Genomic DNA, 144,179 nt, shown 5'->3' on the forward strand with positions numbered 1-144,179 from the left:
CCTCCTTGCTCTTTTGCTTTGTTCATGCACTTAGGGAGAGAGCACACAACATGGTGCATTGTGTAAATATTCAGGCAGACCCATCAAGAGGGCCACATGGCAAGAAACTGGGACTTCCCACCAATAACACCAAGGAACTGAGGCCTCCTTCCTACAGTCATTTCAGGATTTTGGAAGTGGAGCCTCTTGCCCAAGTCAAGCCTTCAGATTACTACAGTCCCTGTCTTAACTGCTGTTAAGTTAAAATGTTACAGATGCTCCAGAAAAACATCTATTTCTGCTTTATTGACTATGCCAAAGGCTTTGACTGTGTGGACCACAATAAACTGTGGAAAATTCTGAAAGAGATGGGAATACCAGACCACCTGACCTGCCTCTTGAGAAACCTGTATGCAGGACAGGAAGTAACAGTTAGAGCTAGACATGGAACAACAGCCTGGTTCCAAATATGGAAAGAAGTACGTCAAGGCTGTGTCACCCTGCTTATTTAACTTATATGCAGAGTACATCATGAGAAACGCTGGGCTGAGGAAGCACAAGCTGGAATCAAATTTGCCGGGAGAAATATCAATAACTTCAGATAATGCAGATCACACCACCCTTATGGCAGAAAGTGAAGAAGAACTAAAGAGCCTCTTGATGAAAGTGAAAGTGGAGAGTGAAAAAGTTGGCTTAAAGCTCAACATTCAGAAAACTAAGATCACGGCATCCAATCCCATCACTTCATGACAAATAGATGGGGAAACAGTAGAAACAGTGGCTGACTATTTTTCTGGGCTCCAAAATCATTGCAGATGGTGATTGCAGCCATGAAATTAAAAGATGCTTTCTCCTCAGAAGGAAAGCTATGACCAAGCTAGACGGCACATTAAAAAGCAGAGACATTACTGTGTCAACAAAGGTCTGTCCAGTCAAGGCTATGGTTTTTCCAGTGGTCATGTATGGATGTGAGAGTTGGACTACAAAGAAAGCTGAGCACCAAAGAATTGATGCTTTTGAACTGTGGTGTTGGAGAAGACTCTTGAGAGTCCCTTGGACTGCAAGGAGATCCAACCAGTCCATACTAAAGGAGATCAGTCTTGAGTGTTCATTGGAAGGACTGATGTTGAAGCTGAAATTCCAATACTTTGGCCACCTGATGCAAAGAGCTGACTCATTGGAAAAGACCCTGATGCTGGGAAAGATTGAGGGCAGGAAGAGAAGGGGACGACAGAGGATGAGATGGCTGAATGGCATCACTGACTCAATGGACATGGGTTTGGGTGGACTCTGGGAGTTGGTGATGGACAGGGAGGCCTGGCATGCTGTGGTTCATGGGGTCACAAAGAGTCAGACACAACTGAGTGACTGAAGTGACTTAATTGACTGTCTTAACTGCAACCTGAGCCACATCCATCCAGCAAAACCATTCCTGAATTTCTGACCCACAGAAACTGGAATGACAACTGTTTGTTGTTTTATGCCAATAAGTTTTGGGATAATTGTTAATAGATCATCACTGTAGATGGTGACTACAGCCATGAACTAAAAAGATGCTTACTCCTTGAAAGAAAAGTTATGACCAACCTAGACAGCATATTAAAAGGCAGAGACATTACTTTGCCAACAAAAGTCCGTCTAGTCAAGGCTATGGTTTTTCTAGTAGTCATGTATGGATGTGAGAGTTAATTGATGCTTTTGAACTGTGGTGTTGGAGAAGACTCTTGAGAGTCCCTTGGACTTCAAGGAGATCCAACCAGTTCATCCTAAAGGAGATCAGTCCTAAATATTCATTGGAAGGACTGATGTTGAAGCTGAAACTCTAATACTTTGGCCACCTGATGCAAAGATCTGACTCACTTGAAAAGACCCTGATGCTGGGAAAGGTTTAAGGTGAGAGGAGAAGAAGACGACAGAGGGTGAGGTGGTTGGATGGCATCACCGACTCAATGGACATGAGTTTGAGTAAACTCTGGGAGTTGGTGATGACAGGGAGGCCTGGCATGCTGCAGTCCATGGGGTCACAAAGAGTCGGACACGACTGAGTGACTGAACTGAACCAGGAAAAATACACCTATAAAGATAAGAATATATGTCAAAAGGAGAAAATGACCTTTAGATTTAGTGTATTAAAAATAAGTATCTCAGAAAAGAAAAAAAAAAAGAAGACAAGAACAATATAACTCTCTTTTTACATGGAAAGTTTCCAAATAAATTTAAAAAGAAACAAGAGCTTTGATTTAGAAATATAGTCAAATTCTCAAAGCTTCCACATATTCTGGCTTATAATGCAGTTAGAAGAAACTGCAATGTTCCATCAGTCACAGTGAAAGTTCTGTAGTCCACAGAAGACACTGTGAGGGATGATAAAGCAGCTCTTCAGGTGGAGACTGGTCACACACATGGGAACACTTCATAAGCATCCTTAAACCACACATTTAACCATCATTTCAGATTTAAAGAAAATCTTAAGCAAGCTTACAGTTACTAAAAATCTCTATTATAGATATCCTGTCTCCTTCACTAAATGTATGTTTACCAAAATGATTTAAGAGAACAAAAGTAGCAAAGAATGGAATTAAAACTACAGCATGAGTCTTCAAACTGGGGTTATACAAAGACTTTGCAAATGGTATATGGACATAAATAGTCATGAGGAAAACAATTTCAATTCCACTTCCATATATAACCAATATCTCCTGTAAGTGATCTGCCTGCGAGACGCATTGTATCTGGTCTTCTTTCCTACCTCTCTTTTCACAAACATCTTTTTCCATGTTTCAAAGGAAGGCATATTTCTTTGAATTCCAAAACTGGATTATTATGCATTATCCCAGAGTGTGAAAACTTCAGGGGCACCAAACAAAGGAATAGTTTAAAATATTCGTGTTTGCAAACTTCATCTATTCAAATCACCATAAACTCACAGGAGTACATCTCTCTTATCTTGTATATATTTTTATTAAATGAGAAGGATTGTAAGACTCATGTTGAAACGTTCTATATTTTAAAATATTGTAGTATGAAGGAGGGGTTGTGGGACTGATAATAAAAAATTTTCATTTAGGAAGCACACCTCTCAATTCTGTCAACTATTGTGAAATAACACATTGCTCCTGAGGATAGTTCCTGTGAGACTGCTGCCAACAAAGATATGAAACCACCATCCTATGATATCATTTATTTAAAAAAGAACCAGGCTCAAAAAAAAATCTGATTTGATAAATGAGGAAAGCTAAGGGTACTATGGAAAAGGTACTTAAAGCTGGCTTGGGAAACCTTTTACATATTAGTTTTCCTCTTGAAAATACTGTGGTTTGAACAAGGTTATGAATCTGAGAGCACAGTTCATTCTTTACAGAAATATTTATTGAGTAATTTCTATTTACCAGACGTTGTTTTAGATTCTCGGATGCAACACTACATAAAATGAACAAAAATCTAGCCTCACAGGAAAGACAAACAAACAATAAACAAAATATGTAAATGTATAGTACATTAGAAAGTATAGAGAACAAGAAAAAGGGGATGAAGAACAGGGAGAGCCAAGAGGCACTGGGGATTTTAAGTTAGGTGGGCAGAGATAGCTCCATTTAAAAGGTGACATTTGCACAAACGTCAAACGTTTGAAGGAGATGAGGGAGCAAGATTTTTGGATATTTGAGTGGGGGTGGTTGCTGAGCAGAGCGGGGAAAGCATGTGGAAAGAACCTGGGGCAAAGTATGCTTGGCTTGCTCAAGGAACAGCAAGAAGGTCAGTGAGGAGAGGAGTAAGTGAGAGGGAGAGTAGAAGAAGAAGAAATGATAAGGGTCATGTAGTGCTAGACCATGTGCTAGAAACTCACCGGCTACTGCAAGGATTTGACTTTTACTCTGGATGAGGATTTTGTGGAGTATCATGGTCCGACTTAACGTTAAGCAGCACACTAACTGCTGTATTGAGAAGAGACTATAGGGAGCAAGGACAGAAGCAAAAAACCCAGCAAGGCGGTCGCTGCAGTAATCCAGAAAGAGACCAAGATGGTAGTCAAGGAGGTGATCAAAAGAAGTGAGACTCTGCATATATTCTGAAGGTAAAGTCAACAGAATTTTCTGATAGATTGACTGTAGGCTGTGAAACAGAATAGCCCTGTATCTATTGGAAAAAATAAATTCATAGTTTAAAATTTTCTAGAAAGAAAATTCCAGACACAGATGGTTTCACTTATAAATTCTATTACATGTTTATGGAAGAAATCTTACCAATCTTACTAAAACTCTTTCAGAAAATAAAAGATGAGAGGTGACTGCTCAACTCTTTTTGTGTGGTCAGCATCATCCTAATTCTAAAACCCGATAAAGGCAGTGCAAAAAAGAAATTTATACACCAGTACCATGCATGAACACAGATGCAAAAAAGTCCTTAACAAAGCATTAGGAAATGGAATCCAACAATATAACAAAAGGATAATACATGGTGACCAAGTAGGGTTTATCTCCGGAATGCAAAGCTGTTTAACATTTGGGACTTCCCTGGTGGTCCGCTGGCTAGGATTCCACACTTTCAATGCAGGGGACTGCAGGTTTGATCCCTAATTAAGAACTAAGATCTCACATGCTCTGCGGCACAACAAAAAATTGAAAAAAAAATTTTTTAAGTTGTTTAACATTTAAAGATCAATCAAGGTAATTCACCATATTAATAAAGGAGGAAAACTATATGATAATTTGAATAGATGCAGAAAAAAATTCAGCACCCACTCATCATGTAAACTCTTAGCAAACTAGAAATAAAAGGGAACTTAACTTGATAAAGGACATCTGTTAAAAACCTGAAGCTAACTTTGTATTTAATAGTGAAAGTCTGAATATTTTTGCTCAGACTGAAAACGCAAGGTTGCTCACTGTCATCCCTTCTATTCAATATTGTAGAGGCAGTCTTAGCCAATTAAATAAGGCAAAATTTTAAAGTTAAAAGAAATAAAAGGTAGAAAGATTGGAAAAAAGTAAAACTCTGTATTTGCTGATGACATGACTATACAAAAGCTTGAATGTGAAAGTGTTAGTTGCTCAGTTGTGTCCAACTGTAGCCCACCAGGCTCCTCTGTCCATGGAATTTTCCAGGTAGGAATACTGAAGTGGGTTGCCATGCCATTCTCTAGGGGATCTTCCCAACCCAGGAACTGAACCCAGGTCCCCAGTATTGCAGGCAGATGCTTTACCGTATGAGCCACCAGGGAAGCCCATACAAAAGCCTAAAGAATCACAAAATAAATGCTAGAAGTAATAAGTAAATTAGCAAGGTCACAGAATACAATGTTAATTTAAAAAAAATCAAGCAGTGTCACAAACAATTGGAGAATTAAATTTTAAAACTGATTCTATCTATAGTATCAAACATTATGGAATAATTCTAACATACACCATATTACATTATACATAATATAATAAATCTAACAAAAGACTTTTAATATCTCTACACTAAAAATACAAAACACTGTTGTGAGTAGTTACAGAAGATCTAAATAAATGCAAAGATAAATCATTTCATAGATTAGAACATTCAGTTTTATCAAGATGTCAGTTCTCCCAAAATTAATCTATAGATTCAATGCAATTTTTTTGTATAAATATCAACAAGCTAAGTCTAGAATTACATGAAAATCAAGGGGCACAAAGCAGCTAAAACAACTTTGAAAAAAATAACAAAGTCAAGAACTTAAACTACCTAACTTCATGAAATTATCATGACAGTGATAATTATGCTAAAATTATCAAGACTGGAATAATGATTGACAAAAAGATCAATTGAACTGAATATAGCCCAGAAATTGACCTCCAATTATATGGTTCTTTAATTTTTTTTTATAACGGCACCAAAGGAATCTGAAAAGAATAGTCTTTTCAACAAATGTTGCTGCAGTAATTAGATATCTATATTAACGGGAATCAGACTCCACCTCACACCATATAAAAAAATTAAACGTAAAAGCTAACTTGGCCCTAAAGCTTTAAAAACCATGTATCTGACAAAGGACTGATACCCAGAATATATGAAGAATGCCTAAAAATTAATAATAAAAAGCTAAAATATTCAATTAAAAAACAAAACATTTTTAAATGGGCAAAATATTTAAATAGGCATTTCATAAAAGAACATGTAATAATGGCTAAAACATACATGAAAAAGTACTTGACATCATTAGTCATTGCTGCTGCTGCTGCTGCTAAGTCACTTCAGTCGTGTCTGACTCTGTGCAACCCCACAGACGGCAGCCCACCAGGCTCCGCCGTCCCTGGGATTCTCCAGGCAAGAACACCAGAGTGGGTTGCCATTTCCTTCTCCAATGCATGTAAGTGAAAAGTGAAAGTGAAGTTGCTCAGTGTGTCCGACTCTTCATGACCCCAAGGACTGCAGCCGACCAGGCTCCTCCGTCCATGGGATTTTCCAGGCAAGAGTACTGGAGTGGGGTGCCATCTCTTTCTCTGAACACTGACCCTACAATCCAGCAATTCCTCGTAGGTATTATCTAAGAGATAAATTGGTTATCTCCAATTGGTTATCATTCCAATCACAAAGAAAGGCAATGCCAAAGAATGCTCAAACTACCGCACAATTGCACTCATCTCACACACTAGTAAAGTAATGCTCAAAATTCTCCAAGCCAGGCTTCAGCAATATGTGAATCGTGAACTTCCTGATGTTCAAGCTGGTTTTAGAAAAGGCAGAGGAACCAGAGATCAAATTGCCAAAATCTGCTGGATCATAGAAAAAGCAAGAGAGTTCCAGAAAAACATCTATTTCTGCTTTATTGACTATGCCAAAGCCTTTGACTGTGTGGATCACAATAAACTGTGGAAAATTCTGAAAGAGATGGGAATACCAGACCACCTGATCTGCCTCTTGAGAAATTTGTATGCAGGTCAGGAAGCAACAGTTAGAACTGGACATGAAACAACAGACTGGTTCCAAATAGGAAAAGGAGTTCGTCAAGGCTGTATATTGTCACCCTGTTGATTTAACTTATATGCAGAGTACATCATGAGAAACGCTGGACTGGAAGAAACACAAACTGGAATCAAGATTGCCGGGAGAAATATCAATAACCTCAGATATGCAGATGACACCACCCTTATGGCAGAAAGTGAAGAGGAACTAAAGATCCTCTTGATGAAAGTGAAAGAGGAGAGTGAAAAAGTTGGCTTTAAAGCTCAACATTCAGAAAACGAAGATCATGGCATCCGGTCCCACCACTTCATGGGAAATAGATGGGGAAACAGTGGAAACAGTGACAAACTTTATTTTTCTGGGCTCCAAAATCACTGCAGATGGTGACTGCAGCCATGAAATTAAAAGACGCTTACTCCTTGGAAGGAAAGTTATGACCAGCCTAGATAGCATATTCAAAAGCAGAGACATTACTTTGCCAACAAAGGTTCGTCTAGTCATGGCTATGGTTTTTCCTGTGGTCATGTGTGGATGTGAGAGTTGGACTGTGAAGAAGGCTGAGCGCCAAAGAATTGATGCTTTTGAACTGTGGTGTTGGGAGAAGACTCTTGAGAGTCCCTTGGACTGCAAGGAGATCCAAACAGTCCATTCTGAAGGAGATCAGCCCTGGGATTTCTTTGGAAGGAATGATGCTAAAGCTGAAACTCCAGTACTTTGGCCACCTCATTCGAAGAGTTGACTCATTGGAAAAGACTCTGATGCTGAGAGGGACTGGGGGCAGGAGGAGAAGGGGATGACAGAGGATGAGATGGCTGGATGGCATCACTGACTCGATGGACGTGAGTCTGAGTGAACTCGGGAGTTGGTGATGGACAGGGAGGCCTGGCATGCTGCGATTCATGGGGTCGCAAAGAGTCGGACACGACTGAGCCACTGATCTGATCTGATTATCTAAGAGAAATGAAAATATATACCCACAAAAAGACTTGTACACAAATGTTCATGGCAATTTTCTTTTAAATAGTCAAAACTGGAAATAGCCCAGGTGTCTATCAATAAGAGAATGGATAAACAAACTATGATATAGTCAGATAATGGAATAAAACTCATCAACAGAAAGACTGAGCTATCAATACACACTAAAACATGCATGAATCTCAAAAACATTATACTGAGTGAAAGAAGCCATCTGCAAAAGGATTCATATTGTATGCTTCCATTCAAATAAAGTTCTCAGTTCAGTTCGGTCACTCCGTCGTGTCTGACTCTTTGTGACCCCATGAACCACAGCACGCCAGGCCTCCCGGTCTATCACCAACTCCCGGAGTCCACCCAAACCCATGTCCATTGAGTTGGTGATGCCATCCAACCATCTCATCCTTTGTCACCCCCTTCTCCTCCTGCCCTCAATCTTTCCCCGCATCAGGGTCTTTTCCAATGAGTCAGCTCTTCACATCAGGTGGCCAAAGTATTGGAGTTTCAGCTTCAACATCAGTCCTTCCAATGAATATTCAGGACTGATCTCCTTTAGGATGGACTAGTTGGATCTCCTTGCAGTCCAAGGGACTCTCAAGAGTCATCTCCAACACCACAGTTTAAAAGCATCAATTCTTCTGTGCTCAGCTTTCTTTATAGTTCAACTCTCACATCCATACATGACTACTGGAAAAACCATAGCTTCAACTAGACGGACCTTTGTTGACAAAGTAATGTCTCTGCTTTTTAATATGCTGTCTAGGTTGGTCAAAACTTTCCTTCCAAGGAGTAAGTGTCTTTTAATTTCATGGCTGCAATCACCATCTGTCGTAATTTTGGAGCCCCTCAAAATAAAGTCAGCCACTGTTTCTACTGTTTCCCCATCTATTTGCCATGAAGTGACGGGACCGGATGCCATGATCTTCGTTTTCTGAATGTTGACCTTTAAGTCAACTTTTTCACTCTCCTCTTTCACTTTCATCAAGAGGCTCTTTAGTTCTTCTTCACTTTCTGCCATAAGGGTGGTGTCATCTGCATATCTGAAGTTATTGATATTTCTCCTGGCAATCTTGATTCCAGCTTGTGCTTCCTCAGTCCAGCGTTTCTCATGATGTACTCTGCAGATAAGTTAAATAAGCAGGGTGACAATATACAGCCTTGACGTACTCCTTTTCCTATTTGGAACCAGTCTGTTGTTCCAGGTCCTGTTCTAACTCTTGTTTCCTGACCTGCATACAGGTTTCTCAAGAAGCAGATCAGATGGTCTGGTATTCCCATGTCTTTCAGAATTTTCCACAGTTTATTGTGATTCACACACTCAAAGGCTTTGGCATAGTCAATAAAGCAGAAATAGATGTTTTCCTGGAACTCTCTTGCTTTTTTGATGATTGAACATATGTTGGCAATTTGATCTCTGGTTCCTCTGCCTTTTCTAAAACCAGCTTAAAGTCCTAGAACAGGCAAATCTCATCTATAATGGAAAATAATTAGGATAGTGGTTTCCTGGTAGGGAAGAGGGTGTGAAGGGGCAATCAGTGTATGTGTGGGAAAGGGCAACATTCTATGTCTTGATGGGGGTTTGTATTCATCAAAATTTAGTGGATATATGCTTAAGATTTGTCTATTTCATTATATGTGAATTTTATACCAAGAGACAAACTTTAGACAAACACTGAACTCTAATTGGCAATATGAATGCTGAAGTATACACAGGGAGTATACAGATATCTTCAGTTTACTTTGAAATTTGTCCAAAATTAAGATCAGTTGATATAGGTGATAAAACGAGTATAGGAAAATATAAATGGTAGGATCTAGGTATATAAATATTCACTATAAAATTCTTTCAATTTTGTGGTATGTTTGAAATTTTCCACAATAAAACAATTTTTAAAATTAAAACTATATAGCAATGTTGATATCCTTTCAAGATAATTAAAAGGTTTTTTCCCCAAAAGTACAATACATGCACATTGATCTGGAGCTCTGTGTAAAATAATTAGTAGTGGGGTGATTTATCAGGCACTCATTAATTCATTCAAACATTTAATAGTTATTCATTGAGCATCTATTACATGACAGGCCCTTGAAAGAAAGCAAAAATGCATAACAGTCCACTCAATAAGTAATTATCTATTTTCACCCAAGTAACCCACTTGGAAAGCAATACTTAGGGGAAATGAGGCATGACAAGCAAGCCTGTCATTCACAGCTATTTTTTTAACGTAACAGTTTGCCCATTAAAGAAGTCATTTTCAATATGAAAAAGCAACACTGTTAGATAGGAAATAATTGCACAAATACTAGAGTCAATTTTAAATTGTTTCTTAAACATACTTTCAACCTTGGAAGCAGAAAAATTGAGACTTAAGGAAAGAGAAGGCCTCACTAACATAACATGTGCTTTTTCAAACGTTGGTATTAAGCTGACAGATGGAGAGAGCTCTAAATGTCATTTCCTCACAAGAAGCTATTATGCACAGTGCTTGAACAGGGCTGGAGGACCTAGCAACAGATTCAGGGGAAAGGTTTCCAAGGCAAGAGGCTTAGCTCTGAAACAAGCTTAAATTGGCATGCCCAGAGGTCTTGACCAGGAAAACGAATGGCCAGCCAGTGTATCAGCCTAATAACAGGTCTTATTTCCCTAGATGACACTGGATTTATTAGATGCATACTCTTAAAAATACATGATTTCCAGTGTAATACAAGTTACATAGCACAAACACTGATGAATGCTTTTGTATGCAAGTATATTTTGGTCTATGAATCCACTGCTTCTCTCAGACACCAAAGCACAAGTTTGAGGTTGAGAATCGGAAATAATCCCAGTTATATACTGTTCTAATTCACATTTCAGCACTAAATGTAGACTCTGAGTAATTTAGACATTAGAAAGCATGGCTGAAGGGTGAGACAGAGGCTGAGAATTTGCAAACCAGATAATTTAAAAGCCTTGCTTGACATTCTCAAGCAGCACTGGGTGCTTTGAAATGTACTTAGGCTACAGGACTCAGTTTTCCCTTCTTTTTTCTAGGGATTATCCTACTCCCTATTTTGTCCAAATTAGCCATCAGAGTTTCTATTATTTGAAAGCCTGCCTAAACCATCTCCTCTTCCTTCAAGGGCCCGGGGAAGGAGTGTCTTGAATTTTGTCTTCTTTGTCTTTCCTTTAATCTTCTTTCTTTTCACTAAGAATCAGGGTAGCATTCAAAGAAAAAAAAAAAGTCACAAAAAGGGCTATTTTATAGCTAGAAATGGAACTGGAGAGAGACGCATGTGGGCATCATTGGCTTCAGAGGTAAAGCGGGGGTGGGGCAAGCAACATTTATGGGTTCTCTAAATTCAAATTTAGAGTACTTTCATCACATAGAGAAGCCCTCTTCCTCCTCTCTCTGCTGCTTCTGCGAAACACTGCCCAGTATGTACAGTATGAGACCAGAAATCAGCTTCTCTCTTTCTCTCAATTTACCAAAAGGCCCTCCATATGACAAAGAGAATGATAATTAAAGTACACTATAGACAGCTCTTGTGCTCTGATGAAACACAACCCACATACAAATACAGACGTTTTTCCTATGTTTGTCCCAAGGGCTTCATCACATCACTGACTCTAGCATGCGAGCAGAGACCATAAATAAGGAGATGTTTGTTGTTCCATGACACAAAAGCAAAAATCAGGCACAGAACTTAAAACTTCCATCTACTTTAATCTGGTTCTTAAATCTCTATCTGGCCTGCTGCTGCTGCTGCTGCTGCTAAGTCGCTTCAGTCGTGTCCGACTCTGTGCGACCCCATAGACGGCAGCCCACCAGGCGCCCCCATCCCTGGGATTCTCCAGGCAAGAACACTGTAGTGGGTTGCCATTTCCTTCTCCAATGCAAGAAGGTGAAAAGAGAAAGTGAAGTCGTTCAGTCGTGTCCAACCCTCAGTGACCCCATAGTATCTCACAAAGTCTTGAGACTTGGTGTCAAGACAATAGGACGGAGAACAAAGTTAGAGGACAAATGCCTTCATCTCTACCCTACAAGTCACATCCTAAAACTGACCCAGGCAACAAGCCCTGATTCTATCCACTGTTCTTATTTGTCCAGGTGGCTATCTTGAAATTCCTTTAACAGAAAAGTCTCTCCTATTCAGTCTTGCCTCAGAGCATTTGTGGACTAAATTCACTAGCCTTCCCCTTGATCTTAATTCAGCTATTAAGACAATCCAAACCTCTTTATATTTCTATTAGTTTTTGCTTACTCCATTGTCTGTTTTCCCAATTTTTATTTATAATCTCATTTGTATTCTTTTTGTAGCACCTCAAAAAGCCACACCAAAAATCTGCTTTAGAAATCTGTTTTTCTCAGCCATTGCTCAGGAAAAAAACACAATCAAATTCTTCCCTCACGACTGGTTGAAAAGTCAAAAGATAACATCTGTTATTTATTTTTATAAACAATACTTTCACCTCATAATTCAGTCAGTTCAGTTCAGTTCAGTTCAGTCACTCAGTCATGTCCAACTCTTTGTGACCCCATGGACTACAGCATGCCAGGCTTCCCTGTCCATCACCAACTCCTGGAGCTTGCTCAAATTCATGTCCATCAAGTCAGTGAAGCCATCCAACTATCTCATCCTCTGTCATCCCCTTCTCCTCCCGCCTTCAATCTTTTCCAGCATCAGAGTCTTTTCAAATGAGTCAGTTCTTCGCATCACGTGGCCAAAGTATTAGAGCTTCAGCTTCAGCATCAGTCCTTCCAATGAATAATCAGGACTGATCGCCTTTAGGATGGACTGGTTGGATCTCCTTGCAGTCCTAGGGACTCTCAAGAGCGTTCTCCAACACCACAGTTCAAAAGGATCAATTCTTCAGCTCTCAGCTTTCTTTATAGTCCAACTCTCACTTCCATAAATGACTACTGGAAAAATCATAGCTTTGACTAGACAGACCTTTGTCAGCAAAGTAATAAAGATTTGGGGGATTTTAAGTGACCAAAACCCAGTTCAAATTTACTTAAGCACAAGAAGGGGGAACTCAGGGGCTTATTTTATTGACAAGTCTCAGTAATCTGGCAGGAGTCCAGAAAAAGAGCCTCATTCCATTTTCTGAGATCAAATCCTATATGCTTGGTCTTACTATTAGGAAGAAATACATATTTTCAACAGCCAGCCAAAGTCCCAAGGAAGGTAATGGCGATAGGCAGGCACAGGTTGTCCATGATCGCTATACACTGGACAATAGCCCATCACTCTGGATTTCCTCACTGGGTCCCAGCAAAGCAGTTAAGTTTTGGGTCAGAAGAACCCTGCTGCCAAAAGGACAGCAAATTCAAAGACATCAGTTCTGATTTCCTGTGGAACACGCTTTACTCCCACCAGCTTGCTTTTAGGAGGTACAAGAAGATCCTGCCACTTTGGCAACTGGAGTCTAGGAATGAACTCATGTTGCACACCGGTGAGACCTGGGGGACGCTTGAAACACAAAATGTACAAAGACCGTAACCTTCTGAAAACAATGCCTTCTCCTTTGTTCTCTAACCTGGAGAAGAAATTAGCCATGAAGATTTCAGACAAAATAAAAATGGTCATGTGCAAGCCTCCAGGAACTTGCAGTTCTTCCAGGTTAAGAGAAAGGAACTCACACAAGATTATTTAGAGTGAGGTTTGATGATGGTGGCAGCTATTAATTTAATTCAAATGCTTTAAAGATTATATTAAATATACTCCAGCAACTTTCATACTTTCAGTTCTGAAATTCTAATTCCAGATTTTGTGATTTTCATTTAAACATAGAGCAACAGTGAGTTTAAAATAATTATTCCTGAAAGTGATGTCACTCAGTCATGTCCGACTCTTTGTGACCCCATGGACTGTAGCCTACCAGGCTCCTCCGTCCATGGGATTTTCCAGGCAAGAATACTGGAGTGGGTTGCCATTTCCTTCTCCAGGAGATCTTCCCGACCCAAGGATTGAACCCAGGTCTCTCGCATTGCAGGCAGATGCTTTACCATCTGAGTCACCAGGGAAGTCCATTATCCCTGAAGTTTTATTAAAAATAATGCAGCTATAAGTAAAGAACATTACTTTCAAGACCTCAATTTGAAATGAAATGCAGAATTTCTAGATTCTAATGCATCATAAGCCACCAATTTCATAAAATTGCATCCACTTATCAAAGCTTATATCACCCCATGGAAGCAGTCCTTTGAAAAGAGATAAGGTATTTGATTCTCTAATGTCTCCATTTAGCCAATTATAGGCAGGTTTTCATATATCGTTCCCTTAAAAATATTATAAAAGCACTTTCTACCATGGTTCTAGCATGGTTGAAAAATGTTAAAGGCATTAATTTCATTGAACTACAGGAAAATTTTAGATCAGAAAATGACAAGAAGATGTTTTTAAAATGAAACATTTTCTTTGTGCTTAATGTGGCCTCAATTGCATTGAACAGCTAAAATTTTGACAAAAGAGATAATCTCTGTCTTTAGGAAAAGTTTCACATAAAATGAAGATAATTATTGTAGGAATGGAAAATAGTTTTCACTCCAAGTGAGATGCACATATTACTTATCAAGCTATATACAGAAATATGCTTGCCAGGCAATGACCATTAAATCCTCAATATTTTTATACAGTAAGAGTGAACAAACCTCTAAATTTCACCAGTTTTCATAACTTTCAAGAGTTTCAGGCCTAACAAATTTAGAAAAGGTAGGAATTAAGGAAAAGTAAAAATGCTGATTTAAATAAGAAATGTCATTATGGAAGATAAGGAAAATGAAAATAGTAATAAAATTCTTTTACTTCCTAAAAATATTGCTTCCATCCTTTCTAAACACTAGATTGATATCTGTATCTGAGAATGTGGTCACCAGTCTCCAATATGACCCCCTAGTATCCCTATTTGGAGAAGGCAGTGGCACCCCACTCCAGTACTCTTGCCTGGAAAATCCCATGGACGGAGGAGCCTGGTAGGCTGCAGTCCATGGGGTCGCGAAGAGTTGGACACAACTGAGCGAGTTCACTTTCACTTTTCACTTTCATGCATTGGAGAAGGAAATGGCAACCCACTACAGTGTCCTTGCCTGGAGAATCCCAGGGATGGGGGAGCCTGGTGGGCTGCCGTCTGTGGGGTCGCACAGAGTCGGACACGACTGAAGCAACTTAGCAGCAGCAGTATCCCTATTCCCTGGTTTATGCCCATGTACATAGTCCCCTACCACAATGAACAAATAAGGCAGGCTGTGTAATCAACAAGATATTACAGAAGGGATGGCGTATGACCTTGAAAGTCTGGGTCATAAAGACATTGAAGATTTTATCCTACTTTCTCTTGGACCACTCACTCTGGGGTAAGCCAGTTTCCATGCCATCATGACACTCAAGCAGCAACTGGAGAGGCCTATATGACAAGAAACTGAGAACTGCCAATATAGTCAGATGAGTGGGCCACCTTGGAAGTGAATCTTCCAGCCACTGTGAAACTCTCAAATGACTGCAGTCCTAGCTAACATCTTTTTATTTATTTATTTTTGTCTGTGCTGGGTCTTCATTGCTGTGTGCAGGCTTTCTCTACTTGCGGAGAGGAGGGGCTACTCTCTAGATGCATTGCACAGGCTTCTCACTGTAGCGGTTTCTCTTGCTGCAGAGCATGGCCTCTAGGCACACGGGCTTCAGTAGTTGCGGCACAGGGGCTCGTTAGTTGTGGCTCATGGGCTCTAGAGTGCAGGCTCAGTTGTTGTGGTACAGGAGCTTGCTCTGTGGCATGTGGAATCTCCCTAGACAAGGGATTGAACCTATGTCCCTTATATTGGCAGGTGGATTCTTATCCACTGTGCTACAAGGGAAGTCTCCTACCTGACATCTTGACTGAAACCTTATGAGAGGTCCTGAGTCAGAACTACACAGTTAAGATGTGTATCTCATAGTAACCATGAGATAATAAATATTTGTTGTTTTAAGCCACTAGGTTTTAGAGTAATTTATTATGCATAATAGAAAACTAATACAGAGAACTTCAATATAATTTAGGTCTATAAATATTACAGAAGTCTTTTGCTAAAATCAATTGATAAATTGTTAACTTGATGGATGATACTCTTTCTGTCCAAGGATCTTTGATGATTGTCACATAGGGCTATGACTTGTGATAGTTTATCTAATAATAATCACAAACTCAAAGAACAATAAGACTATTTGATAATGCTTTACAGAACATTCAAATTATTTTATTACTACAAATAACATTAAAGGGACATTTCCACACAGGCTAAGAATTCCTAATTCTAGAAGATAATACTGAAAATGTTTATTTTCTGTTTGTGCAAGAAATATCATTTTCTGAGAATTATCTGGAAAAGACTTCATTACTTGGTGGTGGTGGCAGGAGCACTGTCACTAAAGATTTAATATTTGGAAATGCCAAAATTGTTTTCATTTTCTCTGATTTTCATGAATTCAATCAGAAGAGACTAAGAAAAACAGTTAAATCCTAGCATAGACTTCAAAGCCCTAAGATAATCATGGCACTGTAGCAAGTAAGAAAGATAAATATAAAACATACTCTCAATGAGTAGGTGAAGCAGAGGGGATTTTTTTAAGGAAGTGAAATTATTCTATGTGATACTGTAATGGTGGATACTTGTCACTATACATTCATTAAAATCCATAGAATATACAACATCAAGAGTGACACCTAATGCAAACCATGGTCTTCGGTGATAATGATGTGTTAATGTTGGTTCACTGATTTAAAAAAATGTACCACTCTGGAGGTGGATGTTGATGGTAGGAGAGGCTGTGGGAATGGAGGGGTTAAATGGGAACTTCTCTGTACTTGATGTTCGATTTCACTCTGAAGCTACAACTGAACCTACAAGTGCTCTAAAAATGAAGTCTATTAATAAGAGGAGAAAAACAGTTTCTGCCATCTAGGAATTTTTATCACTTGTTTAACAAATAGTTTCCTGGGTTTCCTTTTTCTATTCTTTTACATTCCATCTTTCCATGTCTTTATGCTTTATATGTCTTATAAATGGCACATAGTTTGGATTTGGGGTTTTATTTAATCTAGGAAGCTCTACACTTAATGAGGAATGTTGAACCATTTATACTTATGATTACTACAGATACATGTGGATTTCTTTTCATTATTTTGAGTGTTCTAGCTACTTCAATTTTTCTTTGCTTTTTTTCCCTTTCGCTTCTTTTTTCCCCTCTTTTTCTATTTTCCATTTACTTGGAAAATATACATCTTATTTCAATTATTTTAGTAGAAAGATTTAATATACCTACCTGACTTTAATATTTTGAGTGTAATCACACGATTAGACTCCTCCTGACAATGCAACGTACTCAGAATTCTGTAACTCAAGATATATATCCCTAGTGCTCCATGAAAGGTCATATACTATTTAATTCTATTTTATTTATACTTTATACCACTTTATGCCCCCCTCAACTGTCATAATTGCTCTTATTATTATGGGGTTATTTTCAGACAGTCATTGGATCTTTAAAATTACCAACCTGTTTGCCAATTTCTTTGCTCAACGTGACTTCTTAGATATCGATTCTTCTTTCTAGGTTTGATTTCTTTCTTATAGAAGTGCATCTTTTAATTTTTTTAATTTTAAATTTATTTGTTTTTTAATGGAAGGATAATAATTTTATAGTATTGTGTTGGCTTCTGCCAAACATCAGCATGAATCACATATAGCATCTTTTAATATTAAGGGTTTGCGAATGGTCAAGTCTTTCAGATTTTGTTGGGAAAAAATCTTTATTTCACTTTAGTCTCAATAGATAGTAGCATGGTTTTTTAAATTTTCCTGCTAGTCATTTGATTGTTCTTCCTTTGTCTACAGTATCTGACTCTTAATTCTCCCCATCCTTTAAATTTTCTCCTTCCAAATTTCACCTTAGCATATGTTGAGCATTCTTACTCTCCTTCACTTTCCTTTAACCTGTATTTCACAATTTCTCTTCTTTTTATGTATATAAGCTAAATTCTGGTGAAATATTTAAATCTATGTTCTAATTCCCTATTTCTTTAATTATGTCTTATCATAATGACTCAATTTGGCTCAGCTATGACTAGCATTTATACAGTGAAATTATTGAGCTAACTAGAATTATAATGAAATTATAGTGGGAAAATGAGTGTTTATGAAATGTTAAATGTTCATTTGTGTGGTGGGGGTGAATAGATCTGAAAGAGCTAAGTCTTGACTTAGGATACTGAAAAAATAATTAGATAATTCCTACAAGTTAAAAAAGAATAGACATCAAAAAAATTAAGAAGATGAAAAGTTACCTTTAAAGAAGGAAAAGGAGTAAAATAGAGGCTGGGGACTGATATTTAGTCATAATAAGTCTTGGGAATAGCAAGGAGAGATAAGAAAGATAAGAGAGATAAGAAAGCCTTCCTCAGTGATCAATGCAAAGAAACAGAGGAAGACTAGAGATATCTTCAAGAAAATTAGAGATACCAAGGGAACATTTCATGCAAAGATGGGCTCAATAAAGGACAGAAATGGTATGGACCTAACAGAAGCAGGAGATATTAAGAAGAGGTGGCAACAATACACAGAAGAGCTATACAAAAAAGATCTTCATGACCCAGATAACCACAATGGTGTGATCACTCACCTAGAGCCAGACATCCTAGACTCTGAAGTCAGGTGGACTTTAGGAAGTATCACTACGAACAAAGCTAGTGGAAGTGATGGAATTCCAGTTGAGTTATTTCAAATCCTAAAAGATGATGCTGTGAAAGTGCTGCTGCACTCAATATGCCAGCAAATTTGGAAAACTCAGCAGTGGCCACAGGACTGGAAATGGTCAATTTTCATTCCAATCCCAAAGAAAGGCAGTGCCAAAGAATGCTCAAACTACCTCACAATTCCACTCATCTTACACGCTTGAGAAGTAATGCTCAAAATTCTCCAAGCCAGGCTTCAGCAATACGTGAACCGTGAACTTCCAGATGTTCAAGATGGACTTAAAAAAGGCAGAGGAACCAGAGATCAAATTGCCAACATACGTTCAATCATCGAAAAAGCAAGAGAGTTCCAGGAAAACATCTATTTCTGCTTTATTGACTATGCCAAAGCCTTTGACTGTGTGGATCACAACAAACTGTGGAAAATTCTTCAAGAGATGGGAATATCAGACCACCTGACCTGCCTCCTGAGAAATCTGTATGCAGGTCAAGAAGCAACAGTTAGAATTGGACATGGAACAACAGACTGGAAAGGAGTACCTCAAGGCTGTATATTGTCACCCTGCTTGTTTAACTTATATATAGAGTACATCATGAGAAATGCTGGGCTGGAGGAAGCACAAGCTGGAATCAAGACTGCCGGGAGAAATATCAATAACCTCAGATATGCAGATGACACCACTCTTATGGCAGAAAGCGAAGAACTAAAGAGCCTCTTGATGAAAGTGAAAGAGGAGAGTGAAAAAGTTGGCTTAAAAGTCAACATTCAGAAAACTAAGATCATGGCATCTGGTCCCATCACTTCATGGCAAGTAGATGGGGAAACAATGGAAACAGTGGCTGACTTTATTTTCCTGGGCTCCAAAATCACTGCAGATGGTGACTGCAACCATGAAATTAAAAGACCCTTGCTCCTTGGAAGAAAAGCTATGACCAACCTAGAGACCATATTAAAAAGCAGAGACATTACTTTGCCAAAAAGATTCGTCTAGTCAAGGCTATGGTTTTTCCAGTGGTCATGTATGGATGTGAGAGTTGGACTATAAAGCAAGCTGAGTGCCAAAGAATGGATGCTTTTGAACTGTGGTGTTGGAGAAGACTCTTGAGAGTCCCTTGGACTGCAAGGAGATCCAACCAGTCCATCCTAAAGGAAATCAGTTCTGAATATTCATTGGAAGGACTGATGTTGAAGCTGAAACTCTAATACTTTGGCCACCTGATGCAAAGAACTGACTCATTGGAAAAGACTCTGATGCTGGGAAAGATTGAAGGCAGGAGGAGAAGGGAATGACAGTGGGTGAGGTGGTTGGGTGGCATTACCAACTCAATGGACATGACCTTGAGTAAACTCCAGGAGTTGGTGATGGACAGGGGAGCCTGGTGTGCTGCCGTCCATGGGGTTGCAAAGAGTCAGACTCGACTGAGCAACTGAACTGAACTGAAGTCTTGGGAAGTATTCAACGCTTTAAATTATACACAAGAATAACAGACAAAAAAATTTTTTTTTCAGAAGTGGCTGAATGGAAATGAAACTTTTGAGAAGAGTAGTGCATATTTAAATATCAAGTAAGAGGAATGAATAGGTGGAGAGAGTATTTTTAGAAAATGAAACTATTCTTTATGATACTACAGTGGAAGATACATGTCATTATACATTTGTCCAAATCACGAAGAGTGAACCCTCATGTAAACTATGGACTTTGGGTGATTGTAACGTGTCGATGTAGGTTCATCAATTGTAACAAATGCACCACTCTGGTAGAGGTGTTGATAATGGGGGAGGACATGCATGTTGGGGGAAGTTTTGCTGTGAACCAAACACTGCTGTAAAAAATAAAGCCTATTTTATCTGCAGTCAATTGTGAATCTTTGCTAACTACGAATCTTTTACCATTAATTTTCCATGTTGAAATTTGTAAAAAAGAACCCCCTAACGTACCTTTGTTTCTATATCCCATGTTGTAATTTATAAAGTTTGCAAAATATAGAAGTACCAGTGGGGAAACCTGTGTTAATAAAATGTCTTAATGTGTTTAACTGCTGTAAAATATTAAGACATTTAGAAAAATAAAAATTTTCAATAACCAGTACAGTAGTAAATCATTTGGTGACCTAACAAATTTGGAGAAACTCGTCCACCATTAAATTTTTGTTTACTTGACTGAGCACACACACACTTACCTGGTTAAGAAAACAACTTTCTGTCCAAAGTGGCTCACAGAGAAACAGCAAGGTGGTGAACTCTGATAAAGTACATGTTACAGTGTTTCTATTTACTCAGTAGAGATTTGCTAATAGAAAACTGGTTTGGTTATAAGATAAATCCATTTTGAAGATCTAATATACACCTTGCTGGTTATAGTTAACAATACTTTATGATATACTTTTAATTTATTAAGAGAGTAGATCTTAAATATTCTCACACATACACACGTACTGGTAACTATGCAAGATGCTGGATGTGTTAACTAACCTCGTTTCATAGCATATACATATATCAAATTATGTCGTACACTTTAAACTTAGTGTTATTTGTCAATTTTATCCCAATAAAGCTGGAAAAGAAAGAAAACACAAATTGGACTCCCTCCCCCAAAATGAAGGAAAAACTATTTTTTTGGGAAAAAAGAGAAGTGAAAGAATTCAAACCAGCACTGTCCAAAGGAATGTAACACAAGCCATACGTGTAATTTTAATGTTTCCAGCAGCCATATTAAAAAGTGACAAGGAAGAGGTGAATATTTTATTTAATCCAATACATCCTAAAAATCATCATTTCAACATGTAATCAATATAAAAATATTAATGACAGATTTTACATTCTTTTCTGTACTAATTCTTCAAAATCTGGTGCATACTTTACATTTATAGCACATCTCAGTTTGCACTAGCCAGATTTCAAGTGTTCAAAAGCCACACATGCTAGCATCTACTATCTTCAATAGCATAGGTATAAACTCCCACCTTTTCATGTTCAAACAAGACTCAAAATTGCAGAAAGAGAATTTACTACAAAAAATGGCAGAAAAGCAGGAAAGACTGATCAGAGGTGCCTATGTTAGCATTTCAGACAACAGGGCTTTCCTTTGTATTTCCAAAAGTCCCCTTGATCAGGATTGATCTAGAGCAGGGTCAGCAAATTTCTTCTGTAAAGGGCCAGATAGTAAATATTTTAGACTTCGCAGGTCATACGATCTCTGTTGCAACTACTCTACTCTGCTGTTGCAACAAGAAAGCAGCCATAGACAACACATTAAACAAATGGGCATGGTTGTATTCCAACAAAGCTTTAATTATGGGCACTGAAATTTGAATTTCAAATAATTTTCATGTTGTGAAATTTTTGTTTCAAACATTTAAAAATATAAAACACATTCTTACCTCGTGAGCCCTAACAAAACAGGTGATGGGCCAGACTTGGTCCACTGGCTGTAGTTTACCAACCCCTGACCTGGAGGACAGAGATTAAGAAAAGGGAGTGCTAAGAAATTGTTTTAATTACAGACATTTGTCAAAGAATGAAAACCAGTGCTTTGGAAGCTAGAAGACAGAGAATGTGAAAGGAATACAGAACTTAGTGTTCAACCATCTCTGTTTTGACATTCTACATGCTTGTACCCTAGTCACATTGATTCTTCTCTGGTCCTCAGCATTTTCTTGTCAGCTAGATGATTAATTACCATGGCAACCCCAATGAGTCCAACAATAGCTCATATACTCATACTGCATTAAATCAAAATTGGTAATATTTTAAACAGAGTCAGGGAAAATTTACCATTTAAAATAAGAGAGGAATGGCTTTCTTGAGAAATAAATAGGATTGCAGAGATCTATAAATAGCTTTAACACTGCTATACTAATTTGGAAACAACTCTTACTATAAATAAGTCAATTATCATGCATTACAATAAAGAGACATTATATGTGACAGCCCTGAGGCTTAATTCTAATTATTATTTACATGTTAAAGAAATAATAGATGCATATCTTGAAATACTCCAATTTTCAGATTCTCCACTGTAATTAGCGAAAATATGTGTAGTTGTCCAGTATTTCACATTATTTCTTATTTTCTCTTATTTTACAAATCTTCCATTAAGTAAATCTCAAGAAGGCAAACTCAGCCAAACTTTTAACCTAATGTAAAATAACTGCTTGGATATAAAACTTTAGTTGTGCTTCTTAATGAATTAGAATTCACAATTAAAGTGTAAATGGAAAAGACGATTTGTTGATCCGATTTTTCTATTAACATTAAGATGACTTTTCCCGTCATGACCTACCCCAAGAATTTCAGCCAAAAAAAAAGAAAGAAAGAAACCAGCAACAGAATTAGCTGTAAGTTGCAACTTGAAAGAGACAGTATGAATTGGTTTCTTTCAAACTAGTCTTACCTCTATCTCTTTTCCCTTGACTTTCTTTATCATAAAGTCTAAAAGGCTAACAATTTAAATTCCACTGTTAGAGTTCACCATATCATTAGGTTCTTGCCACAAGATAAAGGCTAAAGAAATCCCTGAGCAGAGTTACTTTACCTGACTAAACATAGTAGAAGCCCTTTGTTCCTCTCTCTTCTCCCTGTCTGGAACAGAGAAGTAATTCTTGGAGGCATGGCAGCCATCTTGCAACTCTGGTGACAAAGACACTTGTTAAGAGTGGGAAAATAGGAAGCTAGAAAGAGTCTGGTGGCTCAGAGGTTAAACCGTCTGCCTGGAATGTGGGAGACCGGGGTTCGATCGCCGGGAAGATCCCCTGGAGAAGGAAAATGGCAACCCACTCCAGTACTCTTGCCTGGAGAATCTCATGGAGGGAGGAGCCTGGTAGGCTACAGTACATGGGGTCCCAAAGAGTCGGACATGACTGAGCGACTTCACTTCACTTTACTTCAGAAAGAGTCTGGATCCCTTGATACCATCTTTGAGCCCTGGATAATAATCTGGGAAGTCTTCCTTGGCACTTCTTATTTTGTGAAAATAGTAACATTCTTTCATACTTCAGTTCAGTTCACTTCAGCTCAGTCGCTCAGTCGTGTCCGACTCTTTGCGACCCCATGAATCGCAGCATGCCAGGCCTCCCTGTCCATCACCAACTCCCAGAGTTTACTCAGACTCATGTCCATCGAGTCAGTGATGCTATCCAGCCATCTCATCCTCTGTCATCCCCTTCTCCTCCTGCCCCCAATTCCTCCCAGCATCAGAGTCTTTTCCAATGAGTCAACTCTTCGCATGAGGTGGCCAAAGTACTGGAGCTTGGGCTTTAGCATCATTCCCTCCAAAGAACACCCAGGGCTGATCTCCTTCAGAATGGACTGGTTGGATCTCCTTGCAGTCCAAGGGGGTCTCAGGAGTCTTCTCCAACACCACAGTTCAAAAGCATCAATTCTTCGTCACTCAGCTTTCTTCACAGTCCAACTCTCACATCCATACATGACTACTGGAAAAACCATAGCCTTGACTAGACGGACCTTTGTTGGCAAAGTAATGTCTCTGCTTCTCAATATGCTATCTAGGTTGGTCATAACTTTCCTTCCAAGGAGTAAGGGTCTTTTAATTTCATGGCTGCAGTCACCATCTGCAGTGGTTTTGGAGCCCCAATAAATAAAGTCTGACACTGTTTCCACTGTTTCCCCATCTATTTCCCATGAAGTGATGGGACCAGATGCCATGATCTTCGTTTTCTGAATGTTGAGCTTTAAGCCAACTTTTTCACTCTCCTCTTTCACTTTCATCAAGAGGCTTTTTAGTTCCTCTTCACTTTCTGCCATAAGGGTGGTGTCATCTGCATATCTGAGGTTTCTGATATTTCTCCCGGCAATCTTGATTCCAGCTTGTGCTTCTTCCAGCCCAGTGTTTCTCATGATGTACTCTGCATATAAGTTAAATAAGCATGGTGACAATATACAGCCTCGACATACTCCTTTTCCTATTTGGAACCAGTCTGTTGTTCCATGTCCAGTTCTAACTGTTGCTTCCTGACCTGCATGCAGGTTTCTCAAGAGGCAGGTCAGGTGGTCTGGTATTCCCATCTCTTTCAGAATTTTCCACAGTTTATTGTGATCCACACAGTCAAAGGCTTTGGCATAGTCAATAAAGCAGAAGTAGATGTTTTTCTCGAACTCTCTTGCTTTTTCGATGATCCAGTGGATGTTGGCAATTTGATCTCTGGTTGCTCTGCCTTTTCTAAAACCAGCTTGAACATCTGGAAGTTCATCGTTCACGTATTGCTGAAGCCTGGCTTGGAGAATTTTGAGCATTCCTTTACTAGCGTGTGAGATGACTGCAATTGTGCGGTAGTTTGAGCATTCTTTGGCATTGCCTTTCTTTGGGATTGGAATGAAAACTGACCTTTTCCAGTCCTGTGGCCACTACTGCCACTCATCATACTTACACAGTCATTATTTTTGAGGTTTTCTGGGGTTTGGGGGGTTTTATTTTTGTAGCTGATTGTAGCTGGTAGACAACTAAAACCAAGGCAGGATTACTTCCCATCTACTATATACCAGTGGTTCTCACACTAGAACACAGATCATAATCACCTGGAAGACTTACTAAAATTCAGATTGCTAGGGTCTAGCCCCAGTTTCTGATTCAGTAGGTCTTGGATGGCTCACAGGAAACTGCATTTCTAACAAGGACCCAGGTAATGCAGCTCTGGCTGCATCAGGGGCCACACTTTAAGGACCACTGGATTACACAATAGCATTTCATAACACAACACACAACACAACACTCTATAGCATAGCATACCACAGAACATCACAGCACAGGATTGCATAATATAACATAACATACAGAATATAACAAAACATCCAACTCTCCAGGTTTCTATTTCCCTGTTGCTTTGCTTTTTAAAAAATAAATTTCTGCCTGATCTCTAGACCAAATATACTCTTTAATAATCTTAACACCACATGTAAAATAAGTCACAACAAGATCAGCAGATGTTATAGTTCTGCTCCTGCCTGAAGCTAGAAGATAGGGAAAGAGCCGTCTAGCACTTGCCAGGCTAGACTATTTGCCGTGTCATTTCCTGGCACATAATTATGCTGCTTGCTGACAACTATTCTACCTTCTGTCCTTCTGTTAATTGTAAATGACAGTTTGGAAGCTGTTGACTGAAAATTCTGAAAAAAGAAACATTTACAAGGAGAGGCAAGGATAAAATCATGGTCAGTTTAGACCAGGTGCTGATAAGCTAGACCTGAGAAACATTGTCAAGTTAGCACACTGTGAAAGAGATGCCATTTCCTGTACCTTCCTCTTCCCCACTTCCACTCCTATGACCCAGAGTCTCAAAGCATGTGATTCACTCAATAATTCAAATGAGTCAGAAAGACCAGTGCTTGGAAGACTTTTGCTACCTGCTAGAATAACAATGGTTGAATTTTATACTTAGGGTGAAGAGAAAAAGTTTCTATCATGTCCATATGTTGCCCTATACCCACAGTCTGCCCCCCTCCCCATAATGACCGGCTTCAAAAGCCCTCAAAAAGAGTCATGCTTTGAGAAAAGTGATTCCGCCATTTTCCAGGTCAAGTATGTGGTGTACTTTAGCTCTCACCCTCCCCCCCACTGCCCGCCCCTCTCCTGCTCAGGAACTGTTCAGAATAATCCTTCTGCCCTAGTAGCTACATGCTTTAAGCCATGCTTTGTTAACCAACTAGGAGAGATGGATGAGTCTAATTCACCGATCACTCATCCACTCCCCATTGCTTCCAGGAGCTTAGTGAGTGGGACAAAATAACTAGTGTGAGTTAAATAATCAAACCTGGTCGGGCTTCATGGAAATTCAGAATTTGGGGATCAGAGTAAAGCTCATTAGTCCTCCTAGAAATAACATCTAATACCCTGACCTTCTTTTACCTCTGCGCCACCCACTGAGCTAAGAACTCAGGTTCCCAGAATATACTCCTATGATCACCTACACTCCTTCAAACACTTGCAGACTTCAGCACCAGGGATTTCTGGTTTTAAACCTTCTCCAGTACTCATTTTAGCATTCCAACAAGTTTTGACTCTTTGCATTTTCCGTGAGAAGCCTGAGAATAAGAAACAGAGTATAGAGCCATCTCTCACTGTTCCTTCTTGATCTAATTTAGCTTTTCAAGTGCAGTCAAAGCTCCTAAGTTTCTCTTTAAAACACCTCGAGTTGCAACTGTTTTCAGGTATACTTTATATAAAGTATTGTACTGAAACCACAAATTATAAGAAGCCAAGCATTCAAGGGAGGCACAAAGTATCCAAGTAGAGTGACTGTAGAGAAAAAGTCATCCTCAAATGCTGCAAGGTAGCGAGGGCCTCATAGTGGATTTGAACTTGCAGGAAGGATAGAACATCACTCCAAAGAGAAACTTCTGAGAGATGTGATGCCAAGGAAGGAAGCATGAGGTAAAGCGGAAAGAACATGGATTTGGGGGCCACACAGATCTGGGTTTGAAGCCACTGCCTAGATGTGTGAGTTGAGTGAGTTACTTCAATACTATGAGGCCTCAATTTCCTTATGTGTGAAATAAGAATAATAATACTTCTCTTGAAGGACTGTCCTAAAACTACTAAAAAATTTTAAAAGGGTGTAAAATATCAACATATAGCTCAATCAATGAAGTTATAATGGTAAAATCTCGAGTGTGGGCTTAAACATGAGGTATACCTGGTAGGACCAGTTTGGCTGGGGTGAATGCTTTCCAGAAAGGACTCAGGGGGACATTAAAAGAAAAAAATTTGAATCAGTAAATAAATGCAGATTTCAGCTGTCCTTGAATTGTACCAGGCTACAGAGTTCAAACTTGACTCTGGAGACAATATAAATATGAAATCTATCAAGGATTTTTTAGGAAGGGAAGTGACATGTTCATACCAGTAATTAAGACTCTTCTTGTACTGACTGGAACTGAGGAGATTAGATGTTATTCTCAAGTGGGTTAATTTCCCTTTCATGACAAACTTGTGTTCTACTCCAGCAAAGTATGTGGGTCACTGTGGCTCTAGTAGTTAGGCTAAGCTAAGTAACAAATTAACTCCCAATCTCAGTGGCCTGACCCAACAAAGATATATTTTTTCTCAGACTTCATACCCAGCACCAGTTTATGGGACTCTGCTCCATATAGTAACTCAAGAATCAAAGCTGATGGAGGTGCCACCATTTTGTCACACCGTGATCTCAACACAAGATTTCTAGGGCTACTGCAAGAAGGGAAGAAACAGTTGAGAGGCGACACAGAGACCTTATGGCCAGGTGTGAAAGTGCCACATTTCACTGCTGCCCATATTCTATTGGTCATAACTCAATCTCAACCTAACTGCCCAGGTGGCTGGGAAACACAGAGGAACACATGCAATGTTAGGCAAGCAGCTCTCTGCCACCAGGGAGCCACAGGGAGCCATCCCTTCCTTTATACTCTTCCCTTATGCAATTGCAGGCCCACCACCCTAAAGGCTCCTTAGAGGCTGTAGCATGTGAGGCCTTCCTCAAAGTTCTCTTTAAGTCACTAAGTTGAGCTCCATTCCACAAGTGCAGTTCAATGTACTGAGCTACTGAGAGTACAAAACAGACAGATCGAGAAAACTTAAGGATAAATGAATGTATTTCAGATGTGTCTGCTCTTCAGAGCTGGCAAAGTATGCATAAGAGCTGAGTAAACTGGAAGGCCAATGTTGTAGTTCTAAAACAAATTCACTGTAAAGATTCCAATGCCTTTAATGCAGTGATAAAGTACAGATGTTCAGCATGTCGAGAACATAAAGAAATTATAAACGCACAGTGGAATAACACGCCAAAAGTGAGTGACTACACGTGAATTATTCCAACTAATCCATAAATAAAAACATATGCCAATACAGTAGTCCCTGAAGAACAAGGAGATATATGTCATGTGTTTACAAAAATTCTAGGTGAAAGTTTGAGAACTTATGAAAGTGGGATCTTTACTAAGAACGACTCTCTTGATAAGAATGTTTGTTGCTGCTGTTGCTGCTAAGTCGCTTCAGTCATGTCCGACTCTGTGTGACCCCATAGACAGCAGCCCACCAGGCTCTGCCATCCCTGGGATTCTCCAGGCAAGAACACTGGAGTGGGTTGCCATTTCCTTCCCCAATGCATGAAAGTGAAAAGTGAACGTGAAGTCGCTCAGTCGTGTCTGACTCTTCACAACCCCATGGACCACAGCCTACCAGGCTCCTCTGTCCGTGGGATTTTCCAGGCAGATAAGAATGTTTACTAAGTGCTAAAAATCTTACAGCTGCTTTGCATGGATTAGTTCATTTCATCTTCACAACAACCTATGTGTTGATGTTATCATCATTTTACAGATGAAGGAAGTAACTCATTCAAGGCCTCCTAACTAGTAAGTGGAAGATCTAAGATTCAAACCTAAGCAGTCTTTCTAGAGAAACTGAACTTCATTATTGTGTTTGGCCTCTGATACAAATGAACCATATCCGGAATTCTGCAGGCCCACTGAAACCTTCTGAGGTAACCTTAAAAACCCCATTATGCTGTCCAGCATCTGGCCCAAAAAACAGAGTCTTTAGATAGCATCTTCACAAAGCTCCTCATATGGCTATTTTGCCTCTAACTGATTCGACTTGGGAGAGACTGAAAGAGGTCTGTCTAAGAGGAATCAGATTATCCTGCTAAACGTGGGCAACTAGCAACAGAAATTAAAATATCACAGACACCATGAATCAAGAGACTTGATTCATGTCCTGAGACTTGAATTCTAGTCCTGATTCTACACTTTCCTAGCTGTGTAAACAAAGTCACAAATATTTATTGAGCATTGTTCTGGCTATCTGGGATTTCCCTGATGGTTCAGTGGGTAAAGAATCTGCCTACAGTGCACGAGACGCAGGTTTGATCCCTGGGTCACAAAGATCCCTGGAGGAGGAAATGGCAACCCACTCGAGTATTCTTGCCTGGAAAATTCCGTGGACAGAAGAGCCTGGCAGGCTACCATCCATGATGTTGCAAAGAGTCAGGTATGACTGAGCACATGGCACTGGTGATTGACTTTTTAGTAACAAAACACCCCCAAATTTAGTCACTTCAAACAATCATTTTGTTGTATCTCATGATGTTATGAGTCAGGAATTTGGCAGTGCTCAACTGATTCCTCCGCTCCTCATGTTATCAACTGAGATTACTCAGTGGTATTCAGCTTGTGGATGGGCCAGTCTGGAGGGCCCCAGATGGCTTTTTGCAGATGTCTGGCAGTGATAGCTGTAAGGCTAGACTCTGCTGAGACTGTTGACTAGAGTTCTGTACATGGACCCTCCAACATGGTGACCTCATGATAGTCACAACTCTTATAAGTTGACTGGTTTCCCTCAAGGTAAGCATTTCAAGAGGCTTGGAAAGCTACAAGGTGTATTATTTCCTAGCCTCAGAGTTTCAGAACACCACTTCTACCACGATTTATTGATTAAGAAAGTCATCAAGTCCAGTTCTAAATGAAGGGAAGAAGAACTCAGTGGGAGGAGTCACAAAAAAGAAGCCATTTTTAAAAAAACTGAAGTACAGCTGATTTACAATATTGTGCCAATCTCTGCTACATAACAAAGTGACTCAGTTATATGCATATGTACATTCTTTTTTATATTCTTTTCCATTATGGTTTATCATAGGATATTAAATATAGTTTACTGTGGTATACATTAGGATCTGTTGTTTATCCATTGTAAATGTAATAGTTTGCATCTACCAACCCCTGACTCCCAGCCCACCCCTTTCCCTTCCCATCCCCACACCTCGACAAGCACAAGTCTGTTCTCTATGTCTGTGAGTCTGTTTCTGTTTTGTAGATAGGTTCATCCATGCCATATTTCAGATCCCACATGTAAGTGACATCCTTGATATGTCTTTCTGACTTACTTCACTTAGTATGATAATCTCCTATTGTATCCATGTTGCTGCAAATGGCATTACGTCATTCTTTTTCATGGCCAAGTAGTATTCCATTGTATATATGTACCACATCTTCTTTATCTATTCCCCTCTGTTGAGGGACATTTAGGTTGTTTCCATATTTTGGCTCTTGTAAACAGTGCTGCTATGAACATTGGGGTGCATTTATCTTTTTGAATTATACTTTTGTCCAGGTATATTCCCAGGAGTGCAATTGCTGGATCATACGGTAATTCAATTTTTAGTTTTCTGAGGAACCTCCATGCTGTTTTCCATAATGGCTGCACCTATTTACATTCCCACTAACAGTGTAAGAGGAGGGTTCCCTGTTCTCCACATCCTCTCCAGCATTTGTTCTTTGTAGATTTTTTTACTGATGGCCAATAGGACTAATGTGAGGTGGTACCTCATTGTAGTTTTGATTTGCATTTCTCTAATAATCAGTGATGCTGAGCATCCTGTCATGTGCCTACTGAGTCATCTATATGTTAAAAGAAGCCATCTTGAATCTATTGCAAGCAGCCACTCTATGCCAAGCACCATACTAGTCATCAGTTCAGTTCAGTCGCTCAGTCATGTCAACTCTTTGTGACCCCATGGACTGTAGCACGCCAGGCTTTCCTGTCCATCACCAACTCCTGGAGCTTGCTCAAACTCATGTCATACATACATTCGTAGATATACAAGGTCCGTGTTTTCCTGGGTTATATGTGTGCTTTTCAATATAAAATGAAAAATTTTTATTATGATATTGTATATTTTCTTTGATTGTTCATTTAAGATAGGGCTTCCTCTTGATTCTCCAGGAGAATAAACTGGTCCCATAAAGAACCAGACAGTAAATATTTTGGTTTTGCAAGTCATACAATCTCTGTTGCAGCTACTCAACTCTACTGTTCATAACCCCAAGCAGCTATACACCACATGTAAATACATGAGCATGTGTGCATATTCAGTCACGTCCAACTCTTTGCAACCTCATGATCTGTAGCCTGCCAGGGTCCTCTGCCCATGGTATTCTCCAGGCAAGAATACTGGAGTGGGTTGCCATTTCCACCTCCATGGGAGCTTCCCAACTCAGTGATCAAACCTGCGTCTCCTGCATCTCCTGCACTGGCAGGCAGATTCTTTACCACTGAGCCACCTAGGAAGCAAGTGAGAATGACTGAGTTCCAATAAAAGTTTATTTACAAAACCAGGCATTGGTCTTGATTTGGCTTGCAGAACATAGATTACCAACCCCTGGTCTAGTAGATAATAGGTGCTCAAATAACTATTGGTTGGATGGACAAATTTTAAAGCTTGGAAAATACTAGTATGAGCTTTCATTATTTCAAATGCCCATCTGTTCCTTTTCACACAGGATTCAAGAAACCCACTGTCATTCAGGTTAGCCCCACAGGACCTCCATGGATATCAAGAGTCTAGGCAAAAAGGGATCAGGCCATGTAACCCATAATCTAAGCCTGGAGTTGGAAAATCAGATTAAAAAAAAAAAGTTCCAAGTAGACAGATCAGATGTGGGAGATAAGCAATTCAGCTTAATAACTCAGGAACAATGGGACAAAGTGTCAGTTTTATCAACTGGCATCATTTCTAAGATTCCATTTATGGGAGGAAATGCTGCCAATTAAATAATGAAACACCCTAGTCTATAAGATGCATCCCAATTTTAGAGGGGTTAACAAGTGGGAAAAAGTGAATGTCAAAGAACCAATGAAATATAAATTTTCTCATTCATTTGTCCACAAAACAAACAAAAGCAAAGTATCATTTATAGCATCTATAAGTCCCAAGCACTTTGCATAAATATTTCTGTGCAACCCTTACATCCATTTAGAGTGGTTCATTATTCTCTGCTTTTTACACTCCTGCCTCCCTAAACCACATGTGGTTTCTTGGATAGACCATTCTCTTCCCACTCCAGGTATTCTGCAAATGCTATTGCTTCTCCCTGGACCTGCATCCCATTCCTATAGTTCATCCTTAAACACTTTCAGGTATCAACCCTTTTGTTTCTGACTCAAGAAAACATTTTCTAAGCACAGTGCTTATGTGGCTATAGTTCAGCAAATCTAAGATGTCCTTAACTCTAAAACACACAACTATTAATATTTTCTATACCACTAAGAAAGAAAAACACAACATTAAATCATGATCTACTATCAGGCATAATACACATCTCAGTTTCACAGATGTTAAATTGGGTGTGTGAGGGGGGATGTACGCTTGGAGATGATGAAATCTGTTAGTTCAGTACAAGTCAGTGATTTTCAAAGACTTAATACCTGAAATAAAAGGTGATGCCTCCTTCCATACTGTTTGTCTTTCAGTACAAGGGATGAAATGAAGGAAATCTTACTCACAAAAATTCCTAGGGAAGCCGCAAATGGTGGCAAGAAAGCCCCAGCTAAGAACCACTGCTTTAAATGATGGGTCTGAAGGACACCAACGGTTGTGGGAAGACCAGTCAGGAAGTAGTTACAGAAATCGGGAAGAGAGAGTCATGACATGGAGTAGTGTGTGGTTTCAGTTCAGTTCAGTTCAGTTCAGTCGCTCAATCGTGTCCGACTCTCTGCGATCCCATGAATCGCAGCACACCAGGCCTCCCTGTCCCTCATCAACTCCCGGAGTTCACTAAGACTCCCGTCCATCGAGTCGGTGATGCCATCCAGCCATCTCATCCTCTGTCGTCCCCTTCTCCTCCTGCCCCCAATCCCTCCCAGCATCAGAGTCTTTTCCAATGAGTCAACTCTTCCCATGAGGTGGCCAAAGTACTGGAGTTTCAGCAAAGTACTGGAGTTTCAGCCTCAGCATCAGTCCTTCCAATGAACACCCAGGACTGATAGAGAGAGAGAGAAAAAAAGTCATAGTTGTTAACTTTCTTTATACCAACCTATCTGATAGGTACTATTAGCACCATTTAACAGATGAAGAAACTAAGGAATAGAGAGTTTGAGAAACTTGTCCCCAGTGGGAGAACCAAGACTCAAGCACAGGCAGCTGGAATATATTCTTTTAGAGCCAGAAATCAACAAGACTGAGTGATGACATTAAGTGAGAGAAGGCAAAGGGGAATAAAAAGGTTATTCCAGTTTGGGGCGTAAGTAATGGTGGACAGAGGTGACATTTACTGAATGAAGAATACTGTAAGAGGAACAAATTGTGAGAGGAGAAGAGAGGGAGTCAAAAATTCCATTTTGGACAATGTTACATTTGAGGTGCCTATGAGACATTCAATAGAGGGATCAAATAAGCAGTTGGTATGGCTCAGAACTATTCTGAATAAAAATTCTAGCGTTGTCCCCATTTAAAGTTTTAGTTCTAGTTGTGGATAAAATCATTTACACAGAATGGAGAATGAGAAGGAAAATTGTATAACTTTCCAACTGCTTTATCTGCTTCCTTTGGCTTTTTTCTCCTCTCCTGAAAAACTATCTGGCTGACTAGCAACTCTTTTAAGGAGATGTACAGAGGATGATATGGTTGGATGGCATCACCGACTCAATGGACATGCATTTGAGCAAACTCTGGGAGAGTGGAGGACAGGGAAGTCTGGCATCCTGCAGTCCATGGGGTTGCAAAAAGTCGGACGTGACTCAGTGACTGAACAACAAACAACAACAAAGGCCAAGTTTGGCTTTTCATGCATTCCACGCTGTTCCATTATTCAACACATCACCATTATTTGGAATCTTCTTTCCAGGAGATGGGTAACTCCAAGAGGTCTATAGTGCAGACCATAAACAGTTCTCAAAATCTCAGACTAGTTAAGAAGAGGTAGCATAATTAGTGAATAAGAGTTCCATCTCTGATGTAACAATGCAAGGGTTTGAATCCCAGATCCATAATGTATCACCACATGAACGTGGGGAAGTTACTTAAGCTCTCTAAACCCTACTTTCCTCATCTGTAAAAAGGGCTTGATAATAGCTCCTGAGCTCGCCGGCTTATTTTGAGAGAAAATTCATCCACGGCACATATAGCAAGGTGCCTTGCCCATAGTAACTGCTAAATAAATATTAGCTTTTCTTATTAATTCAGATGAACATAGTAAATGGGTCATGTTGCTTGTAAAATTTCTTTTAAGCAAAGTCAGTTCTAAACACTGACAGATTAAAAAAGAGAATGACAGTTCTTTAGCATAATTAGGCAGAGAAACACTAAAAGGAGGTGAATTTCTGCAGCATTCTCATGCTCATGTGAGAAGATATTGTCAGGAGGCCTGAAAGAGCTCTCTGCCCCATCCTCACACTTCATATTTCCTGATGCATAAAATCCCATTTGCACAGGACAATGCCTTCTGCTCCTGAGTTCAGGGATTTGGGGAGAAGTAAGTCAGTAAATGTGTTGAGCTATTTCAAATTCTGAAAGATGATGCTGTGAAATGCTGCACTCAACATGCCAGCAAATTTGGAAAACTCAGCAGTGGCCACAGGACTGGAAAAGGTCAGTTTTCATTCCAATCCCAAAGAAAGGCAATGCCAAAGAATGCTCAAACTACCACACAATTGCACTCATCTCAGATCAGATCAGATCAGATCAGTCGCTCAGTCGTGTCCGACTCTTTGCGACCCCATGAATCGCAGCATGCCAGGCCTCCCTGTCCATCACCCACTCCCGGAGTTCACTCAGACTCACATCCATCGAGTCAGTGATGCCATCCAGCCATCTCATCCTCTGTCGTCCCCTTCTCCTCCTGCCCCCAATCCCTCCCAGCATCAGAGTCTTTTCCAATGAGTCAACTCTTCGCATGAGGTGGCCAAAGTACTGGAGTTTCAGCTTTAGCATCATTCCTTCCAAAGAAATCCCAGGGCTGATCTCCTTCAGAATGGACTGGTTGGATCTCCTTGCAGTCCAAGGGACTCTCAAGAGTCTTCTCCAACACCACAGTTCAAAAGCATCAATTCTTTGGCGCTCAGCCTTCTTCACAGTCCAACTCTCACATCCATACATGACTACTGGAAAAACCATAGCCTTGACTAGACGAACCTTTGTTGGCAAAGTAATGTCTCTGCTTTTGAATATGCTATCTAGGTTGGTCATAACTTTCCTTCCAAGGAGTAAGCGTCTTTTAATTTCATGGCTGCAGTCACCATCTGTAGTGATTTTGGAGCCCAGAAAAATAAAGTCTGACACTGTTTCCCCATCTATTTCCCATGAAGTGGTGGGACTGGATGCCATGATCTTCGTTTTCTGAATGTTGAGCTTTAAGCCAACTTTTTCACTCTCCACTTCCACTCTCATCAAGAGGCTTTTTAGTTCCTCTTCACTTTCTGCCATAAGGGTGGTGTCATCTGCATATCTGAGGTTATTGATATTTCTCCCGGCAATCTTGATTCCAGCTTGTGCTTCTTCCAGTCCAGCGTTTCTCATGATGTACCCTGCATATAAGTTAAATAAACAGGATGACAATATACAGCCATGACGAACTCCTTTTCCTATTTGGAACCAGTCTGTTGTTCCATGTCCAGTTCTAACTGTTGCTTCCTGACCTGCATACAAATTTCTCAAGAGGCAGATCAGGTGGTCTGGTATTCCCATCTCTTGGAGAATTTTCCACACTCATCTCACACGCTACTAAAGTAATGCTCAAAATTCTCCAAGCCAGGCTTCAGCAATACGTGAACCATGAACTTCCAGATGTTCAAGCTGGATTTAAAAAAGGCAGAGGAACCAGAGAGCAAATTGCCAACATCCGTTCAATCATTGAAAAAGCAAGAGAGTTCCTGAAAAACATCTATTTCTGCTTTATTGACTATGCCAAAGGCTTTGACTGTGTGGATCACAATAAACTGTGGAAAATTCTGCCCTGAGTCTTTCCCAGCATCTGGGTCTTTTCGACTGAGTCAGCTTTTCACATAAGGTGTCCAAAGTATTGGAGCTTCAGCTTCAGCATCAGTCCTTCCAATGAATATTCAGGATTGATTTCCCTTAGGATTGACTGGTTTGATCTCCTTGCAGTCCAAGGGACTCTCAAGAGTCTTCTCCAACTCCACAGTTCAAAAACATCAATTCTCTGATGCTCAGCGTTCTTCAAATAGTTGATGGCACACAGCAAACTCAAGTTTTGCTTTTTGGAACTTTCTGGAATATTTTAAAATACTTTTGATCTGTGGTCAGCTAATTCTGTGGATGTGGAACTTGTGGATATAGAGGGCTAACTTTATAGTAGAATGGACAAATAAAATGTAGTAGATTCTACTACTGCACAGCAATGGAAAAGAGTAAACATCTGATACACATAACAGCATGGATGAATCTCACTCATGATGAAATAAGTGAAAGAAGCCAGATAGAAGCGTATCTACTATATGATTCTATTTACAGTAAGTTCAAAAACAGGCTAGACTCACCCAAGATGATGCAGGACAGAAGAGTAGTAACCCTCAGGAGTGTTCTTCTGAGGTTCTGGGAATGATCTTAACCTGGGTAATGATAATACAAGTGAATGCATATATAAAAATTCATTATGTTATACACTTAAGATTTTTGCTCTGTATGTCTATTTACTTGTTTGTTTTAAATCTCAATTACAAACATTAAAAAGTCCCCCCAGTGATTCTTAGATGTGACCAGAATTGAGAACTACTGCCATCAGGCTACCAGGTCTGCCAGAGTATTGTTCTACCCACACCCAGCTTTGTCCTTAGGTAACAGATTTTGCCATGTCATTCTTTGCTCTCCTAAAACCACTCAAAACACTCCTGAGAGGCTAACAGAGAAAGCACTAAGTGCATCATTTAAAATTCCTAGCAAGGCTATTATCTTCACTAATTCATCTTTTCTGTACTTTGCAATTTCTAAGAGATGAGAATTTTCTTGTTAGTCCTTAAACTCTATAGGTCCAAATGTCCAGAAAGAAATCTATGGCATCACTGCTGACCTCTTAACATTCCTCTGGTTTAGAACGTTCTCTTCTATACTGCAAGCCCATGCAAAAAAATTAAAGAATAGTGGAACTATGTAGAAGCCAAGAAATAATCCACTCTGAGGCCCAGACAGGAGAACTGATTTGTCTTATGTCACCCAACAAATCAGTAATCTGACATTCTCATACACTGATGATCTGACACTTTTCCATTAACATGCATTTTTGAATAAGAAACGCTGTCCCCAAAGTCACCTGGTGAAACGCCAACAGTAACAGCAAAGGCTTTGGGAGATTTGGTTGTTGTTCACCTAATGTTTTTTTCATCCAAGTGTTAACTAAAAATGCATCTTCTATTTCTAGCATTATACCTGGCCCAGTGACATGGCACCAATAATCTTGCAGTCCCTATGTGCCTGCGGTTACTCATTTGAAGGTGCCAGAGTATTGCAAACTAGCTCAATCTGCAGTGAAGAGAGCGAAAGAATGGGGCAAGTGTTATGGTGCAAAATACGCTAATCAGAGTTCCAGTCTGAAATCTGCCTCCTACCAGATCCTAAGCAAATCATGAAAACCCCAAGAGCTTCAGCTTGTTTATCTATAAAATGGGAAAATGAGCTATGGTTCAAGCATTTCACTGACTTATTTTAAGTATCAAATGAGACAAGGTTTATGAAACTACCATAAGCCTCTACCAAAACACACAAGGCTTCCTCCTTTTTTTTTCATGATACTAAATATATCTGTGAAGTCAAAGGAGGAGAACAAAGCTGGAAATGTGCTGATGGATGGTTTTTCTGCTAAAATATTTGCCAGCAAAAGACATCTTGTTAACAAGCTACTCTGTATACTGTAACATATATTTCACAATTTATCTACCTCCTGCAGGCTGTCAAAATAATTGGCTTATAATATTTCTAAAATATAGTCAGCCATCTCTGGATTTATTATGTGTATATCCATTTGCATAATGATGACTGAATTTACACATCATGCATCTTTCCAGACTTTAGGTTTCCATTACTCTTTCTCTGAAAATCCACAAGTTTTGTTACAAAATGCAAGAGTCTTTAAGCATGGTTACCATTTTCTTCAGCATAAAAATAAGTGACGGAAGCAGTGCTCCACTGTTACCCTGGAGATGAGAGACTAGGTACCATTGATAACAAGCTTGGAATTTCTTCCATTGGCCAGTGAAGAGGTGGTTCCAGATTTGCTGCTCAACTCTGTCAAGGCAGCAACCCCAACCTCAGTAAGTTGACAGAACACTTGAGGCAGAGGCACTGTTGCCCATCATTATTGTATCTGCTATTAGGAAAAGATTTTAGTAGCCCAATCCAAGCTAAGTGGAAACACAAAGGTGGTGGCCCCAGTAGACGGTGATGGCTGATACTGACGACTGGCTATCCCAAAGCCATCCCCAGCCCATTCTCCCTTGCTGTGTTACACTACAGAGAGTGGCAAGTCAGAAGCTTTCCCATATTCCCTTGCAGCTCTGGTTTGCTATATGACCCAGCTCTGGCCCGTGAGCTACAACCGAGTTTTTCAGCTTTTCTTTGCCCATAGAGTCTATCTCATTATAGTCAAATTACTGTGGTTTGAAGTCATTTGAAATATTTCTTCTCCCTGTACTTTATTATTATTATTATTTTAATTTGGTCATGCCACATGGTATGTGGGACCTTAATTCCCTGACCAGGGGTCGAACCTGCAGCCCCTACATTGGAAGTGCAAGCATAAACACAGGACCAGGAGGGAAGACATTTTCTCTGTGCTTTTGCCACTAACTTACTATATACCTTTAGATTTGTTTCATTTGTTTTTGATTTTTAGGAAATGCTTCTAAATTTAATTTTGTTTGCTGCTGCTGCTAAGTCACTTCAGTCATGTCCGACCCTGTGCAGCCCCATAGATGGCAGTCCACCAGGCTTCCCCATCCCTGGGATTCTCCAGGCAAGAACACTGGAGTGGGTTGCCATTTCCCTCTCCAATGCATGAAAGTGAAAAGTGAAAGTGAAGTTGCTCAGTCGTGTCCGACTCTTTGCGACCCCATGGACTGCAGCCCACCAGGCTCCTCCATCCATGGGATTTTCCAAGCAAGAGTACTGGAGTGGGTTGCCATTGCCTTCTCCGTTAATTTTGTTTAGAGTTATGTAAAATATTTACATGATTCCAAAGTCAAATCTGCAAAACATAGTAAATTAGAAAGCCCACTTTCTATCCTTGTCTCTTCTACCTGGATTCTTCCTTACGCGTGGCTATTTTAAAGATTTTGGCTTACTTTTCCACTGTGTGGTTTTTTTTTAATTTTAATTTTTAAATAATTATAGTTTTACAGAAAGTTCCAAACATAATAGAAACCCCTTATATACCTTTCATCCAGCTCCCCTAATGTTATTGTTGTTTAGTCACTATGTTGGACACTTTTGCGACCCCCTGGACTGAGCCCACCAGGCTTCTCTGTTCAAGGGATTTCCCAGGCAAGAATACTGCAGCTGGTTGCCATTCACTTATCCAGAGGATCTTCCCAACTCAGGGATTTAACCCACGTCTCCTGCATTGGCAGGCAGATTCTTTACCACTGAGTCACCAGAGAAGCCCTCCGCTAATGTTACACCTTACTTAACCATGGTACATTTGTCAAAACAGAGATTAACATTGGTACAATACTATTAACCAAACCACAGATTTCTTTAGATATCATTATATTGCTGTTGTCCCACTAACATCCTTTTTCTGGGCCAAGATCCTGCATTACGTTTAGATGTCATGACTACTTAGTCTTCTCCAATCTGAGATGGTTTGCCAACCTTTCTTTGTTTTTTGTGATTTTGACACCTTTGGAAAGGACTGGTCAGTTATATTATTTAACATTTCATAATTTGAGTTTGAATGATGGGTCTTCATGGTTAAATTCAGGTTACACGTTTTTGACAAGAAAATCATAGACGTGATGCTATACCTTTCTCAGTGCATCGTGTCAGGCATATGATGTTAATTACCAACATTACCAATGAGGTTAACTTGGTAAAGGTGGTGTGTCACAGGTCTCTCCACTGTAAAGCTATTTTTCCCTTTATAACTACTAAATATTTAGGGGAGATACATTAAAACTATGCAAATATCTATCTTATTTCTACCCAAACTTTCATCCACTAATCTTAGCATCCATTAATAATTCTTGCCTAAAACAATTATTAGCATAGCTTTCAACAAATGGTGATTTTTCTATTTACATCATTCTTTCTATATTTGTTATTGAAACTTTATTAAAAACAGAACTTTCCTGCCTCTTTCACTTTAAAAAAATTTTTATTTCTTTATTTTTGGCTGCACTGGGTCTTCGTTGCTGTGCAGGCTTTTCTCTAATTGTGGTGATGGGGGGCGAGGGGGCTACTCTTCAATGTGATGCGTGGGCTTTTCATTGCAGTGGCTTCTCTTACTGCAGAGCATGGACTCTAGGGCATGCAGACTGCAGTAGTTGCAGTATATGGGCTCAGTAGTTGCAGTTCATGGGCTCTAGAGCACAGGCTCAGAAGTTGTGGTGCACGGGCTTAGTTGCCCTGTGACATGTGGGATCTTTCTGGACCAGGGATCAAACCCATGTCCCTGCACTGTCAGGAGGATTCTTAATCCTCCTGAACTACTGAACTACCAGGGAAATCCAGCTTCCATTTATTATTTTACCCAATTTATTTACATCAGTATGAATTCATGGATATTCATCTCATTCTATAGGTTATAATCCATTACTATCATTATTTTTTTTCTTGCTCATATTTTCCCAGACTTAGTCATGAAGAGTTCCTTCATGTTGACTCGCCTGTCCTTTCAATACATTTCCATGATTTTTCGGCACTTCTATTTTCTGATACCACAAGATGTTTTGGCTCTTCCTGTATCTTCCCTGCCCTAGTTCTGAATTCAGTCATATCTGTAAGGAATCCTGGTTCCTTTTATTGGAGAATAGATTTGAGCATTATGTGTGCTTCTAGCTACTGGCTACTGAACTTCATCAAAATTAAATTATTTTGCTTTGCAAAAGATACTGTTAAGAAAATTAAAAGCCACAGATTGGGAGAAAATATTTCTAGAATATATATCTGATTAAAGACTTGTCCCCAGAGTATTAAAAAAAAAACTCTCAAAAATCAATAGCAAGAAAACAAACAACTCAATTAAAAAATGGGCCAAGAATTTGAACAGACACTTCACCAAAGAAGATGCGTGGGTGTGGGTGGCAAATAAGCATATGAAAAGTGACATTGTTAGTCACTTGAATATGCAACTTAAACCACAATGAAATACCATTATATACCTATTAGAATGATCAAACTGAAAATCAAAAATAACTCAAATATCCTCCATTGGAGAATATAGAAACAAACTGGTATACATATATAATGAAATCTACTTAGCCAGAAAATGGAACAAATTACTGATACATGCAACAACATAGATGAATTTCAAATGCACTGTGCCAGATGAAAGAAGCCAGACCAAAGGCTATATCCTATATGATTCCATTTACATGACATCCTGGGAAAGGCAGAGAGATCAGATCAGTGGTTATCAGAGGATGGAGTTAGGGGAGAGGATAATTACAAAGGCACACTAGGAAATTTTAGGGAATATTCTATATCTTGCTTGTCATGGTAGTTACAAAACAGATATAATATGTCACAGTGGGTACATGCATTTGTCAAATTTCATAGACCTGTATACCAAAAAAAATGAATTTTTCTATATATAATTCATTCCTCAATAAAAAGGGGGGAGGGGAAGCAGGGCGGGATGCAAAGAAATTCAAATCACATCTCTGAAACTCCAGATTATCTATGTCTAGTCAAACTGCCCACAACATTTAACAGGGTGCCTTAAATTTTCTATAACTTTTTGTGCTTCTGTGATCAGAGGCCCGGAAATAGCCATGAAACATCATGTGAATAAAGTAACTTGTACATTTGGAACAGGATTTTACAAGAAAAAATGAGAAAAGCAGCTATTCTTCTACGCTGATAAAAGGTGTAAGAAGCAAACCATGTTAAGAGGCTTAAAGACCTAAGCTCCGGAAATCTTAATTTAAGAGACACAGATGGGCCAATTAGTGCTTTTGAATAAAGGACAGAAAATCTTCCCCAGCTTTGTTCAGGGCAATGAGTCATTCTGAGTGAATCTGTTCAGAACAACAATTTAGCAAGGCCACAGGCATTGCTCATTACGGAGGTGGGGAAGAGGTACAGGCCCACTCTGAAGAAGAGCTGTCCCCTCTGTCTTCTTGAAACCTGAAGTCAGGTATGTTTGTGTCCTAACATCCTCCTCCCATCTTCCCATCAAGTCCACCTCTTCTCCCTCGAGTGCAAATCCCTCATAGCCCCTTCTGCACCAATGAGGACAGTCTACAAACTGCAGCCCATCAGCCAAGCCCAGCCAGCTACCAGGTTTTGTATGACCTGTTAGTGAAGAGTGGGTTTTTACAATTTTTCAATCATTGAAAAAAATTAAAAGAAGAATAATATTTCAAGAAGTGTGAAAATTAAATGGAATTTGAATTTCAGGGCCCATTAATAAAGTTTTAGTGAAACATAGACATGCCTGTTTCTGCATTGCCTATGAATAGTTTCACAACAGCTGAGCTAAGAAGCTGCTAAAAGGACCATGTGACTCACAAAGCCTAAAATATTTACTATCTGCCCCTTTACAGAAAAAGTTTGCTGACCCTTAATTTAGGCATTTTCATTCTGTTGCTTCTAAGTTGATGTCTAGACTATAAATTTATAAAAAGATGAGTTCTAGAAGCATCCTTTACACAGTAGATCATGTCTCTATGACATCGTAACAAATTGTGCTCAATACCTTTGGCTGCTGCTAAGCAGGATAAAGACATGGAACACTGAGGGAAGAAAAGAATAATTTGAGCAATACATGAATTCTCTGTTTCTAAAACTATCTACTTAAGTACCCATAGTTGTACACACTCTTATAGGAAATTTGTAAAGTTTGAAACAATAACTATTCAACTGGAACATTTTACCAATTTCTCAACTCTACAAGTTACACTGTCTTTCCAACATCAGTGCTGGAGAATCCTATCCAGAGCAGTGATGGCAAGTTATACTGATTCTGTGCCTTTCCTTCCTCACCTGTTCATATTTTAGTACTGCTCATATTTTCTTTTGACATTAATCAGATTATGAGGCCAAAAGATGTAGCAAAAAGAATGCTGGACCCAGATATGATTTAGAATCTAAAAGTATGCATTTATATCTTGGTTATACCATTTACATTAGATGAATTTTGTAACATCTTGCAGCCCTGATGTCCTTATCTATAAAGTATGAATAAAAATTATACTTCACAGGACTTCTAAGTACTAATAGTTATGTGCAGGCAGCATGCTTATGTTATGATCATGATGATGTATTCTATCTATCTTCTGGATCCCTTTCCTTTCTGCTCCCTCAACATTATGAAAATTACTTGTCTGATATTGAGAAAGCCAACTGTTAAGTAACAGAGTTCCTCAACAAGTGTGGCAAGCAAATCACTCAAAAAAAAAAATCAGTTGTTTAAATTTTTGATTAATTATTCCTATAAACTCACTTAACTAATGTTTGGCCCTTAAGCAGACAAAGACTAAACAGTTTAATATTGCTTTTATTCTGTGCTTAGGAAAACAGTCTCATTTTCAATTAGCAGGATCAAAGATATCTCACTAATAGGAGATGATGATCAATTAATTATGAGCTACACTGCTGTAAAGAGAAAATGCTCACTTCTCTTCTGCAGTCATTATTCTTCAAAAACACTGGGGGTGTATCATCAAATACAGGAATGATTATCAAATCTTATGAGTTCTGAAGTAACTATTTAAAATGTCATTAACCATTTCCATGGAAAACATACCTATTAAGGCTCATAAAAGGACAAAAACAATTGGCTCCAGATGTCGTGAATCATGCCAACCCCTACATACATGTGCGAGGCACTGGGAATTTAAAAGCACTGAATTGGGGGTCAGGGGCCTGAGTTCTAGTCTTAAATCTAATACTAACCAGTGAAATGGGCAAGTGGTGCTCTATGAGCCAGGTTTTGAGTTCACAAATGTTAACTTTCCATTCTAAAGCAGTTTAATAACTGTGCCTCTTTAGTGTTCTAGGCACCAACCAGGAGGATGTTCCTTCTAATAAAGCTGTGACTGAAAGGTTCAAAATTCTGAAAGAGAGCAGTTGTAAGGGTTGTTGGGTTTTTTAAAAAGCAATCTCTTTTATTCTATTGAAGATTACATGCAATAAAAATCTGATACTACTCACTGAGTCTTTTGGCCATCTGCTTGTGAGGTTTCTTTGCTTTATTGTCTCCTATGACCTAGCAGTAGATCTGGGAGATGGTGAAGGACAGGGAAGCCTGGCGTGCTGCAATCCATGGGGTTGCAAAGAGTTGGACATGACTAAGCGACTGAAGGATAACAACAACATGACCTAGCAGTAAAGACCCCATCGCAAACAAGGTCAGGCTCCCTTGAATGAGTCTTAGCCCCAGACAAAGAGATTGGCTTTGCTCTGTAATACCTAAAGTGACTAAGAATATTGATCTGTGGGAAAAAAAAAAAAAAGCAACCTCTGATATACGAAACTAATCTGATGGTCATAACTAGACCTCAATATTTTTATAAGCTCATTTGACACTCACAGCCAGGCCATTTTTGTTCTCTTGGAGAATATAAACTCACAGTATATCAGCCTCAAACAAGATTACTCTGAGATCATGATAAAATGAAATGAGGGAGGTGGGAGGGGGGTTCAGGATTGGGAACACGTGTACACCCGTGGCGGATTCATGTTGATGTATGGCAAAACCAATACAATATTGTAAAGTAATTAGCCTCCAATTAAAATAAATAAATTTAAATTTTTTTAAAAAAGGAAAAAAAAAAACTCAAAGGCTTTAGAGTAGTCAATGAAGCAGAAAAAAAAAAATGAAATGAAACAAGACCACTTCATAACTTTAAACACAAACAAAAATAAGGTCACTGACACTCACAAAATACCCAGCCATAGTGTTGTCCTCACTTTCTGATAGCACCCCATCTAGACCAAACTCCTGCTTCCTTAGACTCTCCTCTAACTCACCCCACTGGAGCCCAAATCCTATAGTATGTTCTAACATGCTCTTACAGAGGGACCCCATGATTCCCTGCAATGAGTCATAAGCCCAATTTATTTAATCAAGTGTCCTACAGTAATATTTGGCTAAAAGGCACTGACACATTCTAATACGTCTTTTCTTCTCTCACCTGGGACACCCAGAGCCAGGCTGATAGAACTATTATAAAGGTACAAGCACGCCAAAAAAATCCTACACCATACAGCAAGCTACAAGGACGTGGCAGAACAACTTTGCACTCTAGTTCCCGTCCCTTTTGTATCTTTCCTTTATTATCTCTTGGAAATAAAATCTCCCAAGCTTAATCTATAAAAAGAATAAATTGGATTTGAAGGGAAATATCCCAAACTATGTCCCTTGGGAAACCAGTGTTCTTCAAATGCTCATAGGTGATTCCAGAAAGGATTCTGTGGGAAAATGTCTTTGAGAAATTCTACAGGCCATAGTAAGTCCCCTTTCATTGTTCTAGTTCCAGTTCTACAAGCTACTTTGAAAGTCATATAAGACCTCTTTAGTTAAATCTCAGTTTCTTACCTGCAAAATGGTTGTTATAATATGCCATGCCCATTCCCCAGTGTTTGGAAGCAAATTAAAAATGTGACAGAAAAGGGGTTTCCGTGGTGGTCCAGTGGCTGAGAATCTGCCTGCCAATGCAGGGGACATGGGCTCAATCCCTGCTCTGGTAAAATTCCACATGCCACGGAGCAACTAACCCCACAAGCTGCAAGTGCTGAGCCCACATGCTGGAACTACTGAAGCCCATGAGCCCTAGAGCCCATGCTCCATAACAGAAGACATCAGAACGAGAAGCCCACAAACTACAACTAGAGAATAGCTCTGCTCTCTGCAACTAGAGAAAACCTGTGTGCAGCAGTGAAAACCCAGCACAGCCAAAAATAAATAAATTACAAAAATTTTTTAAGTGACAGAAAAGTATTTCAAAAACAGGAGAGTACCATGTTTAGGTGAGACATGGAGGCAGCACTGATTCTACTAGAGAAATCCTTAAAGATAAAAGCCTAGTCCAAAAATTAGGCCAAAAGGATTTGTGTGTACAATGGAATATCACTCAGCCATTAAAAAGAATACATTTGAATCAGTTCTAATGAGGTGGATGAAACTGGAGCCTATTATACAGAGTGAAGTAAGCCAGAAAGAAAAACACCAATACAGTATATTAACGCATATATATGGAATTTAGAAAGATGGTAACGATAACCCTGTATGCAAGACAGCAGACTCTGTGGGAGAGGGCAAGGGCAGGATGATATGGGAGAATGGCATTGAAACATGTAAATTATCACATGTGAAACGAATCACCAGTCCAAGTTCGATGCATGATACAGGATGCTCGGGGCTGGTGCACTGGGATGACCCAGAGGGATGGGATGGGGAGGGAGGTGGGAGGGGGTTCAGGATGGGGAACACATGTACGCCCATGGTGGATTCATGTCAATGCATAGCAAAACTAAGACAATATTGTAAAGTAAAAAAATAAATAAAACTGAAAACCAAAGCAAACAAACAAACAAAAAAAGGATTTGTGTGTAAACTAGAGCAAGCAAAGTGAGGAAGAGGAGACTAGGTATTTCAGGGCTATGGTTGGGAGACAAATCAACGAAAAAACTTGCATAAAACAATCAATTATTATGTTCATAGATTCTGCTGGTCAAGAATTTGAACAGTGCATTATAGGCATGACTTGTCTCCACTCTACAATGTCTGCACCTCAGCTGAAGTGTTTTGACAACAGCTAGTGGGTATATCATCTTGAAGCCTTCCTCATTCACCTCTCTGATACTTGAGGCCAGCTACTGACTGAAACGCTTACATATGGCTTCTCCACATGGTCTCTCCATGTGGGCTAATTAAAGCTTTCTAACAGCATGATGGCTGGGCTCTAAAAGAACAAGAGGGACATGCATGGCACGTTCATGACCATCCCAGTCCCATTGTGTCACTTTGTCATACTTTAATGGTCGAGGCAGTCACAAAGTTTACCCAGGTCAAGGGGAAGGAACACAGACCCTACTACCCAAAAGCAGAAGTGTCAAGGTCACCCCGAAGAAGAGCATGTGAGATGGGAGACACTTTTGTGACCATCTTTGGAAAATACTGCCTCTTACCTGGGGCAGATGCAAAGTCAGTGAAGAAATAGGGATTCTTAAAGCCTGGATGGTGGAAGAACAAGAAGACATCAACATTTTCTCAGATTTCAAGTCTAGGTGGAAAAAGAATAACCACAAAAGGCTTGAGTCAAAGTCAGTTTGCAGAGAAAAATAGTTCAAAAGATGTTCCTAGTAGTTCTGTCTTTTGAGTTTGGAGAAGATATGAACATATTTATTGGCAGAGATAACAGAGCCAAGAGAAAGACTAAAGATAGAAAATGAGGGAGAGGGGCTTCCCTGGTAGCCTAGGGAATAAGAATCCTCCTGCCAATGCAGGGGACACAGGTTCCACCCCTGGTCGGGGAACATTTCACATGCCGCAGAGTAACTAAGCCCATGCACTCTAACTACTGAGCCCGAGCTCCAGGGCCCACAAACCACAACTACTGAGCCTGTGTGCCACAATTACCGAAGCCCACGTGCCCAGAGCCTGTGCTCTGCCACAAGAGAAGCCACCGCAATGAGAAGCCCACGTACCACAACGAAGAGTAGCCCCCACTTGCCACAACTAGAGAAAGCCTGCACAAAGCAACAAAGACCCAGTGCAACTATAAATTAAAGAATAAATAAAATGGGCAGAAAATTAATAGGGCAAGATTCTGGAGGAGACCAACGTGACTAAATACTCAGATGGAAGTTTAACTTCACATGGAGAAACACTGCTTCTCTGAGGACACAGGAGGAGAGGATGGGAGAAAAAGAACAGAATTCTGAAACATTATGAAGTGCAGAGAAGGGAAAATAGCAGATCTCAAACTGAATAGCCTATCTTCTCAGGGAAGTATGAGATAAGAAAATCTATTGAAATTAAGATGAGCTGTCTTAAAGTTCGTAAGAAATAGAAATGACTAAGCAAGAAACTGAATAGAATATCTGTAAGATATAACTCAACTTTTTCATATTTTGAAAAAAGTTGAAAGATTGGTAAAATAATAATTATTGACACTGAGTGATGGAATATGGGGATTTATTATACTGTTCTCACTAAGCATGTGTGAAATTGAAATTTTCATAATAAAATGCTTAAAAATTTAACAAGCTATTGAATAATACATGTATCTCTGTTTTTTTTTTTTAAAGAAACTTATAACACTGCATTTTTATGTATGAGTTGTCAGTAAAAATCTTTCCCTTAAGTCAATGGCTCTCAAGAGTGAAAGGACTTTCTATTTGTCTCATACCTATTACTGCCCAGGATGAAAGTTCAATCAATTCAAATGTACCTGTAAAATCCTCCACCTAATATTTTTTAAATGCCTGCCGTACACCTCAGACAACTTCTGAAATAATTTTGCTTATTTCCCCTAACAGCACATTATTGCTTTTTGTTGAATTAAACAAAAGTCTTTTTTATTTCTTTATTATTGCCATCATTATTATTATTATTACTTAACACAAACTGGATTCTATTCTATCCTCTCTACAGCAATACCCAGGTGAAGAATATCACAGGTTTCCAGTCTCATTAAGATTTCTTCCTGGCATCGGGAAAACATTGAGCTGGCAAAATAAATAGCTCAAATCACAGAAATATATTAAAGTGATATGGAATCCTGTATGCTTCATAGCCCTAGTCATCAACTCATTTATATTCTTGGGGATTGAAGGAAGCATATTAAGAAAGGATATTCTTGCCTTGTACAAAATTGTCACAGTTGGCTAGCAAGAAATATTAAAGACTGAAGAAATATCCATGAAGCAGTCACTTGGTTTTCTGAAGCATCTCAATGATACCCAGAATTCATCAAGTTCATGGTTCTACATCTTGGATTGTGAAAAGTAACTAGGCAATGTGTGTGATTTTGACCTTTAATCAAGATCTCTTTTTCTTCATTATATTAGGAATAATGAATTGTCAGAAATATCATTGGCTCAAAGCAACATTCTGGGGAAATGGCTCATGGGTTTTAGAAATTAGATGGCAATCAACTCAAAATCTCCAGATGACCTTTTTTTAAAGACACTCCAAGTATCTTAAAAGGAGAATAGCCTACGTTTCCAGCTTTAGCTCTTACCACACCATCCACATGTTGACCAGACTCCTGTTCAGGTAAGAAACACTAGAGTGAAGAACATACATAATATGGTGGTGAAAAAATCTGAACAGGATAGAGGGACAGGGAGAGAAGACCAAGGAGATTAATGAAATCAGGGAAGACCCAAAAGCATAAACTCAAGGTCTGAGGAGCAGAAGACATCATGCCTCCTTTGCTGAGGGGTCAAATTACTTCTTTCATGTCAGGACAGCAATGTAAAGACAGAAAACAGGAAAATTTTCAGTCAAAGGCATTTTACTGGGCAAAATAATACCTAGGCAACTTCACTCTCAATGACCTCTCTTGGCAATTTGAGGAATACAAAGGAAAAATTACTGATATCAAATGATTGACACCATTCCTCCCTTGACTGACATTAATCACAAGTTGCTGTCCATAAAGGAACTTTTATTTGATGGAGAAAGAAGCACATGTCACTTTATCTTAGCATCAAACTTAACAATAGTTCTGGGATTCATTTGCATGGACTACAGGCTATGTCTGGAGCTCTAGTCCTGATTTTGATGTTCAAAAAATTACAAAGAAGTATAACACATGACAATCTAAGGGAGAGAGAAAGACAAAGAGTGAGGCTGGAGTGGGACTTGTGGAGTGTAACTTTACCTAAATCCCCTCGCTTCCTTCAGTTCAGTTCAGTTCAGTTCAGTCACTCCATCATGTCCGACTCTGCGACCCCATGATAGCAGCACACCAGGCATCCCTGTCCATCACCAACTCCCGGAGTTCACTCAAACTCACGTCCATCGAGTCGGTGATGCCATCCAGCCATCTCACCCTCTGTCATCCCCTTCTCCTCCTGCCCCCACAACGAGTCAACTCTTTGCATAAGGTGGCCAAAGTACTGGAGTCTTGCTTCCTTAGTGGATACAAAATATCAGCCAGATATATACAGACACTCTTAGTGGCCAGAGAAGAATCATCTCATCATTTCCTTTTCTGCTTTATTGATTTCCCAAAAGATATAATCAAAGAGTCGGTGTTGGATGGACCTAGTGGAGATGCCACTCATGGTTCTGCCCTTGTACAAGCATCCCAGGAGAAAGCCTTGTCCACGGATAGGCACAGCTGTACCATGCACCCCTGCACTCTCCGAGGCCATGTGACACAGACTCATGACCCTAGTAATGGGGTCCAAGCCCTGACACGGACTAACTCTTCTGCTAAAAGAGTGAGGAGTAAGTACAGATTTTAACTCCGCAAAATTGATTTCAGGCATTGAACATGAAGCAAATGTTGAAAGGAAAATAAAATTTTTGTGCCCAAGTTTCCCTAACTGTCCAATGCCCTTCTGCAAAGATGTCCATGATTTAATACCACCTGTGAATGTTGTCACCTTATGTAGCCAAAAAGATATTCTAGATGCCATTAAGTTAAGGATTTTGAGGTGGGAAGATTATCCTGGATGATCTTGGTGTGCTCAAAGTATTCACATGGGTGCTTATAAAAGGGACATAGGAGGAGTAAGAGAGAAGGAGATGTGATAGCTAAAGCAGAAGAACAGAGAGAGATTCAAAGATGCTATCTGGCTGGCTTTGAAAACAGAGGAATAAGCCATAAGCCAAGTAATGCACATGGCCTCTAGAAGCTGCAGAAACGGTAAGGAAACAAATTCTCTGCTAGAATATTCAGAAGGAATCCAATCTGAAAACCCATTCAGACTTCTGACTTTCAGAACTATAATAAATTTGTGTTGTTTTAAGTCGGTAAGTTTGTGGTCATTTGTTACAGCAGCACTTGGAAACGAATATGACAATAGCCCATACAGACAAGATGAGATCAGTTTACTCCTGGTCCCAAAATTACAACACATGAAGTCCCATCTGACTTGTCACTATAACTCTAGCCTTTCTTTGACTTCTCTTAACAAATAAAAGGGGAAGTTCACTTCTTCCAGGGATTTGCCTTGGTTGTTTCTGGATGACTCAGTCTCCTCCTGGTTTGAAGCCACTCCTTCCCTCCACCCACGGGGCCACTGATGACTCTGCTGCTGGTCAGTGTCCACTCCCAGGTTCACTTCCAAAGCATTCCTGCATTGCTCCTCTGCATTGCTTCACCCAGAGCATGATCCTAATCAGCTTCCCTAATTTCCAAAGTGAAATGCAAATGCAAGGCTGAAGCTTTAGTATAAAAAAATAATAAGTAATGATAAAACTACTAGTTGAGGAAATGACAACACAGAAGTAACTATCTTAGGTTGCATTCCTCAGAACTGAAACCTGAGATGAGAGTTCTTAGGCACGTGATTTCTTCTGGGACAGAAAAAAGGAATGAGGAAAGTAGGATGGGGTAGTGGAAGGAGTGAAGTAATCTCGAGGTCTTACTGGGATCTAGCTTCAACTTGATCCCACATGGAATTCTGGGGTACAAATTGCACCAGAGGACAGTACCACCTCGAAGGAAAAGGGACCAGCCTTCTGTACCCTGTGTCAGTCTGTCATTAGCCATAGCCACTTGGAGAATGGAGTAACAGGACTCCCAGGTGACAACACTCCCATTCTGCTGGGAGCAATACTCCAGAGAAAGAGGCAGGGATGAATAGGCAACATTCATTGCTGCTAAGCGATGGTGTCAGTTCAGTTCAGTTCAGTTCAGTCACTCAGTCATGTCAGACTCTTTGCAACCCCATGAATGCAGCACGCCAGACCTCCCTGTCCATCACCAACTCCCGGAGTTCACTCAGACTCACGTCCATCGAGTCGGGGATACCATCCAGCCATCTCATCCTCTGTCGTCCCCTTCTCCTCCTGCCCCCAGTCCCTCTCAGCATCAGAGTCTTTTCCAATGAGTCAACTCTTCACATGAGGTGGCCAAAGTATTGGAGTTTCAGCTTCAGCTTCAGCATCAGTCCTTCCAATGAACACCCAGGACTGATCTCCTTTAGGATGGACTGGTTGGATCTCCTTGAAGTCCAAGGGACTCTCAAGAGTCTTCTCCAACACCACAGCTCAAAAGCATCAATTCTTCAGTGGTTAGCCTTCTTTATGGTCCAACTCTCACATCCATACATGACCACTGGAAAAACCATAGCCTTGACTAGATGGACCTTTGTTGGCAAAGTAATGTCTCTGCTTTTGAATATGCTATCTAGGTTGGTCATAACTTTCCTTCCAAGGAGTAAGCATCTTTTAATTTCATGGCTGCAATCATCTGCAATGATTTTGGAGCCCCAAAAAATAAAGTCTGACACTGTTTTCACTGTTTCCCCATCTATTTCCCATGAAGTGATGGGACCAGATGCCATGATCTTAGTTTTCTGAATGTTGAGCTTTAAGCCAACTTTTCACTCTCCTCTTTTACTTTCATCAAGAGGCTTTTTAGTTCCTTTTCACTTTCTGCCATAAGGGTGGTGTCATCTGCATATCTGAGCTTACTGATAGTTCTCCCAGCAATCTTGATTCCAGCTTGTGCTTCTTCCAGCCCAGTGTTTCTCATGATGTACTCTGTGTATAAGTTAAATATAAGCAGGGTGACAATATACAGCCTTGACATACTCCTTTTCGGGGATGGTGTCAGGGGTCCTTAAAAAGGGATGTGCGCAGTCACCAAGATCATCCATGAAAAGAACCTATCACAGAGCTCACAACTAGTCCCGGAAGAGCACCTCTGCCAATTGCCCTGACTTCACCACTGTTTGAAAGAGTTAACTTTACTCTTCATTTTTCCACCTCCTTTTCACTCCACGAACAGAAATGTCCCTGAGCCATCTCTTCTCTCTGGAGGAGAGGTCCCAGAGACATTTCTTTCTCCCTTAAAGACATCACCCAATTCTGTTTCAGCTTCAGAATTTTCCAAAATGATTGACAGGCCTAACTCCCTAATCTTGGTCTTAGGACTCCAGGAAGACATTGGAACTAAAAAGCCCAACCTTAGCACATCTGTCTGAATCTAATGTAAAACTGAATAACATGCATGTACCATACTAGCAGTTCCATCTACGTTGAGCCAAGGTGATTAGCTCATCGTTTCCCTTTCATAGATATTCACTCTTCCTTGGGGAGGAAAAGATTAATTCTTCATTTTTTTCCTGCCATGCAAAAACAACTCTATGAGAACAAGCAGGCACTGAAATTCTATAAATCCCCTCCTAAGGAAGGACATATCACCAAAAAGTGTTATTCATACTACAGGAGGCAAAACATTAGAGGCCTTGAGAAAAAATTAATGAAAAAAAGGTAGACTAGAAAAGATTTAAATTCATTTCAAATAATAAATGTACATGCTGTTTAATGGAGCAAGACTGCTTCAGTTCATATATTCATATACTTATATTCAGACATTTGTATGTCTGGGTCATGATGTATTTCTTATTATATAGGTAGGAGTAAAAAAAAAGTTAAAAAACTCACCGATGTACATACTTTTCACCACATAGACGACTTCTCTCATTTTCATCCAGAAGAGCTTGGTTTCTTAATGTCACTGGAGGTTTACAAACCTTCCTTTATCATTGTTGGTCTTTGCTTCCTATCTGCAAAAGAGAAAGATCCATTTGGGTATTTGTTTTTCCCCTAAGCAAGAGAATTATTAACTTTATTCCATATCCCAAAGGTGAATTGATCTCTACTTCTCTACAAAGCCTGCTTTAAGCTTTGAAATGATAACATTATGGATTGAAGTAGGTAGAATCAGGTCCCCTAAAAAGATATGCTCAAGTCCTAACTACCAATACCTATAAATGTGACCTTATTTGGAAATACCATCTTGGCAGAAGTTATCAAGTTAAAAATGGTATCATATTATGTTAGAGTGGGCCCTAATCCAGTGGCTGGTATCCTGGTAAGAAGGAGGAAATTTGGACACAGAGACGCATGAAGAGATGGCTACGTGATGACAGAGGCAGATATTGGAATGATGTACCCTCGAGTCCAAGAATGCCCAGAATTGCCAGAGACCACCAGAAACTAGGCAATGGCAAAGAAAGACTCTTCCAAGAGCCTTGAGAGAAAGAATGGCCCTGCTGACACCTTGATTTTGGATTTCTTGCCTCCAGAACTGTGAGAAAATACTTTTCTTTCATCTTAAGCCTCTGGTAATTTGTTCCAGCAGTTTTAGGAAACTAATACAAGGGTTTTCTTATTTCTACTCTCTCCATTGAATTTTCAAATATATTAGCAAATATTTACATGTACCTGCTTGAATATTCATAAAACATCTCTGAAAAAAATTCTCTGACAACACTAGTTGCCTTTGGGAAAGGGAAGTGGGTACCTGCAGGATAAGGGAAGGAGATTTTTTACTACAATATCCTTTTGAATTTTAAACCATGTGATGTATTATCTATTTTTAAAACAAATAAAAATTTTGAAAATTTATGGCTCACACTCAATCTACCTAGCAATCTTCCCCAATTCCCCAGAGATCACTGCTGATGGACACCTGTCCCATTTTTTTAAACAAAGATGTAAAGTCCTAAAAGGAAGGATCACCCTCTTTCACAGAAAACCCATGGTTCACAATCATTTCCTTTTTGTACCGAAAACCCAAGAAGGCTGTGTCCAGTCTTATTCAGAGATATTTTTACTCATCTGTCTCTCTCTTTCAAGCTATTCGCTTAAGGATTAAAAAGGTACAGCACTGGCAACTAAAATAATGTATCCATGCTATCCTTAATTACTGATTTAAATGAAGAGCCATTGTCAGATTTCCTCATTAAAAGACCTATTTTATGAACAGATAACTCACACAAATGATTTAAGAAGGACAGATTCATCAGTTTGAGGTTGAATCCAACAAGGTACACAAAGTTAATTATATAATTTGAAGTGTTGGGCAAAATTGGTCCAAGGGTCTTTCAACATCAAAGCCTCCAGTGGAGAAAGATGTGTAACTGGCGCCTTCAGCTAAACTCTCCTGTATGACGACTCTATACAATATTGGTGATCAGTGCATATTTCATGAATTGAATACAATTAAAAACATAAAATGAAGAGCTAAAAGACACTCTGGAATTCTTAAGCATGTTTCCCTAGCAATGCCCTGAAAATGAGCACTAGGCTGGGTTGGAGCTTTCTTATCTGAAAATACAGTGATGATAATTTCTGCCTCTTGGGGTTGCTGAGGAGGTTAATGGATGTGAAGCATATGCAGTAGACGCAATTGGTACCTTGCCCAGATTCCATTTACAAGGCCAGAGCACCCACCCCCTTGCTGGGGAGAACGTGGACTACCCCAGCTGCCTCCTTCTCTGCAGAACTGCCCTGGAGTGATGGTAGCTATGCTCTCCAGGAAGTTACCCCACCCCATGGTCCATCGCCAAAGACTGACTGATATGGGGGTACAAAAGAGACCCCTTCTCTCAAGGCAAGGATAACTCCCAGGTGTGATTTGTATTTCAGAGCCTCTCTTTAAGAGAGGTGAGACCATGTCCTCACTCAGCTTCCCACCTCCTCTTAAGTTCTTCCTGAAGGGCACTGCCCACAATGCACCAGATTTCCTTCAGAGCTTCAGGTTCTGCTTCTAAGGAACTCGACCTAAGAGAGGAGGTGTGCACATGCTAAGATTCTTCAGTCGTGTCCGACTCTGTGTGACCCTATGGACTATAGTCCACTAGGCTCCTCTGTCCATGGGATTCTCCAGGCAAGAACACTGGACTGAGTAGCCATTCCCTTCTCCAGGGAATCTTCCCAACCCAGGGGTTGAACTTGGGTCTCCTGCATTGCAGGCAGATTCTTTACCATCTGAGCCAGAAAGTAGCAATACAAAACGTGGAAAGAAAGAAAGTTACTTGAGTGAGTCTATTTCCAAACTAAGAATGAGGAGACAAACTAGGAGCCAGAAAGAGCTAGGCTAGTCCTACTTAGATTTCTTTTAAAAACTAGAATAAATAAATAAAAACTAGAGATCCTGTAGTAAAGGCTTAAATTTAATATTATGTGTTGTCTTGACATCTGGTGAAATCAGCAGGGTCTCAAATTGCCTAACTGCAAGTTCCTCTGCCTACTCTGCCACAAAGGTTCTCTAGCCAAACACCTCTCTTTATCACAAGGACCCGCAGCCTTCGAACTATTCAAACAAGCCAGTCATGTCCTCCTGCAGAAACCAGGGTACACCTCACCCTCTTGAAGCCTGCCTTACCTCACCATGAAGCCTGCCTCTCACAGCCCCTGGTTGTTTGCTCTGCCTCTGAGGCTAACCCCCACATAGCCGTAGGTCACGTGTGGGATCCTCCTGCTCCAGACTGTATGTGACTAATAAACCATTGTCTATCTCATCCCTCCAGTAGTGGATGCTGTGTGTTCAGCCATCCCCAAAACTCCAGAGTGGGAATCCACTCATCACGAGTGGGGTAAAGAGAAGGCAGTTGAAACAAACTCTTGTTACCAAGGCTTGTAAGAATTCTTAGCTTTTTAACTTCTCCATTGTTTTGTTAAACTTGTCGATTTTCATATATGAAATTGAGAAAAGCCAAGTGTGTGTATATATATATATATATATATATGTATGTGTCAAAGAAACAAGATTAGGTTGGAAGTAGCTGGAGCATCATCTTTCTCAGTGGCAAACACAGTGGCTATGCGTGGATGAGAGGCAGGGGTGGAGGAAGTAGGGCTCAGCTTGGGCCAGAGGAAGAGAAGAAGAAATGGACAACTTGCTGAGACAAAACTGTGTTCCAAATAGAAGCCTGGGTGCTCCCCATTAGACCAAGGTGCTTGCCATTAGAACAGAAACCAAAAATCAGTGGGAATGGGTCAGAGCTCAATAGCGAAGGAAGTAAAGGTGCTTGGGCAGAAACAAAAACTGAATGACGAGCGGGTGAAATACACACTGTTAAGAACTCCTAACACTGTAGTTCTTATTCGTGCAGAATGTGAGGGATGAGATTTGGTTTCTCTCACTAGTTTTAGCTAAGGTCATCAAAAAGTTTAGCAGCCTTTAAAGTATGCAGTACCTTGACCTTGACACTCATCCTAGTTATGAGATCATCAAGGACAAGTTGAAGGAGGGGCCCATTTTTAGAGCCTTACAGAAGAAACCTTTCTGATAATCTTCAAATCACACCCTTCTGGACTTTTCATCAATTCAACTCATGATTTAGGCACTAAGTATCTATACTATATAATATCTAATGTACCATGTTTTTCCATATGTGCATCTATGATATGAGAAAATCTTCCCTTTTAACAAGCCCAAAGGTGAACCTTATGTATCCCAAATTTTGAGAACTTATACCTGAAAAGATGCAAAGGAGAAAAAGACAGCTGAAGCAGGGATATTAAAATACAAGAGTGTTCTTTTGGAAAAGATGGGTCAGAGGCATTTCTCCAATGAAGATATGCAGACAGCCAACAGGCACATGAAATGATGCTCAAAATCACCTCACACTGATGAGAGTGGTCATCATAAAAAAGTCTACGAACAGGGAGTTCTTAGCACTCCAGTGGTTAAGACTTGGCACTTCACTGCCATAGCCTAGGTTCAATGCCTGGTTAGGGAACTAAGATTCCGAAAACTGCAAGGCAAAGCAAAAAGAAAAAGTCGACAAAAAATAAATGCTAGAGAACGTGTGGAGAAAAGGAACTTTCTTACAATGTTGGTAGGAATGTAAATTGGTGCAGTGACTATAGAGAACAATATGAAGATTCCCTGCATGCGTACTCGGTCATGTCCAATTCTTTGCAAGCTTATAGCCCACCAGGCTCCTCTGTCCATGGGATTCTCCAAGCAAGAATACTGGAGTGGGTTGCCATTTCCTCCTCCAGGGGATCTTCATAACCCAGAGATCGAACGCACATCTCCTGAGTGACCTGCATTGGCAGGCAGATTCTTTACCACTGAGCCACCTGGGAAGCCCTAACAGATACACACTACTATATATAAAATAGACAAACAATAAAGACTTATTATATAGCACAGGGAACTATATTTAATACCTTGTAATAACATACAATGGGAAAGTATCTGAAAAAGAATATATATATATGTATGTGTGTGTATGTGTCACACACACATATATATGTATTAATAACTAACTCACTTTGCCGTACACCTGAAACTAAATCAACATTGTAAAAACTACAAAACATACTTCAATTTTAAAACATGGGTCAGAGGGAGTTTTTCTTTAAATAAATAACATAAAATAAAATGAAATAAATAAAATATTAATACAAGATCACATAGATTGGCACACTATTAATGGACCAACAGGAGGGGAAGAAACTGTTGAAAAGAATATGAAGGTAAGTGTTCAGCCTCCTGAAAGACAGGGAGGCTAACTTGGACTTTGAAGATGAGTAGGATTTAAATAGACATAGAAAGCATTCCATGCATCCACACGATGATGAAAGTGAGCATTCAGTATCCATTAATTACTGAAAAAAAAATAATAACAAACATCTCAACAAGTATAGAGTGGCTGCCATTTTAATTTGGCTGAGTCCCTATTTGAGGGAAACATTTTGGTTACAAGTGACAAAGAAATCCAATTTAAACACTTAAATCATAAAAACCACAACTAAATGGTGCCACACTAATTTTTTTTTAAATAATTTTATTGAGGTTAATTGACATTCAATAAACTGTACATGTTTAAAGTGTATAATTTGATAAGTTTTGACTTATGTATATACCCATGAGGGCTTCCCTGATGGCTCAGTCTGTAATGCAAGAGACTGCCTGCAATGCAGGAGACACAAGTTTGATCCCTGAATTGGGAAGATCCCCTGGAAAAGGAAATGGCAACCCACTCCAGTATTCTTGCCTGGAGAACTCCATGGACAGAGGAGTCTGACAGGCTACAGTCTATGGGGTCGCAAGAGTTGGCCATGATTTAGTGACTAAACTACCACCACCACATACCCATGAAACCATCACCATAGTCAAGATAATGAAAATAAACATCACCCCCAAAAGTTTCTTTGTGCCATTTTGTAAACCCTCCCTCTCAATGCCTCCCCCCAAATTCTCCCTCTATACTAACTCTGTTCATGAGACTTGACCGTGTAGCTCATGCAGTACCACCAAGGACCTGGTTTCTCACTATGTAGTTTCTTCTCAGCCTTCTATGCTTTTGGCACCATCCTCAGGGGTTCACACTGATCTCCTGGCTTGCTCCTCACTGTAGCAAAATGGCAGCTCAAGTCCAAACCTCATCATCCTCACACCAACTCTTCAGGACAAGAGATGGTTTCTTTCTTTCTTTCTGCCTATGTTTCTGATCTTGAATCATGTTCCTACTTGCTCTCTGCACCCCAGCTTCACTGGACTATTTCAAGCTCATCACATTTGTTATTCTCACTTCTATCAAAGCACATGGGTTTCCATGGTACATTCCTCCCTCTTCACCTGGTTAACACACACTCTAATTTCATCTCCCAGTGTAAACCTCATGACAAGGTCTGTCCCTGTTATATGCTCTCAGTACATAGTGTAGTTCTCTTTCATGGCAATATTATTCATATAACCATTTGATTAGTATTTGCCTTTTCTATAAGAAAGAAACCATGTCTGGTTTGGTTCATCATTGTATCCTCAGCATCAAGCCAGTGTCTGGACAGTGGGCACTTAATACGTATTTATTTGTTGATTGGATAGCTGGATGGATGGAGGAATGGATAAATGAACTGATAGGTGGATGGATGGGTGGACTTGGCTTCTAAAAATGGCCATGTAACTAATTAGCTACATAACCTTCATCTTTTTTTGAGCTTTCATTCTCTCAACTGTGAAATGAAAAGGTTGGACTAGTTGACCTTTAAGATCCTTTCTGAATTTAAAGTGCTGAATTCATAAAGTGTTAATGGCAAGAGAATTTCTTTAACTGCAAGTATGGTGGAAACAAACTAAAAAATGGTGTTTGGAGCTACTCTGCTATCCTTTTACAAATGTCACTTTTAATCTAATCCTGACTTTGTGTGGTCTCATGCAATAGTTAGCAATCTGGAGAAACTGATATCCTACAACTGTTATCAAGCAGCTGGAATTGCCAAATAGCTAATACAAGTTAGAAAAAATATATATTGACAGTCTAGGCAGATGCTAAGTTAAATGTTATTGAGAACATTTACACACGTTCCTTTCCTAACCCTATCTCCCAAGATTCAGTTCAGTTCAATCGCTCAGTTGTGTCCGACTCTTTTCGACCCCATGAATTGCAGCACGCCAGGCCTCCCTGTCCATCATCAACTCCCGGAGTTCACCCAAACTCACGTACATCAAGTCGGTGATGCCATCCAGCCATCTCATCCTCTGTCGTCCCCTTCTCCTCCTGCCCCCGATCCCTCCCAGCATCAGAGTCTTTTCCAATGAGTCAACTCTTCACATGAGGTGGCCAAAGTATTGGAGTTTCAGCTTTAGCATCATTCCTTCCAAAGAAATCCCAGGGCTGATCTCCTTCAGAATGGACTGGTTGGATCTCCTTGAAGTCCAAGGGACTCTCAAGAGTCTTCTCCAATACCACAGTTCAAAAGCATCAATTCTTCAGCGCTCAGCTTTCTTCACAGTCCAACTCTCACATCCATACATGACTACTGGAAAAACCATAGCCTTGACTAGACGGACCTTTGTTGGCAAAGTAATGTCTCTGCTTTTGAATATGCCATCTAACCCGGACTGGCGACTCATTTCATATATGATATTATACATGTTTCAATGAGCTGGTTCACTGGGACGACTCAGAGGGATGGTACGGGGAGAGAGGAGGGAGGAGGGTTCAGGATGGGGAACATGTGTATACCTGTGGCGGATTCATGTTGATATATGGCAAAACCAATACAATATTGTAAAGTTAAAAAATAAAATAAAATAAAAAAATAAACTGAATATGCCGTCTAGGTTGGTCATAACTTTCCTTCCAAGGAGTAAGCATCTTTTAATTTCATGGCTGTAATCACCATCTGTAGTGATTTTGGAGCCCAAAAAATAAAGTCTGACACTGTTTCCACTGTTTCCCCATCTATTTCCCATGAAGTGATGGGACCAGATGCCATGATCTTCGTTTTCTGAATGTTGAGCTGTAGGCCAACTTTTTCACTCTCCTCTTTCACTTTCATCAAGAGGCTTTTTAGTTCCTCTTCACTTTCTGCCATAAGGGTGGTGTCATCTGCATATCTGAAGTTATTGATATTTCTCCTGGCAATCTTGATTCCAGCTTGTGCTTCTTCCAGTCCAGCGTTTCTCATGATGTACTCTGCATAGAAGTTAAATAAGCAGGGTGACAATATATAGCCTTGACGTACTCCTTTTCCTATTTGGAACCAGTCTGTTGTTCCATATCCAGTTCTAACTCTTGCTTCCTGACCTGCATACAGGTTTCTCAAGAAGCAGGTCAGGTGGTCTGGTATTCCCATCTCTTTCAGAATTTTCCACAGTTTATTGTGATCCACACAGTCAAAGGCTTTGGCATAGTCAATAAAGCAGAAATAATGTTTTTCTGGAACTCTCTTGCTTTTTTGATGATCCAGCAGATGTTGGCAATTTGATCTCTGGTTCCTCTGCCTTTTCTAAAACCAGCTTGAACATCTGGACATTCAAAGTAAAGGGTGGATTAGGTTTGATGCAAGGCTAAAAATAAAATTTCCATATTTGAGTGATATTTAGTACAAAGCATTATTATCATATTGACATAGTTCTATCTTGAATTTACAAAATAGTCTTGCTATATCGAAATTCACAGAAATTTCATTAGCTCCTAAATATATTTTCATTCAGGGTCCAATTCATATCCATCTATTTCTGCATCTTAAAAGAAAATATAAATCATCTTTTTGCTCGACACACCTATGAAGTGCAAGATAAAATTTCCTACCTGCTCCCCCATTCAACATCTGGATCTGAACTATAATTTGCCTATAAATAAGAAATGAGAATTTTGATCAGGCAGCTTTGCAATCTGTTCAAAATAGTCTGGGAATACTTGATTGCATAACAAATCTCCAAGTAAATTAAGTGGTGTTAGGAAAGTTTAACTACCATACAATATTTCATTATATTTTATGCCCTTAAAAATTTATACTTTCTAATGAAATGATGCAGCCAGAGTACTGATAAAGAGAGCGCTATATGGAAATGTCTTTGTGAAAAGAACCTTCTCTTGTTGAGGAAACCAAGGCCCTGTTGTTTCTCCTCTAAGTGGCTGGGGCAGGAACTGGCTTACTGTTCCCCAAATCCATTTTCATATTCTCCTTTGCTCCCAGGTAGACTGCATTTCCCAGCCTCCCACATGACAGATTCCTGGCCAATGGAATATAGGCAGGAGGTTATACATCCCACTTCTAAGCCTGGCTTATAAAAGCCTCCCATTAAACCTCTACCCTCTTATCTCCCACACATTAAAGATGGCAGAGGTAAGTATGCCTTGCTTTGTGAACACTGTGTAGGGCAGAGCCTCTCTCCACTGTCTCATATTCCCAACCACATCACGAACTTGCAGAAGAGAGACTACATTATCATATCTCTCATTCTTCTCAGTATCTTAGGCTTCTGAGCACAGCACACTACCAAAAGCCCCCACTAAAAATTTGCTATAGGTGATTATTTCTTTTCCCCATTTTTTTCTTCATTTTATTTTTTTTTTAATTTTATTTTTAAACTTTACAATATTGTATTGGTTTTGCCAAATATCGAAATGAATCCGCCACAGGTATACATATGTTCCCCATCCTGAACCCTCCTTCCTCCTCCCTCCCCATACCATCCCTCTGGGTCGCCTCAGTTCACCAGCCCCAAGCATCCAGTATCGTGCATCGAACCTGGATTGGCGACTCGTTTCATATATATTATACGTATTTCAATGCCATTCTCCCAAATCATCCCACCCTCTCCCTCTCCCACAGAGTCCAAAAGACTGTTCTATACATCAGTGTCTCTTCTGCTGTCTCATATACAGGGTTATTGTTACCATGAAGAGTAAAGAAGAGAAGAGAGCTTGACATTCCATGACTTTTCTGCCCAAGAACCACCTATCCTTGCATAAAATGGACCCATAAAATAGAATGGCTGAAAGAATGGAGAATATTTTTAGCTTCTTCAAATGAGTGTTAGTCCAAGTTCTCACAGAAGCACATACCAAGATAAGTTGAATCAGTTCTAATGAGGTGGATGAAACTGGAGCCTATTACACAGAGTGAAGTAAGCCAGAAAGAAAAACACCAATACAGTATACTAACGCATATATATATAGAATTTAGAAAGATGGTAACGATAACCCTGTATGCGAGACAGCAAAAGAGACACAGATATATAGAACAGTCTTTTGGACTCTGTGGGAGAGGGAGAGGGTGGGATGATTTGGGAGAATGGCATTGAAACATGTATAATATCATATATGAAATGAATCGCCAGTCCAGGTTTGATGCATGATACTGGATGCTTGGAGCTGGTGCACTGAGACGACCCAGAGGGATGGTACGGGGAGGGAGGAGGGAGGGGGCTTCAAGATGGGGAACACGTGTATACCTGTGGCGGATTCATGTTGATGTATGGTAAAACCAATACAATATTGTAAAGTTAAAAAAAAATGTAAACATACAGGGATTTTATTAAGAGAAATGCCTATGAAAGAAAATGGAGAGTGAGCCAGGAAAGCTGGACAGTCATGAGACCATGATGTGAGGCTGACCCAGAGTGAAGAAGCTATGGGGAGAAGGTGGGGCAGAAGTGTGCTGCCATGTAGTCTAAGGAAGGTTTGGCAAGGCCATTAGGGAGTCCTCAACCCCAAGTTAGCCATCAGAGGAATCCCATGTCCTTCCAGGAAAAAAACCTGTCTTCTCCTGCCACACATCACTGGCTGGGAGCAGCCCGTGGAGCTTGAGCCCTTGCCTCAAACTTGGAGGTGGATTTCAGAACCCAGTAGCTGGGGCCATCAATCAGTTATACTCCCTGCAGTTCTTCAAAGCACATTCTCATCGTCTCTACAGAGTTCTTTTAAAAGTGACATGAGTTTATCCATCTTATCTATATATCATTTTGTTTTAATAAATTTTAGACACTGTGAAAACAAAAAGGATCAGGACCAGATAAAACTAGATTCCATGATGGGTCCTGTCATCAATTTTGTTTTTATCAGTCACCATCAGTCAATCGTAATGTTCCATCACGTAATGTTCCCCCATTGAATAATTAACCAAGTTAGGATTTACACTCAGCTTTTAGTTATGGGGGATGGAGATTTTAAAAATGGTTTAATCAAGACAGAGGTTTATTTCCCTCTTATATAATGGAAGTCTGCAGTTAAGTATAATAGCTCTAAAGTATCATCCTGGACCCAGCCACCTACTATATTTCTATTCCTTCATTCTTAGAGTATGATTACCATCCTCAATGTTACCTCAGGTTCCAGAATGGATGCTGAGAATCAAATTATCATGTTTGTATTCCAGTTAGGATAAAGGTGAAAAAGTGAAAAGCATAAGGGACATATGCTAGCTATGGGCCCCTTTAAAAAATAAGAAATTATTCCTGGGAAGTACCACTATATGCAGACAATTTCAGCATACAACTCATGGGCAACACTGTGCTACATGAAAGGCTGAGGAATATATTCTTTAAGCTGTGCATAAAAATTCCCCAACTCTTTTCATAGAAAAAAGGTTATGAATGCTGCTGCTGCTGCTGCTAAGTTGTGTCAGTCATGTTTGACTCTGTGCGACCCCATAGATGGCAGCCCACTAGGCTCCCCCATCCCTGGGGTTGTCCAGGCAAGAACACTGGAGTGGGTTGCCATTTCCTTCTCCAATGCATGAGAGTGAAAAGTGAAAGTGAAGTCGCTCAGTCGTGTCCGACTCTTAGCGACCCCATGGACTGTAGTCTACCAGGCTCCTCCATCCATGGGATTTCTCAGACAAGAGTACTGGAGTGGGGTGCCATTGCCTTCTCCAAAGGTTATGAATACTGGACAGGTATTCTTTTTCCCAGCCATTTCTTAGGTTTGGTTCTGAAGAGGAAGTTTTAAATTAAAAAAAACTGGTGAGGTTTTTCCTGTGCTACTAGATGAATTGATTATATTAATAACAGCCACTGATCCACTTTAATTGCCTTCCATAAATTTGCATATATTGTTTATCAGTTGTCTTGTCCATATAATCTGTTCATTTTGTACTTTATTTCCTCTATGGAGGAAAAGTGTTTTTCCATTGTATAAGAAGCCTTCTAGGCTATCTGCCCACCCCACCAGCTTCCTTCTCTGACAATTGCTCTCCCAGACAAGAGTGGTTCCTGACTCATATTTATAACTACCCAATGCATCTCTTGACCCTTGAATATTGAGTCAGGAATAGAAACTAACCCAAGCTGAGCAAACCCATTTCTCTCTTCTGAAAACTAGAATCTGGAATCAAAATTACATATCTGTCTCCACTGGTCATTTGAAGAAAGAAGATGTAAATTTATAAATGATAGGGACAGACATCTTCTGCCATGTTTATGGGATAGTCAAGACAGCCAGTTTGCCGACAGAGGAGAGGCAAGCAGAGATGGCACAGCTCTTACTATGCTATAGTTATGTGGATTAATGCTTTCCCCAGATATTTTCCAAAATATTATATCCAAGTAGATGAACTGGAAAGACAATAAACAGCTGGTAGCTAGTTTCAGGTGCTTTCCAAACTACCTTTATTATTATGCTCTAACCAATACAATCCAAACCTTTTCTTCTATGGTTCTTCCAATGTGGTACACTGGAACCAGAGTGGAATGTGTTGATTTTTCAATGTGTTCCCCAATCCCTATCCCTATCCTTAATGTATATTTCTTTGAGTAGCTACCTGTTACTTCATACCTGTAGACTTATCCTTCCTGTCATATGTTATCACAGTTATTAAGGATAAAAATAGTGATAAGGGGTCAGGTTACTGGTTTGGCTTGTTGGATTCAATCTGAGAAATGGAGTTCATTTGGGGTTCTACACTATGTTAGGTCTGGAAACTGAACAGATAAGTAAGACATGGACCCTGTCCAGAATTTTATAAGTGACTCTCACCAAACTCTAGTAGTATGTGTGCACATCAAGTCATATCTAGCAAAAAGGAGTTAAGATCTCTTAGTTGGAAGATGACTCAGTAGCCTAGAGGTAGAAGGAGAAGATGATTCCACTGATTTCTTGGAAAAGGGGGATTGTTTCACAAGTCTTTTATTTTCCCTCTCTGACCTGATTTTTACCTACACCCTTCTGTTTGTTTGTACTTGGTGCATAGATAACTCTACTGAGAAGGGGATCAAAAAGAATGCCAAAGCTCTTTTCTGACCACAATGCTATAAGACTGAAAATCGACTACAAGAAAAAAACCACAAAAAACACAAACACGTGTCCGCTACTAAACAACCAACAAATCACTAAAGAAATCACAGAGAAAATTTTTTAAAATACCTAGAGACAAATGAAAATGAAAACACGATGATCCAAAACTTAAGGAACACAACAAAAGCAGTTCTAAAAGGGAAGTTTATAGTGATACAAGCTTGCCGCAGGAAACAAGAAATATCTCAAATAAACAACCCAATCTTACACCTAAAACAAGTAGAGAAAGAAGAACAAAAGCCAAAGTTAGCAAAAGGGAATAAATCATAATGATCAGAGAAGAAATCAATGAAAGACTAAAAAAAAAACCAATAAAACTAAAAGTTGGTTCTTTGAAAAGATAAACAAAAATTGATAAACCTTTAGCCAGACTCATTAAGAAAAAAAGGGAGAGGGTCCAAGTCAATAAAATGAAAAATGAAAAAGAAGTTACAACCAACACTACAGAAATACAAAGGATTATGACAGACTACTACCAGCAACTATATACCAATAAAATGGACAACCTAGAAGAAATGGACTTCTGGCTGCTGCTGCTGCTGCTAAGTCGCTTCAGTCGTGTCTGACTCTGTGCAACCCCATAGACTGCAGCCTACCAGGCTCCTCTGTCCATGGGATTTTCCAGGCAAGAGTACTGGAGTGGGTTGTCATTGCCTTCTCCGAATGGACTTCTTAGAAGGGTATAATTTCCCAAGACTGAACCAGGAAGAAATAGAAAATATGAATAGACTAATTACCAGCACTGAAACTGAATGAGTAATTTTAAAACTCTCAAACAAACAAACCATTTGGTCCAAGACCAAATGGGTTCACAGATAAATTCTACCAAATATTTAGAGAAAAGTTAACATCTGTCCTTCTGGAACTTAAAATGGCATAGCAAGGAACATTCCGAAACTCATTCTATGAGGCCACCATCACCCTGATACCAAAACCAGACAAAGATACTACACAAAAAAGAAAAATCACAGGCCAGTATCACTGATGAACATAAATGCAAAAATCCTCAACAAAATATGAGCAAACCAAATCCAACAATACATTAAAAGGAACATACACCAAGATCAAGTAGGATTTATCCCAGGGATGCAAGAATTTTCAATATCTGCAAATTAAGCAATGTGATATACTGTATTAACATATTGAAAAATAAAAACCATATGATCATCTTAATTGATGCAGAAAAAGCTTTTGATAAAATTCAACATCCATTTATGATAAAAACTCTGCAGCAAGTGCGCATACAGGAAACATACCTCAACATAATAAATGCCATATATAACAAACCCATAGCAAACATCATTCTTAATGGAGAAAAGTTGAAAGCATTCCTTCTAAGATCAGGAACAAGACAAGAGTAACCACTCTTGCCACTTTTATTCAGCATAGTTTTGGAAGTCCTAGCCACAGCAATCCGAGAAGAAAAAGAAAGAAAAGGAATCCAAATTGGAAAGGAAGAAGTAAACTGTCACTGTTTGCAATACTATATACAGAAAATTCTAAAAACACTACCAGAAAACTAGAGCTCATCAATTAATTTGGTAAAGTTGCAGGATACAAAATCAATATTCAGAAATTTGTTTCATTTCTATAGACTAACAATGAAATATCAGAAAGAGAAATTAAGAAAACAGTCCCATTTAACATTTCATCAAAAAGAGTAAAATACCTATGAATAAACCTCCCTAAGGAGGCAAAGGAGAGGGCAATGGCAACCCACTCCAGTACTCTTGCCTGGAAAATCCCATGGGCAGAGGAGCCTGGTGGGCTGCAATCCATGGGGTTGCTAAGTCGGACACGACTGAGCAACTTCACTTTCACTTTTCACTTTTCACTTTCCTGCATTGGAGAAGGAAATGGCAACCCACTCCAGTGTTCTTGCCTAGAGAATCCCAGAGACGGGGGAGCCTGGTGGGCTGCCGTCTATGGGGTCGCACAGAGTCGGACACGACTGAAGTGACTTAGCAGTAGCAGCAAGGAGGCAAAAGACCTGTACTCCAAAAACTATAAGACACTGATGAAAGAAACTGAACATCACATAGATAGTAAGATATACCATGTTCTTGGATTGGAAGAATTAATACTGTTAAAATGACCATACTACCTAAGGCAATCTACAGATTCAGTGCTGCTGCTGCTGCTGCTAAGTCGCTTCAGTCGTGTCCAACTCTGTGCGACCCCTGAGACGGCAGCCCACCAGGCTCCCCCGTCCCTGGGATTCTCCAGGCAAGAACACTGGAGTGGGTTGCCATTTCCTTCTCCAATGCATGAAGGTGAAAAGTGAAAGTGAAGTCGCTCAGTGTCTAACTCTGAGCGATCTGAGCGACCCCATGGACTGCAGCCTACCAGGCTCTTCCATCCATGGGATTTTCCAGGCAAGAATACTGGAGTGGGGCACCATTGCCTTCTCCAACAGATTCAATGCAACCCCTCTCAAATTACCAAAGGCATTTTTCACAGAATTAGAACAAAAAATTTTACAATTTGTATGACTCAGATGGTAAAGAATCTGCTTGCAATACAGGTGACTCAGGTTTGATTCCTGAGTTGGGAAGACCCCTGGAGAAGGAAATGGCAACCCACTCCAGTATTCTTGCCTGGAGAATTCCATGGACAGAGGAGCCTGGAGGGTTACAGTCCATGGGATCACAAAGAATCAGACACAACTGAGCGACTAACACACACACACACACAGAAACACCAAAGACCCTGAACAGCCAAAGCAATCTTGAGAAAGAAAAAACAAACTTATGTTTACCAGGGAATGAGAGCAAGGAGGGATAAATTGGGAGACTGAGATTGACATATACATATTACTATATATAAAATAGGTAACTAATAAGAACCTACTGTATAGTACAGAGAACTTTACTCAGTACTCTGTAATGGCCTTCATGGGAAAAGAATCTAAAAACAGAGTGGATATATGTATAACTGATTCACATTGCTATACACCTGAAAATAACACAACATTGTAAATCAACTACACTCCAATAAAAATTTTTAAAAATTAAAAAAGAAAAAAAGAGCTGGAGGAAATTAGACTCCCTGACATAAGACTATACCACAAAACTACAGTAATCGAAAGAGTATGGTACTGGCACAGAAGCAGACATATAGATCAATGGAACAGGACAGAAAGCCCAGAAATAAACATACAAATTTATGGTCAATTAATCTACAACAAAAATATATAATGGAGAAAAGACAATCTCTTCAATAAGTGGTGCTGGGAGAATTGGACAGCTATATGTAAAAGAATAAAATTAGAACATTCTCTAGCACCATATATGAAAATAAACTCAAAATGGATTAACGATCTAAATTTAAGACTGGATACTATAAAACCCCTAGAGGACTATAGAGGAGAACACTCTGACATAAACTGCAGCAGCGTTTTTTTTTTTCTTTTTTTTTGGACCCATCTCATAAAGTAGTAGAAACAAAATAAAAAATAAACAAATGGGACCTAATTAAACTAAGAAGTTTTTGCACAGCAAAGAAAACAAACAAAAAGGAACCTACTGAATGGGAGAAAATATTTGCATATGATATGACTGACAAGGGATTAATTTCCAAAATATACAGGTCATGTAGCTCAAAATCAAAAAAATAATAATAAAGAAACAACCCAATCAAAAAATGGGCAAAAGTTCTAAATAGACATTTCTCCAAAGAAGACATACAGATGGCCAACAGGCACATGAAAAAGATGTTCAACACTGCTAACTGTTGGAGAAATGCAAACTGAAACTACAATACAGTACAACTTCACACCAGTCAGAATGGTTATCATTAAAAAGTCTACAAATAATAAATGCTGGAGAGGGTGTGGAGAAAAGGGAATCCTCCTACAGTGTTGGTAGGAATATAAATTGGTGCAGCCACTATGGAGAACAGTATGGAGGTCCCTCAAAAAACTAAAAATAGAGTTACTATAAGATCCAGCAATCCCACTCCTGGGCATATATACAGAAAAGAGAAAAACTCTTAATTCGAAAAGATATATGCACCCAATGTTCATAGCAGCACTATTTACAATAGTTCAGATATGGAAACAATCTAAATGTCTATCAACAGATGAATGCATAAAGAAGATGTTGTATATATAAACAATGGAATATTAGTCGGCCATAAAAAAATAAATAATGTTGTTTGCAGCAACATGGATGGACCTAAAGGTCATCACACTAAGTAAAGTGAGACACAGAAAGACAAATATCGTATGATATCACTTTTATGTGGATCTAAAACAAATGATACAAATGAACTTATTTGCAAAACAGAAACTCACAGCATAGAAAACAAACTTATGGTTACTAAGATAAATTTGGAATTTGTGATTAACAGATATAGACTACTACATATAAAGTGGATAAACAACAAGGACTTACTGTATAATACAGGGAACTATACTGAATATCTTGTAATACCCTATAATAGAAACAAATCTGAAAAAGAACACACACACACACACATTTATATACTATTGTTCAGTCGCTCAGTTGTGTCCAACTTTTGCAACCCCACAGACTGCAGCATGCCAGGGCTCCCTGTCCTTCACCATCTCCCAAAGTTTGCCCAAGTTCATGTCCACTGCATCAGTGATGCCATCCAGCCATCTCATCCTCTAATGCCCTCTTCTCCTTCTGCCCTGAATCTTTACCAGCATCAGGGACTTTTCCAATGAATCAGCTGTTCAAATCAGTTGACCAAAATACTGGAACTTCAGCTTCAGCATCAGTCCTTCCAATGAGTATTCAGGGTTGATTTCCTTTAAGATTGACTGGTTTGATCTCTTTGCTGTCCAAGGGACTCTCAGGAGTCTTCTCCAGCACCAGAGTTCGAAGGCATCAATTCTTTGGCACTCTGCCTTCTTTGCAGTCCAGCTCTCACAACAAGGGTACATGACCACTGGGAAGACCATAGCCTTGACTATATGGATCTTTGTAGGCAGAGTAATGTCTCTGCTTTTCAACACACTGTCTAGGTTTGTCAAAGCTTTCCTTCCAAAAAGTAATCGTCTTCTGATTTCATGGCTGCATTCAGCCATTTCAAAGCCCAAGAAGAGGAAATCTGTCACCTCTTCCACTTTTCCCCTTCTATTTGCCATGAAGTAATGGGGCCAGATGCCATGATCTTAGTTTTTTTAATATTTAGTTTTAAGCCCGTTTTTTCACTCTCCTCCTTCACCCTCATCAAGAGGTTCTTTAGTTCCTCTTTGCTTTCTGCCATTAGAGTGGTATCATCCGCATATCTGAGGTTGCTGATGTTTCTCTCGCCTATCTTGATTCCAGCTTGTAACTCATCCAGCCTGGCATTTCTCATGATGTACTCAGTATATAGGTTAAGTAAACAGGGTGACAACAGACAATACTGTCGTACTCCTTTCTCAATTCTGAACCAATTAGTTGTTCCATACAGGGTTCTAACTTAACTATTGCTTCTTGAACTGCATACAGGTTTCTCAGGAGACAGGAAAGATGTTCTGGTATTCCCATCTCTTTAAGAGTTTTCCACAGTTTGTTATAATCCATACAAAGGCTTGAGCGTAGTTGATGAAACAGAGGTAGATGTTTTTCTGATTCAGATTTATATATACACACACATATATATATCTGATTCACTTTGATATATATCCCAAACACTGTAAATCAACTATACTTCAATTAAAAAAAAAAACAAAAAAACTTTCTCTTACAGAGAAACTTTCTGTGAGAAGAATACAAAACTTCTGTGGGATTCATTAGACCTGTGGGATTCATTACTGGAGACTACCCAGTGTCTTTCATTATATGAAATAAATGGGATGTAGCCTAAAAACAAACAAACAAAAAGTGCCAAAGCAAGGTAAACAAAAGATAAAAATCTACAGGTAACCACTTTTAGGTGGTTTTCAAATCAAAAAGCTCAAAATTATGCCAAGTTATGAAAGTTTATAAAAATTTTAATGCAGATGCAAGGAAACAGCAATAATTTTTCTTAATCCTCCCATTACCTCTGATCTGCCTTGCTACTAAAAAAAAAAATTGAGCTCCCTGCCTTCTGGAACTTTTTTCCAGCAGGAGGTGAGAAATCATATAAATTGCTAAAAACAAATGGTAACAGTCAGTCATTTCTTTTGTAATGGACCATTAGATTGGTGTATTTGCATGTATCATTAAGATTTATTGCAAATTCTCTAATGGAATGACAATGCTAGAGAGATAGTCTGTTTAATACAATTAGAATGTAGGCTTCTAAGGTAAAATTACTACACATTTTTCTTGGAGGAGAAAAAAAAATGTATATCCTCTACCATGAAAATACCAGTGAGAAAGAAGGAGCTATTCTGAATGCTTTTGTCCAATTTAACATTTTTCTATCATAACAAAATTCTTATGAATTTCACATTAGCCAGTGATTTGTAAGGCAAGCATCTTCCAGAGTAAAAATTTTTTAAAGGTATAACAAAGGATAATTAAGAACAGGAACATCATCTTTTATTCTTTGATGGAAAAGGCAGACGCTTTCTGGATGCAATTATCAGTGAAGGTCAATGTTATGTCTCTAACAAGGAACTGCAGAACACTCATCTGAGCAATGTTTCTTTGTGGCAGATGAGAGTTGGAACTACATACAAACTCCCAAGTGGGACAGAACCAGAGGCCTGACTCTGTTTAGAGACACACAAAGGTCTATCCCAGCCTAGAGGTTGGTTTTCAAGAATTTCTGGTGCCAAATTTAATTTTCACACCTCTTTTTCCCATTAGTATTTGGAAGTATTGGTCAAATATCTCCTATCCCCAATGGAAGGCCTCCCCAATGAACATTGCACCCTTCTACTCCCTCAAACAACAGAACTATCCCATCACTCCTTGAACTGCTGTCACAGCTTTCATGGCACCCTGACTCACTCCAGAGACATTATAAAACCATATGGAAATTAAACTCAATACAGTTCTGCATCTGGAAGAATTTGGGGAATACCTTCCCAAGCTTGTAGCAGGTCAGGAAGCAACAGTTAGAACTGGACATGGAACAACAGACTGGTTTCAAATAGGAAAAGGCGTTCATCAAGGCTGTATATTGTCACCCTGTTTATTAAACTTCTATGCAGAGTACATCATGAGAAACGCTGGACTGGAAGAAGCACAAGCTGGAATCAAGATTGCCGGGAGAAATATCAATAACCTCAGATATGCAGATGACACCACCCTTATGGCAGAAAGTGAAGAGGAACTAAAAAGCCTCTTGATGAAAGTGAAAGAGGAGAGTGAAAAAGTTGGCTTAAAGCTCAACATTCAGAAAACGAAGATCATGGCATCTGGTCCCATCACTTCATGGGAAATAGATGGGGAAACAGTGGAAACAGTGTCAGACTTTATTTTTTGGGGCTCCAAAATCACTGCAGATGGTGACTGCAGCCATGAAATTAAAAGACGCTTACTCCTTGGAAGGAAAGTTATGACCAACCTAGATAGCATATTCAATAGCAGAGACATTACTTTGCCAACAAAGGTCCGTCTAGTCAAGGCTATGGTTTTTCCAGTGGTCATGTATGGATGTGAGAGTTGGACTGTGAAGAAGGCTAAGCGCCGAAGAATTGATGCTTTTGAACTGTGGTGTTGGAGAAGACTCTTGAGAGTCCCTTGGACTGCAAGGAGATCCAACCAGTCCATTCTGAAGGAGATCAGCCCTGGGATTTCTTTGGAAGGAATGATGCTAAAGCTGAAACTCCAGTACTTTGGCCACCTCATGCGAAGAGTTGACTCATTGGAAAAGACTCTGATGCTGGGAGGGATTGGGGGCAGGAGGAGAAGGGGATGACAGAGGATGAGATGGCTGGATGGCATCACTGACTCGATGGATGTGAGTCTGAGTGAACTCTGGGAGTTGGTGATGGACAGGGAGGCCTGGTGTGCTGCAATTCATGGGGTCGCAAAGAGTCGGACACAACTGAGCGACTGATCTGATCTGATCTGAAGCATTTTGGAGACTTAATTTTTTTAATACAACATTAAATTAACATATTGAATGTTATGCATATATTCTATAGAAAGATGAGATTAGTAAAAAGAAGAGACAAAGCTAGAATTAAAAACCAGTGACTTTAAAATGTATTTTAACAACATGAATAACTTAAATCTTCCTCCTGGCATCAGAAAGACATTCTGGAATATTTTTCAGAGATAAATTCTGGTTATTTGAAATTTAGTGATAGGATGTGTTTAGGTATAGTCAAATGGATCAATACAAATGGAGTATGGCTAACTCAGAATGCTACAACACCAGAGGAAAGAAAATTTCAAGAGAAATATGTAGTTTACTATACATTCAGAAGCTTAAAATATTTTTTGTTATACTTAAAATGCATATGGTGTACTATATTACAAATGAGGAAATAAAGTGTGAAATTAAGTGAACTACTGAGTGGTCAATCAGTTTAAGTACATCATATAGAATATTCATTAAATTGGTTGTATATGTTACATATTCTAGACAGAGCATCCGAGGATATATATACTTTGAAAACAGTCCTGAAAAGTGTAAAGCTATTGACACGTTGATGGATGCTTTCTGCAAATATTCTTCCAAATGGTATATCCGACTAGATGACACTGGTGAACCCAGTGTCAGGTCCTTTCCTAACTACCCTCTTATTATTATGATCTGACCAATACAATCTCAAACCTTTCCCTCTCTGGTCCTTCCATACGGCATATGGAAATCAGCATGCAATTTGGGGATTTGTTTTATGTCTTTCTCATCCCCATCCCTACCCTCAGTTCAGTACAGTTCATTCGCTCAGTCGTGTCTGACTCTTTGTGACCCCATGAACCACAGCACGCCAGGCCTCCCTGTCCATCACCAACTCCCGAAGTACACTCAAACCCATGTCCATTGTGTTGGTGATGCCATCCAACCATCTCATCCTCTGTTGTCCCCTTCTCCTCCTGCCCTCAATCTTTCCCAGCATCAGGGTCTTTTCAAACGATGTGGCCAAAGTACTGGAGTTTCAGCTTCAACATCAGTCCCTCCAATGAACACCTAGGACTGATCTCCTTTAGGATGGACTGGTTGGATCTCCTTGCAGTCCAAGGGACTCTCAAGAGTTTTCTCCAACACCACAGTTCAAAAGCATCAATTCTTCGGTGCTCAGCTTTCTTTATAGTCCAACTCTCACATCCATACATGACCACTGGAAAAACCATAGCCTTGACTAGATGGACCTTTGTTGGCAAAGTAACATCTCTGCTTTTTAATGTGCTGTCTAGGTTGGTCATAACTTTCCTTCCAAGGAGCAAGTGTCTTTTAATTTCATGGCTGCAATCACCATCCGCAGTGATTTTGGAGACCAGAAAAATAAAGTCTGACACTATTTCCACTGTTTCTCCATTTATTTGCCATGAAGTGATGGGACCAGATGCCATGATCTTAGTTTTCTGAATGTTGAGCTTTAAGCCAACTTTTTCTCATCAAGAGGCTCTTTAGTTCTTCACTTTCTGCCATAAGGGTGGTGTCATCTGCGTATCTGAGGTTATTGATATTTCTCCTGGCAATCTTGATTCCAGCTTGTGCTTCTTCCAGCCCAGTGTTTCTCATGATGTACTCTGCATAGAAGTTAAACAAGCAGGGTGATAATATACAGCCTTGACGAACTCCTTTTCCTATTTGGAACCAGTCTGTTGTTCCATCTCCGGTTCTAACTGTTGCTTCCTGACCTGTATACAGGTTTCTCAAGAGGCAGGTCAGGTGGTCTGGTATTCCCATCTCTTTCAGAATTTTCCACAGTTTGTGGTGATCCACACAGTCAAAGGCTTTGGCATAGTCAATAAAGCAGAAATAGATGTTTTTCTGGAATTCTCTTGCTTTTTCGATGATCCAGCAGATGTTGGCAATTTGATCTCTGGTTCAGCCCCAGTGCATATTCCCAAGTGCTTGTTTACTTGTTCATTTATCCATTTGTTTACCATTTTGTGGGCAACCTGAGATCAGCAGTTCATCTCAGTATCCTCAATGCCTGAGACACGGTAAACATTCAACAAATGCTTGATGACAGCAAAATTATGACCCTTAGTTATTTATTAGTGGTGGGATCTTGCCCAGTAAATGGAAATCTCTGAGGCTCAAGTCTCCTCATCTAAAAAGTGGCTATTGACTCAAGAAGGGAAGTTTGGCTTCACTTTTTGAAGGGAGCAGCATCAAAGTCAGTTGCCAAGCCAGGCTTCAACAGTATGTGAACTGTGAACTTTCAGATACACAGGCTGGATTTAGAAAAGGCAGAGGAACTAGAGAGCAAATTGCCAACATCTGTTGGAGTATCAAAAAAGCAAGAGAGTTCCACAGAAACATTTACTTCTGCTTTATTGACTACGCCAAAGCCTTTGACTGTGTAGATCACCACAAACTGTGGAAAATTCTTCAAGAGATGGGAATACCAGACCACCTGACCTGCCTCTTGAGAAACCTGTAGGCAGGTCAGGAAGCAACAGTTAGAACTGGACATGGAACAACAGACTGGTTCCAAATCAGGAAAAGAGTGCATCAAGGCTGTATACTGTCACCCTGCTTATTTAACTTATATTCAGAGTACATCATGCAAAAATGCCAGGCTGGATGAAGCACAAGCTGGAATCATGATTGCCGGGAGAAATATCAATAACCTCAGTTATGCAGATGACACCACCCTTATGGCCAAAAGCGAAGAAGAACTAAAGAGCCTCTTGTTGAAAGTGAAAGAGGAGAGTGAAAAAGTTGGCTTAAAGCTCAACATTCAGAAAACTAAGATCATGGCATCTGGTCCCATCACTTCATGGCAAATAGATGGGGAAACAATGGAAACAGTGACAGACTTTATTTTTTTTTGCAGCTTGTGACTGCAGCTATGAAATTAAAAGATGCTTGCTCCTTGGAAGAAAAGCTATGACCAACCTAGACAGCATATTAAAAAGCATAGACATTACTTTGCCAACAAAAGTCCATCTAGTCAAGGCTATGGTTTTTCCAATAGTATGTATGGATGTGAGAGTTGGACTATAAAGAAAGCTGAGCACCGAAGAATTGATGCTTTTGAACTGTGGTATTGGAGAAAACTCTTGAGAGTCCCTTGAACTGCAAGGAGATCCAACCAGTCCATCCTAAAGGAAATCAGTCCTGGGTGTTCATTGGAAGGACTGATGCTGAAGCTGAAACTCCAGTACTTTGGCCACCTGATTCAAAGAACTGACTCACTGGAAAAGACCCTGATGGGGGGAAAGACTGAAGGCAGGAGGAGAAGGGGACAACAGAGGATGAGATGGTTGGATGGTATCACCGACCTGGTGGACATGAGTTTGAGCAGGCTCCAGGAGTTGATGATGGATAGGGAAAGCTGGCAGTCCATGGGGTTGCAAAGAGTCAAACACAACTGAGTGACTGAACTGAACTGAGCATCAAAGTGCTTACGGACATAATCTAAAATCATCAGTGTGATTTCCAAAAGTGGTCACTGCAGCCAAGATGAAGTATAATTAGTATAGTTCGCTGTCAACCCATCACCTCCCTTGATATGGACTTTTAACTTCTCTTAACATAAGTATGGTGCAGTGGTCAGTACACAGGCTCTGGAAGCCAGGCCCTCCCCTTTCGAGCTGGGGGCCCACAGGCAAGTCACTTAACTTCAGGTTCCATTTTTGTAAAATGAGAACAGTCATTTATATTGTTCTTCTGATGATCTTAGAAATGCTTGACCTAATTCTCAACATGTTCTCAGGAAATGTTAACAAAGCTCAAGATGGTGTACTTTCTTAAGCAGTCATTTCAGTCTGTCAACTCAACCGAGACCTCATGCTCATGTTGTTGTTCAGTCACTAAGTCCTGTCTGACTCTTTGGGACCCTATGGACTGCAGCAAGCCAGGAAGAGCACATAGCCAACTCAAAATTGCAATTTTCTTGTCTTCATCTTATTAAACTATAAAGTCTGGCCTCTCATACTGATTTTCTGTAAATACCTTTTTAATCAACTTTTTATGTTAAGATATAGTTCACATGCCATAATATTTACCATTTTTAAATGTAAAATTAAAAAAAAACTTAAAGTGGGGATTAATAATACTTGCTTACATTAGAGTTATTTTAAGAAACAAATAAGCTTGTTAGACTATTTGATTTTTATTGCACTGTGATCATTATTTTTACCACTATTATTCTCATGATGAATTTTCAACCATTATCCTAGAAGAGAGATTGACTCAGTCCTCTCAAAGTATATGACTAAATTTGAACTTGAAAGATAGAGCCTGACTCATGAGAAAAGGATAATAATGAGACTATGTTTTCACAGGAAAATCTGAGTTAGCAGCAAGAATCCTGTTTGTTAAAATTCAGATACAGATAAATAATGAGTATGGTTCAGGAATAATTTCAGAGTATCCATGGTTACAGAAAATGTTGCAACACCCACCTTGGGAGACGTGTCACCACATTTCTATAAATAGAGTAGAAATTGATTCATTTCCACCTTGATCATGTGTAAGATTCTAATCTTCTCAAGAATAAAGGAACTAGACTTGACGTAATGGGGGAATAGGTAATTTAATGGGTATAATGGGCCACATGTCTGAGGAAGGTCAACAAAGCAAAGGAGGAAGAACGTTTATGAGAGCAAATGGGGCTTCCTTGATCTCCAGTAGGCAAATGCTTGGGGGGAAGACTGACCCTGAGCACCTGAACAACCTCAAGCTACTTAGAGTTTCTCCTGACCACTCATTCAGTTTTAGAAACAAAACAAAAAGACAGTTGGAAGATTTCTAATTAAACATGAGAGGAAAAAAGGATTTTTAAGAATGGCCATAAGGCCAGAAAGAATGAGAGTAGATGACAGCAACCAAGAGATGACCATAAAATTTTAAAAGCTGGAAAGTGGATGGCTAAATGGTAAATGACTTAGCATAAACCTAAAATTTGAGTATCTACAAGGATTCAGAGTCAGGTAGCATTGTCAACAAAAAAGCCAATCTGAGCTGCAGAATTCCAGGAATGTTTAGAAGTTGGCAGCACCAAGTACTTTCGAAGCTTGAGTGGCAAAAGGCTAAAAAGTAACCATAGCTGAGGGAAGTAGTACAATACTAAAATGGAGAAATTAACTCAGAGTTATGACATCTCAGATAATGATATCTTCCCAATCTGTCTCCTACTAGGCTCTGAGAACACCAGCAGCTGTTCACTTAGTTCCCAGATAAAAGAATGATGCCTGAGAAATACTGACATGTTTAGTATTTGCTTAGTTACAGACGTGAAGATTATGGGGGTCTCCAATGAAACACTGAGGCCCCCTCTTTGTCAACCCAATCAGTGTACAATTTCCACTAAACTAAGTTTTTCAGTGTTTCAGTCTTAGACAGACTGAGGCAGGAGACAGATGGGCCCCAGGCTGAACAGTTTCTCCCCATGGACAGAAACTCCATAAAAGCAAGGTGATGGAGGAGGCTGGGCCCTGCCCAGGTAAGAGATAAAAGACCACATATTTCTCATTCTGTAAGTCAAGGAGAAGAATTATACAAAAAAGATCCTAATGACCCATATAACCACCATGGTGTGATCACTCACCTAGAGTCAGACATCCTGGAGTGCAAAGTCAAGTGGGCCTCAGGAAGCATCACTATGAACAAAGTTAATGGGGGTGGCTTCCCTCATAGCTCAGTTGGTAAAGAATCTGCCTGCAATGTAGGAGGCCTAGGTTCGATTTCTGGGTCAGGAAGAACTCCTGGAGAAGGAAATGGCAATTCAACTCCAGTATTCTTGCCTGGAAAACCCCATGGACAGAGGAGCCTGGTGGGCTACAGTCCATGGGGTCGCAAGAGTAGGACACAATTTAGCGACTAAACCACCACCAGTGGGGGTGATGGAATTCCAGCTGAGCTACTTCAAATCCTAAAAGATGATGCTGTGAAAGTGCTGCTACACTCAATATGCCAGCAAATTTGGAAAACTCAGCAGTGGCCACAGGACTGGAAAAGGTCAGTTTTCATTCCAATCCCAAAAAAGGGCAATGCCAAAGAATGTTCAAACTACCACACAGTTGCATTCATCTCACATGCTAGTAAAGTAATGCTCAAAATTCTCCAAGCCAGGCTTCAACAGTATGTGAACCGAGAACTTCCAGATGTAAAAGCTGGATTCAGAAAAGGCAGAAGAATCAGAGATCAAATTGCCAACATCCATTGGATCATAGAAAATATCAAGAGAATTCCAGAAAAACATCTATTTCTGCTTTATTGATTATGCTAGAGCCTTTAACTGTTTGGATCACAACAAACTGTGGAAAATTCTTAAAGAGATGGAATACCAGACCACCTTACCTGCTTTCTGAGAAACCTGTATGCAGATCAAGAAGCAAGTTAGAACCGGACATGGAACAACAGACTGGTTCAAAATTGGTAAAGGAGTATGTCAAGGCTTGCCGGGAGCCGGCATATTGCATATTGAGTGCATATTGCATATTGAGTGCAGCACTTTCCACAGCATCATCTTTCAGGATCTGGAATAGCTCAACTGGAATTCTATCACTGCCGGGAGCCAGCGTGAGGAACTCTGCCCATGACAAAGGTCATGAGGAAGGAGGCTCGGCATACGCAAAGGCGGGATCGAGCCTCAGGAGTCCCCCTGGAAATTCTCGAGTATTTACCCCCAAAACCAGAGTCTGCCTACTTTCTGCTTTGTGCTTTCACCTACACCTCTGACTTTACGGGGGGCTGTCCCCCACTACCTCTCTCTGAAAAAGAGTTAGCTTACAGCTCCAGTTAATAATTCCTGGGTGTGACAGTGTTTCAACCTACAAACTCCTTTGGAAATCCTCTAGCCTGCCTGAATAGGTTTTTCCGGCCACATGTGATTGTTCAGAGCCTCCCAACCGTGAGAGGCAGGAGATGTTCTAAACTGTCTAAACACAGATTCCTTTGAGTAGTTAAAAGATTGATTAGAAATTGTATTAGTGAAGGGTTTTTCACTTCTTGGGCCAATGTTTGCTGCTAAGTCTCCATATCCCTTACCTACTGTGTCCTTGGCAGTGTATTGATTGATATAATGGGTGTATAGAAATGTAAGTAGTAGCCTCAATGTTTGTAACCTTGGACCCTTGAGTTAATTCTTTTCTTGATTGAGCCCACCACACCTTTGCCCTATAGGAATGCAACTTTATCTAACGCTTTTGGAGGGTGGCTTCTGACCAATCACCTTTAGAGAAAAATAAGTTTCTTAAAATGTTAACAGGCCTCCTGGCCAGAAGATGATGTAAATCACCTAAACTTTTGCATATGATAAGTTTGAAAGCCTGGCTTCGATTAGGATCAGGAACTGCTGTCCTTGCATGACTCTACCCCTTCCCCCATTATCCTCTATGCACAACTTAAGGTATAAAAACTACTTTGGAAAATAAAGTGCGGGCCTTGTTCACCGAAACTTGGTCTCCCCATGTCGTTCTTTCTCTCACCTTCTGGCTGAATTATTCAGCCTCTTTTCTCCACTGAATTTCCTCACTGAGCTATCCTCATTTTATTACTCATTATATCCTTAATTAACGTTTAATTAAGCAGTTGTCTCCTGATCCTCGCCTATGCCATCTCTCCTTCGAATACCCTGGATCAGCCGGGGCTGGACCCCGGCAAAGGCTGTACATTGTCACCCTGAGTATTTAACTTATATGCGGAGTACATCTGCGAAATCCCGGGCTGGATGAAGCACAAGCTGGTATCAAGATTGCCGGGAGAAATATAAATAACCTCAGATATGCAGATGACACCACCCTTATGGGAGAATGTTAAGAGGAACTAAAGAGACTCTCGATGAAGGTGAAAGAGGAGAGTGAAAAGCTGGATGAAAATTCAACATTCAGAAAACTAAGATCATGGCATTTGGGCCCATCATTTCATGGCAAATAGATGGGGAAACAGTGACAGACTTTATTATTTGTGCTTCAAAATCACTGCAGATGGTGACTGAAGCCATGAATTAAAAGACACTTGCTCCTTTGAAGAAAAGCTATGACCAACCTAGACAGTATATTAAAAAGCAGAGACATTATTTTGCCAACAAAGGTTTGTATAGTCAACCTATGGTTTTTCCAGTAGTCATGGATGGTTGTGAGAGTTGGACCAGAAAGAAAGCTGAGCTCTGAAGAACTGATGCTTTCAAAGTGTGGTGCTGGAGAAGACTCTTGAGAGTCCCTTGGACTGCAAGGAGATCAAACCAGTCAATCCTAAAGGAAATCAATTCTGAATATTCATTTGAAGGACTGATGCTCAAACTGAAGTTCTAATACTTTAGCCACCTAATGCAGAGAGCCAACTCATTGGAAAAGATCCTGATGCTGGGAAAGATGAAGGCGGGTGGAGAAGGGGATGACAAAGGATGAGATAGGTGGATGGCATCACTGACACAATGGACATGAGTTTGAGGAAGCTCTGGGAGATGGTGAAGGATAGGGAAGCCTGGCGTGCTGTGGTCTATTGTGTTGTGAAGAGTCAGACATGACTGAGTGACTCAACAAGTCAAGGAGACCTCCCTGACTACACATGTGCAGAAAAGCTCCTTGGGGGTCAAAAAGGGAGAGTGCATCATCTGAAAGTAAGTGATGTCAACTTCCCATAAGACTCTTCACCAAAATCTATCTTGGCTAAGAGATGAGTATGCACACATGGGAGGATACTGAAATATGCCTAATATGGATTCAGAACCAGACAAATCAGAATGACTGGCCAAAGGAAACCTGGAAGGAATGCCCCATAAAAGTGATTCAAACCACCACGAGAGCACAACTCTCTCTGAGCCCACCCAAGTGTGTATCTACACATACTGTACTCTTTTTCCTCCTAATAAACACTTGTTTCACTACTTTCCATCTTTGTGGGAATTCTTTTCTGCAAAGCCAAAGAGCCAGGGCTATGTCACTGACCACTGGTATAGTGGCTAAGTCAGTGCCCTCACCACCTAGACTCAGCCTCAATCTCTAGCTAGGAACCGAAGCCCCACTTCAAGTCATTGCAGGCTGAGGTCACCTGAGATCAAGACTACCAAGAATTTCCATTTAAAGAAAATTTCTAACATGAAAGGCAAAGAATATATGGGGGGAAAAGGAAACCAGAAAAAATAGAAACAATGCAGAGAGCAGAAGAAAACTAAACTTCACTGTAAGTAGTATCTTCAAATGATAAATAAGACTGCATTATCCAAGAAACAAGAAGGACATGCTATACAGAAAACCAACAACCCAAGAATATAAAGAGCTTTGAAAATTAAAATATAACAGAAAATAAGTCAATAGAGGAGTGGTAAGATAAAGCTGAAGAAATTTTATAGAAAGTTTTGTCAGCTACAAAGTGGCACTTGCTATCTACCTCTACAAGGATTAAATCATATGCAGATGGAGCTGCTGATTTTCAACATCCCCCGAAAGGAGTTCAGGGTAAACAGAAGACATGAGGCACTCTGTGCTGGCTGAGGGGGTGAGGGGCTTCTCAGATAGTTAGATATTTTCAGGAGCTGATTTTATGAGCCCAATTCTTGTATCTCCTCATATCTAGAAAAGCACTAAAATCCTTCCAGGTAACCAGTGAAGAAAAGCACTAAAATCTTTCATGACTAGTGAAGGCTTCATGAGACTCATAGAAACCTTCTGGAAAAATATATGCTTGATTGCACATATTCCCTTTTCATCAAGATCACATATATATTGACTTCCCCACCCCCCCCGCCCCAACCCCTGCCCCACCTCTTTGGAGCAATTTCTCAGAGCTATCTGAGGTGTTCTGTCCCAGGCTGCAGTCCTCATTTTGCCTCAAATAAAACTCAACTTGCCTGGAAAATCCCATGGACGGAGGAGCCTGGTAGGCTGCAGTCCATGGGGTCTCGAAGAACTGGACACAACTGAGAGACTTCACTTTCACTTTTCACTTTCATGTATTGGAGAAGGAAATGGCAACCCACTCCAGTGTTCTTGCCTGGAGAATCCCAGGGACGGGGAGCCTGGTGGGCTGCCATCTATGGGGTCGCACGGAGTCAGACATGACTGAAGCGACTTAGCAGCAGCAGCAGCAGCAACTTTAACGTTATGCATTTTTTTAAGTTGACAGAAGAATAGACAGAAAAAGAAAGAAATGGAAAGTATTATTAAGAAAATAAGAGTAAGAAATTCAGAGAATCGATTCATGTGGTTCAAGATTGAATTGTAAGGGTTCTAGAAAGAAAGACAAGAAAATGGACAGGAGAAGACAAAAAATTTTTTTAATTTCCCATAACACAATAAGGGGCCAACCCAGCACTATGCCCTTGCTAAGGCATTATTCTAAAATTTCAGAACACTGGGTATAAAGAGATTCTAAAGTCTTCCAAGAGAAAAAAACAGCTCACAAATAAAAGCAGTAGACTAGCTAGAAGAAAATGGAGTGATGCTATCAAACTTCCTTTAAAAAATAGTTTCAATATAGAACTTTAAATACAACCATATTATCAATATGTTTTTAGGGTAGTTTAAAATATTTTCATACATGTAGCATCTCAAATGAAACTATGTCTCAATGAAACTATGAGCCATGCCATGTTGGCCACCCAAGATGGATGACTCATGGTCCAGAACATGGAGAGTTCTGACAAAACTGGTCCACTGGAGACGGGAATGGAAAACCACTTCAATATTCTTGCATTGGGAATCTCATGAACAGTATGAAAAGGCAAAAAGATATGACACTGAAAGATGAACGCCCCGGTTGGTAACTGCCGAATATGCTACTGGAGATCAGTAGAGAAATAACTCCAGAAAGAATGAAGAGATGGAGCCAAAGCAAAAACAACACCCAGTTGTGGATGTGACTGGTGATGGAAATAAATTCCGATGCTATAAAAAACGATATTGCATAGGAACCTGGAATCTTAGGTCCATGAATCAAGGCAACTCAGAAGTGGTCAAACAGGAGATGGCAAGAGTGAACATCTGCATTTCAGGAATAAGTGAACTAAAATGGATAGGAATGGGCAAATTTAATTCAGAAGACCATTATATCTACTACTGTGGGCAAGAATCCCTTAGAAGAAATGGAGTAGCCATCATAGTCAACAAGAGTCCAAAATGCAGTACTTGGGTGCAATTTCAAAAACAAGAGAATGATCTCTACTCATTTCCAAGGCAAACCATTCAATATCACAGTAATCCAAGTCTATGCCCCAACAAGTAATGCTGAAGAAGCTGAAGTTGAATGGTTCTATGAAGATCTACAAGACCTTCTAGAACTAACACCAAAAAATGATGTCCTTTTCATCATAGGGAACTGAAATGCAAAAGTAGGAAGTCAAGAGATACCTGGAGTAACAGGAAAAGTTGCCCTTGGAATACAAAATGAAGCAGGGCAAAGGCCCTGCCAAGAGAATGCACTGGTCATAGCAAACACCCTCTTCTGACAGCACAGGAGATGACTCTACATATGGACATCAACAAATGGTCAACACCGAAATCAGATTGATTATATTCTTTGAAGCTGAAGATGGAGAAGCTCTATACAGTCAACAAACACAAGACCGGGAGCTGACTGTGGCTCAGTTCATGAATTCCTTAATGCACAATTCAGACTTAAATTGAAGAAAGCAGGGAAAACCACTAGACCATTCAGGTATGACCTAAATCAAATCTCTTACAATTATACAGTGGAAGTGACAAAAAGACTCAAGGAATTAGATATGATACAGTGCCTGAAGAACTATGGACAGAGGTTCATGACATTGTACAGGAGACAGGGATCAAGACCATCCCCAAGAAAAAGAAATGCAAGAAGGCAAAATGGTTGTCTGAGGAGGCCTTACAAATAACCTGAGAAAAGAAGAGAGGCAAAAGGCAAAGGAGAAAAGGAAAATATACCCATTTAAATACAGAGTTCCAAAGAATAGCAAGGAGAGGTAAGAAAACCTTCCTCAGTGATCAATGCAAAGAAATAGAGGAAAACAATAGAATGAGAAAGACTAGAGATCTCTTCAAGAAAATTAGAGATACCAAGGGAATATTTCACGCAAACATGGGCACAATAAAGGACAGAAATGGTATGGTCCTAACAGAAGCAGAAGATATTAAGAAGAGGAGGCAACAATACACAGAAGAACTATACAAAAAAAGATCTTAATGACCCAGATAACCACAACTGTGTAATCACTCACCTATAGCCAGACATCCTAGAATCTGAAGTCAGGTGGACCTTAGGAAGTATCACTACGAACAAAACTAGTGGAGGTGATGGAATTCCAGCTGAGTTATTTCAAATCCTAAAAGATGATGCTGTGAAAGTGCTGCTGTACTCAATATGCCAGCAACTTTGGAAAACTCAGCAGTGGTCACAGGACTGGAAAAGGTCAGTTTTCATTCCAATCCCTAAGAAGGGCAATGCCAAAGAATGTTCAAACTACCACACAATTGCACTCATCTCAAATGCTAGCAAAGTAATGCTCAAAATTCTCCAAGCCAGGCTTCAACAGTACATGAACCGTGACCTTCCAGATGTTCAAGCTGGATTTAGAAAAGGCAGAAGAACTAGAGATCAAATTGCCAACATCTGTTTGATCATTGAAAAAGCAAGAGAATACTAGAAAAACATCTACTTCTGCTTTATTGATTACGCCAAAGCCTTTGACTGTGTAGATCACAACAAACTGTGGAAAATTCTTAAAGAGATAGGAATACCAGACCACCTTACCTGCCTCTTGAGAAATCTGTATGCAGGTCAAGAAGCAACAGTTAGAATCGGACAACAACAGCCTGGTTCCAAATAGGGAGATGAGTACATCAAGGCTGTACATTGTCACCCTGCTTATTTAATTTATACACAGAGTACATCACACAAAATGCTGGGCTGGATAAAGCACAAGCTGGAATCAAGATTGCTGGGAGAAATATCAATAACCTCACATATGCAGATGACACCACCCTTATGGCAGAAAGTGAAGAAGAACTAAAGAGCCTCTTGATGAAAGTGAAAGAGGAGAGTGAAAAAGCTGGCTTAAAACTCAACTTTCAGAAAACTAGGATCATGGCATCCAGTCCCATCACTTCATGGCAAATAGATGGGGAAACAATGGAAACAGTGACAAACTATTTCTTGGGCTCCAAGATCACTGCTGATGGTGAGTGTAGCCATGAAATTAAAAGATGCTTGCTCCTTGGAAGAAAAGTTATGACCAACCTAGACAGCATATTAAAAAGCAGAGACATTAGTTTGCTGACAAAGGTCTGTCTAGTCAAAGCTATGGTTTTTCCAGTAGTCATGTATGGATGTGAGATGAGAGTTGCACCATAAAGAAAGATGAGGGCCAAAGAATTGATGTTTTTGAACTGTGGTGTTGGAGAAAACTCTTGAGAGTCCCTTGGGCTGCAAGGAGATCAAACCAGTCAATCCTAAAGGAAATCAGTCCTGAATATTCACTGAAACGACTGATGCTGAAATATTCACTGAAATGACTGAAGCTCGAATACTTTGGCCACCTGATGCCAAGAACTGACTCATTAGAAAAGATCCTGATGCTGGGAAAGATTGAAGGCAGGAGGAGAAGGGGATAACAGAGGATGAGATGGTTGGATGGCATCACCGACTCGATGGACGTGAGTTTGAGCAAGCTCCAGGAGGTGATGAAGGACAGGGAAGCCTGGCATGCTGCAGTCCACGGGGTCGCAGAGTCAGACATGACTGAGGAACTGAACAATAATAACAACTTGGTGTCCTATATTCTCTGGGTTTGGACAAATGTATAATGATATGTATTCATCATTACAGTATTACACTCTTTTCACTGCCCTAAAAATTATCTGTGCTCTGCTTATTCATCTCTCCTTCACCCCCACCCCCACCAACGAGCATCTGGCAACCACTGACCTTTTTATTGTCTCCATAGTTTGCCTTTTTAAGAATGTCACATAGTTGGAATCATATAGTATTGGTATATACTCATAAAAAATTAGAAAATAAATTAATCATCACAACTCCAGAAGCCTGAGTCAATCGACATTGATATTTTGGTTTGAAAACTTGGAGCAAAGTAATGATTAGACAGTCTTTCAAATGGATATTCTTTAGTGGTGTTCAGTGTTTATATAGAGAGGGAGTTTAGGGAAATGGCACAGCATTGGGATGCTTGCTAGTTCTAGCCTCTCTTATTATTCTCAGTAATGCAACTCCACTTCCCAAATTCTACACTTCACTCAGCTCTTGGTTCACCATCTTCACCTCCAAGCAACTTTGCAAAGTGTTCCTTCCAACCATGCACAGTGCAATGTGTAAGAGAATTTCTGTCAGTACAGCTTTCTCCATCTTGGCAACATTTCCAATGATGTTTTAGTGCTCCAGTGATCTTTCACCTACTCCACTTCTTAGCCATTGGTACCCTGGAATAATGTCCATGCCTTTTTCTCCACTCTGGCACCAAATTAAGCATGGTAACAAGAGATTATGTCAACATTGTCAGCAGCAGTGAAGACAAGTTAAAATACAGTCTGCAATTTTCCAGTTATCATATAAATTTTAGCTTATCTTATTTTATAGTCACCTCCACCAAAATCTCTTTGTGAAGTGTTCACAGAGATATTAACTTTGATCCATATCTAGTGTAAGGGAAAAAATATCAAACAACTGTTTATATATAAATACTTTAACTTGGATGGGTGGAATTGACTATAGATTAATGAACTTCATCAACAGAACACACTCACTCATTTACCTGTGAGGGGGGAAAACAACTTGTGTAATCAGGGAGTAAAACTCATTGCTGTTCAACTTTATACTGTTATTGCTAAAAGCACAGGAGCAATGGTGACATCTTGTGTCAGGTTAAAAAGTAACAGAATCTTAATTCTTTATGGTGTCTACCGGGAATACTTTGGATCAGTCCTGGCTAACACTCATCTTTATCTGAGCATTTTAGCTGCTGATCAAATAGTAAAACAGTGCACTGGTTCTTCAGGTGCAGAGATTACATCTTCAGGAATGATGGGGACAACTCGACTTGGCATTTGATTCATCCAACTGCCACCTCAAGAACATGGCAACCAGGAGTCCCAGTCTAGTTCTTCAACTCAGCCCTTAAACCTTGGCAGGATATCCTACTAAAACACAGGGGCTAGTGGGCCCATCCACCATCATTCTGCAGCAGCCAGAGGAGAGCCGTGGAGCTCTGTAATGACAGCAATTAGTTATCTGATTGCCTTGAGCATTTTCCCCATCTTTGGCAGGTCTTTGAATGTCACATGACATGACTGCAACCTCTGGAGCCCAAAAGATGCCATATCAAATACTGCTAGCAACAGATGCCTGAGAAGCCAAATCTCTTTGTTTTGTGTGCTCTTCATGAGGGCACTGGTTCTTAATCATAGCCATACAAAATCACTTGGGGAGCTTATAAAAATATCAATAACTGGATCCATTCTCAGTTCAGTTCAGTTGTTTAGCCATGTCCAACTCTTTGCAGCCCCATGGACTGCAGCACACCAGGCTTTGCTATCCATCACCAACTCCCGGAGCCTGCTCAAACTCACGTACATTGAGTCAGTGATGCCATCCAAACATCTCATCCTCTATCATCCCCTTCTCCTGCTGCCTTCAATCTTTCCCAGCATCAGGGTTTTTTCCAATGAGTCAGTTCTTCACATTAGGTGGCCAAAGTATTGGAGTTTCAGCTTCAGCCTCAGTCCTTCCAATGAATATTCAGGACTGATTTCTTTTAGGATGGACTGGTTGGATCTCCTTTCAGTCCAGGGAACTCTCAAGAGTCTTCTCCAACACCACAGTTCAAAAGCATCAATTCTTTGGTGCTCAGCTTTCTTTATAATCCAACTCTCACATCCACACACGACTATTGGAAAAACCATAGCCTTGACTAGACGGACCTTTGTTGGCAAAGTAATGTCTCTGCTTTTTAATATGCTGTCTAGCTTGGTCATAATTTGGCTTCTAAGGAGCAAGCATCTTTTAATTTCATGGCTGCAGTCACCATCTGCAGTGATTTTGGAGCCCAAGAAAATAAAGTCCCTCACTGTTTCCATTGTTTCCCCATCTACTTGCCATGAAGTGATGGGACCAGATGCCATGATCTTAGTTTTATGAACGTTGAGCTTTAAGACAACTTTTTCACTCTCCTCTTTCACTTTAAACAAGAGGCTCTTTAGTGCTTCTTCACTTTCTGCCATAAGGGTGGTGTCATCTGCGTAACTAACGTTATTGATATTTCTCCCAGCAATCTTGATTCCAGCTTGTGCTTCATCCAGCCTGGCATTTCTCATGATGTACACTGCATATAAATTAAATAAGCAGTGTGACGATATACAGCCTTGACATACTCCTCTCCCTATTTGGAATCAGTCCGTTGTTCCATGTCCAGTTCTAACTGTTGCTTCCTGATCTGCATACAGATTTCTCAAGAGGCAGGTCAAGTGATCTGGTATTCCCATCTCTTTCAGAATTTTCTACAGTTTGTTGCAATCTACACAGTCAAAGGCTTTGGCATAATCAATAAAGCAGAAGTAGATGTTTTTCTGGAACTCTCTTGCTTTTTCGATGATCAAACGGATGTTGGCAATTTGATCTCTAGTTCCTCTGCCTTTTCTAAATCCAGCTTGAACATCTGGAAGGTCACAGTTCATGTACTGTTGAAGCCTGGCTTGGAGAATTTTGAGCATTACTTTACTAGCGTGTGAGATGAGGGCAATTGTATGGTAGTTTGAGTATTCTTTGGCAGTGCTTTTCTTTGGGAAATTACCCAGCACATAAAAACTAGGCTTCCCTGGTGGCTCAGACAGTAAAGAATCTGCCTGCAATGCAGGTGACCCAGGTTCTATCCTTGAGTGGGGAAGATGCGCTGGAGAAGGAAATGGCAATCCACTCCAGTGTTCTTGCCTGGAGAATCCCATGGACAAAGGAGCCTGGTAGCTAACAGTCCATGGGCTTGCAAAGAGTTGGACAAGACTGAGTGACTTTCACTTTCACTTCACTTTCATCAAAACTAGGCACCGTACACCATGGGTTGCTCTCACTTTCTGAGACTGATCACATTCTGTGTACGGAATCGCATCTTCCAGGACGTCTCACTTTCTGAGATGGCCCACAGTCTATCTCTGGACTGGGTATCTCCCCAAATAAGCTGGCTTTCCCACTTAGTTCTGAGGGCAGAGCCTCTTCACCCACCCATATCCCTCACAAGCATTCTGTGCCTAGTACTTTGCCCCATGCTGAATTCCTTTTGAGACATAAAGAACCAGAGCTTCAGTAAGTCCTGACACCAGGTGAGTGATTTTAATTAAAAATCAGTGGGTTTCATTCCCAGTCCATGGGTTCAAGTTCCAATATGAGTTTTGGCTGGGTTTGGGTCCCCTCTGAGGCGCAACTGAGTCCAAGTTCAATCTGAGACGAGATGTGTGGTTTCAATTTCATTATTTCACTCATTCATCAAATACTGATTAATGACTATTATATATAGTCACTGTGCTAGGCATTGGGAACAGAGTGGAGAACAAGACAGACCAGGTCACATTCCTTTTGGAACTCCAGTCCAATACCTGGATTTAAATTCTTTATGAAATGGCTGTAACATTAATTAACTAATTAACATTAATTCACATTAAATAAATTAAATTTTTCTTCAGAGGAAAATGAATAATCTCCTTAATTATTAGAGACTGCAATCGTTCTTGTTTCTTTGTCAAAGTACAAAGGAACTTCGTGCTACTAATGAAATCCAAAGGCAAACGGAAAAGGAAAGATATACCCATCTGAATGCAGAGTTCCAAAGGATAGCAAGGACAGATAAGAAAGCCTTCCTCAGTGGTCAGTGCAAAGATACAGAGGAAAACAATAGAATGGGAAAGACTAGAGATCTCTTCAAGAAAATCAGAAATACCAAGGAAACATTTCATGCAAAGATGGGCACAATAAAGGACAGAAATGGTATGGACCTAAGGGAAGCAGAAGATATTAAGAAGAGCTGGCAACAATATACAGAAGAACTGTACAAAAAACATCTTCATGACCCAGATAATCACGATGGTGTGATCACTGACCTAGAGCCAGACATCCTGGAATGTGAAGTCAGGTGGGCCTTAGAAAGCATCACTACAAACAAAGCTAGTGGAGGTGATGCAATTCCAGTGGAGCTATTTCAAATCCTGAAAGATGATGCTGTGAAAGTGCTGCACTCAAAATGCCAGCACATTTGGAAAACTCAGCAGTGGCCACAGGCCTGGAAAAGGTCAGTTTTCATTCCAATCACTAAGAAAGGCAATGCCAAAGAATGCTCAAACTACCGCACAATTGCACTCATCTCACATGCTAGTAAAGTAATGCTCAAAATTCTCCAAGCCAGGCTTCAGCAATATGTGGACCACGAACTTTCAGATGTTCAAGCTGGTTTTAGAAAAGGCAGAGGAACCAGAGATCAAATTGCCAACATCCATTCGATCATCGGAAAAGCAAGAGAGTTCGAGAAAAACATCTATTTCTGTTTTATTGACTATGCCAAAGCCTTTGACTGTGTGGATCACAATAAACTGTGGAAAATTCTGAAAGAAATGGGAATACCAGACCACCTGACCTGCCTCTTGAGAAACCTATATGCAGGTCAAGAAGCAACAGTTAGAACTGGACATGGAACAAAAGACTGGTTCCAAATAGGAAAAGGAGTTCGTCAAGGCTGTATATTGTCACCCTGCTTATTTAACTTATATGCAGAGTATATCATGAGAAACGCTGGGCTGGAAGAAGCACAAGCTAGAATCAAGATTGCCGGGAGAAATATCAATAACCTCAGATATGGAGATGACACCACCCTTATGGCAGAAAGTGAAGAGGAACTAAAAAGGCTCTTGATGAAGGTGAAAGAGGAGAGTGAAAAAGTTGGCTTAAAGCTCAACATTCAGAAAATGAAGATCATGGCATCTGGTCCCATCACTTCATGGCAAATAGATGGGGAAACAATGGAATCAGTGACAGACTTTATTTTTTTGCAGCCTGTGACTGCAGCCATGAAATTAAAGACGCTTCCTCCTTGGAAGAAAAGCTATGACCAACCCAGACAACATATTAAAAAGCAGAGACATTACTTTACTCACAAAGATCCATCTATCAAAGTTATGGTTTTTCCAGTAGTCATGTATGGATGTGAGAGTTGGACTATAAGGAAAGCTGAGCACCAAAGAATTGATGCTTTTGAATCGTGTTGGAGAAAACTCTTGAGAGTCCCTTGGACTGCAAGGAGATCCAACCAGTCAATCCTAAAGGAAATCAGTCCTGGGTGTTCATTGGAGGGACTGATGTTGAAGATGAAACTCCAATACTTTGGCCACCTGATGTGAAGAACTGATTCACTGGGAAAGATTGAAGGCAGGAGGAGAAGGGTTCGACAGAGGATGAAATGATTGGATGGCATTACCGACTCAATAGTCTTGAGTTTGAGCAAGCTCTGGGAGGTGGTGATGGACAGAGAAGCCTGGCGTGCTGTAGTCCATGGGGTTGCAAAAAGTTGGACATGACTGAATTGAATGAAAGGACTGTTAAAATAACCCACAAGATAGGTTTGGAAAGAAAAAGTTGATAACCTAAGCAAAGCCAAACATTGTATTTCCATCAAGTCAACAAAGGACCTCGCTATTCTTCTATTCTGAGACAGAACTATCCACAGAAAGATTAGAAATTGCACAAGCCCACACTGACCTCTATCTATTCCATCCATGTCATTTTTAAGGTGGAGATGATGAGTCCTGCTGGTCAGGCTGTGAGATTCCTCTGTTCTTTGTTTTATAATGTGGTGATTGGGCCCTTCACACATCTTACCTAACATAATCAGTGAGCCATCTTGTGAGGAAAGAATTGCTATCTCCATCTTACCCAGGAGGAAATAGAGATTGAGAGAATAAAATAATTTGCACAAGGCTACCCCTGCCACAAGTGCTGATGCCAGGATTTTAAACCCCAAATTTGTCTGCCTCTTGAGTTTATATTATTTTATTTTCACTGTGACACAATGTCTGGGATCATAAGTTTTGTGAAATCAAAATAAACATCTTTCTAGTTCTGGTGTCTGAATGGAAGGGGATCTCTTTGTTCAGACAAGAACCAAGAGAGGACTTAACTGGTTCTTGAAATTAATAGCAGTGAAAAGAAGCTTCAGTGACAATAGAGCATGGGCAAATCAATTTTTTTTCCTGTACCTAAATTTCTTTAGGTGATAACTGGGAATAATAAAACAGAAAAACCCCAAGGGGACACTATACAAATCAATCTAGTGTTTATGACAGGTTAGGAAAAGAACATTAAAAATTCTTATTAGTATATTTCTCTTCTATGTTAACAAGACTATTATTTTTTAAAAAAAATCTGGAGATAATAAACAAAATGTTCATAGATAGGACTATGAATAATTTAACTGTGGTATATTCACTAAATGGAATATAGCAACAGTAGTAAAAATGAATGAACTTCAGCTGCAGACAACAATATAGATGAACTGATGAATGTTAGAAACTTGACAGAAAAAAAATTACATATATTGTGATGCCACTTTTATACAGCTTAAAAACAAGCAAAACTAAATAAACCGTTTAGGAATGCATCTATATATAGTAAAAGTGTTTTGTTTTTAATGAACGGGAATGCAAAATTTAGAAGAGCAGTTATTTTTGTGGAAGAAGTAGAAATAGTGAGGGAGAGCCCAGATATTAATGTTTCAGGCCCTGCATGTTTATATTTCAATATTTTTACAACTTATATATTAATATATTATATATCATATTAATTTTTTTGCATATATAAAACATTGTGCAATACAAATTTAACATAAAAATACCTTTTCTGTCTATTGTGAAATGAATTCTTAAAAGATATTAAGACCAATCTATTTTCCTTAAAAAGTTAAGAATCTGTAGGAATTGAGAAGCAGAGCATGTGAAGTCTGAATTCTGGTGCATTTCTCCAGCTAGCCTTTGGAGGGGCCCCTATCAGCTGATACAGCAGTTTCCTGAGACATAGGCTCATCCTTCCAACCCAACTCCAAACATCTCATTATCCGCTGGCTCCCTTCCACCAGATAAGACCATTTGACATATTATGTAACCATTTTGAGTAGCTTCTTACTCACCACAACATATCTTCAGTCTGGAACATTGGATGGGCATTTTTCAAAGACTGGGAAAATAATGACCATTATCAGCAACTTCCCGTTATTTTTTGTGTCTTTGATGCTACAAGGGAAGAGTTCATGAGAGAACTCAGAAATATTGGAAAAGCTTTTTGGGTCCTGGATTTATATTTGGCGGTTTTCCTTCTGAGAAAAGTTCCCTGCACTTTTATAGTTGCTTTCTAAGGCAAAATGAAATGACTTGGTTTTTAACCCCTTTGACCCTCATGTCTGTCTTACAGGACATGGAGAAAAGTGGAGAGTAGTGAGGCAGGGAGTGAGGAGGAGGAGTAGAAGTGGGGGAGGGAGGACAAGGAGAAGGGGTCAGTTGGTAGGGGAATATGAAATGGGGAGAGGGAGGGGGAAGTGAAGAAGGGAAGGAAGAAGAGAATATAGGGATATCGAAAAGCTTCATCTCACGAAAAAGAAGAATACTTGATCATTCTTGGCCTAGTCCTGCTAGCAACTTCATTGAACAGAAGGCAGACAAAAGAAATGGGACAGACAGTTCTTAATAGCTGAGAACGGTTGTTTAAATAGAAGCGTGAAGAACCTTTGAAGAAATAGCATTATCTATAAGCCCAAAAGGCAAGGAAGGTAAAACTGGATGTAGACTTGAAAGTAAACACGTTTCTACTGATTCATAGAAAAGACAGAATCACAGAAGAGATAGTATCAGGGGACTCAAATTCAAGCTTGAAGCTCTAAAAATAGGGTTCTGGCTATGAAATAAGGATACTGTGATAAACGTGAAGAAAGAATTAAAGAAACAAATTTTGCTATGAGCTCAGGTGTTTAAAAGGTTAAGAAATGGCCACAAAACCTCTCCCAACTCACTGCAACTCCAGTGAGGATTTTGGGCATCAAGAACAAAATGAAGGTAGCACAGACTGCAGTCAAAGTTCTAAACTAGAGGACCGAAAGGCTCTCCTGGTTCTCTCTTGTGCTCCCTACCAGAGTGCCTCAGTCATAGTCTGAGAGACCCCCCTGGCAATTGTCAACTACAAATTGGCAGTTACCAAGAGCATTGCCAAGGAGGAATTTGTCATCTGTCTCTAAGGAGATAGAACTCTGCTGCTATAGCTGTTGACCTTCAACAGCCCATGAGGGAGTTCAGGGTGGAGTGAGGCACTCTGTGCTCCAGGGAATCTGGTGGGACAGGTCTTTAGAAAGTTGGATGTTTTTAGGAACAGGTTTTATGATCTCAATCCTTGTATCTCCTCATATCTAGAAAGTGAAAGTAAAGTTGCTCAGTCGTGTCCGACTCTTTGCGACCCCATGGACTGTAGCCTACCAGGCTCCTCTGTCCATGGGATTTTCCAGGCAATAGTACTGGAGTGGATTGCCATTTCCTTCTCCAGGGGTTCTTCCCGACCCAGGGCTCGAACCCAGGTCTCCCACATTGTAGACAGACGCTTAACCGTCTGAGCCACCAGGGAAGTCCTTATATCTAGAGAAGCACTAAGTTCTTTCATGGTGACATCAGATCCTCATGACTAACAAAAAAACCTTTTGTAAAATGACTGCTTCATGGTATTGAACTCCCCTTTCACCAAAACCTTATATATTGACTTCCCCCCACTGCTGCTTTGGAGCAGTCTCTCAGAGCTATCTGAAATGCTGCCTCCCAGACTGCAGTCCTCATTTTGCCCCAAATAAAACTTAACTCATGACCCTCAAGTTGTACATCTTTTTTTAGTAGACACAATTATGGAGAGAGATCCAGAAAAAAGAAATGTGAGATAGCTGCTCAATGGTCACCAGTATCCAGGTCTTAAAAGAGAAAAAGGAGCTCTTGATCTTTCTACAAGATCCATCCTGGATTCCCAAAGCAGGTAAGCAGTTAGGGATGCAGACTATGTTAGGAATAGGAGCATGCTTTCACCATCCAGGGTCCTGCTAGGAAACAGATGGCAGGGGAGTAGAGCAGGTTACCGCACAATTGTGGCACTTTGGTGTGTGAACTGTTTTGAGCTGGAAGCAATCAAGACCCAGCAGATTCAAGAGAAACTTTTACTTTCCCCTAACTACTTAAAATAATTTAAATAGGGGACCTGGCCCAGAAAGAGAGCTATTATCAGATATAACTTTTTTACATGAATAATCTATCTGTATAGCAGGGCCAACATCTAATTACCAAACATCTGCTCTTCTTATCCTGTGAAATACTCCCCCTCCTCTTTGTTCAACTTTTTTTTTGGCTGGGTGGCTTCCAGGATCTTAGTTCCCTGACCAGGAATTTAACCCAGGTCCTTGGCAGTGAAAGTGTGGAGTCCTAACCACTGGACCACCAAAGGATTCCTGGTTCCTTCCCCGTTGAAGTCACAGGCTCCTATCCCATTTCTTAACTTGAAATGGTATATAAGCCTCAATTGCCTGCTTTACCCTTGGGTCTCATTCTTTTTATGGTGCTTCCCCAAGTACAAAATTTACTTTGCTTTTCTCCTGCTAATCTGTCATATGTGAATTTGATTCTTAGATCAGCAAAAGAACATAGAAGAGAAAAAGGGAAATTTTTTGCATCTGTACAACCATGGGGTAAGTGAGAAGGGATTAATGAAGAACTCTTTAGGGCAAGGTTAAGGTAAACCAAAAAGGAATGGTGCAGTGTCATGGGGTGAGCAACTCCCTGAAAACTGAGGTCTGGGAGGGGGAGCCCAGCACAAAAGCCATCATCAGTACAAGAAGGCATCTAATGACAAGGAGGGAAATGGGAATCAGACTACATCAACCATCTCTCCCTAGTCCTCCTCCAATGTCCTACTTGTGCTTCCCACTGCCAGAGGGTAAATGAACCCAGTGAGGAGGGCCACAGAGAAAGGTAAAGAAGGATGGGGAATAAGTCCAGAAGGAAAACGGAACAGCAAATGCAATCATTCAAAAATTATGAGTATATGCAAAGATTTAGCTACAAGGAGAATCATCACAGCATTTGTAAAAGCAAAAATATGGAAATGACCTAAATACTACATAGTGAAAAAAAATTATGTCACCCACATGAGGGCAGAGACAATCTTGCCTATTTTTGTATATAAACTACAGCAATTGGAATAATGCCTTGCATAGAAAAATTTTCCTTAAACATTAAATATGCTAGTGTAGGGATATATTTATGGACATGGAAAGATGTTCATAGTTCAGTTTTACAAAACAGGTTACAAAATAATGTGGTAATGATCCCATTTTGTTTGATAGCTGGCTACATAGATAGATAGGGGGTGTAGGTTTGGAAAAACACACAAGGAGATACAATAATTAATGACGTTCTGAGGACACTGGGTTTTGTTTTGTTTGATTTGTTTTTATGCTTCATTTTCTGATATTCCTGTAATGAATACAAATTCCTTTTATAATAAGAAAATACATATTTTTTCAGTTTTATTTATAAAACAGTGTTCATTTTCCTGGTGTTTTCCTTTCTCTTCCCTGTATCATCTCTTGCTCCATAACCTTGAGAGTAGCAGCAGATGGCTGGGCAGGCATGTGGATTGAGGGGAAGGGAGGGAATCCCTCCATATGGGAGTCATGACTCACAGCTTTCACAGCTTGTGGAGCACCAAGGATCAAAATATAGAAGAGTAGTGGGGCCTAGGAAAACCTCCTGTTCCCAAAGCTTAAATCTTAGGAAGCTGAGAATTATAGTACATGCTGAAGATGACTAAAAAGCATTTCTAAGTTGCATTAGAAGCAAGATAAACAGCACAGAAGAACATCACTGCTAAGGAAAGATGATGTCACATTACCAGGGAGCAGGGAGAAGACGCAGTCTATTCCAATTTTACTTTCATGTCAACCATAAACAAGGCTTTCTTCTCCATTTCTCTTTCTTGGCCATCATCATCACCACTGTCACCTTCATCATCATGATCATCACCGCCATTATCCTCCAAAATCACTACCATCATCTCCATTCTAGATAGTAAACTTCCTCAGTTCAGTTCACTTCAGTCGCTCAGTCGTGTCTAACTCTTTGCAACCCCACAGACTGTAGCACGCCAGGCTTCCCTACCCATCATCAACTCCCAGAGCATACTCAAACTCATGTCCATCGAGTCGGTGATGCCATCCAGCCATCTCATCCTCTGTCGTTCCCTTCTTCTGCTACCTTCAATCTTTCCCAGCATCAGTGTCTTTTCTAGTGAGTGAGTTCTTTGCATCAGGTGGCCAAAGTATTGGAGTTTCAGCTTCAGCATTAGTCCCTCAAATGAATATTCAGGACTGATTTCCTTTAGGATGGACTGGTTGGATCTCCTTGCAGTCCAAGGGACTCTCAAGAGTCTTCTCCAACACTACAGTTCAAAAGCATCAATTCTTCAGTGCTCAGATTTATAATCCAACTCTCACATCTATACATGACTACTAGAAAAACCATAGCTTTGACTAGATGGACCTTTACTGGCAAAGTAATGTCTCTGTTTCTTAATATGCTCTCTAGATTGGTCATAGCTTTTCTTCAAGGAGTAAGCATCTTTTACTTTCAGGGCTGCAGTCACCATCTGCACTGATTTTGGAGTACAAGAAAATAAAGTCCCTCACTGTTTCCATTGTTTCCCCATCTATTTGCCATGAAGTGATGGGACCAGATGCCATGATCTTAGTTTTTAGAATGTTGAGTTTTAAGCCAACGTTTTCACTCTCCCCTTCACTTTCATCAAGAGGCTCTTTATTTTTCACTTTCTGCCATAAGGGTGGTGTCATCTGTGAACTGAGGTTATTGATATTTCTCCCGGCAATCTTGATTCCAGCTTGTGCTTCATCCAGCCCAGCATTTCACATGATGTACTCTGCATATAAGTTAAATAAGCAGGGTGACAATATACAGCCTTGATGCACTCCTTTTCCTATTTGGAACCAGTCTGTTGTTCCATGTCCAGTTCTAACTGTTGCTTCCTGACCTACATACAGATTTCTCAGGAGGCAGGTCAGGTGGTCTGGTATTCCCATCTCTTGAAGAATTTTCCATAGTTAGTTGTGATCCACACAGTCAAAGGCTTTGGCGTAATCAATAAGGCAGAAGTAGATGTTTTTCTAGAACTCTCTTGCTTTTTTGATGATCGAACGGATGTTGGCAATTTGATCTCTGGTTCCTCTGCCTTTTCTAAGTCCAGCTTGAACATCTGGAAGTTCATGGTTCACGTACTGCTGAAGCCTTACTTGGAGAATTTTGAGGACCGCTTTGCTAGCGTGTGAGATGAGTTCAACTGTGCAATAGTTTGAACATTTTTTGGCATTGCCTTTCTTTGGGATTGGAATGAAAACTGACCTTTTCCAGTCCTGTGATCACTGCTGAGTTTTCCAAATTTGCTGGCATTTTGAGTGCAGCAGCACTTTCACAGCATCATCTTTCAGGATTTGAAATAGTTCAACTGGAATTTCATCACCTCTACTAGCTTTGTTCGTAGTGATGCTTTCTAAGGCCCACTTGACTTCACATTCCAGGATGTCTGGCTCTAGGTGAGTGATCACACCATCATGATTATCTGGGTCATGAAGATCTTTTTTGTATAGTTCTTCTGTGTATTGTTGCCACCTCTTCTTAGTATCTTCTGCTTCCCTTAGGTCCATACCATTTCTGTCCTTTATTGTGCACATCTTTGCGTGAAATGTTCCCTTAGTGTCTCTAATTTTCTTGAAGAGATCTCTAGTCTTTCCCATTCTATTGTTTTTCTCTAATTTTTTGCGCTGATCACTGAGGAAGGCTTTCTTATCTATCCTTGCTATTCTTTCGAACTCTTCATTCAAATGGGTATATCTTTCCTAAGAGTGGCAAAAAAAAACTTTCTAAGAAAACTTCCTAAAAAAACTTTCTAAAAACACTTCCTAAAAAAACTTTCCTAAAAGTGGCAAGAAAACTTCTTAAGAGTGGCAAAACAGGACTTGTGTGCTAAGTCACTTGAGTCATGTCTGACTCTTTGCAATCCTATGGACTATAGCCTGCCAGGCTTCTCTGTCCACAGGATTCTCTAGCCAATAATACTGGGGTGGGTTACCATTCCCTTCCCCAGGGGATCTTCCCAATCCAGGGATCGAAAAATAGGCCTTATCCTTGTATTAATATATATACAAAAATAGTTAACACATGATTCTACATCAGAGAAACACAAATTAAATTGACATGTACTCTTATCAAGTAAGCAGAAAACATGATGTTGGTGGGAACATTTGATATACTGCATGAATTATATAGTGAGCCAGTATCTCAATGAGTCAGAACTTTTTAATCATGTACCGTTCCCCCTAGTATATTTATTTAATATGTATTTATTTATAAATTTTATATATGTTCTATGTTATAAAATACATATAAAATTAAATTTTTAATGAAACCAGTATTATTTGTTTTCCACAACCCAATGGATCATTTTGGGGTTTACACACCCTGTATGGAAGACCACCATCCTAGACAACAGAATCAGAATTGAAAGTTTCTGAAACAAATCTATGATGGTGGCTATAACCAATAACAGAAGACTAAATATAGATGAAGGTCACACTTCAATTCCCAAATTGAGCCCATGTTGAGGAATTTTATATGCAAATATACTACTGTAATACTAACACATCACCAGCAGATGACTTCTAGCTCTAGTAATTGAAGATGGGTGGACTGAGCAGCAAGCAGCATTTCAAGAAAAGCCGACCTTGACAATTATTCAAACCCACCAGATGGTGCCCCATTCTTGCTACTATCACTATGTAACATTGCTGTATTAAATTAGTGTGTTTTCTTTCTAGGGATTTCTTGAAACAAAATAAGGTTTCAGAGGGCAGGAGCAATATGTGCCTGCTTCCATCACTTTAGGAAACTGCTTTGATACCAAGGCAACCAGAAATTCTGTTACCTGAGAGAGGCCTGCTTTTCATTCCTTTGGGACCAGCATCCCAGCTCTGGGTTGCTGGTTATTAACTGCAGCAGGAGGGGAGAAAGGAGTAGGCATCCTTACTAGTTCATCAGTGAGGGTGGTTTCGTTGAACAACTCCACTCAAATCTGAACATTTACATCACAATTTCAGGTCAAAGTATGGAATCTCTGTGCTACTGCTGCTAAGTCGCTTCAGTCCTGTCCGACTCTGTGCAACCCCAGAGACAGCAGCCCACCAGGCTCCCCCGTCCCTGGGATTCTCCAGGCAAGAACACTGGAGTGGGTTGCCATTGCCTTCTCCAATGCATGAAAGTGAAAAGTGAAAGTGAAGTTGCTCAGTCATTCCCGACTCTTAGCAACCCCATGGACTGCAGCCTACCAGGCTCCTCTGTCCATGGATTTTCCAGGCAAGAGTACTGGAGTGGGGTGCCATTGCCTTCTCCGATGGAATCTCTGTAGAAACTGCCAAACCCCAAAAGTGGGTTTAGGGCAACCAGAGTGTTTTCTGGGTAGAATATCCTTTGGGCCAGCCACAGTGACTTTGTAGAAAGTTATGGTAGGACAGAGCAGAGAGAACAAAGGCTTTGGGGTCAGACAGATGTGGGATGGACTCCATCCACACTGCCTGTGTGACATCAGGCAAGCTACTGAACTTCTCCATCACAAAAGGCAGTTAGTGAAATGCTGTAAGATTTTCTAGACTTCTTGTGAATGCTGGAAAGAATATTCATAGAGCATCATGCACAAGATCCAAGCTCTTCATTCACTCAGTCATGCCTGAGGATGTGACTACCTGAGGCACTTGTTAAAAATGCAGATATTTCTCCCTTAGAGATTCAGATGTCACAAGCCCAGAGTGAACAAAGGATAAACCAGGGTGAATATTCCATAATTTCCTGCCCTGGGGAAACCTGTTCATTTTAAGAAATCCCCCTCATCCCCCAGGTGATTATTATTGTCAAACAAGCTTAGGAATCCCCACACCAACAGTTTATTTTTTTTTACCACCATTGCTGTGCCCACTGCTGTGTCACTGCTATTTTGTTCCTTCCTGCCACCCCACAGCACTACTCCAGGGTGCCACCATTATAGAGTCTACCTACTTTCCTCCACCACGGAAAATTCCCTGCATTTTCTACTCCACTTCCTTCCTCCCACCCTCACTCCTCAGTCAACCTGCTCTCCACCATCTGTCGAGTTGGAAAGACTGGAGTAGATGGATTCGTGTGAAGGCTTTGAACTGAAAGTGACTTACTGAGCTGCACAGGCCAGGGAGTTTTTCAAAAGAAGTGGCTTAAACTCAAGAGATTCATCCTAAATAATAGCAGTACTGGCCAACTGGCAAATGTTTTGAGAAGAAGGATCTCTCAATTCCTGCCATGACCTACTTGCTGATTCATCTGCATGTATGTAAGAATCACTGGAGAACTTGATAAAACACAGATTCTGTTATTAGATACTGGATCTAAGATGGGGCCCCAGACTCTGCATTTGTAACAAGCTCCCGAGTAAGCCGACGCTGTTGGTCCAAGGACATTCTGATTGTCAAGGAGTGGATAATGGTGAAGAAAAGACCTACATCCCCAAAAGACTGGAAATATATCAACACCTAGAGACTAACGTGACCATGAACATCTAGAGTCTGTTAAGTTAGGAAAGCTTCAAGAGACAGGCCTGGTAACAGTACACACAGAACCCACAAACACCATGTCAGAACTTTTCAACACCTTCAATAACTTAAAAATCATTACTTTCCATGAGGGAACATTTCCGTACAGAAATGACAACTAACAGCTCCAAAGTTTATCGTAAAAGCATCTTATACAGTTATTTTAAAAATCACATCTCAATAATCATAAAAGGTAAGTAGAGGTAAATGTGCTCTTTTACACATGACAGACAATACAAGAACACCAAGATAATTGTTGACAGAGCCAGTTCTCCTCGAACAAAGAAATTTCCATTTGCCTCTATGGCACAGTCAACTCTACAAACATAAAAGGTTTTGAACAAGTTCAACTGGCTTCTGTTGTTAACTTCCTGGAGAAAGTTAAAACACAATGTGAAACAAAAAATGCTGAATGTGAGAAATGGGGACAATGGAGTACAGCTGTGGTGTTCTGGAAGTTGAGCAGTAACCTATTTGCAAATCTGGAAGGTCTCTGAAAATCGGCCACTGGCTGATCAAAAACGTCATACAGTACAAACTCCTTAACTGCAATTGTCTATTGGGAAAACAAGCTCCACCTTAGGTGTGTGACAGTGATGCTTCTAGGGACACTGATATCCATAGTTACAAACATACCATTTGACTCTAAAGTTCCACACATTATCTAGAAAAGCCACCTTTGGTACTCGCACAGATCCAGAGCCTCTTCCTATGGCAGGTGGAACTTTCTGGAACAACAGGACAAAGTTGGTTTACGATCTGTTTAAAACTGCCACCACTCACAAAAGGACCCTGGCTATGCCTGATCTGGAGCCCATATTGCTCTTTCTCCAGAAAGCTTTCCTCCTCTCCCTGGAAACCTGGCTTTTTAGCCTCCAGCTGCTGAGCTACCAGGCGGAGAAAAACAACATCAAGCAATGTCAGGCAGAAATTTTCACTATGTCTGCAGTTCTGCTGGTGTTTGTGGGAAGATAATATTATGTCAACCTTACACAGGGATAGTCTTCTTTGTACATTCCCACTCATCAGATTTTAACCTCTAGTGACTTTTTGAACTAGAAGACAGAGGAATAACCTCTTTGCTGTTTAGATTGGGACAAAATGGGATAGTTGTGCAGTTTATCTCTAGTATTATATACATCACTAAGATTTATTTTCGTGTTTTAGTTTTGGGTTGAGCTATAACGCACATACAGGAAAATGCACAAATCATTATGTATGAACAGCTCAGCAAGTATTCACAAACTGATCACACCCTTTGACTCTCCTCCAAACAGGAACTGGAGCACTGGAGCATCCCAGAAGTCCCCTCTGCGCCCTCTCTCAGTCACTATATCCTCCTCTCCCCAGGAATGGCTCTCCTGGCTTTTATTACTCTATAGATTAGTTTGGTGTATTTTCAAACTTTAAACACAATTTTAAAAATGGGCTTATTTTTGACATATGAAATTAAAAGGTAATAATATTAATACCAAATTTGTTTAAGTTGCTTGTTTTCATGATAATTTAAGAGTCCCAAAACTAAAGTGTCTCTTTTAGTTCAGTCCAATTGCTATGGACTGGATTGTACACTCCCAAAATTCAAACGTTGAAGTCCTAACCACCAAAGTGACTGTATTTACAGAAAGGGCGTTTAGAAGATAATTAAGGTAAAATGAGGTCATAAGGGCTTTGTATAGGACTGTGGCCTTATAAGAAGGGGAATATCTCTTTCTCCCCTGTTAGGACACAGTAAGAAGACTACCAAAGGCTATCATCAGATCCAGATCACCTGGCACCTTGAGCTTGGACTTCCCATCTTCCATAAATGTGATAAATTAATTATTGTTGTTTAAGCCACCCAGTCCATGGTGTTTTGTTATGGCAGGCTGACCTCATACATCAATTTTCCTAAAAATGTATTTCACTTTTTTGAGTAATAAATTTATTGCTGAAGACAAGACTCTTCGTTTCAAAATAATGCATTGGGTTTTGTTTTGTTTTTAGTTTAAAGAGAAGTTGGCATACAAAATTAAATTGCTACTGCCCAATAAGAAAAGTACATTTATTAGATAAACATGCGAAGTCAAATGGGCCTTAGGAAGCATCACTATGAACAAAGCTAGTAGAGGGGATGCAATTCCAGTTGAACTATTTCAAATCCTAAATGATGCTGTGAAAGTGCTGCTGCACTCAATATGTCAGCAAATTTAGAAAATTCAGCAGTGACCGCAGGACTGGAAAAGGTCAGTTTTCATTACAATCCCAAAGAAAGGCAATGCCAAAGAATGCTCAAACTACCACACAATTGCCCTCATCTCACACGCTAGTAAAGTAATGCTCAAAATTCTCCAAGCCAGGCTTCAGCAATGCGTGAACCGTGAACTTCCAGGTGTTCAAGCTGGTTTGAGAAAAGGCAAAGGAACCAGAGATCAAATTTCCAACATCCGTTGGCTCATCAAAAAAGCAAGAGAGTTCCAGAAAAACATCTATTTCTGCTTTGTTGACTATGCCAAAACCTTTGACTGTGTGGATCACCACAAACTATGGAAAATTCTTAAAGGGATGGGAATGTCAGCCTATCTGACCTGCCTCTTGAGAAATCTGTATGCAGGTCAGGAAGCAACAGTTAGAACTGGACATGGAACAACAGCCTGGTTCCAAATAGGGAAAGGAGTACGTCAAAGCTGTATATTGTCACCCTGCTCATTTAACTTATATGCAGAGTACATCATGAGAAACACTGGGCTGGATGAAGCACAAGTTGGAATCAAGATTGCTGGGAGAAATATCAATAACCTCAGATATGCAGATGACACCACCCTTATGGCATGTGTCACTGAACTTCCCAAGGAAAGTGTAAATTTAATAGACGAGAGAGATCTTGCCTTTTTCTCTTTGCACCCCAGAACTTAGCATATAAATCTCCTTCAGTTCAGTTCATTTGCTCAGTCGTGTCTGACTCTGCGACCCCATGGACTGCAGCACTCCAGGCCTCCCTTTCCATCACCAACTCCTGGAGTTTACTCAAACTCATGTCCCCTGCAGTCACCACCTGCAATGATTTTGGAGCCCCCAAAAATAAAGTCTGTCACTGTTTCCCCATCTATTTCCCATGAAGTGATGGGACTGGATGCCATGATCTTAGTTTTCTGAATGTTGAGCTTTAAGTCAACTTTTTCATGCTCCTCTTTCACTTTCATCAAGAGGCCCTTTTAGTTCTTCTTGCCAACAAAGGTCCGTCTAGTCAAGGCTATGGTTTTTCCAGTAGTCATGTATGGATGTGAGAGTTAGACTATAAAGAAAGTTGAGCACCAAAGAATTGATGCTTTTGAACTTTGGTGTTGGAGAAGGCTCTTGAGAGTCCCTTGAACTGCAAGGAGATCCAACCAGTCCATCCTAAAGGAAAATCAGTCCTGAATGTTCATTGGAAGGACTGATGCTGAAGCTGAAACTCCAATACTTTGGCCACCTGATGTGAGGAACTGACTCATTGGTAAAGACCCTGATGCTGGGAAAGATTGAAGGCGGGAGGAGAAGGGGATGACAGAGGATGAGATGGCTGGATGGCATCACCAACTCAATGGACATGAGTTTGAGTAAACTCTGGGAGTTGGTGATGAAAAGGGAAGCCTGGTGTGCTGCAGTCCATGGGGTCACAAAGAGTCGGACACGACTGAGAGACTGAACTGAACTGAAGGAGATCTATATGCTAAGTGCTGGGGTGCAAAGAGAAAAAGGCAAGATCTCTGTCATCTATTAAATTTTACTTTCCTTGGGAAGTTCAATCATTCCAAGTCAATGGCAGATATTAATGACTTTGCTAACATAGGTTTAGGTGCCCTGACTTTGAAGTAATGTAATAAAACCCTGTCCTTGCCACTGCCTTTGAAATCAGGGTGGTAGCTGCAGTGCCTCACACTAAAAGTAGACACCCAACACATGTTGTTGATTAAAGAGGCAGCTGGAGGATTCTGAAGTGTAGTTGGAGCAAGAGAAGTGCCAAGAGGTGGCTCTATTTAATTAACACTCTGTTGGGAAGAATCAGGCTCCCAGTGGAATCACCCATAGTACCCAAAGGGAATGCAGTGATTCTATTTGCAAGCCAGTGTGACAAGAAGTGTTTCCACTGAGTCATATTTTCAAAAGCCATCATTTTCTTCTTCTGTAAACAAATGCCAATTAATGTGTAGGTTTGACTTTCTCAGAGTTGAATAAAAATAACAGCAACTGGGTGGTATGCAATTTGCCACTTGTGCTTTTAATTTACAAACCTATTGCATGACACTTGTGCCGTCAGAGAAACAAGAAATAATTAGAAAGGTAGACTAATAGGGAAAATAAGATGTTTGTGATATCTGGGTCCTCCTCATAGCTCAAAAGGCACTGTTTGTTATACTGCGTCCAAATATAAAACAAATGATCTGTCTCCAACATAAACTAGCCTGAACACCAGCCAAATGAAAGCAGCTGCCACTAGATTAAAAAGTCATTTTCTCAGCCAACTCAGATTAAAAAAGAAACATTTTATGAACATATTTCTTCAACTCTAGCAGATTTTTATTATTGTATGTTTCAGCTGCACATAAAAATAAAAACAGCATCTCCTGGCATGACCATTTGTCAGAAATTTAATTTCAGATAAACAGATGGTGCTAAACTAAAAATATTAGTAGGGTATCATCTGTAAAATTCAAATAATTTTAGTATGTGTTGTCTTTAGTCTTTTTTTTAAACATAGAAATTTCTTTTTCTAAATCAATCTCACCAAAATACAGCAAATTTTCATTTTCAAGGATGTTGAACAAGGGTCTCTTGTGTTCCCCATCTCTAGGGGCTCTTGACAAGAAATAAATTTAGAATATACTGCTCTTTTTTCACTTCAGGGCCCAGAAATAAATCTGGATAAAATGTTAAAGGCTACAAACTAAAGTTAGAATTATCTTTACAGGTTGATTTACTTGCTGTTCAAGACTTGGGCACACTTTGAGCACCTGGAGGTCCAAGTTCTACATGCCAATGTCCCAGTGAAAGGAAGCAGATAAAGGAGAAAAGGAGTCACACAGCAAATAGCCAAAAGACAACTTTCCCAACTTCCATTAGTTATTAAAACAAAAAATTAAAGCCGTCCCTCCAATCATTCAGTGAAAGTTCTACCCCAGGACCAACAGCCACAGCAACTCCAACTTTGGGACCAACCAAAGCATCTGCCTACGATGCGGGAGACCCGGGTTTGATCCCTGGATCAGGAAGATCCCTTGGAGAAGGAAATAGCAACCTACTCCGGTACTCTTGCCTGAAAGATCCCATGGACAGAGGATCCTGGTAGGCTACAGTTCATGGGGTCGCAAAGAGTTGGACGCGACTGAGCAACTTCACTTTCACTTTCAAAGCTCTTACTGACTTGAAGTACAGATTGGATTAGAGTGCATTTCATTATGTACAGCATATACCAGGTTGAACTGCATGAAACTGCCAATACCCAACCAGTTTTGACCCTCATCTATTTCAAACAAATATGGAGACTGTTTCTGAGGACCACTTCATTTCTAACTCCACCCCTAGTACAAATCAAGAATGTTACTCAATATGTCCCAGATTGTATAGGAGGTGCTTGGCCATTTGGGTCTGCTTCCTTGCCCTTAGAAAACTATTATTTTCCTCATTGGTCTAATCAGATCTAATTCTCTAGCAGAACAGAGCTTTTTCACCAAGGCTGTGGACATCTTTGGAGCATAGGTTTCAAGGGGATTAGTGAAAACTTAGATATTGTATACATAATTGTGTGTGTATTTTGGAGTTGGGATTGGGCAAGAGAAGTGAGTCCATGATATTTACCAGCTTTAAGAGAAAAGAATGGGTCAAAATTGTTAGCTGCTCGAAAATCCTGCCTCGTCCCTGAAAACTCTAGCTTACATTGATCGCACCCTGAAAGCAGTTTTGAAAGACTTAGTGTTCAGTTCAGTTCAGTTCAGTCGCTCAGCTGTGTCCGACTCTTTGCGACCCCATGAATTGCAGCACGCCAGGCCTCCCTGTCCATCACCAACTCCCGGAGTTCACTCAGACTCAAGTCCATCGAGTCAGTGATGCCATCCAGCCGTCTCATTCTCTGTCATCCCCTTCTCCTCCTGCCCCCAATCCCTCCCAGCATCAGAGTCTTTTCCAATGAGTCAACTCTTCGCATGAGGTGGCCAAAGTACTGGAGTTTCAGCTTTAGCATCATTCCTTCCAAAGAAATCCCAGGGCTGATCTCCTTCAGAATGGACTGGTTGGATCTCCTTGCAGTCTTAGTGTACTTAAACATAAACTGACTCACATGCTATTAATACTTGCTGGTTTGAGAAATGTTTTCTCTTACAGATCATATAGAAAGTTCCAAGAGGCATAGCTCTTTTATGCTTCTTGTATCTCCCCTTAGTTTCCAGCACACAGGTTTAATCTTAAAGGTTAATTAAAAATTTTTGTTAACAAATAACATGTGTCACTGTTCCTTAAAATTATTAAAAATTTGAGTTTTCTAGTGAAAATTCATCTACCATCACATACTTCTACATTTCTATAGTTTACAATTGGATTTGTTTATTGTTCACATGAATTATTCTATTTGTAAAAAGAACAGTAAAAATATATAAAAATCATTATTCAAAGAACATAATTAAGAGTACAAATCTGATATCAAAAGTTTATTGTAATAATATGTAAAAAGTTGCGTCTGCCCCTGCTGCCACTAGCATCCATAGTTATGAGTTAACTGGTTCAGATAAACAAACAGCTTTGGCATTATTTTTCTGAGAAATGGAAGAAGGCCAAGCCCTATTTGGAAACATATTGGTAGCCTTAAAGGGATTTAAAATACACATATATAATTTTCTTGGGTTTATACTATCTTAGATGAGTGATTCTATAAGGCAAGGTTTCTCAACCTTGGTGAAAGTGAAAGTTGCTCAATCCTGTCTGACTCTTTGCAACCCCATGGACTATATAGTCCATGGAATTCTCCAGGCCAAAATACTGGAGTGGGTAGCCTTTCCCTTCTCCAGGGGATCTTCCCAACCCAGGGTTGACCCAGGTCTCCCACATTGCAGGCGGATTTTTCACCAGCTGAGCCACAAGGGAAGTCCAAGAATACTGGATGGGTAACCTAGTCCTTCGCCAGGGGATCTTCTCTACCCACGGATGGAACCAGGATCTCCTGAATTGCAGGCAGATTCTTTACCAACTGAGCTATAAGGGAAACCCTCTCAACCTTGGTACTACTTGCATTTTGGACTAGATAATTCTTTGCTGTGGGGCTGTCCTGTGCAGTGTCGGATATTTAACAACATCCCTGGCTTTTACCACTCAGTGCCAAGGTAAGCCCTCCCTCAGCTAGGACAACCGAATATATCTCCACTCATTGCTAAATGTTGGGAGGGAGCAAAATCACCCCCAGTTAAGACTCAAGAAGACTTACTTAACCTTTTGCTGCTGCTGCTGCTGCTAAGTCGCTTGAGTTGTGTCCAACTCTGTGCAACCCCATAGACGGCAGCCCACCAGGCTCCCCCGTCCCTGGGATTCTCCAGGCAAGAACACTGGAGTGGGCTGCCATTTCCATCCCATGTGTTTCTCCTTACTTCATGAAGAGGAGAACCTCACTAGAAATAACACTCCTCAAAGGTTTTCTGTTAGGGTTGCCGGATTTAGCAATTAAAAATAGAAGATGCCAGCAGGGAGGAGGGAGGGGGTTTCAAGCTGAGGGGACGCATGTATACTTGTGGCTGATTCATGTTGATGTATGGCAGGAACCATCACAATACTGTAAAGTAATTATCCTCAAATTAAAATAAATTAATTAAAAAAAAGATGCCCAGTTAAATTTGAATTTCAGATAACAATGAGTAATTTTTTGTACAAATATGTCCCAAATGTTGCATAGTATTTAATTTGGCAAACTTATTCCCAGTGAAATACTAAAATCATAAATAAATTGCCAATTCATGACAGGGGAAAAACAGGATTAAATAGTTACTGTGACTCTTTTCTACTCCAATGCTGTATTGAAGTGATGAGAACTGGGCTGTGTTGCAAATAAGTCACTTTGTTGTTGTTTTTGTTATTGTTGTTAAAAAATAATAAATAATAATAATATACTTCACAGCAGGTCATAGTGAAAACAGCACTTACTTTGGATCCAAGCAGCTCTGAGTTGAAACTTGACAGTCATTTTTGAAGGTGTGAACTTTGACAAGTTAACTTCTGAATCTCTACTTCCTCTTTTATGGAAAAAAAAAACACAAAACTCGCAGGCGTGGGAGAGGGAATTATAAATTCTGTTACTGAGTAGTTGTGTGAGTCTATGATGAAATGAGGTAGCTTTTTAAAGATGAAGTGAATAATATTAATACATAACATTGCTGGCACTTGGCACTCTCTGGATGTGTGGGGATGATGACCTAGGACTCCAGGAGGCTGTGGACAGGATGTTCTTCTGGTGCTGCTCCTATCCCAGATGTAATCTCATAGGCCCCAAGCAAAGGCCCCAGGCAGCACCTGCCAGGGGGCAAAAGAGGAAGTTGAGTTACCCATTCACTCATAGCCGCACCTGACTAATAATAGCTGAACTACCCACTCAGCGGGGCCCCTGAATGGGGCTGGTAGCAATACTGAGCAGAGAAGTGTGAAAAACCGAGAAAAAAAAAAAGGGAACCACAGCCTGACATTCGTAAAGCTATGGTGTTCAACTCCTAAAATGCTCTTCTCAAGAGAGCTTTTCACTCAGATTTTTTCACCTTGCAACTGGTCTGACAGTGTAAAGATATATTGAGTTTTTTAAAAGATGCTTCCCTGTATTTCTATTTCTTCATTACCAAAAAGGAAGGGGTGGGGCAAGTGAACTCTAATATTCATTCCAAGTTTGAAAAACCATGTGAAAAAAACTATTCCTCCTTTCAAAGGGCTTCCCTCATGGCTCAGCTGGTAAAGAATCCACCTGCAATGCAGGAGACCTGGGTTTGATCCCTGGGTTGGGAAGATCCCCTGGAGAAGGGAACAGCTACCCACTCCAGTATTCCGGCCTGGAGAATTCCATGGAGTCGGACAGGACTGAGTGACTTTCACTTTCACTTCACTTTTCCTTTCAGAGGCCCAACTGAAGCTGGCTCCTCCTGAAGGGTTCTGCTCTGGGAATCCTGCCAGCACTAACCTCTCCCTTAGCTTTTATTGTTCCTACCATCCATTAAAGCAAATAATCTATCACAAGCTACTTCATACTTTAAAAGATTATATTACCTGCATAATGTATACAGAATAATAAAATAAATATCTATGTATCCACTGCTCAATCTAAGAAATAATGTTACCGATGTTTTCAAGGCCCCTATCTGTATCCCTTTCACTCCAGAAGTGAAAGGGATACAGACTTTTGTTAACTATGTATTCCTTTTTTACTACTTCCTTGCTTTTCTTAATAATTTTATAACATATATATCTATCCCTAAAGAGTATTCATTTAAAGTTGTTGCTTCTGAATGTTATATCTGTGTTTTCATACTTTATATATTCTATATTCTGTGACTTCTTTTACTCATTAGTGTATTTGTGAGACAGCCATGTTGATGGGTGAAATTCTAGTTCAGTCATGATCACTGGCTCCACCACATTCTATTATTGAATATATTAGCATTTACTTATTCATCATTCTGGTCAGCGGACTATTAGGCTGTTTTCAGTTTGCTGCTATTTTGAGTAATGCTGTGGTGGCCTTTTTATTCTTTATGTCTCCTGGTGCAAAGAGACCAGGGTTTCTTAGGGTAGGTGCATCTTCTCTTTTCTCAGTTCAGTTCAATTGTTCAGTCATGTCTGACTCTTTGCAACCCCATGGACTGCAGCATGCCAGGCCTCCCTGTCCATCATCAACTCCCGGAGTTTACTCAAACTCATGTCCATTGAGCCATCCAACCATCTCATCCTCTGTCATGCCCCTCTCCCACCTTCAATCTTTCCCAGTATCAGGGTCTTTTCCAATGAGTCAATTCTTCACATCAGGTGACCAAAGTATTGGAGTTTCAGCTTCAGCATCAGTCCTTCCAATGAATATTCAGGACTAATTTCTTTTAGGATGGACTGGTTGGATCTCCTTGCAGTTCAAGGGACTCTCAAGAGTCTTTTCCAACACCACAGTTCAAAAGCATCAATTCTTTGGTGCTCAGCTTTCTTTATAGTCTAACTCTCACATCCATACATGACCACTGGAAAAACCATAGCTCTGACTAGATGGACCTTTGTTGGCAAAGTATTGTCTCTGTTTTTTAATAAGCTGTCTAGGTTGGCCATAACTTTTCTCCCAAGGAGCAAGCGTCTTTTAATTTCCTAGCTGCAGTCACCATCTGCAGTGATTTTGGAGCCCCCCACCAAATAAAGGCTGTCACATTGTTTCCCCATCTATTTGCCATGAAGTGATGGGACTGGATGCCATGATCTTAGTTTTCTGAATGTTGAGCTTTAAGCCAACTTTTTCACTCTCCTCTTTCACTTTCATCAAGAGCCTTATTAGTTGTTCTTCACTTTCTGCCATAAGGGTGGTGTCATCTGCATATCTGAGGTTATTGATATTTCTCCTGAAAATCTTGATTCCAGCTTGTGCTTCTGCCAGCCCAGCGTTTCTCATGATGTACTCTGCATAGAAGTTAAATAAGCAGGGTGACAATATACAGTCTTGACATACTCCTCTCCCTATTTGGAACCAGTCTGTTGTTCCATGTCCAGTTCTAACTGTTGCTTCTTGACCTGCGTACAGATTGCTCAGGAGGCAGGTCAAGTGGTCTGTTATTCCCATCTAAGAATTTTCCACAGTTTGTTGTGATTCCTTTGGTATGGTCAATGTTTTCCAAAGGGGTTTACCAATTTACATCCTAACCAGCAGCCTATCAGTCCTCCTTGCTGCATGTCTTCCACCCAGGATACTGTGAGAGCAAATAAAATCAATTTCTCTGCTTGCAGTGGGCAAAGAGACCATTCTCCTACCCACCCCTTTTCTTAAGAGTACTTCCTAAATCATAGGGACAGAACGAATCTGAGCCCTCATTCTAAACTTTGGAATAGAGATAAATCTCTCTACAGGTTAAGCCCAGTCTCCAGTCTTTACAACAGAGTTATCTCCAAGGCCAGGAGCAAAGAGAATTGTAAATACACGTGTACCTCTGGAATTAGCTAAGGGGTTGGTAGGAGACTTTCAGAAGGCACAGTCCTTTGTCTTTCCAGGAGATCAGAGAAGTCATTGCTCTTTCTTCTGCTCTGCTCTATAAATTACATGAGGCTTTGTCCTAACTTGTAGTCTCTTGCATGGACCACCTGCATCATGTGTTTTCTCTCTTCTAAAATTGATATGGAGGAGGTCTTGCTGGCAGGATTGTTTTGTTTCTCCAACATATTACTCTTTCATCCATTATTAAAATATTTTTTAAATTTTGGGAATAAATTTAGATTTGCAGAAAAATTATAAAGATAGCATAGAGAGTTCCCATGCACCCCTGATTTCCACCCACTGGAATTTTATTTAGTTGAATATTTAGTATCTTGCATTATTTGCATATCATGTATATTATACATAGTGTATATATATATATATATTTGCTCATATGCATTTTTATTTACATAAGGGTCTGGACAAGGTGCTGCTCTAGGTTTCAGTACTTACTATAAGACCTTAACAATAGGAAGAAAGGCCCTAGCTGAATTTGAAGGCAGAGGTGGGAGAGGGCCAAATTGTTCCCTTAAGAAAATGAAAGGAATTTATATTTGTCTTCTGAGAGGAATGAAGCAGAAAACGGGAAGGAGAAGAAAATTTAACAAGGACACAAGCTGATATGGAGCTGCAGAGGAGGCCAAGCAATTGCTTTAAGAACCAGGATATTGAATGTTAATTTTAAGTTTTGTCCTCTCTAAAGCTGGGATGCGCCAAAAACATAGTTCATTCACATGCCCAATGGCCCAAGCAAGGCCAGAACCAAATATTCTATCCTAGGATGAAATTCCATACATAAAATTTGATTTTACAATATTAAAATTGTATTATTAAAAGTTAATTTTTTAAAGTACAATGGTTTACTGTAGCTATAGAAACATTTGGGCTCAGACAGCTGCTGGCCTGCTCTTTCAACCACTGCACCATCGTTAGTAATTTTGTACCAAAGGGATATTCACTTTCAAGTGAGGTCAGAACAGGTACACCATGTTTTTGGCCAGCACCACCTGCGTGGAATTCTGCCCCTAGTGACGCCGTCACCGATTTATTAAGTTTCTTTCCTAACAGTAACTGACCAAGGTCAAAATTTACCTCTTGAAGTCCAAGGTTAGGTCAATGGTGACAGTGCAATTTCACTGAAGCAGGCTCAACCAACTGAGCTTTGTGCAGGATTTAAAGAAGATAATTTCTGAATATTTTCAGGAGCTGCCTTAAGATTGTTTTTCTTGCTCTGTTTTTTTATTTCTAATATGTGTTCAGCACTTACAATGCTTCACATGATCACAGGAGATAAATTTGTCTTCAAACCTTGGATCTGGAAATGTGGCATTGGAGCAAGTAATTGGCTTTCAAGATGACAAAACTATCTCTGAATTTCCACCTGGATCTCAGCTTTCATTGCATTCACACCAATTTCAGCATCTTCACTGGAGAAAAATGATAGAGGTATCTCTCCAGCAGGTCATGGAGAAAATACTTGCAGCTTCAAGGCACATCAGGCTGGTTAACTGCTTCAGTAGCTTTCAGCAAATAACTACCTTCTCTGCAAATAACTGCTGGCTGCTAATAAGCCCTGCTATGTTGGTATCGTTATCTTCAAAACACAGAATTAAGGTTCCATTGCCCAAGTAACATTTTTTTTTAATACGTTAATGCTGCTTTTATATCTTGTTTGGCCTGCAGTTTGGAAAGCACCTTGCACACTGTTTAGGGAAGGAGTTCTCATTTATTAAAGGCAACAATGAGTTAAATTAATACTTCCTCAGCTTTAGTGATGCCCAGGGATTCGGATTTGGTAGCTTGGAGTAGGAACCACATTTCTTTTTTTAAAGATTTATTTATTTATTTTTGGCTGTGCTGGGTCTCTGTTGCTGCATGCGGGCTTTCTCTAGTTGCAGCGAGCGAGTGGGGGGTGACTTTTGCTTGTAGTGCGTGGGTTTCTCACTGCAGTGGCTTCTCGTTGTGGAGCACAGGCTCTAGGGCGCTCAGGTTGCAGTAGTTGTGGCACACAGGCTTAGTTGCTTGGCGACATTTGGAGTCTTCATGGACCAGGGATCTAATCCGTGTCCCCTGCATTGGCAGGCAGATTCTTAACCACTGTACCACCAGTGAAGCCCCAAAATTCACATTTCTAATGAGTTCCCAGGAGCTCCAGCTGCTGCAGCTCCAAGTTAAATCATGACTTTGTCCCCACCATCTTCTGTTGTAGGTCTGGTTTGCTGCAGGGGTGTCCATCTGCTTTTCTTATTTTGCCAACTTCTAAACTTCTTTCCAAGGAAACCACTTAGTCTTCTATTTTTTTTAACAGCTTCATTTAGATATAATACACATACCATATAATTCATCCATTTGAAGTGTACAATCCAATGGTTTTTACTGTATCTACAAAGTTATGCAACCATCATCATAATTTTAGAATATCTGCATCATCTCAAAAAGAAACTCTCTTTAACTCTCACTACCACCTCTCTCCAGGCCCCAGCAACCTCTAATCTTCCTAATGTCTCTACGAATGTGCCTGTTCTAGCCATGTCATAGAAATAGAACCACAGTCACCTTCTGTCCTTTAGTATTTTCATGAAGGGACAGGAACACAGCAATATTTGTCATGACTAAACATGATTAGAAAAACAACCCTGTTGGGCACCATTCTTTAAAAGACAAGGCCCTTGAGGATGATATCTCTTCCCGAACAGGGTCAGTTAGTGGCATTAGCAGTGAAGGTTATTTGGATTTTGAAGGTTTACTGTTGTGGTGGCATCTACTTACCTTATGTGGCCATCACTCCATCTTGTGAGAACGATTCATTCTTTCTTTTGGAGAACTCATCTTCACTGGTCCAACAGTGTGACTGTAATGGTGCTACTAGTACCCTCCTCCCAACTCCCATCACTCCACCTCTTTAACCCATGTTATGGACTGAATATTTGTGTCTGCCCAAAATCATATGTTGGAACCCTAACCTTGAATGCATGGGCTTTAGGAGGCAGAGCCTTTCTTTCAGAAGTGATTAAGTCATGAGGTGGAGCCCTCATAAATGGGATTAGTGCTCTCATAATAGACAGAGTTTGCTTCTTCTCTCTGCTTTGTGCTAAGTAAGAAGGTTCAGTTCAGTTCAGTTCAGTTCAGTCGCTCAGTCGTGTCCGACTCTTTGCGACCCCATGAATCGCAGCACGCCAGGCCTCCCTGTCCATCACCAACTCCCGGAGTTCACCCAGACTCATGTCCATCGAGTCGGTGATGCCATCCAGCCATCTCATTCTCTGTCGTCTCCTTCTCCTCCTGCCCCAATCCCTCCCAGCATCAGAGTCTTTTCCAATGAGTCAACTCTTCGCATGAGGTGGCCAAAGTACTGGAGTTTCAGCTTTAGCATCATTCCTTCCAAAGAAATCCCAGGGCTGATTTCCTTCAGAATGGACTGGTTGGATCTCCTTGCAGTCCAAGGGACTCTCAAGAGTCTTCTCCAACACCACAGTTCAAAAGCATCAATTCTTTGGCATTCAGCAACTGTAAAGCAGAAAGAAGGCTCTCATCAGAACTCAACCATGATGGTACCTTAATCAGAACTCCCACCCTTTAGAATTCTGAGAAATAAATGTTGCTTAAGCCACCCAATATATAATATTCTGTTATAGCTGCTTGAGCTAAGACAATTCAATTCATAGGAGAGGATACACGATCCAAGTTTGCTCTGTCAGAGGCCTTCCCTGGACATTTTCAAAACTGTCCTAAGGGAATAAAACTGCTGGGAGAATGTGAGCCCTTGATCTGCCATCAGTCAAGAGTTTCAACATCCTGGTTGATATGGGCAGGGAGTCAGAACCTTGAGGAGAGGGGGTTCCAATCTTGTCCCTGAGGTTCCCACGTTCTTGCTTCCCTAAGAGTTGGGTTTGTTCATTCAGTCTCTATTCTAGAAGTATGGAATGGACCTCAGGCAGCTCTGAAGGCTCAGACCTAGAAACTTGTGGTAAACTAACCTTTAATGTTACCAGTCTCATGGCAAATGAGGGGTGTGCCTACTTCTTATACTTTCTATCTGCTTATATCTCTGTGTCTTACTTCTCATATACAGTAAGCAGGCAAGCAGATAGCAGGTTCTCCCCAGTATGACCGAAAGGGGCTAAGAGAGTAAAAAGACCTCAAGGGTAGAGAAGAGCAAAGTTCTCAGTCTGTGCTCACTGTCCTTAAAGGGATCCTGGAGGAATAAGGATGCAAGCCACATCGTCTCCTGCTTTGTGAGGTTGCTGGGTGCAGCTGTCTTTGTATCTTTTGATAACAGAGAAAACACATTCCTTTAACTGTGTTATGGGCCTCTTTCCACCAATCACATCACTGCCCCACTGAGACACAGTGCACAATAAATTATCCCAAGATCCTGCCAATAAATCCCTTTTAACCTAAAGTCCTTGGTTTGCCTTACCGTATGTTTTGAAAAGTTCCAACTATACACAACTACTGATGCTAAGAAATTTAGCTGTCATCCTGCTTATCTAAAGATAAGGCATTCACTATACTTTTGCATAAATGTGATTGTCAGGCTGAATACCATGTACTGGCTACCAACCCTAGAGGAGGACTCCGAACACTTCTACCTACTGTGTGTTGGGTTGGAGTTGCCAAGGAAAACACAACACAGTCAAGCACCAGATGGAATGATGTTTTACTTACATAGAGAGGAAACAGCAAGATCAGCTTCAGTAGTGGGTTTCAGCTCCTTGTGGCCAGCAGGCCCCAGGGCAGCCAACACAGAGCAATGGTCTATGCACACCCTTCTTGTGCTGCAACAGAAGGACCCTGACCTCTCCCTGTGGAATCTGAAATATTGAAAGCTGGGTGCCTGCCTGTGGGCTGTTAACATACATACTTAGGCACCATCAACACTCTGTGAGCATAAAACAGGGAAAGATACTCCATACAAGACAGAAAGACCAGTATGGGCTGTGTGGGCTCTTAACCTCTTGGTAAGGAAGTGTTCCAGGCCCAAAGTGAAAGTGTTAGTTGCTCAGTCATGCCCAACTCTTTGCCCAAGGCTCTTTCTTATTTGGCTGAGCAGAGGGTCAAAAGATTGCCTTTCGATCCTGTCTTTACCCAAAACAACCATATTTACTTGGAAACTTTGGCTTTCGAGATACAGAAACCCCAACTCAGAACTGGCTCACACAACTAATAAAGTTCAGTAGTAAGAGTCTCAGCTCCATTTATTTGTAACTCTTTGCTCTGCCTTCTTATGCAATACTGTCACCATTTTAAGACAGGTATTCTTTATGGAAGCAAAACAGGTGTACACTTTGTCTCTCCTTAAACTCTTCTCTACTTGGACAAACTCAGCATTCTTGAAACAAAGGGGAAGGCATTAAGGCTGCCACTTGTTGCGAGAGACAATCTCAAAGTTTGACATGTTTTTCTGGGTTTTCACTTAGTTTGATAATGGTTGAATTCAATTGTTTACCAAGTATTGTCAATGAAAGAACACAGCCCTGCCTCAAAGAAATTGAGTCTTCTAGTCAACACACAAATAGTTACTCTGAATACAATAAAGAATACTAATTTAAAAGTAACCCAAGAAACCCAGAAGAGGCTACTTAGCCTAACCTAGAGTGCTATAACCCTGGATGAGGCCATGGCAATCCCCTCTAGTATTCTTGCCTGGAGAAGCCCATGGAGAGAGGAGCCTGGTGGGCTACAATCCATGGAGTCACAAAGAGTCAGACATGACTGAAGTGACTTAGCTCAGCACAGAGTACTATAAATGCTTCCTGGTAAACATTTTACCTGCACTCTGAAGGTATTTCCACTTGGGACTTCAACTTCACACAGACACTTTTATGAGGGCAAGGCCTGTCACCACAGTATCCACTTATCCTAGCAGAGACTAGCTCTCATGCCAACCTAAATCTGTTCCAGAAGAAGCCATTGTATAGTTGTATTTTAACTGGTTTGTGGTTTTCTTGTTTCCATTTTCAGTCAGTTGTTTGTTCTTTTCCTACATTCTCCTTCCTCAACTTCTAACAGTCCAATCCTGCTCTCCTCCATTTGTTCTTACAGCTCTCCACCTTCTCCATCTACATGTGAAAACTTAATTTTCATTTTCCAATGTATGGAGACACAGAAGTACTTTTCAGAGCAAGTTTAACAATACGGGGAAGGTGAGAACTGACATTTATTAAGCACCAACTGTGTGCCAGGCACAAGAGTAGGCTTTTTTGCATGCATTTAATTCTTAGAGAAGTCTGTGAGATAGATATAGTATCCCTGTTTTGTAAATCAGGAAACTGAGCCCAGAGAAGATATGTTACTCACAGAATTCTATACAGCTGCTTAGTGGAGTGGCTACATTCTCTACATAAGGCTACCTGATTTCAAAATTTTTCCAAAGCTACATTCTTTTCATTACCAAGTGATTTAAATTTTCATTGCAAAGAAAAATCATCTGGAGAGGTTATACACACACACACACACACACACACACACCAAGACCTTGGCCCCACATCTAGAGATCCTTATTTTAAATGGGGGTGGGGCCAGTATTTTCCTTCAAATCTCCTTGGATGATTCTAATGAGAATCCAGGCTCAAAACAAATTGTACTAGAATGTGTTGCCTCCCAAACCATATCAATAAATTTCATGAAACCTAGCAGAGGCTGGACAGCACTTCAATCTCAACATCTAAAAATAGCTAATAGCGGCACCAATACACAGTATTAAAAGAAACTGAGGGTAATTTCACCTAGAATGCTTCACCCATGCAAAATGTTTATGATCAGCCTGGGACCAAGATAGACAGCACAGATAAGACTCCAGAAGCCTGCTCTTGACTTTGCTTCTGAGCCTGTGTATGACAGTTGCCTTCTCAGCACACACTGCAAATGCCCTGCCCCATGTCCCTCTGGCAGGGCCTGGGTCATCTGCAGCTGTTGGGAAAGACAGTCTTGTTCCTGCTGACAGCTCTTCACCTCCAGCAACCACCCATGTCTCTCTCCATCTCTGCCCCAGGGCTTCACTAGCACCTTCAGCGTGAGCTCAGTGGTGCAGGGCCTCTAGAAAGTGCCAGGGACTTTTTTGCTGACTTCTCCCTCGCCATCCAAAAGTCTCCACTCCCTCACTTACGCTCCCTGAGGTCACCTCCACTGTTTACTTCCTGCACCCAAATCCTAGTCTCAGGATCTGCTTTGGAAGAACCAGACAGGAAACAACCTCCAAGTGTTTCATTTTAGCCTCAGATACAAATAAGCATTAGGCCAACAATGATACTAACTTATATATGAATTTTACTTTATAGCTTACAAAGAAAGAGCTTTCACATTCTCATTTTGATCACTAAAGGAGAACATTCCCTAACACCATCACAAGGGGAATTGGGGATGGATACAATTCTCTTTCATTTCTTGAGACTAAAGTACTCCATTATCATAATAAAGACAGGCATAGATTAACTTTTCCCTGTATGCACACACTCTGCCCACTCTTGACTCTGTGTGTTCTTCATAAGAAAAATGGCCAATTCAAGCAAATATTAGAAATAATTCTATTGTTTTATATAGCGGATTCTTAATTAGTGCAACAATGTTAGTCTGGGTTTTTTTTTTTTAACTTTTATCATGAATAGTCATTCATGCCTCATTATGTAAAATTATATGTCAAAAAATGATTGTTGTGGAAACATTTTTCACTGAGGTAAATACAATTTAACATGGGTCACAGACTAGGGATAACAGGGAAATTTAACATTTTTTATGTGTTCTTGTAAGTTAAATAAAAATGAGATAGAAAGGGGGAGATCATTGGAGTTGCACTGTAAAAAGTAATATACCTTTGCCATTTCTAAAGATTCTGCTGGGTATTATAGCTTACAGCAGTCTCAACTATAGAAAACTTTAAATAAAATTGACTGGCTTGAGGAAAGGATATTATTATTTTGAGAACAGGAATGAGCAAAAATGCACAGCTCTCTCTCTGAGTCTAAATCCCTAATGAAATGGATAATCCTGCAGTAGGAGAATTCAATTTAAGCTATTATTGTCCCATCTGTGCTGAGTCAGGGCTGGCCACCTTGCACAGGAAAGTAGGGCTCCTTTTCAGTAGAATTGCCATCTTTTCTCTACAATTTGGATCTTTTTGCTGCTGGTTAGATTTCTATTATTTGTATTTTAAGGAATTTCAAAGCATTTCCTTAAAAACATGATTAAAAGTTTTAAGTTTATATGAGAGGTACCACATGAACCATGTAGGTAAGGTTCTTTTAGTTTTATATTTACTTTTCAAGAAAATCTAGATTTCTCAAAATGTCTAAGCTCTAATATCCACAACTGAAGCCTTGAACTTCCAGAGTTTTTTTTCTTAATCCATTGCCCGCCCCCAGAAAGAAGGTGGATTTGCTAGTGACTGCATATTTGACCTTCTTAGTATAGTCATGGTTCCTCAAATACATAAACAATTCCTGTTTTAGCCACCAATCCCTACTGGAACATTCAATGTCAAACTGGGGAGAGCAATGGGTTGGGCTCTGTCTGTAGTCTAACATTTCTATTCTTGATAATAGTAGGGAGATGTTCACATATTAATTAAAACAGTAGTAGTGTTCTTGATCATGAGGCTAATTATTACTACAGGCTTAGGATAGACTGTGAAACAGTAAAATGTAGTAAGTGCATATATTCACCCATTTTCCTGTGCTAAATTAATACGACATTCATCTTAGGGAAGCAGAAAGGTGTAATGCTCTTTTCAACATTTTTCTTTGGAACTTTTCATCTTTACCATTGGCTTTTGGATTATAAATGGAAATCAGTTCTTTGGAAAAACTCAAAATGCATTCACATCTCCTTTGAGGCATATAATCTCAAAGAGGTGATTATTTGTTACCAGCATTCCAAAAATGCAGTTTATTGGGATGACTGCCCTTATCTGCACTTATTTTTATAACTTACCAAACACTACCATTCTAGTCTGCAAGTAACTTTAAGAGGAAAAAAGTGTTTGAAATGAATTGTACTGAAATTCATAGAGACTTCAATTTTGGTATTTCCTACCTGAGGACTGTCTGAGACTCAGTTGAGTTGTTTTAGAATCTTCCCATGGCCCCACATTGACTTGAATTTTATGAGTGTTGGTCATGAAGATGTCATCTTATCCAGATGAGGCATTTACACTTTACTCTGGGTTATGGAACAACTCCTGTTTTTCTCTTTGCTAGGATAGACATATCTGTGATATATAAATTTATGGTTCTGAAAAGTTTTAAGTAATCAGTTAACTTAAAGTTCAAACACTACCACACAACACAGAATACTTGTTTGTGTTTGCAAACAGCAAACATTACTTTAAAATCATTCCTGCTGTAATGTTCAGATGAGCTTTCTTTCAACACTTGGAAATTATAATATTCTTGGATGTTTTATTTACCAGCTCCCTTTCTCCTACTGCTGTTTGCAAGTTGAAAGAACAGTGCAAGACAATAGATTTCAGTTTAAATCAGGTGAAGGTTACAAACGGTGGTGACTGTAACTGGACTGAACACAGATATTCCTATGTCACTTCATGCAGATTTTTTTCTGGGTCTGGCTAAGAGTTAAGTCCTTTGATATCAGCTAAGACTGTCAAAATCAAGTCAGTTGTGAAAATTCAAGTCTTATGAGGCATTCTTTATCTGAAAATCTGTAAGTATGCCCAGGCCCTCAGGAGAAAATCTGGTGAAAAACATTTTGCAAGAGCAGATTTGAATTTTCTAATACATGTTTCACAGTATTAGAAAATCATACAGAAACAAATCATGTTTATTACCTTTTTCTTATTTTTCATCTGCAATTTGTGGATTCATAAATACTATACATAGTTAAAAACTGAATGGAATTCTATGATTTACTTTTTTGTAATTTTTTAGAATGTAATTGTCTTGTTCTTTGGTGCTCTAATGATATTGAAGATAAAAAGCATTATATAAGCATTTTGATGGATTTTGAAGTTTTAAAAAATTAATGGTGTGGAAGTTGACTCTGGAATAATACAGATTTGCTGTCTAAATTGAACTTTTTCTACCCCTACTCCCACTCTCATGTACACACTCCATTCATGAACTGCATTAGGTACGGCACCTGGAGGCTAAAGTGCTCCTAAGAAAGAGAGATATCAGTACATCAAGCAAAATATTTGGTAACCACTGGTTTTTGAGTTTGTCGATATAGAAGATTACTGAAAGAGACACGTGTACCCCAATGTTCATCGCAGCACTGTTTATAATAGCCAGGACATGGAAGCAACCTAGATGTCCATCAGCAGATGAATGGATAAGAAAGCTGTGGTACATATATACAATGGAGTATTACTCAGCCATTAAAAAGAATACATTTGAATCAGTTCTAATGAGGTGGATGAAACTGGAGCCTATTATACAGAGTGAAGTAAGCCAGAAGGAAAAACACCAATACAGTATACTAACACATATATATGGAATTTAGAAAGATGGTAACAATAACCTTGTGTACGAGACAGCAAAAGAGACACTGATATATAGAACAGTCTTATGGACTCTGTGGGAGAGGGAGAGGGTGGGAAGATTTGGGAGAATGGCATTTAAACATGTAAAATATCATGTATGAAACGAGATGCCAGTCCAGGTTCGATGCATGATACTGGATGCTTGGGGCTAGTGCACTGGGACGACCCAGAGGGATGGTATGGGGAGGGAGGAGGGAGGAGGGTTCAGGATGGGGAACACATGTATACCTGTGGTGGATTCATTTTGATATTTGGCAAAACTAATACAATTATGTAAAGTTTAAAAATAAAATAAAATTTAAAATAAAATTAAATTAAATTAAAAAAAAAGATTACTGAAATTTTAATATTAATCTGTTATGAGATGTTGGAAATAAATCCAGGCACTTTTAGTGCATTCTTCAACAGGCTACCTGGGTAGCCTCTAGCACTAGCAGCTATTGTCATGTTGATTTTTCTTAAACAGGTATTTATTCTTCCTAGCTTTTGTTACTCTTTGAAGGAAAAACTAAATCCTTAAAATTAACCCTGGTTAAAATATATATTCGGTTCAGTTCAGTTTAGTCGCTCAGTCATGTCCAACTCTTTGCTACCCCATGGACTGCAGCACGCCAGGCCTCCCTGTCCATCACCAGCTCCCGGAGCTTACTCAAACTCCAAATTCATGTCCATTGAGTCGGTGATGCTATCCAACCATCTCATCCTCTGTTGTCCCCTTCTCCTGCCTTCCATATTTCCCGGCATCACGGTCTTTTCCAATGAGTCAGTTCTTCGCATCAGGTGGCCAAAGTATTGGAGTTTCAGCTTCAGCTTCAGTCCTTCCAATGAATATTCAGGACTGATTTCCTTTAGGATGGACTGGTTGTGTTAACTGGCCTAGGAAATCTCTGGGCTTCGCTGGTGGTCCAGTGGTTGAGAGTCTGCCTGCAAGTGCAGGGGACGGAGGTTTGATCCCTGATCCAGGAAGATCCCATATGTTTCAGGGCAACTAAGCCCATGCACCACAACTACTGAGCAGGTGCTCTACAGCAAGTGAGCCACAACTACTGAGTCCATGTGCCACAACCACTGAAGCCCGTGAGCCTAGAGCCCACACTCCACAAGAGAAGCCAATGCATTGAGAAGCCCACGCACTACAATGAAGAGTTGCTCCCCTCACCACAACTAGACAAAGCCCACATGCAGCAACAAAGACCCAGTGCAGCCATAAATAAATACACACACACACACACACATATATATAAAGAAAATTTCTGATTTTTTTCTACAGGTGACCCATCTGACCCACTGACGTTATTTGCAAAATTAAAAAAATACACACACACACACAAATAAATATCATCTGGTTAGGTTTTAACTCATCTTTCCTGCTTGCTTTAATCTTTCAAAATCCTGATTCTAAATCCTGATTCAAAATCCTTCCATTTGGATGTCATCTGAAAATTTGATCAGTTTGCCATTTCAAGAGATGGATAGTCTACTGGATGGGCCTGGGCCTTCCCTCAGGGAGCTGAGTAACACACTGTCTCATAAGAAGGACCTCAAGGTGTTCAGATGAGAAGCATTTGCAGTGTGCAAATTTCAGGTGCTTCACATCCTAGATAAGGATGAGTCTCACTTTAGCAAGGCCATTCTGCTGACCATTAATTCAAGTCTTCCTAATTCCTGATGATGCTCTCCTGATGTGGTAACTCTTGCCTTTCTTAACTTCTCTAGAAGTAAAGAGGAGCAGAGTCCTCCTGGAGCCAACCCTTGGTGCTTCCCACTATACCCTGCCTCTAACACTTCCCATGGAAAGAGCAGCTGCTGTGGAAAACAGTTCAATAGTTCCTCAAAAGGTTAAAGACAGAATTTCCATATGGCCCAGCAATTCCACTCCTAGGTATATACCCAAAAGAATTAAGAACAAGTGTTCAAACAAAAATTGTTCACACATGTTCAGAGCAGTATTGTTCACAATAGCCTAAAGGTGGAAACATCTCTAATTTTCATTAACTGATGAATGGGTGAACAAAATCTAATATAACATTACTCAACTATTAAAACGGATGAAGTACTGATACAGGCTACAACATGGATGAACTTTGAAAACGTGATGCTGGTGAAAGCCAGACAAAAAAGGCCATGTTATATGACTCCATTTATACGAAGCACTCAGAGTAAGCACACTCACAGACAGACACAGAAAGCAGATTAGTGATTGCACAGGAATGGGGGTAGGGGAAAGTGGAGAATAAGAATGGCAGTTTCCTTCTGGGGTGATGAAAAAGTTCTAGGACTAAAGAGTAGTGACAGTTGTACAACATTGTGAACGTACTTAATACCGTTGAACTGTATACTTCAAAATGGTAAATTTTATATTATGTGTATTTTACTACCACACTTAAAAAAAAAAAAGAAAGTAATAAAAAAGAACAAAGCCAACTAACAGGGTGACCATTCAGAGCATGTCTATCCATCTCATCTATGAGGATATCAAGACCTTGCCAAATACTTTGCAGAAATCTCTGTATACTATTTGTACTATATTACTTTGATCAACCGGCTTAATATCATTCATGAAGGTGTAAGTGAAAGGAAGTCTGATAACTTATGTGATGTTCTTTGTGACCCCACCATCCTAGCTCCCACAGTTCACTCACTTCCTGTGTGGGTGCTTATAAATCATTCTTTGAATATCGTAGTCAATTACCTGGGAGTAACATCAAGTATACTAGGCTGTTATTTTTGGCACTGTCTCCTTTTTCAGAATTAGAACTCCCCCCATACCCTACCCCACGCCCTTCCATTTCTCTGGCTTTTCTCCTCCTCCCCAACCACAGGAATTTAGGGTCTCATTTGTAAGTTTTTTCTAAGGGTTTATCACATTCATCTGGGCCCAAAGCCCAGCACTTACAGCCAATCCATCCTGCACCTTTTGTCTCCGTGGTGGTGGTGATGTTCTTGTTTTTATCTCACCTCTCATCACTATCCTCTTCATTCACTTCACTCCAGCCATACTAGTCTCCTTCCAATTCCTTACATTAGATATGGCTTGTTTCCTCATGCCGAGCTCTAAGATTTGGCAGTCTCTGTTCTCTCTGCCTGGAAAGCTTACCTCCCAGATTCTACTGCCTCACTTTCTTCAACTCTGTGCTCAAATATCACTTTGCCAGAGAGGCATTTCCCAACCAGTGTATTTGAAATAGAGATTCCCGAGACCCTTCTCTGACATTTCTCTCTCTCACTATTTATCACCTTCTGACCTATTTGTTTATCTGCTTATTGTGTGTCTCCCTCTGTCACTCTCTTCCCTTCACCTCTTGGCACTCCTCACCACTTGACAGATTTATGTGTTTATATTTGGGTTGTCTGGCTCTGCTGGGATATGACGGGGGCTGTTTTATTTATGTAATAAATCGAGATTGGCCTTCAACTCTCCCCTGACCCGTTCAGTCAATCAACCAGGAGTTATTGAGCAATTTTTATATGCCAGGCATGTGTTAAGTCTCTGAACTAAGGAAAATGAAAAGACATGGCCCCTGCTTGTAAGTAGCTTCCGGACTCAGTCAGAGTAGGTCATAGGAGAGGCTACAATCTAGGGAATGAAGAGGTGTTAAGGGCTGAGGTTTTCTGAAGGCCAAGGAAGGCTTCCACAGGTGTTCAGAGTCACTGAGGTGGGAGAGAACATAGCTCATTGAAAGAACTTTAATATTCTAAGGCTGGAGCCCCAGATGTGAGGGAGATAAGGGTAGCACTTATTATCACTTGATTATTTGTTAATCGTTTATCTGGCCCATTCTCTTCCCTTTAGTTCTTGGGCTTATCACCTTCTGAGCAAGCCCCAAGAGCCTGACCCCGAGGGCCATCACACAGAGTTTGACACCTGTAGGTGATGGAGCATGTGGTCAAGAAGACAGCAAAGGGGAAAGGAGGCCTGGAACCTAGCAGTTATGCCGTTTGTACAAAGCCCTCATTATTCTTGCTTTCAGATGGCTGCAGTACTTAAGAAAGCTGCCAAGTCAGATTAAAATCAATCAAGAATGTAGAATATGGGTCTTAGGTTCAACAGACAGAACTACTGGCGAGGGAGTCGTCGTTAATACAAAAGCCTCCCTGTTTCAGCGTAGGCTGGATCAGGGCAATGTTCAGGGAAAGGCTGGTTAACCAACCCAGCATGTAATTGAGTCTGTTCTTTTCTCTGTTCTACTAATGATTCATTAAGCAGAGTGTACCACTCACTGTGATCCAGACTCATGACTTCAAATCAAACAGAGGAGGCCAATTTCTGCAAAGTACGGGAAGGAAACAATCAGTGCCCTGAGCTTGGTTAGGGCAGGCTACAGAGGCAGGAACCCTGCAACTGCTTTGCTCTAGGCAAGGCGTTTTGGGAAAACTATAGCTTCTTTCTGCAGAACCGTGGTAGAAAAAGTTGAGGCTAATAATAAAGACATGCATTGGACTTGGTTACCATCACACAAAATTTTTTTTTCTCACAAACCTATAAATAATTATGAAGTTAGGACATTTTAGCTGTAGTTAAATGATTGTGTTAGGGAAAGAAACGGACAACTGGCACTAAATTTTTTAATATACAAATATTATAGTGTTAAGAAATTAAATTAGACATGTTACTTTAAGGGAGGCTGAGGATTATTGGAAAGTTACTGTGTGAGAAATTAATAATAATATTCATATTCCATGGTATATCTACTACCTACTAAGCATTATGATAGGTTATTAGCATACTTTATTTCACCTTCAAAATAACTTCCTGAAATATATATTAATGACCTCCTTTAACAGATGAGGAAACTTTGTCTCTGAAAGATTAAGCAAACTGACTAAGGTACCCAGAAAAAGCCAGGATTTAAAGCCTGAGGCTGTTTGGGTTGGTAGGGCAAGTTTTATGTTTTTTATTGTGCCCTGAAAAGCTCTTCTAAGCTTTTGTGTCAAATACCAAGTACTTTTCAAATCAAAGTCCTACTGGAGAGAGACTAGGATGAGAATTAGGAAAATACTTTTATTTAACATACATTTACAATGATGGAAATCATAGTATGGAGGTGCAGTTTCTTTAGAGTACAAACACACAATTCTTCACTCTTAAATTAGGAGATATCCACAAGCAAAAAGAAAGCACTTGAAGGAGAGAAATCACCTCAATGCAAGGCTAAATCATGAATATAAATAAGATATAAAGTGAGAAAGCATCTTCATGAGAAATACAGAGAAGCTTCAAAAAAAGAGCCTCTTCACTGAGTGCCTGTGGGTTGGGCATTATAGGGGAGAGCCAAAGCAAATTCTTGACACTGGCCTTTTACCCTATTTGTGCCTGCATATTCTAGACTTCTGATATATAAATCAGGAACATCTCATTTCTGCTTAGGGTGGAGAGAAACAACATCAAAACACATACCCACAAATCTCCAAACAACTGACTGGAGGTGGGATTTTCTGGATGCCCAAATTGAAAAAAAAGCCTTTAAGGTTCTGAGCATCCAACCCTTCATATAGCAGAGGAGTCCCCTCTGCCAAGTCATTTGTTTGAATATCTCCAACAACTGGGAGCTCACCTACTTTGATTCCAGACTCTTAATTATTAGTAGTTACTTGTTTATGTTTTATCTGAAATCTACTACCCCAGTAACTTTTATCTGTCAATGCTCATTTTTCTCTTGAAACTAAAGAGAATTCTGTCTTATGTCCCAGCTCTTACAATGTTGTGAGAGAGCCATCCTTTTGCCCCTATTTTATTCCCTGAGCTAACCATCCTCACTCATTTCAGCTGTTGCTCATATACCATGATTTACAGTACTCTATGATAGGACTGCTATGAAGGAGTTGAAGTTGGTCTATGTCCCTCATGAAATATATTTCCCAGAATTGAACATAATAAATCAAAGTTTAGTAAGATTGATTATCAAAAGCCCAGAACAGTCAGAATATTGTATTTCTACTTAAACAGCCCAATATTCCTTTGGTGTTTTTTTTTTTCCTTCTTCTTTTTCTTCTGTTTTATAGCCTTATCATGCTCTTGGCTTCAGGCCACTAACATCCCTAAGTCTTCTTTTCAACATGCTGCTATTTAGCAAGTTCTCCCTACATCTTCAACTTTGGTTCCAAGGATAGAACACTAAAACTTGTCCATTAAACTTTTAATAGAGATGACCATTTATTTACATATTTACCCTGCATTTTTGCAAAAGATACTAGCTGATACATCATTCCTGGGCCGATGCCAACTTGGAATCTGCTTTGTCATCTGATTTATTCACACAATTTATTCACACTCTCTCCCAGATTCTTGTTCTCTATACACTGATAACCAGGTCCATTCAGCCCGTATCCAGATACTTAAAAAAGACCATAATAGCAAAGCAACCCTGTTCAAGACAGATCTTCAACAAAATTTGCCAGATTTGACAGAGATCCATTAATCAGCTTTCTTACAATAGAATGATTATGCTGTTAAATTATCCAACCATCCATCCGGTTTCTCCATCCTTTCAGGAAGGATACCACAGAAGTGTTTGAAAAATGCCTTGCAGAAGCACAGAAACTCTATGTCCACAGGATTCCTTTGATTTACTCATCTAATAAACATATAACAAAAGAAAGCAAGGCCTGTCAGGCTATCTTTTCTTAGTGAATTCGTGCTGGCTTCTTTAAGGATCACCTCTTCTCTCTTTGGGAGTTCACGCATCACCCATTTGATAGTCTTAACAGAGAATAAATATTGAAATCCTGTTAATATTTGCATCATCTACCATCTCCCCGTGTGGGGAAGATCCTCTGGAGAGGGAAATGGCAACCCACTCCAGTACTCTTGCCTGGGGAGTCCCATGGACAGAGGAGCCTGGATGACTATAGTCCATGGGGTCGCGAAGAGTCAGACATGACTGAGCGATTAACACTATACTACTACACCATCTCCCCAGTTTTGAAAACCAAGACATTTGTCCATCTCCTGTCTTCAGGAAGCACTTCTATTTCTAATCTATAGGAAACATAGATTGCAGATGATATTTTAAGAATCTCTTTTAAAAACTGTCTTCATAATCTCAGATGTGATGTGTCCCAACCTGATGCATTTTTAGTTTGCATCCTTGGAATGGGAGTGATGGTGGTATGGGGAGAGAATAATTTCCCTAAAGAATAAGGATACTGTTTTTAGAAGGAGAGATGCTGGGCAAACAAAAGAGATTCCACTGCAACAGTGAACCTTCAAATTCAAATACCCTTCAGCAAGCTTCAGTTCTCTCTAGCTGGTCTTTCTTGCATTAGTGTTATAGCTCTGTGCTGTTCTTGTGGTTTGAGTCTTTGATTACTACCTACCTCCCTCTTCCCAGGTTTTTATGTGTCTTTTACAATCTGAGCTCCTCAGAGAGCCTTAGCCCCTCTCGCCAGCACATTTAGTCTCTTGGATTACTTCCTGTACCATTATTAATAAGGGGCTCTAGTCCCTTCATACAGATAACAGTCCCTTCTGCTTATTTGTAATTGACATTTCCCGGAGGTTGATGCATTCATTCGGCTTTATTGCTTTTAGCAGGCTCTGATCCCATTTTTGCAGTTTCAGTTTCCAACATGATTGAAAAAAATTATCCAAAGACCAGAGAAGATAAAGCTGCTGAGGGCGTCTAAGGTCAATAGGTTAGAAAATAAATTATTCCATTATCACGATTAAAACTGAATCCTCGCATTAACGTTCCTAATTGCTTGCTTACCTTGTTTTCATACTTTCTAAGTGAACAAGAACAAAGCCACTTGCTGCTGTTCTCATTAACACTAATGATCACTAAGTAGAAAAAACTTTTTCTGCTGATTCTCATATTTTGTTTAACATTATGTAGGCTTAATTTAGAGCTTATTAAGGCATTGCCAGTTTTGCTCATTATCTCCTCTATAAGATGAATGTTACTAAGGCAAGTAGTTAACATGAAGCAACAATGACTGACTCAGTTTTTGTCATTAAGCAAGACTTCTGGTTATGTTTACTGCTGGGGGTGGGAGGGAAAAAGCAAGCATGAGTGTTTAATACTGACTTAGATACTCCCCAGAGAAGGATGAGATGTACTTATAACAATTTCAAAGCTGAATGTCAATGACCAGAGTTGACTTTGCATACAGGCAAGTGTTTGCCTTGCATCCTCCCCTGAACTCTTCTGAGGTTCTTTCCAGCCATTAAAATCGTGCTCTGAAATGAAATCCTGCCACAACATGGATGAACCTAGAAAACAATGAAGGAAGCCAGACACAAAGAACCACCCATGATATGCTTCTGTTTATACTGAATGGTCAGAATAGGTAAATCTATAGACAGAAAGCAGATGTAGCTGCCAGGGGTTGGGTGGTAGGGAAGGGGGAGTGCTGGGGAGATTGGAGATGATGACTAAGGGGTGTGGAGTTTCTTTTTGGAGTGAGGAAAATGTTTTGAAATTGACTGTGGTGGTAGTTGCACAACTCTGTGAATATACTAAAAGCCACTGAATTGTACACTATAAATGGATGAACTGTGTGGCACGTGAATTATGTCTCAATAAAAACTTCTTTTTTTTAATCACACCCTACTCCTCCTGCTGCCATTATATACTACTCCTTCTTTGGAGTCTTTAGCAACTGGATAACTGTCACCTTTTCCATCAGGTCTTGCTACCATCCTAAACGACTTTGACATCCACATAGATAACCTACTACTCATCAATCAACCAGAGAAGGCAATGGCACCCCACTCCAGTACTCTTGCCTGGAAAATCCCATGGACGGAGGAGCCTGGTGGGCTGCAGTTCATGGGGTTGCTAGGAGTCAGACACAACTGAGCGACTTCACTTTCACTTTTCACTTTTATGCATTGGAGAAGGAAATGGCAACCCACTCCAGTGTTCTTGCCTGGAGAATCCCAGGGACGGGAGAGCCTGGTGGGCTGCCGTCTATGGGGTCGCACAGGGTCAGACACGACTGAAGCGACTTAGCAGCAGCAGCAGCAGCAGCATTAATCAACCAAGTGAGTCCCTTCCTGGGTCTTCTCTACTCCAGTGACCTTTGCCTCCTTTCTACCTGGCCACCACTCCACCCTTATTTGTTACATTTTCCACCCAACCTCCCACCTCCCCCACCTCTAAAACAATGCCCTCACAGGTCCATCTCAGAACACGACTCCCAACACTTTCAGCTGGCTCACTCAGCTGCTCTAATTCTAACCTGGCCCTGGTGCGCACAGGGTCCTCCTCTTCCACTGACCCCATCACTTTGCCTCCTTCTGCGCTATCATATCAGCATCCACCACCTCCCTCCTGCCCCAAAACTCTCTGTTTGGGAATGGCTCTCCTTTTCTAGCTTGAATTCCACTTCAGTGTTTCGTTCTTCTCTCTCAGCCATCAGGCAAATCTCAACCCTCCACCAAAGCACCTAATTCCAGAAAGACCCAGCCACAGATCTCATCTCCACTGCACACTCAGCGCCCTCAGTGATCTGTTCACATTGCTCCAGGATCCTCTCTCCAGTTCTCCAAGGTCTCTGGGAGAAACCTGCAGATAATCTGCCCTCCACCTCTATGTCAGAGAGGAAGAAATTGCTTCCCTACCACCAAAGTATGTGCTTGCTGGCATCCTTTTCTCTCTCACCATTCGCTGATCTGAACAAAATGGAAAAAATATCCCTTCTCTTATTTAGCCTATACCCTGTCTGGCTTGCATCACCTCCCTCCAGCATCCTTGTAGGACTAGTATTTACTCCTTCCCCCCATATCTTCAACCTTTCCTCTCTACTAACTCCTACCCATCAATATGGCTCTCTCTCCTGAAGCAACAAGAGTACCTCAAACTTGATGCCATCCCCCCTTCTCCAGCTCTCTTTCTTCTTCTTTAAATACAAAGATCTATTTGTATTGTAAATATAAAGATGTATTTGGCTCTCTCTCCCAAGAGAGCCATCTTCACTTCTCCCTTTCCACTTTTTCTTCTATATGCTCAGGGTGTTTCCACACATCGCTTCATGCAAATGGCTTTTTTGAATCTGATGAGCCCTTTCTATTCCTTCTTGAATTCTCAGCAATATTTGGCACATTCAGCAACTTTCTTCTTATCGGGATCTCTTCCTTTAGCTTCATTACTCTACATACTTCTCGATCTTCTCCTATGCTTCTGACCACTCCTTCTCAGTCTTCTTCTGAGGCTTTTCATTTGCCTGCCCCCTAAAAGTTAGTGTTCCTGAGTTGTGTCCTGGGTATGTGAATAAGTAATTAATTTATAATAAAGTTACACAAACTTAGCAGTTTAAAACAACATACATCTATTTTCTCTCAGCTACTGTGGGTCAGGAGTCCAGATTAGCTGGGTCCTCTGCTCAGGTCTCACAAGGCTAAAGTTAAGGCGTTGGCTGGGGCTGCATTCTCATTTGGAGCTTGGAGTCCTCTTCCAAGCTCATTTAGGTTGTTGGCAGAATTTAGGTCCTTGTGGTCATAAGACAGGTCTGTTTTTGGTTGGCTGTCAGCTGGGTTCATTCCCACCTCCTAGAAGTTATCCTCAGGTCCTGCCACATGGGTTGCCCTATCTCATCAATGAAGAACTCCCTCTGATCAAATCCCTCTTATGTTTCATATTTCTCTGATTTATCTTTTAGCTGGAGAAAATTCTCATCTTTTAAAAAGTCCCATATGATTAAGCCAGGCCCAGTTTTATAATCTCTCTACTTTGTCAACTGATTGGTAACCTTAATTATATCTGAAAACTCCCTTTGGCCAGGTAAACTAACATAACATCATGGAAATCACCTTATAATTCTGTCTTTCATGGTATTTTTTAAAAGAAATGTATTATTGTTGTACACAATCTTCTGGAGTGACCTCATCCTCCTACTCAGCTTAATTTACCAGTTCTATGCTGATGACTCACAAACCTCTAGTTTCAGCCCTAACCTTACTCCTGAGCCTTCAGATTTAAATCAGCAACTCCCACTGTCCATTTCCAGGCCCCACAGATATCTGATTTTGGAGGATGAAAAACGAGTTCATTATTTCACCACCAGTCTGCCTTCCTCCTGGGATCTGTCTCTCAGGGAAACATCCCCCAGTGGCATCCTTGGCTTTACACTCACTTCCCCTACACTGGGATCAAAGCAACCTACCTCCTAACTCTCTCTAATCAATTCTTTCTTTTTATTCCTTGTTCAAGCTACCTCCACCTCTCATGTGAATTATTTAATAGCTTCTCAATTGCTCTCTCAGCCATCAGTCTTGACCCCTGCAGTGGACACTGTGGATCTGCTTGCTCAATATCAGTGCTCCTGATATTCAGTATTCCTTCCAGAAAACAAAAAACTACACTCCATAGCAAGGCTTCTAGTTGATGTAGATTCCAACAATCAGGTGCACCTATGCAAGACCTGGAAGGGGGAAGTAACAGATCATGAAGAGGCGGGGTGGGGGGGGGGGGCTCACCTCTCCTATTGCTGCTGACTAGCATGGTTAGGGAAGCACCTGACTTTCAGGGGCAGTTGTAGAGGGAGTCCAGTGTCCAGTCTCTAGCCACAGGAGTGTAAAGAAGATAGACCCATGGCATCTACTTTGCTAGCAGCAGATTTTTTATTTCTTGATTACAGCAGAGGCAGTATAGGCCTGAAGCTAGCAGTGATGAAGACAGCTTCTCAGCATTCCAGCTCACTGATTATTGCAGACATAGTAGCTCCCTGGCAGTCAAGTTCTGCAGTATTTTTCTGGAAGGTTTTCCCAGAAACTCAGCCTAGATTTGGCTCTTCCAATCATTTTCAGACTGCTTCTGTTTGTTTTAGTTACAATGGTTTATTTTATCTGCAACTAAACTCAGACTAAAGTGCATCCTACAATTAACTGCATTTCACTCTGAGTGATTTTTCTGAAACTCTAAAACTCAAATCCAGTAATGGCACTTGCCCTTGCTTAAAATCTTTCAATATCCCCAATATCTTTATATAAAGCCCAAAGGCTTTAATCCTGTTGAAACATCCTGTATAATCTGGTCTTCTTATTTTCTGCAGATTCATATTTACCTAGGTACTCCCTGACCACACTGATCTTCTATTTAGGTCAGCGAGACAGTCATACACTCATCTCATCTTTGTACATACCATTCTTGGAACACTCTTGCCTGTCTTCTCTTGACTAACTTTTTTCTTTCCCAATTTTGGCATAATGGCTGTATCCTACAAAAATCCTTCTCTGACCTCCCCAATTCTGCCATGGCCCTCTTGGTAGAATGGATGGGAAGGGGATGGGAGGTCCTTTTAAAATGTACACTCCTTGGAAATTCTCAGAACTCTGTAATACAGACGGGGGCTCCCCACTCTCCATCCGGGAACTGGGGGCCTGAGAGGTCTACCCTCCATGCCAGGCATCCTGCTGGCAATGCTATACAGGCCCAGGAGGAGCCCCTGACCTCCCAGGCTCACATGCTTACCCCACACCTCTTGTATCACCATGAAGGCTGGCTTCTGAGCTGTTGCAGCATGGGTACCCCTCCCAGAGGACCCAACCCGTGGCTCAGATGGTGACTGCAGCCATGAAATTAAAAGATGCTTGCTACTTGGAAGAAAAGCTATGACCAACCTAGACAGCATATTAAAAAGCAGAGACATTACTTTGCTGACAAAGGTCCACAGAGTCAAAGCTATGGTTTTTCCAGTAGTCAAGTATGGATGTGAGAGTTGGACTATAAAGAAAGCTGAGCACCAAAGAATTGATGCTTTTGAACTGTGGTGTTGGAGAAGACTCTTGAGAGTCCCTTGGACTGCAAGGAGATCCAATCAGTCCATCCTAAAGGAAATCAGTCCTGAATGTTCATTGGAAGGACTGACGCTGAAGCTGAAACTCCAATACTTTGGCCACCTGATGTGAAGAACTGACTCCTTTGAAAAGACCCTGAGCTGGGAAAGATTGAAGCAGGAGGAGAAGGGGACAACAGAGGATGAGATGATTGGATGGCATCACCAACTTGATGGACATGAGTTTGAGTAAGCTCCGGGAGTTGGTGATGGACAGGGAGGCCTGGCATGCTGCAGTCCATGGGGTCACAAAAAGTCGGACAAAACTGAGCAACTGAACTGAACTGAACTCTATGCAAAGTATTGGATTAGGTTCTGTGATAGAAAGATTAGTAAAATACTATCCCAATCCTGGAGATCACAAAGGTTTCAGTTTGCTAGTGCAGACAGAAATACTTTAGTACCAAACAGAAAGGCAAGATAAAGAAGTGTTTGTATTTTGAGGTGTTGTGGGTGTGTGGTTTTCCAGTTTATCTGTTTATTTTTGTCTAAAGATAGTGGGTTAGTAATTTATGGGGAGGAGACAATGGACTATGGTGGGAAACCACTGGCTGGATACAGAACACAGGGCTCTGAGCTCCTCATGATCTTGAGCAATTTGTTTACTTTTTGGGGGCTAAATTTCCTTATTTGTAAAATGAAGTTTTTAAGTGAAGTGGCCTTTAAAAATCCATTATTTCACTTATTTGTTACATTTAAAATGTATGTATTATTTCTAAAATTTTTTCAAACCATTCAATTGAAATGTCCATGTATTCTAAATAGTGTTTCAGGATAATGTTTTAACTTTGTCCTATAGTATTTAGAAGACAAGGATATAATCTGATCATAAATAAACTGTCAGCTTTGGTGTCTCGGTTCTAAGAAACTGACAACATCATCCACTTATGACAATCAGGGATAGTTCACCAGAATATGCTCCCCCGTGCCATTTTCTTGCCTCTTTCAGTCGTATGATATTTTAAATATTGCATCATCTACTGCCTAGTACAAATGCTATGTTTTGCCAGAGGAATGTAAAGTTAATGAAAAATCTCAAATCAGTCTTTTCTGCCCCTTTGATAGATGAGTAGTTTTAAATTCTGAACTAAGATTTTATATATAGATTTCGCTTTATATTTCAATCAAAGGGAGACACATGTAGGAGCACAAAAAGTAGGTTCAGAATCAAGACAAAAAGCTAGCCACTTGAAAATGGCTTCCCATCCTTATGGCTTCTTCTCTTTGTAATAAAGTATGTAACAGTTTGCAAGGATGGCTAGTAACACTAATAGTTGTAACAGATGAACCTGGAAAAAAAAAGTCACTGGCTTGATATAAAGTTATTTCTCATTCACTTAAAGTACAACTGGTGGAAGGAATGATGATGGTGGCAGTAGTCTGTGTGTCTGCTCCATGCAGTCATTCAAGAACCCAGGCTGATAGCAACTCAGCCATCCTCAAAGCCTGATTTCCAAGGTCACCCTGGGTGTCCACATCCAGGGGGCAAAAGCAGGGTTGAGGCGGGAGGGAAGGAAGAGACCTTCTTGTGGAAGGTTTTGTGGGCCCAGCCCGACAGCTCTTCCATCCACATTTCATAGCCTGATCTCAGCCCCACGGGCCTATCTAACTGCAAGGGAGGTGGAGGAACAGGGTAGCCGGGTGCCAAGGAAGAGAAGGCAGATTTTGATTAAAATACTACTTAGTGGTTTCTGCCTTATCCAGGGATACAGATTCTGTCTAGCTGGTCCCTCTCATCTCTCTCCCTTCCACCTCATGTCTGTAATTGCTGACAAAGTATTTAGAGGTAATCCCCACTTGGAGGAAGTAGTTGGAAAAAAATTTATATCAGTAGTGATATTCATCAAGTAAGAATCTGATTTTTATGGTACAACCTTCAAGTTTCTCTAAGTGCCCTAATTTCTAACTTGGACTATTACCGTACATTAGTTTGTACAAGGCACATCATGATCATAGGCAACTGTGGGCTGTGTATATACATTGAGTTTCAGGTTCATATAACTGGGAATATTGCTTTCCCAATGTTATAAGACTTAATGAGATCAGCAATAAAAAATATTCAGATCTCAAGTTTCCTTTAAATCATTTGTCTGAGAAAATTATATCACAATCACTGGCTTTGAGAACTTTTCTACTAGCTATCATAGCTTTTTTTTCTATAGGGTAGTGGAAATGGCAACCCACTCCGGTATTCTTGCCTGGAGAATTCCATGGACAGAGGAACCTGGCAGGCTACAGTCCATGGGGTCACAAAGAGTCGGACACAACTGAGCAACTAACACACAGTGGTTCTCCAAGTGTGATTCTAAGACCAGGAGCATCAGCACCACCTGGGAATGTTAGAAATGCAACTCTTACCATAAAACTTCTAAAAGAGAATATAGGCAAAAGATTCACTGACATAAACTATAGCAATGTTTTCTTAGGTCAGTCTCCTGAGGAAAAAGACATAAAAGCAAAAATAAACAAATGGGACCTAATCAAATTTATAAGCTTTTGCACAGTAAAGAAAACCACCAACGAAATGAAAAGACAGTCTATGGAAAGGGAGAAAATATTTGCAAAAGATGTGACCAACAAGAGATAAATTTCCAAAATATACAAGCACCTCATACAGCTCAATATATATATATTTTAAAAATCTATTCCAAAAACAGGCAGAAGACTAAATCAACATTTGTCCAAAGAAGACATACAGATGGCCAACAGACACATGAAAGATGTTCAACATCGCTAATTGTAAGAGAAATACAAATCAAAACTACAGTGAGATAACATCTCACATGGGTCAACATGGACAGCATCAAAAAATCTACTAACAATAAATGCTGGAGAGGATGTGGAGGAAAGGGAACCCTCCTGCACTGCTGATAGGAATATAAATTGATATAGTCAATTATGGAGAATAGTATGGAGGTTCCTTAAAAAACTAAAAATAGAGTTACCACATTATCCAGCAATCCTACTCCTGGGCACATATCCAGAAAAGACAAAAACTCTAATTTGAAAAGAATCATGCACCACTATGTTCATAGAAGCATTATTCACAATAGCCAAGACATGGAAATAACCTGTGTCCACTGATAGATAATTGGATAAAGATGTGGTGGTGGTTCGTGTCTGACCCTTGTGATCCCATGGACTGTAGCCAGCCAGGCTCCTCTGTCCACAGGATTTCCCAGGCAAGAATATTGAAGTGGGTTGTCATTTTCTTCTCCAGGGGATCTTCCCGACCCAGGGACTGAACCCAGGTATCCTACACTGCAGGTGGATTCTTTACCGATTGAGACACCAAGGAAGCTCAAAGAAGATGTGGCGTGTGTGTGTGTGTGTGTGTATAAATATTACACACACAGTATGGAATATTACTCAGTGAAGAATGAAATAATGCCATCTGCAGCAATATGGATGGACCTAGAGATTATCATACTAAGTGAAGTAAGTCAGACACAAAAAGAAAAGATCGTATGACATCACATATATGTGGAATCTAAAAAAATAACACAAACTTATTTATAAAACAGAAACAGACTCACAGATATAAAAGACAAACTTACAGATACCACAAGGGAAAAGTGGGGGGAGGATGGATTAGGAGCTCCGGATTAACAGATAGGAACTACTACATATAACACAGGTAAACACCTACAATGGAAGAATCTGAAAATGAATATATCCTTATAAATACATATATATGTATATATATAAATATATACACATGCTCTCTGAATTGCTTTGCTGTACACCAGAAACTAACACAACCATATAAAATAACTATATTTCAATTTAAAACAAGAAAAAAAGAAATGTAATTTTAGGTCTCACCTCAGACATGCTGAATCAAAAACTTTGGGGATAAGGCCCAGCCATCTTATGTTTTCACAAGTCCCCTAAAGAATATCCTAGGACCACGGGTCTAATTGAGTTAGATTACTGCTGAAATATCTCATTTTAAGGACCAGGTCAAAAGAAAATTATTTTAAACTGCTTTGTTGAAAATATATTGAATCTCTTATATGGCTGTGAATTAAGAGTGTTGTAGCAAACTCACAGAATGAAAAGATTGTGAAGAGCCCTGGGAAGTCATTAAGGCAGATTGTTTCCAAAGCTGTCAATTACAGAAATCTAAAGTTCTATGAAGCATCTCTGCTGCTGCTGCTGCTGCTGCTGCTGCTAAGTCGCTTCAGTCATGTCCGACTCTGTGTGATCCCATAGACGGCAGCCCACCAGGCTTCCCCGTCCCTGGGATTCTCCAGGCAGGAACACTGGAGTGGGTTGCCATTTCCTTCTCCAATGCATGAAAGTGAAAGTGAAGTCGCTCAGTCATGCCCGACTCTTCGTGACCACATGGGCTGCAGCCTACCAGGCTCCTCCGTCCATGGGATTTTCCAGGCAAGAGTACTGGAGTGGGGTGCCATTGCCTTCTCCGGAAGCATCTCCAGGGGTTTCCTAAAAGAAAATGTATTCACATGTTTGGTGATTGCTCCCCTGACCATCCAGAGTTTGTTGCCAAAAGACATGGAATTCTGTGTCAGGAGAAATCATTTTGGAGCTTTAGGATAGAGTCAACATCTTACTTGTCTTTGTATCTACATTACCTTCCATAGTGCCAAGCAGAGAGAAAACATAATAAACATATATGTTAATGAATGAATGGATGGAATAGTCACCTCATGGATCTTGGTTGTAAGTAACTTTCACTAATATTCCAGGATCACTTTGAAAAAAAATCCCATTAGGATAGCTTATTCTTGTTAGATTAAAGAATACTAACTGCCTCACATATGTGGCCAGCCTTTTTAGCAGCTACGGATTTTACCTATCAAATATTAAGAATGCCCCCAACTATTCCAAGAGAAAACAAACATATGAAGATAAGTGCTTATTTCATTTCTTGAAATATCTATATGATATCTCCATTGCTGCATGTTAACCTCTTCATTGACTAACTCAGGTTTCTCAACCTCGGCACTATTAACATTTTGGGCTGGATAATTGTTTGTCATAGAGGGTGTTCTGTGCATTACAGCAGCATCAACAA

At 40.1% G+C, this 144,179-nt stretch overlaps 1 long non-coding RNA gene across 1 annotated transcript; it reads right to left on the reverse strand.

The window, feature by feature from the left end:
* Positions 1-36,347: 36,347 nt before the first annotated feature.
* Positions 36,348-119,954, reverse strand: LOC133242085 (uncharacterized). Its single transcript, XR_009734761.1, has 3 exons — positions 118,636-119,954; positions 54,102-54,223; positions 36,348-36,921 (listed from the first exon to the last, which is right to left on the reverse strand). It is a non-coding gene; the product is annotated as an uncharacterized LOC133242085 (long non-coding RNA).
* Positions 119,955-144,179: the final 24,225 nt, after the last annotated feature.

This window comes from Bos javanicus, chromosome X (genome assembly GCF_032452875.1).
Source record: "Bos javanicus breed banteng chromosome X, ARS-OSU_banteng_1.0, whole genome shotgun sequence".
In the NCBI taxonomy this organism is placed as follows: Eukaryota; Metazoa; Chordata; class Mammalia; order Artiodactyla; family Bovidae; genus Bos; species Bos javanicus.